Genomic DNA, 144,179 nt, shown 5'->3' with positions numbered 1-144,179 from the left:
GAAAAAGTAATCACTAAATAAATTTATTAATTAATTTTATTGAAAACTCCGCTATCGTTTATCAAGAATCTTTTTAATTTCATTTTTTGTTGGTTGTTTTTCGGAGGGAGATATAGTTTTTACCCCCCCCCCCTCTCAAAATTATATTTTTAAAAATATTGAAATTTAGGGTTTGTATTACTGTACACATAGATTCGAAAAAGTTGTCAAAAAACAAATATATAACAAATAAATGTTATCAAAGGCAAGATAAGTTACTTTTCTACCAAACTGGATATATTTTTCGTGTTTTTATTCAATGTAACATGTTTATTCAGCTCGAAAAACATACAGCGTTTACCGACGTATTCGAAAATTCAAGATGGCGTCTGATTCTCTCTTTAACACGGTAAGTTTGGGATAAGGTGTTATAAATAAAAAACTATACAAAATACTATTAAAAACCTGCCGAATATATGTCGACCTATGTCACGGTAACATATATTGAGCGAGTTTTTAACAGTATTTTATCCGGTTTTTTAACACCTTTTCCCAAACTTACTGTGTTAAAGAGAGAATCAGACGCCATCTTGAATTTTCGAAGACATCGGTAAACAGACAAATCAGTAACAAGCCGCTCCAGAAACCATAGGAAAACACGATCGAAGCCAGCATCACGGGCAAGTCGACTTTACGAGGACAAAAATAAAAATTTATTCTGGACATAATGCGCCGCTGCAACAGCACGGACATGGCGAAAGTCATGCTGTACTGTAAACAGTCAACGAACTCCAAATTACGTGAGACGTGGGAACACATCTTCACGAACACCCAGAATATACAGCCGATCATGCAGGCGGCCGCAAGTGACCTACAAATACAGACGAAAGATATCTTCGAACAGATACGGCAGAAAAAGGACCTCTTCAGCATGAACGGTAACAGATACTGGTCCGTCCAAAAATCATTAGATATTTACGACGCGTGGGCCGAGTTTCACAACTTCGACCCAGTGGAGTTCGGGAGGAACCTTTTCGAAGTTTGTCACATGATACGGGCAAAAAAGAACGGGTTCCATATCACAGGACCGAGCAACTCCGGGAAGTCCTACGTGCTACGTTCCGTTCGGAATGGCGTCATGAACTGCGGGAGGATGAGGTGCTAGACGTCGGACAACTTCACCTTCGGCTCCTGTGTGGACAAAACCTTAATATACACTGACGAAATGTGGTTCACGCCGCAGAATGTGGAGGAGGGGAAGTGTATATTGAAGGGGACGACCACAGCCGTCAACGTGAAACACCAGGCAGAACGATACCTGGAACGCACACCATGCCTGTCTATGTCAAACGACGACCCATGGCGACACATACCACAGGAGTGGACGGCGATGTTCAACAGAATGTTCCTGTACGAGACCAAGCGACCAATGCCGCAGCTCAAAGGATGGGGTGTCTGCGAGTTAAATCCTACCATGTGGTTGACGGTATGGCGGAACCACGTCATGGACTATACAAACCAAAGATACCAGTTCTATAAGGCCAGAAAACAGTTGTTCAAGGACCTAACAGAAGGGGAGGAGGTAGGGAACATTCCCATCCCGGACGACTCCGACGTAGAGGACTGGATGGCGCAACAATGCAAGATCGACATAACACAGCCGACCCAATACTGCAAGACTCACTGGTGTAAGGCACACAAATGTCCGCCTAGAACTCCACAACAAAGTCCGAGTGGTCCCGGGTTCTCACAGGACAGCATCGTCGACGACACACCGTTGTCGGGAGTGATAACACTCAGCGACTCGGAGACGGAGGAACCCGACGATGACGATTTCGTCACACCTATAAAAAAAAAAAAACGTGAACTATTACATTGCACTACTAAACAGACAGATACACGGACGCGGGCCGACATCCCAACTCTTTCTGGAGTGTGAGGAGACGCTCAGCGATTCCGATTAAAAACTTTCTCTTCCATGGCACTAATGCCCTGATATGCATGCTTTGTACATACTGTTCTACACCACTGACACTGATGTAAAATGTAAATAAACTATCTATATAAACTCAATTTGTTATATTATTATTGAATCTTGAAATGATATGGTATTATTTGCATGATTCAACATTTCTTAGCATGTTTGATATTCTATTTCAGATCGACCGTCAGACCTGCGATCGTTAAAGTTTTAGAACTGGTCGTCAGCGAATCAGCGTCAGCAACGAAATAAAACTATAAAAGTAGGTCAACAAACTGGGTCAAGGTCACAGGTAAGTAGGTCACACCAAAATATTCATATAATCAATGGTGATGATATTAGGCCGTGGCACTTACTGCATCAGGGCTCGGACCCATGCACTGCAATTCTATTCTATTTAAAAATTATTATCTAAAAAAAAACAGATGACGTGACCCCCATCATTAACGTTAATGATGGGGGTCACGTCATCTGTTTTTTTTTTTTTTCAAAACGATATCATTGACTCGACTCCCGTCAGCTAGTTCTACAAAATGATTTTGTGGCTTAAAGTTGGGATCAAAATTGATAAAATCAGATTCTTTTGTAATCACATGTGCCGTAACCCCACAATCGACAAGAAAATTATTATTGTTTCTTGAAGCATCAAATGTACACGAAAATAAAAATGTATGTTCGCTAACAGAGCTCTCTACATTTTTAATGTAGTCGCCATTTTGAGTCCTGTATCTACATTGGAAACTCTTGTGATTAGGTCAATTCAGTGTATAAAGAAATAATTTTGGGTTTTCCTTTCGATAAATAATGCTCTCTCAATATGTTTAATGCTTTGCAGCCGTCGTCCAGGGCTTCTCTCATTACCAGTGATAGACTTCGGTCATCTAAACACTGTATTAATTCCGCAAAGACAGTTGCGTTCTTTTCAATGAAGTCGGGGTCGTTTCTGTTTTCAGGTTGTGTTTGTAGTACTTTGTGTAGCTTTTGGATTCGTAGATATCCCAGAAATTTAACTTGCCACAATTCGAATTTTGATTCAGATCCATCAAAATAAAGACGCACTCTGGGTGCATAACCTCTAGAAGTGTAAGCCATTTTGAGTTTCAGAACAGTTTCAGATGGTTCGCTGTTACACACAAGTCCTGGGAGGTGACTTGTTTGTAGTAGACAGTTCCACAGAACAAAATATTCTTACCGTGTCGAAACCCGGGAAAAGAACATGTGAAATAGCTCCAGAAAAGGTTTAATATTTATGAAATGAAGCAATTTTGGTTTCTGATTGGTTTGTAGCAGAACATGAATTAATTTGATTCGTCAGTTCTTAGCAGCATCGTTTATAAATAGAATCGTCAGACTGTGTGGGATAATATCCCATTACAACTCTGTTGTAATGGGATGTCTCCTAGCAGCTTTGGCTGCATGGAGACAGGGTAGTACAAGTCAAGGATTCGTCACTTGACACTCAGCCCAACAGGTGAGGGGCCGGGAACCGGCCCAGCACCTGTTGGACTGAGGTTCACCGCCTGGGTAATACCTAGGAGGTCCACCCTCCCAGGCCATGCCACCGGGCTTTCCGGTGGGGCAAGTTTATTGCTTGCTGCCTGAGGCGCCCCGACCGGGGAATGCCGACGGGGTTACTCAGGCAATTTTTAAAATTGCAGGAGTGCCCCTCCTTTAGGGGAGCCTGCGGGTATCCCACTTTCCAGGCCTTGTGCCAAATATTGCCGATATGGCCGGCAATTAAATATATACCCCATTAAAATGTCTTTTGAGTCTACGCTGCGATTATTCTGTAAGTTATTATCTCCTCCCTGTCATTTTCCTTTCCTTCTTCTTCACCGAGTCGGATTTTCTTTTTTCTTCCACTCGAGGTTTTTTTTATCTACCATTTTACTGTTTTTATAACAGTTTGTTTGAACTTTTTTAACCGTTTTTTAACGGTTCGGCTATGGCCGCTGCTGCGAGCCAGACGCCCATTATTGTTGACACAATGGAGCAGGAAAATGCCACACCTTCCATGCCTAACAGTTGGACTAAACCCCCCCAAATTGACATCAACGTTAAGGACTTCGTAGAAAAGGCAAAACAATGCCTGGAACTCATCAACGACACCGGCTTAATCGCCAACCTGCCAAAATTAGAGGAGATTAGAAAAAAGTGCCTAACACTATTTGTTGTGGCCAGAAATACTAAAAAGGTTATCAGAGCGACAGCTGACATCGTCATCAACCTTTTGGCCACAGCAGGAGTTAGACCCTTATGCATCATTAAATGTAAGGGTTATAATACCTGGAGAATTCTTCTGAACTCTCCTGAAGAATGCATAACAATATTGCAGAAAGAAATAATTACAGCGCAATACATTCTGAGGATCGAATACATGGGGAAACGACAAACCACGGTTTCCGTATTTCACGTTCCGCACCACATCGAAGGAGAACATCTCAGTGCCTTCTTTTTGAAATTTGGCGAAATGGTATCCGTCCAAGTTAACGAGTTCCATGGCATATGGTCCTTTGACATCCTCCTTGATAAGGAAAATTTCATTAACATTCCTTACTTCCTAGAAGTAGGCAAAGAAAAATTACCAATCATAGTAGCTGGCAGAAGACCAACTTGTTGGAACTGTAGTGAAATTGGGCATCTGACATCCGAATGCCCCTTAAAGAAACCCACACCAAACCCCAAAAGACTCACCGGACAACACCTGGGAAGCACAACGACCACAAGCTTTCCTAAACTTACCAGCAACGATACAACCCCGGATGAACCACTCAGAGGAGAACCCTGGCAGATCGCCCCCGGAAAGAAAACCCCTGGACGCCTTAGCCTCGAGCAACAGAGAGAGCAAGCCATGCTACAAAACGACCCTGGCAAAGAAAAATACATAGAGATCGTTAATCTTAAAAAGAAACTGGACTCCCCAAAAAAGCAAACACCCCAATCCCCATGCAAATCACCACCATCAAAAGACATCAGACTCATTACACAGTCCCCCACTACATCCAAAACTCCTTCCCCTTACAAAATGCCTCCTCCAGTCACAACTCCCATCTCTCCCAAAATATCCAAACTAACACCACTAAGCCCCCTTAAGAAACGCAAATCCTCCATTCCTGTTACAGCCACCTCTAAGTCCCCTCACAACACTCCTCCTACTTCTCCTGAGAAAACCCCTACTGACACTACTAACATGGACACTACCCCCCTATTGAACAAAAGAAAAAAACCCTCTACCTCCCTGGAAAGGATATCTGTATCCTTAATACAGCCGCTATTAATAATAGCAAAAACCTAAAAGGCGCAGATCTAGGCAAGTTAGCCGATTTCAGGGAAGTAGGGGGGAAGCTAATAGACACCCCCACCAACTTCCCCAATGCTAGACGAATCCTGTCTGTAGTAAGAAAGAAAGAATAAGCCAAAGACTTATGGCAAATGCTGGAGGAGGCAAACAAAACCTTTAATCTTTCCCCTCCCCTAGCTATTTTTAAAGACTCAGACATCAGAAGTTTAAAAAAATGTTGTGTTGGGAGGGTCCCAGTAAAACTGCACCCCTCCCTGTATAGGATAGTAAAACTAACCTATCCCCTGCATGTCGGCGGTATCTCTCGTGACGGACTCATCGATACTGCGATGGGTACCTATTCCCTCACGAGAGCTGTCGGCACGCTCACGACCGCGATGTTTGTTTCTAGTACTCAACCCTAAGGCACAATCATGGATCTCAAGCTTGCAAGTGTGAATGTCCGAGGGCTAAGGGCCGACTCGCGAAAATGGCGCTTGAGTTTGGACCTGCAGCACCTCGGAGTGGATATTTGCTGTGTGCAGGAAACCCATTTTATTCCTGGTGACCATTTACATGCGCTGTATAAGACCTTTAAGGATTATTCAGTGTACTTTAATTCTCACTCTAGAGGGGTCTCCTGGCTAGTTAAAAGGTCCCTAGATGCGTCGTGTGACCCGTGCTATATGGATCCGGAGGGAAGACTATGTGTTTTGGATGTTACCATAAAGGGTAGGGCATTACGTCTTATTGGGGTTTATGCGTCCAATAGCCACGTTGAGCTCGCTGCCTTTTTTCGGCGAATCGAGCAGTTCATGGATACTTCTCGGTTATCTTAGCGGGAGACTGGAACGTGGTCCTGGATCCCGATTTAGATCGATTTTGGTTACCTTCTAGGGGTACTAACAGAGATCGGGATGCTGTTTTATTTTGTGAATTTGTGGATAAGTTTGATCTTATCGACAAATTCCGAAATGAAAAGCCCCGTGACTTAGTGTGGACTTGGACAGGTAGACGCGGCTCCGGTTCGGTACAGCTCTCGAGCTATATCGACCGGTTCTTAGTTAGGAGAGTCGATGTAGGAGTATTGAATTGTCCAAGTTTCCACAACATAGTTTACTCGGATCACAGACTTGTCCGTGTACGGGTAAACTTAGATAGACCTAAGCCTAGATTAGCCGGTTACTGGAAGCTCAACACGTCGTTATTCGATGTGAAGGGCTTCCGGAAGGGCCATACAGCGGGAACTGACGGGGGCAATTATAGGGATTGTTTTGTCGGCGGCTGGTTTTGGCCCACAATTTCGCTCGTGGGTTCATCTTCTCTATGCTAACCCCGCGGTGATGGTAGAAGTAAATGGGAAGAGGTCGAGACCCTTCAGTTTGTCACGTTCAATTCGTCAAGGGTGCCCGTTATCACCTATGCTGTATGTGCTTGCAATAGAGCCATTTCTGCGCAAGCTAAGGGTGAACTCGGTCCTATGCGGAATCACTTTGCCAGGTGCGGATGCCCAGGTAAAGTACTCCGCCTATGCCGACGACGTAACTGTGCTTGTAACGAGCAGTGCTGAGATTAGTGTCGTCGGTATAGAAATCAGATTGTATGAAACGGTAACAGGGGCCAAAATTAACTGCGACAAGTCTTCGGGTTTGCGCATCGGTGCCTGGAGGGGTATGCCCCTTCAGGGACCCTTTAGTTGGAGCGACGGGCCTTGCAAGATACTCGGCGTCTGGTTTGGTCCTGACCTCCAGCTGGAGAAAAATTGGTCGGAGGTTCTGAAAGCGGTCCGATCCGCAGCTGCGCTGTGGATCAGTAGAAACTTTTCATTAAAGGGGAGAGCGGAGGTGTGTAATACCCACATCTACCCAATCTTCATTTATCGTTTATCAGTGCTTCCAATCCCGTCAGATACACTGCTTTATCTGCAGAGGGCTCTTTTCAACTTTTTATGGCTTGGAAGGGCCCCTATGGTCTGTCGCGATGTCTGCTACCTACATCCTTCTGAAGGCGGTCTAGGTATGCCAAACGTGGAGATTCGGCTCCACACATTACGGCTCTACTACCTAGATCGAATGTGCACACAAGATAGGGAAGACGGTGCCCTCTGGATGGAGGACACCAAGAAAGCCTTTCCAGCTTTGAGAGGGGTGCACCAGTCCCAGGGGGAGGCACACAGGTTGCCCCGAGGTGAATGCCCCTTCTACCGCGAGTGCCGGCGCGCGCTGAAGTTCCTCTTAAGAGTTAAGGAAAGCCTCTCCAACGCTCTGCTGTTGTCCCGAAAGGCATTATATCGGGTACTAGTGAGGGGATCCCTTTGACGAAGGGACAGCTCCTCTCAATCTGGCCTTGGGCGCCTAGGTCGGGATGCCTCACTAATGACGAGGCATCCTTGACCTGGCTGGTAATTCGGGATGCTCTCTGGGTCGGTAAGAGACTTCACTCAGCTGGCTTGGCAACTTCGCCTATTTGCAAGCGATGCGGCGATGAAGTCGAGACTTTATGTCACGCCTTCGTCTACTGTCGCATCGTGGTGCCACTGATTGAGTTTGTTACGGGTCTCATGGTTCGCATACTGAACATATGGTCATTAACTTTGGTTCCTATCAATGTATGTAGTAATTGGGCTCCGACAACGGATAGGATTAGAAAAGAATTGTGTTTGACCTTGCTAGCAGTTATGAGAGGTGTCATTTGGAAAACACGTATGAGAGTGGTCTACGGATCTGAGGACTTCTCTCCCCTCGACCTTATACGAATCTTCCGTTATCATTTGAGGAGTCGTATCAAGGCCGAGAGAGTTAGACTCTCTTCGTCAGACTTTGTTGAAAGGTGGGTGTCAGTTGCGCGTGTGTGTCGGGTGAGAGAAGCAAGTCTTGACTGGTTCTTGGATGTCCCTTAGGAAAAGAATGGTTTAGGCAAGGTTAGGACCATTTTCTAGGCTCTTGTGTTCATAACCTAATTAGTGTGTGATAGAGACCATTAGGCCCTTTTTAAGTTTGTCCCCTTTTTTTTTTAGCCCCGTTCCCTCCCCAATTTAGGTTACAGATCGATTTTAGGTGGCCCTCGATATATCTAAGGCTTTTGACAGGGTATGGCACGATGGTCTTCTAAGGAAAATTAGATCATATGGAATCACTGGAAGAATTCATAATGTAATTAAATCCTTCTTAAGTAATAGAAAAATCAAAGTTGTCCTCGACGGTCGTACATCCAAACAATACGACATAAATGCGGGAGTACCTCAGGGGTCTATCCTTGGACCTCTATTATTCCTGACCTCCCTGATAAAATTGTTTCGGAGATGGGTATATTTGCCGATGACACCACTCTCTATAACAGATATGAGGGGAAAACAAATGAACACATATCCAAGGAAATGGCAGAAACGCTAGAGGATGATCTCCAATCCGTAGTGGAATGGGGACAAAAATGGTTGGTCACATTCAATGCTGCTAAAACTAAGCTTGTTTCCTTCAATAACTACAAGAAACCTTCTCTACCACCAATAGCAATGGCCAAGAACACATTACCTGAAAGTACTTCTTTTCAACTCCTCGGCCTAACGTTTACAGGGAATATGAACTGGAATAGATACATTGAGAGCATTGCCAAGGCTGCTGGAAAGAAGGTTGGCTCCCTCTACCGTGCTAGAAAACTACTTACGCCTGACAGTATCCTATACCTCTATAAGGCAACCATTCACCCATGTATGGAGTACTGTTGTCACATCTGGGCTGGTGCATCTGCTTCTTGTCTCTCGCTCCTGGAATGGGTTCAAAAGAGAGTCGCCAACCTGATAGGTCCTAAACTGTCATCTAGGCTTCAGCCTCTGTCCCATCGACGAGATGTTGCATCCCTCTATGTGTTCTACAAATACTTCAATGGTGAATGCTCTGACGAACTGCAAACACTTGTACCTCCCCGACGTAACTACCCCCGACAAACCCGACAAGCTACTAAGTCTCATCCCTTTACAGTAGAGATCCCTAGGTGCAAGAAAGCCTTTTACTCCAATAGTTTCTTCCCCAGAACTGCGGGTCTTTGGAACTCCCTTCCGGGATTCTGCTTTCCCAACTGCAATGATATGCAGAAGTTCAAGCGTAATGTTAACAAACATCTTTCTACTCATCTCCCTTCATAATGACCCCGCTAATTAAGTCCCTGATAGTAGCCCCCTGCTTCAAAGTGGCACTGTGCCTTGTTTGGGGTGAAAATTGAATAAAAAAAAAAATTAAAAAAAAAAAAAAAAGATTAATAGGTTTCAGAAAAAGACAAACAACAATAAATAAAAAATGTTTCTAATAGGTTTGATAAAAAGACAAACAACTATAAATAAATACAAATTTTGATTAATAGGTTTAATAAAAGCACAAACAAACATTAAATAAATAAAAATTTTCATTAATAGGTTTCATAAAAAGACAAAAAAACAATAAATAAATAAAAATATTAATTTATAGGTTTCATAAAAAGACAAACAACAATTATTAAACATTTTAATAAGTTTCATAAAAAGAGAAAGAACAATAGATAAATAAACATTTTAATTAATAGGTTTAATAAAAAGACAAACAACAAGAAATAAAATTTTAATTAGTTTCATGAAAAGATCAACAACAATGAATAAATAAAAATTTTAATTAACAGGTTTCATAACAAGACAAACAACAATAAATAAATAACATTTTAAATCAATAGGTTTCCTAAAAAGAGAAACAACAATAAATAAATTAAAATTTTAATTAATAGGTTTCATAAAAATACAAACAACAATAAATAAATAAAAAATTTAATTAATGGGTTTCATAAAAAGACAAACAATAATAAATAAATCGAAATTTTAATTAATAGGTCTCATAAAGAGACAAAAAATAATAAATAAATGAAATTTTAATTAATAGGTTTGTACTGACCAAAGATTTAGGCCACAAAAGCAAAATTAATACTACCATTCCCTTTTGCATTATATTAAACCTTCCTTTCCCTACAGTGAAAAAGAGACAATTCTGATTCTTTGGCCTTCCTCTCGCCGGGTGGTCCTGCTTGCTGACTCGTCCCCCACCACCTGCTATCGTCCAGAGAGACGAGGGTAGGTGTGGGTGTCCTTTTTAACTACTACAGTCAGAGAGTTCATGCGACTAAGTCCAGTACGCACGCGTTTATAAAAACTGCTACATAATGTATCTTACCAATGCTTCGCAGTGTTAACTTAAAAATAAAATAATCATTCAAGTTAGTATTTGTGTTGTGTCTTATTCATATGAGATAACAGCAACTATTTACAATGGTGACCCTGCCTAAAGAACACTGCACCTCATCAAAAGAACTTTACACTAAGAAATGAACAACGTAAACTGGACTCGTACCGAAAAGAAATGAAACACACTTTGGAATCTTCAGGAAAATACAAGTGATTACTCATTTTCGTCGCAAACATTTCAAAGAAAACCTTCGACGTAAGTACAACAATACTATATTTCCCCCCCTCCTTCTTAGTCAACACACACACACACACACACACACAAAAAAAAAGAAAAGATACACACATATATATATATATATATAAAAAAAAAAAAAAAAAGAAAGGAAGAAAATGGAAGAATCCAGTGTGCAACAAATAAACATAAAAACTCCTGAATTTATGGAAACGGCAGTAAATGGCTGGTTTTCCATTCTGGAAGCCCAATTCCACCTACGCAACATAACAGCTTCAACAACCAAATTTTACGCTGTCATATCATCACTGCCTGCAGAAGTGGTAGCTAAAATACCGATAAATATTTTAGAAGGCAGGAAATATGAGGAACTAAAATGCTCCTTAATTGAGTCCCACGAAAGGATCAAGCCGGAATTGCTTGACAAACTAATGTCAACTAACACTATAACTGGCCGCCCTTCCGCTTATCTTCAAGAGATGCTGTCTATTGCAAAAAGAATAGGTATTGGCGAAGAGATTGTTCTTCATAAATTTTTACAAGCCTTACCCGCAACAATTTCCCCGGTCATTGCCTCACAGAAAGAATTAAACCCATCTCAACTAGGAAAACTAGCGGACGAACTAATGCCCTTGTTAAATAATATAAATGCAACAGCGTTTACCGCTCAGCAATCTCAACATATTGACAAAAACAAGAGCAACATTCGGATACCGATAGGTGTTAAACCATTTTTCCCCGAACAAAGGACAAGGATATGTAGAGCACATATTTACTTCGCGGAACAAGCCAGAACCTGCAAACCCTGGTGCAAATGGCCAGGGAAGCGAAACATAAAAATGTTACCAAGCTCACGCCCACCCACACCCACAGACTCGGAAAACTAGTTGCACGAGCCATGTCCGTCCCTGTGAGTTCGCAACTACTACAAGTCAAAGCAAGACTAGGGACAAAAACATTAAACTTTATTGTAGATACAGGCGCAAGTATCTCGATAATACCAGCAGCCATGATAAACGGTGTCACATTACACCCAACATCAGTATCGCTAACCACTGCCAACGGTGAGAAAATAGAATGCCACAGCCAAGCTAACCTCGAAATTGGGATACCAAGTTTGAGAAGATCATTTTCCTGGACATTTGTTATCGCAAACGTCACCAATCCCCTCCTCGGACTTGATTTTTTAAATAAATTTAGCCTTACAGTGGACTGCAAAAATAGAACAATTTACGACCCAGTTACTACCACAAAAAAAAAGTTACTGTTAAATTCTGCAGCACCAGTAAATGTGGTCATAAATGAAATAGAACTGCCGGTATTCATAAGAAAAAGCCTGGATAAACACCCAGAAATTATTTCTCCACACACCAACAAAAACAGTGAGTACTGTGGTGTTTATCACAGAATCGACACAGGCAGCCACTCCCCAGTCTTCGCTAAATCCAGACAACTGTCCGCTGAAAAGCTGACGGCGACGAAAGAGGAATTCAAACGTTTGACAAATGAAGGTGTAATAACCCCTTCAGACAGCGAGTGGTCAAGCCCACTACATCTGGTATCCAAACAAAGTGGAGGCTATCGTTGTTGTGGAGACTACCGCGCCTTAAACAGCATCACTAAAAGTGATAGATACTCCATCCCCAATATAAACTCCTTTACGGCTAAACTCGCTGATAAACAGCGATTTTCGAAAATTGATTTGATTTCGGCATATCATCAAATTAAGATGCACCCCGATGATATTCCAAAAACTGCCATAATCTCGCCGATGGGACTCTGTCAATATGAATACATGCCGTTTGGACTAAAAAACATTTCAAAGATTTATGGACAAAATTTTCCGAGATATCGACTGTGTTTTCATTTATATAGACGACATATTGATCTTCAGTGAAAACGAACAATCCCACAAACAAGATATCGACACAGTTTTTCAAATCTTAGAAAACAACAGCCTAAAAATATCTCTTTCCAAATCCATCTTCAATGTGACATCTCTTGACTTCCTAGGATTTAGAATCAATTCAAAAGGAATTACACCAACTGCAAATAAAATTAAAGAAATAGAATCTTTTCCGTGCCCTAAAGATGCAAAAAGCCTACGCAGATTTCTGGGTATGGTAGGATTTTATAGGAAATTAATACCAGGATTTGCGAAATAAGTCTTACCCCTATCTGAGAGAATGAGACTAACACCGAAAGGTTTAATCACCTTAAATACATCGGAAAAAGAAGCCTTCTCTACTATGATAAAAATACTTGGTAACCTAACAGAATTACCCCACCCTCAACCAACTTGTACCCAATATCAACTAGTAACGGACAGCAGCAAAGATGCAGTAGGTGCTGCCTTACATCAAGTCATCGATGGAACCCCAGTACCAATAGGGTTTTTCTCAAAAAAACTCACAGCAACACAGACGAGATATTCCACTTTCGACCGTGAACTTTTAGCAGCATATTTGGCTGTATTACACTTTCGCCACATAATAGAAAGTTGCGAAGTATTGCTTCTGACAGACCATAAACCAATATGCGGTGCATTTCACAGTCTAAAACCTGCAAAATCAGATAGGCAACAAAGACAACTAGCCATCATCACAGAATTAATTTCAGATATTGCCCATGTGAAGGGTGACCAAAATATAGTTGCAGATTGTTTATCTCGCCCAACATTTGCTGTACAAATAGATATGTACGACCTCCCTGCACTCGCAAATGCACAGAAAAGAGACACCGAAATACAGTCCTATCCAGACTTAAAGAAATTCACATTATATGGAAAAGATCAATTTGTGTTATGTGATACATCAACGTCATACCCTAGACCTTTTGTACCATATACACTATGGAAAGCTATCTTCGACAGCTTACATTCAGTATCACATCCTGGAATAAAATCATCTATCAAAATGATTAAGGCTAGATTTTACTGGCCACATATGGATAAAACAATTAAAGAATTATGTGCATCATGCACATCTTGTCAACAAGCAAAAATATACAGACATACTAAATCACCAATTCAAACGTTGGAAATACCATCATCAAGATTCCAGACCGTACACATTGATATAGTTGGACCATTACCCCCAGCAAAACGTGCCAACAATCCTTATACAAGCCCATGTCGATATGTTTTAACATGCATAGATCGAACCAGTGGATGGATAGAAGCACAACCTATAGCAGATATTACAGCACAAACTGTAGCAGAAGCTTTTGTTGACACATGGATTACTCGCTTTGGTGTTCCACTGCATGTCATAACTGACAGAGGCACACAATTTGAAAGCGAACTATTCCTTGAATTGTCAAAAATTATTGGATTCTATAGATTACGAACGACTTCTTATCATCCGCAATGCAACGGACTTATAGAAAGAGCACATAGAACTATTAAAGCAGCTATAATGGCCCGAAAAGAATCTTGGATTTCAGCTCTACCAATAGTCCTCTTAGGAATTCGAAGTATACCCAACGACTCTAATTTTTCCCCATTTTATGCGGTCACAGGTACACAAATGTTATTACCACAACTAATGATTGGTACAGAAAATACAGAAATAATTACACAAAATTTTACAAGAGAACTACACAAAACTATGGAAAAATTTGATCTGACAGACTTTTCAAACAGAGATAAATCAACAAAGAAAACGTACGTACCAAATCAACTTCAAACCTGTGATAAAGTTTGGATTAGGATAGACCGCGTTCGAAAACCATTAGAAGCACCCTATTCAGGTCCTTACATTGTACTCGAACGAACACCGAAATATTTCCTAATAGAAACGAACCCAAACACGCATACACAAGTTTCAATAGACCGTTTGAAACCTTACATTGAAAACAAGCAAAAATGTACGCAAAATACAACTATCAACAAAAATAAAAACGACGACATTTTACTCCCCGAAAAAGTGCAGGAACATGAGATAAAAACAAGAACTTCAAGTAGGAGAGTTACATGGAAAAAAGATACTGAATACATTTATTATTAAAAATTTCTTTTTAAAATAAATAAATAAAAAAAATAAAAATATACATATATACATATATATATATATATACATGAGCACTCCGTCTACTGGCAGGGTACCTCTCTGTACTGACCAAAGATTTAGGCCACAAAAGCAAAATTAATACTACCATTCCCTTTTGCATTATATTAAACCTTCCTTTCCCTATAGTGAAAAAGAGACAATTCTGATTCTTTGGCCTTCCTCTCGCCGGGTGGTCCTGCTTGCTGACTCGTCCCCCACCACCTGCTATCGTCCAGAGAGACGAGGGTAGGTGTGGGTGTCCTTTTTAACTACTACAGACAGAGAGTTCATGCGACTAAGTCCAGTACGCACGCGTTTATAAAAACTGCTACATAATGTATCTTACCAATGCTTCGCAGTGTTAACTTAAAAATTAAATAATCATTCAAGTTAGTATTTGTGTTGTGTCTTATTCATATGAGATAACAGCAACTATTTACAGGTTTCAGAAAAAACAAACAACAATAAATGAATAAAATTCTAATTAATAGGTTTCATAAAGAGAAAAACAACAATAAATAAATAAAATTTTAATTAATAGGTTTCATGAAAAGACAAACGAGAATAAATGAATAAAATTTAAAGTTATAGGTTTCATAAAAGACAAATAATAAAAAATAAAACATTTAACTAATAGGTTTCATAACAGAAACACAACAATAAATGAATAAAATTTTAATTAATAGGTTTCATGAAAAGAGAAACAACAATAAATAAATAAATAAAAAATTTAATTAATAGGTTTCATAAAAGACAAAGTATAATAAATAAATAAAATTTTAATTAACAGGTTTCAGAAAAAGACAAACAGCAATAAATGAATAAAATTGTAATTAATAGGTTTCATAAAAAGACAAACAAAAATAATGAATAAAAAATTTAATTAATAGGTTTCATAAAAAGACAAACAACACTATATAAAGAACATTTTATTTGATGATAAATAAAGAAAAAATTGAATGAATAGGTTGATTAATATACAAACAACAATAAATATACAAAAATTTTATTTATAGGTTCTATAAAAGACAAACACAATAAATATATAAAGTCTTAATTAAGAGGTTTCATAAAAGACAAACAACAACAAATACATAATATTTGGTATTAATAGGTTTCAGAAAAATACAAACAACAATAAATAAATAAAGATTTTAATTAATAGGTTTCATAAAAGACAAACAACGATAAATAAATAAATTTCAATGAATAGGTTTCATAAAAGACTAACAAAAATAAATTACTAAAATTTTAATTAATAGGTTTCATAAAACGATAAATAAAAATGAGGGAATAAAAATTTTAATTAACAGGTTTCCTAAAGAGACAAACAATACTAAATAAACAAAATTTTAATTAATCGGTTTGATAAAAAGACAAACAAATGAATAAATAGAGCAATAAAATAAAAACAACAATAAAGAAAAAAATTGTAAATGATAGGTTTCATAAAATGACAAACAACAATAAATAAATACTAAAGTAAATTAATAGGTTTCGTGAAAGAAAAACAACAATAAATAAATACAATTTTTATTCATAGGTTTAATAAAAAGGAAAACAACTATAAATAGAAAAAAATTAATAGGTTTCATAAAAGACAAACAACAATAAATAAATACAATTTAATTAATAAGTTTCATAAAAAGACAAATTACAACAAATAAATAAGAAATTTAATTAATAGGTTTCATAAAAAGACAAACAAAAAAAGACACAACAATAAATAAATCCAAAATTTACTTAATAGGTTTCGTAAAACGACAAACAACAATAAATAGATAAAGTTTCAATTAATAGGTGTCATAAAAACATTAACAACAATGAATGAATAAACATTTTAATTATTAGGTTTAATAAACAGACAAACAACAAAAAAAACATTTTAATTAATAGGTTTAATAAAGAGAAAAGCAACAATAAATAAATAAATTTTACATTAATAGGTTTCATAAAGAGACAAACAATAATAAATAAATAAAATATTTAATTGATAGGTTTCATAAAAAGACAAACAACAATAAATAAATAAAGATTGTAATTAATAGGTTTCATAAAAAGACAAACAACAATAAATAAATAAAGATTGTAATTAATAGGTTTCATAAAAAGACAAACAACAATAAATAAATAAAGATTGTTATTAATAGGTTTCATAAAAAGACAAACAACAATAAATTAATAATATTTAATTAATAGGTTACATAAACATCAAACAACAATAAATAAATAAAAAAATATTAAATATGTTTCCTAAAAGAAAACAACAATAAATAGATGAAATTTTAATTAACAGGCTACATAAAAAGACAAATAGCAATAAATAAATAAATAAAATTTTAATTAATAGTTTTCATAAAAAGACAAACAACAATAAATAAAGAAAATTTTAATTAATAGTTTTGATAAAAAGAAAAACAACAATAAATAAATAAAATTTCATTAATAGTGTCATAAAACAACAATAAATAAAAAAAATTTTCATTGACTGTTTTAATCAAAAGACAAACAACAATAAATAAAATTTGCATTCATAGGTTTCATGAAAGACACTCAACAATAAATAAAAAAATTTTAATTCATACATTTCTTAAAAAGACAAACAGGAATAAAAAAATAAATTAAAAAAAACATTTATTAATAAATAAGACAAACAACAATAAATAAATGCAGTTTTAATCATTAGGTTTCATAAAAAGACAAACAACAATAAATAAATAGAATTTTAATTAATAGGTTTCATAAAAACATAAACAAAACTGAATAAAGAAAAGTTTAAATTAATAGCTTTCATAATGGAACAAAGAACAGTAAATAATCAAAAATTTTAATTAATAGGTTTCATAAAAAGACAAACTACAAAAATAAACACAAATTTTTATTAATAGGTTTCGTAAAGAGAGAAACAACTACAAATAAATAAAATTTTAATTAATAGGTTTCATGAAAGAGACAAAAAAAATAAATAAAAAAAAAATTTATTAATAGGTTTCATAAAACGGCAAACAACAATAAATAAATAAAATTTACATTCATAGGTTTCATGAACAAGAAACAACAATAAATATATAAATAATTGAATTAATATGTTTCATAAAAGACATGCAACCATAAACAAATAAAATTTTAATTAATAGGTTTCATAAAAAGACAAACAACAAGAAACAAAACAAAAATTTAATTAATACGTTTCACAAAAGGTAAACAACAATAAATAAAAAAAATTTAATTAATAGATTCCATAAAAAGACAACCAAAAATAAATAAATAAATAAAACATTTAATTAATTGGTTTTATAAAAAGACAAACAACAGTAAATAAATTTTTTTTTAAGTAATAGGTTTCATCATGAGACAAACAACAATGAATAAAATTTTAATTAATAGATAAGTAAATAAAATTTACATTAATAGGTTTTATAAAAAACAAACAACAATAAATAAATAAAATTTAATTAATAGGTTTCATAAAAGGCAAACAGTAATAAATTAAAATAAAAAAAATTGTAATTATAGGTTTCATAAAAAGACAAACAACAATAAATAAATAAAACATTTTATTAATAGGTTTCATAAAAAGACAAACAGTAAATAAACAAAAATTTTAAGTAATAGGTTTCATAAAGAGACAAACATCAATAAATAAATTAAATTTTAATTAATAGGTGTCATAAAAGGCAAACAACAATAAATGAATAATATTGTAATTAATAGGTTACATGAAAAGTCAAACAACAATAAATAAATGAAATTATTAAATATGTTTCATAAAAGATAACAACAATAATTAGATAAAATTTTAATTAATACGTTTCATAAACAAACAACAATAAATAAATAAAATATATAATTAATAGGTTTTCATAGGTTTAATAGGGTAAATTCATAAGCTACATAAATAGACGTATAACAATCAATAAATAAAATTTTAATTAATCGTTGTCATAAAAAGACGAACAACAATAAATAAACACAATTTTAATTAATATGTTTCATAAAAGACAAATAAAAATAAATAAATCAAATATTTAATTAATAGGTTTCATAAAAGACACATAACAATAAACAAACAAAATTTAATTAATAGGTTTATTGAAAAGAGAAACAACAATAAATAAATACAAAATTTAATAAATATGTTTCATAAACAGACAAAGAACAATAAATGGACGAAGTAAAGAATAGATACCCCGTAGCAGACGACGCCGCCTGGCGGTGCCAGGCGCACAATTCAACTAACACCGGTGATTCGACCTTGACATTGGCACAAGCACACGGCGTCGGTTGTTTGTAAACACATCAAATAGCAAACATGCTCGAATATTCACCAGCAATTTTTTTAAAAAATATATTTACAAACTTTTGAAGATAAACCTTAGAATAATAATTATGTTTCGCGGATTTTTGTGCTAAAGATTGATTTTTATGTAAAGTGTTTTATAATTCTTTTTTTTTTCTGTGTGTTTTTTTAATACAATTCAGTATTTATTTAATTATTCTTTCTTTAAAACATTAACTTTACCGACAATTAATATATTTTTTTAAATAATATTTTTAAATATTGAATTTTGATTTAATCTCATGATACCATCACGTGATCAATTTATTAAATGACAAAAAAAATCCAAAAGTCGAAGAAGCCAAAATTTTACGAGGTATTAAAAGAAATTAATATTTGGACCATTTTGTTTTAAATACTGTAACAAATGGATAAAGTAAATGTAAATAAATATTGAATTGTATTAAAAACGCGCAAAAAAAGAAATGGCCCAAACCGTATAGAATGAACCCTTTTTTATAAGTTTTATTCAAACAGTTTTTATTTGAACTTAATGGACTGTTGTTTTTTATTTATTTATTTATTTATTATTTATTAACTGTTTTATTCTTTTTTATCACACAAAAATAGAACTTTTATAATGAAATATATATTATGGACTGTTTTTCAAACATCGAAATTTTAAAATTAAAGTTTTATTTAAAATAAAAAAAAAAGACTAGGTGTTTTTTCTTTTCGATTTTTGTCACCATTTATTACTTTGAAATTTTATTCAACAATGAAATGATAAAAAAAAACTTTTCGTTAAATATATTTTTAAAAAATTATAAAATATCTATAAAGTCTATTTTTATGTCTGTAAAAGTTTGTTGAAAGTTCAAATAAAGTTTATAATTTAATTGAAAAAAAAACACCTCGTCTTTTTTTTTTTTTTTTAAATAAAACTAACTTTAATTTTAAAATTTCGAAACAGTCCATAATATATATGTCATTATAAAAGTTCTATTTTTGTTTGATAAAAAGAATAAAATAGTTATTAAAAAGTTCTGTAAATATATTAAACACACACTCAGAAAGACACCCATTTATTGAAATATCTTTTATTTTTAAAAAAATCTTGCTCGCGAATATTCGTAAAAATGTAATATTTAAAAATATTATTTTGAAAATATATTAATTGTCGCTGAAGTTAATGTTTTAAAGAATAAATATTGAATTGTCTTAAAAACGCACACAGAACCCCCCCCCCAAAACACGGTACATAAAAATCAATCTTGGTCGCAAAAATCCAAAATAGAAAGAGACACCCGTTTATTTAAATATCTTTTATTTAAATACGTTCGTTTTTGTTACTTATTTTTAAAAAATGTTTTTGGCAGTGTTGTACTTTGTCCCGAAAATGTTCGATAACTCTTGGCGGTTCACAATTTACTATGACACCGTCTAAGCAGGTGCGCGTTCATATTAATTTGATTTTACGCAGACGAATTTGAATAAATAACCCGACGCTTTTTCATTAAAGTTTCGATAAATTTGCACTTTTTTTTTTAATACGCACGTTAAAGTTATTTCAAGTTATTACAAATACAAAATTATTTAATTTATTTTTAATTTTCACGTTTTAATTTTTTTTAAGTTATTTTAAATAAATTAATTTCGAACAAACAAAATATTGAATAAACTGACAATTGTATTAAGTTTTCGAATAAAAATTATTTAACACGAACTAACAAAATATTGAATAACATGAAAATTATTTAACAGGAACATTTTTATTAAGCAACTTGCTCTCGAAACAAAATATTGAATAAAATGGTACTTGTGCAGTTTTGCATAGACATTAAAAAATGAAAAATATTGAATAAAATTTATTTAACACGAACAAACAAAATATTGAATAAAATGATAATTATTTAAGAACATTTGTTTAAGCATATTGCTCTCGAATGCATTTAATGATGCGAGGAAATGCGTGCTCCTTCTCACGTCGTCTCCACAACTCTTCCATGAGATGAGTGGAACAAATTCTCATTTGTCGCTAACTCTCCTAAGTTTTCTTTTCATGTGGGACCAAAATCCCTCCACAGTTTGTGTGTGGACTGATGAGTCTACTGGATTTATGAAATTTTGTTCGTGGAGCAGTGGTGGAGCACTGGAGCACTTCCGTAGGCCGCCCATCCGTCACTGATGATCCTGGTCCCTGGCAGAATCCAAGATCTTATAATTGGAAGTAGTGTGTCCCGATCCCTTCGTTCTACCACTGTAAGGTTGCATCGGCTACTTCCTCTTTCTACGGCTCCAAAAACCCACACTCCATTTTTTGCTCTCCCTCTATTATATTTCCTTCTGAAGAATAGAGACTCGTCGATCTCAACTTCTTTTGGTACATTTGTCTATTTGCATTCCACCCAGTTGGGTTGTCTATGATATCTTTTTCACAGACTTCTCGGATGAAAGACATCCAATTAACTATTGTGTGTTCCGATACACCGAATTCATCTTTTATTCTGCGCTGGATCATTTCCATGCTCCACCAGAATATTAATGTCAGCAACTTACTTATTGGCAAGCGGCTTCTTTCGAAGAAGGAGCCTTTCCTGACAGTGGCTGTGGATTTGCAAGAATCTGAGGGACAATTCTACACATATCCATCAGAAGTTTTTGATCGTTTATGCAGAAACCTACGATTGTTGCAACTTTGGCATACGCTGGTTTTTGTATCAAGCCTAAAGAAGCTGCAGCGTCTGATCAGTTCCAATGACTTCGGTAAACTTTGCAAATGTCCAACTCGTTTCATGTATTTCGGCAATTGTTAACACACGGTTAACAATTTCTGTTCTCATATTGAACAGATAAATAAAAAATAAATAAATAATATAAAGATAAATTAATTAATTTGTAATAACTAGAAAGAACTTAAAAAATTAAAACGTGCAAATTAAATAAATTAATTGTGTATTTGTAATAACTTGAAATAACTTTAACGTGCGTATTAAAAAAAAAACGTGCAAATTTATCGAAACTTTAATGAAAAAGCGACCGCGTGCTTTTTAGACGGTGTACTTTATTCAATTTCGTTTGCGTAAAATCAAATTAATATGAACGCGTACCTGCTTAGACGGTGTCATAGTAAATTGTGAACCGCCAAGAGTTATCGAACATTTTCGGGACAAAGTACAACACTGCCCTTTTTCTTTTAAATCTTCAAAGGTTTTGTAAATATATTTTTAAAAAATGCTGGTGAATATTCGAGCATGTTTGCTATTTGACGTGTTTAAAAACAACCGACGCCATGTGCTTGTGCCAATGTCAAGGTCGAATCACCGGTGTTAGTTGAATTGTGCGCCTGGCACCGCCAGGCGGCGGCGTCTGCTACGGGGTATCTATTCTTTACTTCGCCAAATAAACAAAAGTTTTAATATATAGGTTTCATAAAGAGACAACCAATTGTTAATAGAGAAAATTTTTATTACTAGGAATCATAAAAAGGAAAACAAAAAGAAAGAAATAAAATTTTTATTATAAGGTTTCATAAAACGACAAACAACAATAAATAATTAAAATTTAACATAATAGTTTTCATAAAAAGACAAACAACAATAAATTAATAACAAAATTAATTAATAGGTTTCAAAAAAGACACTCACCAATAAACAAAAAAGACAAACAACACAAATAAATAATAAATTCTATTAATATGTTTCACAAAGGGCAAACAACAATAAATAAATAAAAGTTTAATTAATAGACAAACAACAATAAATGAATGAAATGTTTATTAATAGGTTTCATAAAAAGACAAACAACGATAACTAAAGAAAATTGTAATTAAAAGGTTTCATAAAGAGACAAACAACAATAAATGAATACAAATCCTGATTAATAGGTTTAATAAAAACACAAAAAACAATAAATAAATAAAACTTTAAATAATAGGTGTCATAAAATAACATAAAGAGACAAACAATAATAAATACATGAAAATATAATTTAATAGGTTCCATAAAAGACAAACAACAATTATTAAACATTTTAATAAGTTTCATAAAAAGAGAAACAAAAATAAATAAATAAACAGTTTCATTAATAGGTTTCATAAAAAAACAACAATAAATAAATAAAAAATTTTATTAATACGTTCCATTAACAGACAAACAACAATAAATAAATAAAAAAAATTTATCAACAGGTTTCATAAAAGACAAAAAAACAATAAATAAAGGAAAATTTTAATTAATAGGTTTCATTAAGTGTCAAACAACAGTAACTAAATAAAATTTTAATTAATAGGTCTTATAAAAAAAGAATAAATAAATAAAAATTTAATTAATGGGTTTCATGAAAAGGTAAGCAACAATAAATAAATTAAAATTTTAATTACACAATAATAAATAAATAAAAAAATTAATGAACAGGTTTAATAAAAAGAAAAAAAAACAATCAATAAAATTTTAATTAATACATTTCCTAAATAGAGAAACAACGATAAAAATGAACATTTTAATAATTAATTTCCATAAAATACTAACAACAGTTAATCAATAAAAACATTCATTAGGTTTCATTAAAAGACAACAATAAATAAAAGTTTAATTAAAGGGTTTCATAAAAAGACAAACAACAAGAAATAAAATTTTAATAAGTTTCATAAAAAGGTAAACAACAATGAATAAATAAAAATTTTAATCAATAGGTTTCATAAAGGGATAAACAATAAATAAATAAAAAATTTAATTAACAGGTTTCATAAAAAGACAAACAAAAATAAATTAATAAAATGTTAATTAATAGGTTTCATAAAAGACTAACAACAACAAATAATTAATATTTGATATTAATAGGCTTCACAAAAAGCCTAACAACAATAAAAAAAATAAAAAATTTAAGTAATAGGTCTCATAAAAGACAAAGAACAACAAATAAATAAAATTTTAATTACTAGGGTTTATAAAAAGACAAACAACAATAAATAAATAAAAATTTTAATAATTCGTTTTAATACAAACACAAACCGCAATAAATAATTACCACGTTTACTTAATAGGTTTCATAAAAAGACAACAAACAATTATTAAACGTTTTAATAAGTTGCATAAAAAGACAAAGAACAATAAATAAAAAACATTTTAATTATTAGGATCATAAAAGACAAACAACGATAAATAAATAACACTTTTTATTAATAGGTTTCATAAAAAGACAAACAACAATAATTAAAATTTTTATTAATAGGTTTCATAAAAAGACAAACAACAATAAATAAAATTTTTATTAATAGGTTTCATAAAAAGACGAAAACAATAAATAATATTTTAATCAGTTTCATGAAAAGATAAACAACAATGAATAAATAAAAAAATTAATTAATACGCTTCATAAAAAGACAAAAAACAATAAATAAAAATTTTAATTAACTGGTTTGACAAAAAGACAAACAACAAAAATAAAGGAAAATTTTAATTAATAAGTTTCATTAAGATATAAACAACAATAACTAAATAAAATTTTAATTAATTGGTGTTATAAAAAGACAAACAACAGTAAATAAATAAAAAATGTAATTAACAGGTTTCATAAAGAGACAAACAACAATAAATAAATAAATTTTAGTTAATAGGTTTCATAAACAGACAAACTATAATAAATAAACACAAATATTAATCCATGTGTATCATAAAAAGACAAACAACAATAAAAAAAATAAAAAATTTAATGAATAGGTTGATTAATATACAAACAACAATAAATATACAAAAAATTTTAGTAATAGTTTTCATAAAAGACAAACACAATAAATAAATAAAGTTTTGATTAATAGGTTTCATAACAAGACAAAGAACTATAAACAAATAAAATTTTAATTGATAGTTTTCATACAAGACAACAATAAATAAACAAAAATTTTAATTAACAGATTGCATAAAAGACTAAAAACAATCAATAAATAACATTTTAATTAATTTCATGACAAGACAAGCAACAATAAGTAAATAAAATTTATATTAATAGGTTTCATAAAAGACACACAAGAATAAATAAATAAAATTTTGATTTATAGGTTTCATAAAAAGATAAACAATAATAATTAAATAAAAAATTATTTAATAGGTCTCATTAAAAGACAAACAGCAAAAAATAAATAAAAAATTAATTAACAGGTTTCATGAAAGACAAACAACAATAAATACATAAAACTTCAATGAACAGGTTTTATACAAAAATAAACAACAATAAATAAATAAATATTTTAACTAATAGGTTTCATAAAGAGACAAGCCACAATATATAAATAAAATTTTTATTGTTAGGTTTACTAAAAAGACCAATAACAATAAATGATTAAAAAAATGTTTAATATGTTTTATAACAAGACAAACAACTATAAATAGACAAAAACTTTAATTAATAGGTTTCATAAAGAGACAAACAACAATAAATAAAAAAAAATTAATTAATAGGGTTCATAAAAGACAAACACCAATGAATAACTAAAAGTTTTATTAATGGGTTTCATAAAAAGACAAAGAACAATAAATAAATATTATTTGCTATTAATAGGTTTCATAAAGTACACACAACAATAAATAAATAAAATTTTCCATTAATAGGTTTAATAAAATACAAACAACAATAAATAAATAAAAATATTTATTAATAGGTTTCGTAAAAAGACAAACAACTATCACTAAAATTTTAATGAATAAGTTTCATAAAAAGGAAAACAACAATGAATAGATAAAAATTTTAATCAATACGTTTTATAAAAGAAAAACAAAAATAAATAAATGAAAATTTTAACCAATAGATTTCATAAAGAGAAAAACAGCAATAACTAAATAAAATTTAAATTGGTAGGTTACATAAAAAGATAAACAACAATAAATAAATAAAAAATGTAATTAACAGGTTTCATAAAAAGACAAACAACAATAAATAAATAAATAAAAACTTTAATTAATAGGTTTAATGATACACAAACAACAATAAATAAATAAAAAAAATAATTAATAGGTTTATATATTGTTACGACCCGGAATGTCTAGGGGTAAAAGTCGTAACACAAAATATTAAAAAAATTTAAAAGAAATTAGTTTTCCCGGGTTTTTAGATATGGGAGGGATATATCCATTTTCTCGAAAGACATTTATAAATACAAGACAGGAAAAACACATCCAAGTAACAATACCGAGGCCAATGGAAAAATTAACACAATTTTATTTACATATATAAAAATATATTGTAACGAAAGTAAAAGAGAATGTGTAACTGGATGAACAAACAAACTTGAAATAGATTCGAGAGAGAATTTCCGCGCAAAAGAAATAAACAGTTCACACCCTGTCATCTGCTTTTAACTCCAAAATGGAAGGATATCCTTTTTGTGTTTTGGTTTTTTGTAGTTGTTTTCATATATGAGAGAGAGATATATAGAGAGAAAAATAAACAATCGACTCACTCAGCACCGGGTTTTAAATATTTCTGTCGCATTCCTTTCTTTTGAAACAATTTCATTCCTTCATCCATTGGATACATCGTCATTCCTCATTCAATAACACGCGAGGCGGATGCCTGCAACTTTCCTTCTCTCTAGTTTCATATCTTCTCTCTCCCCCTCTCTCTTTCTGTACAGTTTATAGGCGTCCCCTTCGCTGTATTTTCGTATATTCTCTCTCTCTCTCTTTTTTTCTTTTTCCGGATGTTTACAAATTCACTGAGCGCAGACGACAATATAAAGCACGATAAAACAGAATTTTCTCTCTCGACTTTTTTTTTTATGATATTAAAAGTAATTATTGTCTCAAATTATATATTTTTTTCACATATTTGTAACACCCCCCCCCCATATTAGAAAAAAAAGAAAATCTTTTCCAAAGATTTTTTTCTTTTTTTTTTTTTATACTTATTTTGTCCAGTTCCACACGTTTTCGTGTGATATTGAAGTCTCTTGGAATTATCTTACGATCTTCTAAAAGAAATATACAAGAAGTGTTCTAGGTTATCCATATTATTCACGAGATAAAGCATCAGCACAAACGTTGTTCACTCCTCTGATATGCTGGCTTTTCAAGTTATATTCTTGTAGAATCAAACTCCAGTTTAATAATCGTCGATTTTGATTCTTCATCTTGTATAAGAAAGTAAGGGGGTTGTGGTCAGTATAAACGAGTATTTGCGTACACGAGGAAGAAACATACACGTCGAAATGCCTTAAGCTGAGGACGAGGGCTAACGTCTCCTTTTCAACAGTCGAATATCCCCTTTGATACGCATTAAACTTCCTGGAAAAGTAGCTAACTGGATGTTCAATACCGGCTGAATCTGTCTGGAGTAATACGGAACCAAGACCAGAATCACTGGCATCGATGGCTAAACGGAATGGCTGTGAGAAGTCAGGGGCTTTCAAAACAGGTTGAGAACATAGTAAAGATTTGATTTGCTCAAATGCATTTTGACAAGTTGGGGTCCAGAAGAATTTCACCTTCTTGGACAGCATCTGGGTGGGTGGTAACGCTATGTCGGAAAAGTTTTGACAGAATTTCCTGTAATATCCGGCCATGCCGAGGAATCGCCTCAGACTCTTCAAATTAGCAGGGGCAGGGTAATCCACGATGCCTTGAATTTTTGCCTCAACCGGGGATACCTTCCCGTAGCCAACTGTATGTCCTAGGTATATAACTTCAGCCTTGCCAAAGTCGCTTTTAGCTAAATGAACCGTGAGGTTTGCCCGCCGAAGTCTATCCAATACGGCTCTCAAGGACGTTATGTGTTCAGCCCAGCTCTCATTATATACGATGATGTCGTCGATATAGATTTCAACACCGGATAGATCTCGCAAACATGAATTCATCATTCTCTGAAAGGTGGCTTGGGAGTTCTTCATCCCGAAGGGCATGACTCTATATTGGTACAAACCATGGGGTGTAACGAAAGCCGATATTTCTTTAGCACGCTCAGTCAAGGGTACACACCAATATCCTTTGAGTAGGTCTAGCTTAGAAATGTATGTGGCCTTGCCAATTTTGTCGATGCAGTCATCCATCCTGGGTATGGGGTGAGAGTCTGACTTTGTGATAGCGTTCACTTTGCGGTGATCTGTGCAAAAGCGAACGGATCCGTCTGGTTTTCCAACTAACACATAAGGAGATGACCAGCTGCTCTGGCTAGGTTCAATGATGCCATGCTCGAGCATGTATCTGACTTCTTGTCTAATTATTTCTGCTTTATGTGGGCTTACACGATATGGGTGTTGCTTAATGGGGGTGACCCTTTCGATTTCTACATCATGTTGCACGATGTTCGTTTGTTTAGGAACGTCGGGAAAGAGATCGCTATAGCTCCGAATGAGGACGGTCATATCGTTTCTTTCACTATTTGTTAAATGAGATAGTACGGGTGTAAGATTGGCTAATATCCTGAGTTTGATAGCCTCGGAGGGTGGTTGTCTTTCCCCAGGATTCTTTCACTGTCCTCCTCGGGTCCTTTTATGGAAGCGGACGGAGTTGTGACTACAATAAGGTTTATTTTATCGCTTTCAAAATACGGTTTGAGCATATTGATATGGCACATCTGTGCCGCCTTTCTACGATCAGGAGTATTTATTATATAGTTTAGTTCACTGACCTTCCGAGCAATGGTGTAGGGGCCGTGGAACCGAGCCTTAAGTGGATGACCAGATAATGGTAACAAAACAAGCACATTGTCTCCGACTTTGAAAGTCCTGGGGGTAGTATTTCAGTCATAATGTTGTTTCATTCTGGCTTGAGCTGTTCGTAATCTTTCACGTGCCAGTCGGCTGGTTTCATGTAGTCGGTTTCTGAACCTTGACAAATACTCCAGTATGGGTTCATAGGTGACTCCTTCCTGCAGCCATTTTTCTTTTAACAATGCTAGGGGTCCACGTACTGAGTGGCCAAATATTAGTTTGAATGGGCTGAATCCTAGAGACTCATGTGTGGCGTCTCGCGCTGCAAACATCAAAAAGGGAATACCCTCATCCCAATCTTTCTGGTGACTAAGGCAATAGGTCCGGATCATGGTTTTCAGTGTAGAGTGAAATCTCTCTAGGGCACCTTGGGACTGGGGATGGTATTCGCTTGACTTTACGGTTTGTACGCCCAGTACACTCATAGACTGTCGAAACATCCTGGACATGAAATTCGATCCTTGATCAGACTGTATTACCCTCGGTAGTCCGAACATGGAGAAGAAGTTGAAAAGAGCCCTTGTGATTTTCTCAGCAGATATGTTCCTGAGCGGGACTGGTTCTGGAAATCTGGTAGATGCGCAGAGGATAGTGAATATATACTGATTTCCTCGTTTGGTCTTAGGAAGTGGACCAACGCAGTCGATTAAAACGCGGCAAAATGGTTCTTCGAAAGCGGGTATAGGATGTAGGGGGGCGATTGGTATCTTCTGATTCGGCTTGCCTGCCATCTGGCAGGTGTGGCAAGTTCGGCAAAAGTTGGATACATCTTTGCAGACTCCAGTAAAAGTGTTTGGTGATCCTATCATAGGTTTTACGGACGCCTAAGTGGCCTCCCAAGGGGGTTTCGTGTGTTATTTCGAACACTTCGGCCCTACGTGCCTTTGGTAACACTAGTTGATATATCACCGCCCAGTCTTCGTGAGCTGGGGATTGCGGGGGGGGCCTCCATTTCCTCATCAGTACACCATTTTTTATAAAATATCCAGAGGGTATTTTTTCCAGTTCTTCGTTGGGCAGTGCTTCTTCGAAGAGGGGGGGAAATCCCATCATCCTTCCACTGTTTTTGTATGATCAGTTGCCGCGAAGCGGGAACTTGTAGGGAGGTTTCGTTGGTATGGGTATTATTTGGATCTGTGCGTGGCGAGTTGAGCTTCCCCTCAAGATTCATGAATGATTTCGATAGGTCGATTTCCTCATCTTCCCTGGACTGATCTTTTGCCTCTAACCTTTCCTCTGCTGTTCTTTTTGCGGACTGGGCACGGGTTACTGCACACGCTGGGAAGATGTCGGGGTGTTGTTCCTCTATCATCTCAGTGTTTTCTGAAGTGTTTGGCTCCACCATCACTCTCGGGTGGGGAACAACTCTTTCGGCGGCTAGATCATTCCCGAGTAACATCGAGATACCCTTCATGGGTAGGCTATCGACTACGCCTACTTCCACCAGACCACGTACTATGTTCGAATCAAGAGAGATTCGGTGGATCGGTACATTAATATACCTTCCCCCAATTCCGCAAATTATGATGGATTCTCCTGTCGCCGTCTGTGACTCGCATGGCATACTCTGTTTTAAAACCAGCGATTGGGTTGCTCCAGTGTCGCGAAGGATTTTTACTTTCCGCCAATTCGTGTGGTCAGTTATCGGATATATCAGACCATCCGACACAAATGGTTGGAACTCCTCCCTGATTTTATCGCCGTCGTTCTCTGCAGGGGGTTGGTAGGTGGTGATAAAGCCTTGCGGTTTACCAAGTGGTCTTTTCATCGAGTTCACATTTTCCCTTGCAGGGCAGTTCATTGCAATATGTCCAACCTTCCTGCAATAATAGCACGCTACAGGCCTATGTGTCTTTGTCATTTGATAGGTGGGTGGTCGGATCGAGTTGTTTGGGGATCTGTTCCTGATGTCAGGGGGTCGATATACCTTACTGTCTGGACTATGCCCTAAGCTGTGGGTAACGCTACTTGTTTTCCGGGAGTTCGAGCGGGTCTCGGATAATTTTAGGGGTTTATTTCCCTCGCATGCATGCATCAGGGCGTACTCGTCGGCAAGGATCGCCATTTTGTATGTTGTGTCGATCCGCCTTTCGTCCAGAAATAATTTTAGTTCACTAGGGAGGCAGCTCTTGAACTCCTCCATCAAGATCATTTGACGGAGTTTTTCGTAATCAAAGGTGGCATCTTTAGCCGAGGTCCACCTATTGAAATGAGTTTCTTTCTGACGGAAGAATTTGATGTACATCTGGTCTTCTTCCTTTTGGCATGACCGAAATCGTTGCCGATATGCCTCAGGCACTAACTCGTAATTATGGAGGATGGCACGTTTCAGGCGGTCATAGTCGGTGCAATCTGCTAAAGATAGGGAGGTATATACTTCCTGTGCTTTTCCTTTCAGCGCCGTCTGTAGCAGCATCGGCCATGCATCCCTGGGCCATTTAGCGCTCAAAGCTATCTTCTCCAAATGTAGGAAATACCCGTCCACATTTTCTTCGTGGAACATCGGCACGAGCCGGATATTTCTGGGGATGTCGAATTCTTCCCTTCTTTCCTGACGGGGTTCAGGTCTGCTCTCTGTCAAAATCTGCAACACGGACTCGTCCACTAGGTCATTATCGACCAAATGTTCCGTCACTATCTCAATTAGTTTGGCTTTCCGCATACCCAGTCTGTAGTCTAACTCATACTCTCTCGCTATCAATAATATGTCATCTTTTTTCATCTTGCACAGTTCTTCAAATGACGGTGACTCTAGGAATGCTTGAACCAGTGCCATCTTTTTTTTTTTTTTTTTTTTAAACACCTCTTGTTACTTTAAATCTGTCTAGTGTCCTTGGAGAAGGATATTCCCAGACGAGAGCCCCATTTATGTTACGACCCAGAATGTCTAGGGGTAAAAGTCGTAACACAAAATATAAAAAAAATTTAAAAGAAATTAGTTTTCCCGGGTTTTTAGATACGGGAGGGATATATCCATTTTCTCGAAAGACATTTATAAATACAAGACAGGAAAAACACATCCAAGTAACAATACCGAGGCCAATGGAAAAATTAACACAATTTTATTTACATATATAAAAATATATTGTAACGAAAGTAAAAGAGAATGTGTAACTGGATGAACAAACAAACTTGAAATAGATTCGAGAGAGAATTTCCGCGCAAAAGAAATAAACAGTTCACACCCTGTCGTTTGCTTTTAACTCCAAAATGGAAGGATATCCTTTTTGTGTTTTGGTTTTTTGTAGTTGTTTTCATATATGAGAGAGAGATATAGAGAGAGAAAATAAACAATCGACTCACTCAGCGCCGGGTTTTAAATATTTCTGTCGCATTCCTTTCTTTTGAAACAATTTCATTCCTTCATCCATTGGATACATCGTCATTACTACTATCGCCTTTTTTCGTTTTCTCTGTCGTCAAAATATATCGTTCATTTCTTCGCCGTCGTCAGCACCACAAACGCCGTCACCATCGGCAACAATGTCGCTTCCCTGACCCTCCTCCTCGGCTACTATATCGTAACTGTCTCGCCACCCTGCGCCGCTCCTTTCCCTCTCTCTAATGGTATACCTTTCTCTCTCTCTTTGGCGCCCCCTCTCTCACTGTATGTACCTGCATCTCTCTCGCGACACTCGCTCAATAACACGCGAGGCGTATGCCTGCAGCTTTCCCTCTCTCCAGTTTCATATTTTCTCTCTCCCCCTCTCTCTTTCTGTACAGTCTATAGGCGTTCCCTCGCTGTATTTTCTTATATTCTTTCTCTCTCTCTCTCTCTCTCTCTCTCTCTCTCTCTCTCTCTCTCTCTCTCTCTCTATTTTTCTTTTTCCGGATGTTTACAAATTCACTGAGAGCAGACGACAATATAAAGCGCGATAAAACAGAATTTTCTCTCTCGGCTCTTTTTTTTATATTAAAAGTAATTATTGTCTCAAATTATATATTTTTTTCACATATTTGTAACAATATATAATATACAAACAACTAAATAAATAAAATCGTAATACCTAGGTTTCATAAAAGACAAACAACAATAAATACACAAAAAATTTGATTGATAGGTTTCATAAAAGACAAACAACAATAATTAAATAAAATTTTAATTAATAGGTTTACTAAAAGACACACAACAATATATAAAGAAAATTTTAATTAATAGGTTTCATAAAAAGACAAACAACAATAAAAAAAATTTAAAAAATTTAATACATAGGTTTCATAAAAAAACAAATAATAAATAAAAAATTTAATTAATAGGTCTCATAAAAGACAAAAAACAACTAATAAATCATATTTGGTGTTAATAGGTTTCATAAAAAGACAGACAACAATAAACAAATAAAATTTTAATTAATAGATTTCATAAAAAGACAAACAACAATAAATAACTACAATCTTAATTAATAGGTTTCATAAAAGACAAACTACAACAAATAAATAATATTTAGTATAAATAGGTTTCATAAACAGACAAACAACAATAAGTAATTAAAAAAATTAATTAATAGGTTTAATAATATACAAACAACTAAATAAATACAATTTTATTTAATAGGTTTCATAAAAAGAAAAACAACGATAAATAAATAAAAAATTTAATTAATAGGGTTCATAAAAGACAAACAAAGATAAATAAATAAAATTTTAATTACAGGTTTCATAAAAAGACAACAATAAATAAAACAAATTTAATAGGTTTCCGAAAAAGATAAACAATAATAAATAACTGAAAATATTCATTAATATTTTATAATGAGACAAACAAGAATAAATAAGTAAAACTTTAATTAATAGGTTTCATAAAAAGACAAACAACAGTAAATAAACAAATATTTAAAGTAATAGGTTTCATAAATAGACTAAAAACAATAAATGAATAAACATTTTATTAATAGGTTTCATAAAAGGCAAACAACAATAAAAAAAAATTTTATTAATAGGTTTCATAAAAAGACAAACAACAATAGATAAATCAAACATTTAATAAATAGGTTTCATGGAGAGACAAACAACAATAAATAAATAAAATTTTAATTAATAGGTGTCATAAAAAGACCAACAGCAATAGATAAATGAGAAAATTATTAAATATGTTTCGTGAAAGACAACCAACAATAAATACATAAAATTTTTATTAATAAGTTTCATAAAGGGACAAACAACAATAAATACATAAAATTTTAATGAATAGGCTACATAAAAAGACAAACGCCAATAATAAATGAAATTTTAATTAATCGGTTTCATAATACGACGAAAACAATAAATAAATAAAAGATTTAATTAATAGGTTGTATAAAAGGCAAACAACAATAAATAAATAAATAAATAAATTTAATTAATAGGTTTTATAACAGACACACAACAATAAACAATTAAAATTTTAATTAATAGGTTTCATAAAACAACAAACAACAATAAATAAACAAATTTTCTTCATAGGTTTCATAAAAGGCAAACAACAGTAAATAAATAAAATTTTAATTAATAGCTTTCATTAAGAGACAAACAAGAATAAATAATTCAACAACTATTAAATATGTTTCGTAAAAGACAACCAATGAATAGATAAAATTGTAATTAATAGGTTTCATAAACAGACAAACATCAATAAATAAATAAAATCTTAATTAATAGGCTACATAAAAAGACAAACACCAATAAATAAATAAAATTTAAATTAATCGGTTTCATAATGCGACAAACAATAAAAAATAAATAAAAGATGTAATTAATAGGTCTCGTAAAAGACAAACAACTATAAATAAATAGAATTTTTATTAATAGGTTTCATAAAAATATAAACAAAAATGAATAGATAAAAATGTTAATTAATAGGTTCATAAAAAGACAAAAAAACAATAAATAAATAAAACGTTTACTTTCATAAAAGGCAAACAACAATAAATAACTGAAAATTTTAATAGGTTTCATAAAAAGACAAACAACAATACAAAAATAAAAAATTTAATTATTATGTTTCATAAAAGACAAACAAAAATAATTACATAACAATTTTAATTAATAGGTTTCATAAAAAGACATGCAACAATAAATTAATAAAATAAACAAACAACACTAAATAATTAAAATTTTAATTAATAGGTGTCATAAAAAGACAAACAACAACAATAATAAATAAAATTTTAATTAACAGGGTTCCTAAAAGACATACAACAATAAATTAATAAAACTTTAATACGTTTCATAAAAAGATAAACACAATGAATAAATAAAAATCTTTATTTATCTTTATTAATAGGTTTCATGATTAGACAAACAACAACAATAAATAAATAAATAAAGAAGAAGAAGAATAAATAAACAAAATTTTTATTAATAGGTTTCATAAGAAGACAAATAACAATCAATAAATAAAATTTTAATTTACAGGTTTCATGAGAGACAATGACTAAATAAAAATTGTCATTAATAAAAATTAATAGGTTTTATAAAATAAATAAAATAAATAAAATAAATAAATATAAAATAAATAAAAACAATAAAATAAAATAAAAATAAATAAAATAAATAAATATAAAATAATATAAACAAAATAAATAAAATAAATAAATATAAAATAAATAAAAAAAAAAAAATAAAATAAAAATTAATAGGTTTTATAAAATACGGGCAATTAAAAGACGGACACTAATAAAAATAAAAAAATCAATTAATAGGTTTTATAAAAGACAACCAGCAATAAATAAATAAATAAAATTTTAATAATTAGATTTCATAAAAAGAAAAACAACACAATAAATAAATAAAATTTTTATTAATAGGTGTCATAAAAGACAAAAGATAATAAATAAATAAAATATTTAATTCATAGGTGTCATAAAAATACAAACAAGAATAAATAAACTAAAATTTAAATTAGTAGGTTTCATAAACTGACAAACACCAATAGATAAATAAAATTTTAATTAAGGGTTTTCATAAAAAGACAAACAACAATAAATACATAACATTTTAATTAATAGGTTTCATAAAAGACAAACAACAATAAATACATAGAATTTTAATTAATAAGTTTCATAAAAAGATAAACAACAATACATAAATAAATAATTTTATTAATAGGTTTAATAAAAGACAAGCAACAATAAATAGATAAAGTTTAAATTAATAGTTTTAATAAAAAGACAAGCAACAATAAATAAATAAAATTTCAATTAATAGATTTCATAAAAGGCACACAACAATAAATACATAAAAAAATTTAATAGATTCCATCAAAGACAAACAAAAATAAATACATAACAATTTTAATTAATATATTTCATAAAGAGACAAACAACACTAAATAAATAAAATTTTAATTAACAGGTTTCACAGAAAGACAAACAACAATAAATAAAACAAATTTAAATTACTAGGTTCATAAAAGACAAACAACAATAAATGAATACAATTTAATTAATAAGTTTCATGAAAAGACAAACATCATAATCATAAACAGACAAAAAAATTTAATTAATAGGTTTCATAAGAGACAAACAACAATAAATAAATAATATTTAAATTAATACGTTTCATAAAAAGATAAGCAACAATGACTTAATAAAAATCAAATTTATAGATTTCATAAATAATTTAAATTTTAATAAATAGGTTTCATGAAAGAAAAACAACATTAAAAAAAAATAAAAAAGTTAATTAATAGGTTTTATAAAAGACAAACAACAATAAATAAATAAAATTTTAATTAATAGGTTTCACAAAAAGACAAACAACACAATAAATAAATAAAAATTTAATTAGTAGGTTTCATAAAAGTCAAACGAAAATAAGTACATAACAATTTTTATGTAAAGGTTTCATAAAAGACAAAATACAATAAATAAATAAAAGTTTAAGTAATAGGTTTCATAACCAGATATCCAACAATGAATAAATAAAAATTTTAATTAATAGGTTTCATAAAAAGACTACGAAACATACATTAGTTAAGTTTTAATAAATAGGTTTCATAAAAAAACAAACAACAATAAATACCTAAAAAAAAGTATTAATCGGTTTCATAAAAGACAAACAACAATAAAGAGATAAAATTTAAATTAATAGGTTTAATAAAAAAGACCTACAACAATGAATAAATAAATAAAACTTTAATTGATATGGTTCATAAAAGACACACAACAACAAATAAATAAAATTGTAATTAATATATTTCATAAAAAGACAACCAAAAATAAATAAATAAGATTTTAATTAATATGTTTCATAAAAAGATGATCAACAATGAATAAATAAAAAGTTTTATTAATAGGGTTCATAAAGAGACAAACAACACTAAATAAATCTAATTTTAATTAATAGGTTTCATAAAAGACAAACAACAATAAATACATACAATTTAAATTAATAGGTTTCGTAAACAGATAAACAACAATGACCAAATAGAAATTTTAATAAATAAAATGACAAACAACATTAAATAATTTGAATTGTAATAGATAGGTTTCATAAACAGACAAAAAAATTTAATTTATATTTTTATCAAAGACAAACAACAATAAATAAATAAAATTTCAATTTATAGGGTTCATAAAAGACAAACAACAATAAATAAATAAAATTTAAATTAATAGGTTTCATAAAAAGATAACCAACAATGACTTAATAAAAATTTTAATTAATAGGTTTCATAAAAAGACAAACAACAAGAAAATTTTTAATTTTAATAAAAAGGTTTCATAAAAATATGCAATTATATATAATTATATATAATTATGAAAGACAAACCGCAATAAATAAAAAAAAAATTGAATTAATACGTTTCACAAAAAGACAAACAACACAATAAATAAAAAAAACTTAATTAATTTAATTAGTAGGTTTCATAAAAGACAAACGAAAATAAGTACATAACAATTTTAATGTATAGGTTTCATAAAAGACAAACAACAATAAATAAATAAAATTTTCATTAATAAGTTTCATAACAAGACAATCAACAATACATAAATAAAAAATTTAATTACTAGTTTTCATAAAAGACAAGCACCAATAAACACATAAAATTTTAATTAATAGGTTGCATAAAAGACAAACAACAATAAATAAATAAAATTTTAATTAATAAGTTTCATAAAAAGATAAACAATAATAAATAAATAAATAATGTTATTAATAGGTTTAATAAAAAGATAAGCAACAATTAATAAATAAAAGTTTTTATTAATAGGTTTCAGTACGAGACAAACAACACTAAATAAATAAAATTTTAATTCACATGTTTCATTAAAAGACAAACAATAATAAATAAAATTTTAATGAACAGGTTTCATAAAAAGACAAAAAAAATTAATTAATAAGTCTTATAACAGACAAACAACAATAAATAAATAATATTTCAATTAATAGGTTTAATAAAAGACAAACAACAATAAGTACATAACAATTCATAATAATAGGTTTCATACAAGACACACAACAATAAATAAATAAAATTTCAATTAGTAGGTTTCATAAAAAGATAAACCACAATGAGTAAATAAACATTTTTATTAATAGGTTTCATAAAAAGTCAAACAACAATGAAAAGAACTTGTATTAATAGGTTTTATAAAAGACAAACAGCAATAAATAAATAAAATATAAATTGATACGTTTCATAAAATGACACAATAAATACATCAAATTTTAATTAATAGGTGTCATGAAAGACAAACCAAAATAAGTACATAACAATTTTTATTAGTAGGTTTCATAAAAGACAAACAAAAATAAATACATAACAATATTAATTAATAGGTGTCATAAACAGACAAACAACAATAAATAAATAAAGTTTTAATTAATAGGTTTCATAAAAAGAAAAATACAATAAATAAATAAAGATTGTAATTAATAGGTTTCATAAACAGACAAACAACAGTAAATAAATGCATAAAAATGTTAATTTATAGGTTTCATAAAAGACAAAAAAAAATAAATAAACAAAAACTTTAATTAATAGGTTTCATAAAAAGACAAAGAACAATAAATAAATAAAGATTTTAATTTATAGGTTTCATAAAAAGACAAACAGTAATAAATAAGTAAAAAATGTAATTAATAGGTTTCATAAAAAGACAAACTACAATAAATATTTAAACATTTTAATTAATAGGTTTCATAAAAAGACAAACAACAAAAAAATATTTATTTATAGGTTTCATATACAGATAAACGACAATAAATAAATAAAAAATTTAGTTAATAGGTTTCATAAAAGGATAAACAACAATAAGTAATAAAAATGTTTATAAGTTTCATAAAAAGACAAAGAAGAATAAATAAACAAAAACTTTAATTAATAGGTTTCATAAAAAGACCAACAACAATAAATAATTTAATAGTTACATTGATACGTTTCATAAAGAGACGACAAACAATAAATAAATAAAGATTTTAATTAATATGTTTCATAAAAAGACCAACAACAATAAATAATTTAATAGTTACATTGATACGTTTCATAAAGAGACGACAAACAATAAATAAATAAAGATTGTAATTAATAGGTTTCATAAAAAGACAAACAACAATAAATGAATCAAAATTTTAATTAATATGTTCCATAAAAGACAAAAACCAATAAATAAATAAAAAATTTTAATTAATAGGTTTCATAAAAGACAAACAACAATAAATAAATAAAAATTATAATTTATATGTTTCATAAAAGCCAAACAACAATAAATAAATTAAAATTTTAAAATTAGGTTTCATAAAAGACAAACAACAATAAATAAATAAAAAATTTTTTAAATAAGGTTCATACAAGACAAACAACAATAAATAAATCAAAAAATTTAATTAATAGGTTTCATAAAAAGACGAACAACAAGAAATAAATAAAAATTTTGATTAATAGATTTCATAAAAGACAAACAACAATAAATAAATAAAGATTTTTATTAATAGGTTTCATAAAAGACAAACAACAGTAAATACATAAATAAAAATTTTAATTAATAGGTTTCATAAAAGACAAACAACAATAAATAAATAAAAACTTTAATTAATAGGTTTCATAAAAGACAAACAACAATTACTAAAAATTTTGATTAATAGGTTCCATACAAAGACAAGCAACAAAAAATAAATAAAGATTTTAATTTATAGGTTTCATAAAAGACAAACAACAGTTAATAAACAAATAAACACTATAATTAATAGGTTTCATAAAAGACAAACAACAATAAATAAACATGTTAATTTATAGGTGTCATAAAAGACAGACAACAATAAATAAATAAAAACATTTATTAATAAGTTTCATAAAAAGAGAAACAATAATAAAAAAATATTTTATTTAATAGGTTTCATAAAAAGACAACAATAAATGAATAAAGATTGTAATTAATAGGTTTCATAAAAAGACAAACAACAATAAATAAATAAAGATTGTAATTAATAGGTTTCATAAAAAGACAAACAACAATAAATAAATAAAGATTGTAATTAATAGGTTTCATAAAAAGACAAACCATAATAAATAAAAAAAGATTGTAATTAATAGGTTTCATAAAACCAAACAACAATAAATAAATAAACTTTTTATTAATAGGTATCATAAACAGACAAACAGACATAAATAAATAAAGATTGTAATTAATAGGTTTCATAAAAGACAAACAACAATAAGCAGATAACATTTTTATTAATCGGTTTCATAAATAGCCAAACAGTAAATAAATAAAATTTTAATTAATAGGTTTCATAAAAAGACAAAAAACAATAAATTAATAAAAATTTGTTTCAGAGGGTTCATAACAAGACAAACAACTATAAAGAAATAACAATTTTGATTAACAGATTTCAGGTTTCATACAAAGACAAACAACAATAAATAATAAAAATTTCAATAAGTTCCATAAAATGACAAACAACAATAAATAAATAAAGATTGTTAGAAATAGGTTTCATGAAAAGACAAAGAACAATAAATGAATGAAGATTTTAATTAATAGGTTTCATAAAAAGAGAAACAGTAATAAATAAATAAAAATGTAATTAATAGCTTTCATAAAAAGACTAACCACAATAAATATAAAAAATATATTTGATTATAGGTTTCATATAAAGACAAACAACAATAAATAAATAAAAATTTAGTTAATAGGTTTCATAACAAGAAACCAACTATATATAGAAACTCAATTTTTATTAATGGGTTTCATAAAAAGACAAACAACAAAAAGTAATAAAAATGTTTATCAGTTTCATAAAAAGCCAAAGAAGAATAAATACAAAGACAAAAAAACAATAAATAATTAAATAGTTTAATTGATACGTTTCATAAAGAGACAAATAACAATAAATAAATAAAGATTTTAATTAATAGGTTTCATAAAAGACAAACAACAATAAATAAATAAAACCTTTTATAATTTAGGTTCATAAAAGACAAACAACAATAAATAAATAAAAATTTTAATCAATAGGTTCCATAAACAGACGAACAAGAATAAATAAATAAAAATTTTGATTAATAGGTTTCATAAAAGACGAACAACAATAAATAAATAAAGATTGTAATTATGAGGTTTCATAAAAGACAAACAACAGTAAATAAATAAATAAGAATTTTAATTAATAGGTTTCATAAAAGACAAAACAAAAATAAATAAATAAAAATTCTGATTAATAGGTTTCATAAAAGACAAACAATAATAAATAAATAAAAACTTTAATTAATAGGTTTTATAAAAGACAAACAGTGAAAAATAAAAAAAAGATTGTAATTAATAGGTTTCATAAAAAGACAAACAACAATAAATGAATAAAGATTGTAATTAATAGGTTTCCTAAAAAGACAAACAATAATAAATAAAAAAAGATTTTATGAACAAGACAAACAACAATAAATAAATAAAGATTGTAATTAATAGGTTTAATATAAAGACAACAAAAATAAATAAAGATTGTAATTAATAGGTTTCATAAAAAGACAAACAACAATCATAAAGATTGTAATTAATAGGTTTCATAAAAAGACAAACAATAATAAATAAATAAAGGTTGTAATTAATAGGTTTCATAAAAAGAAGACAACAATAAATAAATAAAGATTGTAATTAATAGGGTTCATAAAAAGACAAACAACAATAAATTAAGATTGTAAATAATAGTTTTCATAAAAATGCAAACAACAATAATAAATAAATAAAAATCGTAAAAAATAGGTTTCATAACAAGAGAAACAAAAATTAATAAATAAAGATTGTAATTAATAGGTTTCATAAAAAGACAAACAACGATAAATAAAGGTTGTAATTAATATGTTTCATAAAATGACAAACAACAATAAATAAATAAAGATTGTAATTGATAGGGTTCATAAAAAGACAAACAATAAATAAATAAAGATTGTAATTCATAGGTTTCATAACAAGACAAACAAAAATAAATAAATAAAGATTGTAATTAATAGGTTTCATAAAAAGACAAACAACAATAAATAAATAAAGATTGTAATTAATAGGTTTCATAAAAAGACAAAAACAATAAATAAATAAAGATTGTAATTAATAGGTTTCAGAAAAAGACAAACAATAATAAATAAAGATTGTAATTAATAGGTTTCATAAAAAGACAAAACAATAATAAATAAATAAAGATTGTAATTAATAAGTCTCATAAAAAGACAACCAACAATAAATAAATAAAGATTGTAATTAATAGGTTTCGTAAAAAGACAAACAATAATAAATAAATAAAGATTGTAATTAATAGGTTTCATAAAAAGGCAAACAACAATAAATAAATAAAGATTGTAATTAATAGGTTTCATAAAAAGACAAACAACAATCAATAAAGATTGTAATTAATAGGTTTCATAAAAAGACAAGCAACAATAAATAAATAAAGATTGTAATTAATAGGTTTCATAAAAAGACAAACAACAATAAATAAATAAAGATTGTAATTAATAGGTTTCATAAAAAGACAAACAACAATCAATTAAGATTGTCATTAATCGGTTTCATAAAAAGACAAAAAACAACAAATAAAGATGTTAATCATAAGGTTTCATAAAAAGAAACCAATAATAAATAAATACAGATTTGTATTAACAGTTTTCATAAAAAGACAAACAATAATAAATAAATAAAGATTGTAATTAATAGGTTTCATTAAAAGACAAACAACAACAAATAAAGATTTTAATCATAAGGTTTCATAAAAAGGCACACTACAATAAATAAATACAGATTTTTATTAAAGATTTTAATCATAAGGTTTCATAAAAAGACAAACAACAATAAATAAAGATTTTAATAATTAGGTTTCATAAAAAGAAAACAATAATAAAAAAAGATTGTAATTAATATGTTTCATAAAACAACAAACAATAAATAAAGATTATAATTAATAGGTTTCATAAAAAGACAAACAACAATCAATAAATATTGTAATTAATAGGTTTCATAAAAAGACAAACAATAATAAATAAATAAAGATTGTAATCAATAGGTTTCATAAAAAGACAAACAATAATAAATAAATAAAGATTGTAATTAATAGGCTTCATAAAAAGACAAACAACAATAAATACAAAAGATTGTAATTAATAGGTTTCATAAACGGACAAACAACAATAAATAAAGATTGTAATTAAAAGGTTTCATAAAAGGACACAAAACATTCAATAAATAAAGATTGTAATTAATAGGTTTCATAAAAAGACAAACAACAATAAATAAAGATTGTAATTAATAGGTTTCATAAAAGGACACAAAACATTCAATAAATAAAGATTGTAATTAATAGGTATTATAAAAAGACAAACAACAATAAATAAATATTGTAATTAATAGGTTTCATAAAAGGACACAAAACATTCAATAAATAAAGATTGTAATTAATAGGTTTCATAAAAAGACAAACAACAATAAATAAAGATTGTAATTAATAGATTTCAGAAAAAGACAAACAACAGTCAATAAATAAAGATTGTAATTAATAGGTTTTATAAAAAGACAAACAACAATAAATAAAGATAGTAATTAATAGGTTTCATAAAAAGACAAACAACAACAAATAAAGATTTTAATCATGAGGTTTCATAAAAAGGCAAACTACAATAAATAAATACAGATTTTTATTAAAAGTTTGCATAAAAAGACAGACAATAATAAATAAATAAAGATTGTAATTAATAGGTTTCATAAAAAGACAAACAACAATACATAAAGATTTTAATCATTAGGTTTCATAAAAAGAAAACAATAATAAATAAAGATTGTAATTACTAGGTTTCATAAAAAGACAAACAACAATAAATAAATAAAGATTGTAATTAATATGTTTTATAAAAAGAGAAAAAACAATATATAAATAAAGAATGTAATTAATATGTTTCATAAAACGACAAAAAATACATAAAGATTATAATTAATAGGTTTCATAAAAAGACAAACAACAATCAATAAATATTGTAATTAATAGGTTTCATAAAAAGACAATTATAAATAAATAAAGATTGTAATTAATAGGTTTCATAAAAAGACAAACAACAATAAATAAATAAAGATTGTAATTAATAGGCTTCATAAAAAGACAAACAACAATAAATAAAGATTGTAATTAACAGGTTTTCTAAAAAGACAAACAACAATAAATGAATAAAGATTGTAATTAATAGGTTTCATAAAAAGACAAACAACAATAAATACAAAAGATTGTAATTAATATGTTTCATAAAAAGGAGACAACAGTAAATAAATAAAGATTGTAATTAATAGGTATTATAAAAAGACAAACAACAATAAATAAATATTGTAATTAATAGGTTTCATAAAAGGACACAAAACAGTCAATAAACAAAGATTGTAATTAATAGGTTTCATAAAAAGACAAACAACAATAAATAAAGATTGTAATTAATAGATTTCAGAAAAAGACAAACAACAGTCAATAAATAAAGATTGTAATTAATAGGTTTCATAAAAAGACAAACAACAATAAATAAAGATTGTAATTAATAGGTTTCAGAAAAAGACAAACAACAGTCAATAAATAAAGATTGTAATTAATAGGTTTCATAAAAGGACACAAAACAGTCAATAAACAAAGATTGTAATTAATAGGTTTCATAAAAAGACAAACAACAATAAATAAAGATTGTAATTAATAGGTTTCAGAAAAAGACAAACAACAGTCAATAAATAAAGATTGTAATTAATAGGTTTTATAAAAAGACAAACAACAATAAATAAAGATTGTAATTAATAGGTTTCAGAAAAAGACAAACAACAGACAATAAATAAAGATTGTAATTAATAGGTTTCAGAAAAAGACAAACAACAGTCAATAAATAAAGATTGTAATTAATAGGTTTCAGAAAAAGACAAACAACAGTCAATAAATAAAGATTGTAATTAATAGGTTTTATAAAAAGACAAACAATAAATAAATAAAGATTGTAATTAATAGATTTCAGAAAAAGACAAACAACAATAAATGAATAAATATTGTAATGAATATGCTTCATAAAAAGACAAACAACAATAAATAAAGATTGTGATTAATAGATTTCAGAAAAAGACAAACAACAGTCAATAAATAAAGATTGTAATTAATAGGTTTCAGAAAAAGACAAACAACAGTCAATAAATAAAGATTGTAATTAATAGGTTTTATAAAAAGACAAACAATAAATAAATAAAGATTGTAATTAATAGATTTCAGAAAAAGACAAACAACAATAAATGAATAAATATTGTAATCAATATGCTTCATAAAAAGACAAACAACAATAAATAAAGATTGTAATTAATAGATTTCAGAAAAAGACAAACAACAGTCAATAAATAAAGATTGTAATTAATAGGTTTCATAAAAAGACAAACAACAATAAATAAAGATTGTAATTAATAGGTTTCAGAAAAAGACAAACAACAGTCAATAAATAAAGATTGTAATTAATAGGTTTCATAAAAAGACAAACAACAGTCAATAAATAAAGATTGTAATTAATAGGTTTCAGAAAAAGACAAACAATAAATAAATAAAGATTGTAATTAAAAGATTTCAGAAAAAGACAAACAACAATAAATGAATAAATATTGTAATCAATATGCTTCATAAAAAGACAAACAACAATAAATAAAGATTGTGATTAATAGGTTTCATATAAACACAAACAATAAATAAATAAAGATTGTAATTAATAGGTTTCAGAAAAAGACAAACAATAAATAAATAAAGATTGTAATTAATAGGTTTCAGAAAAAGACAAACAACAGTCAATAAATAAAGATTGTAATTAATAGGTTTCATAAAAAGACAAACAACAGTCAATAAATAAAGATTGTAATTAATAGGTTTTATAAAAAGACAAACAATAAATAAATAAAGATTGTAATTAATAGATTTCAGAAAAAGACAAACAACAATAAATGAATAAATATTGTAATCAATATGCTTCATAAAAAGACAAACAACAATAAATAAAGATTGTGATTAATAGGTTTCATATAAACACAAACAATAATAAATATATAAAGATTGTAATTAATAGGTTTCATAAAAATACAACCAACAATAAATAAATAAAGATTGTAATTAATAGGTTTTATAAAAAGACAAACAACAATAAATAAATAAAGATTGTAATTAATTGATTTCATAAAAAGACAAACAACAATAATTAAATAAGATTGTAATTAATAGGTTTCACAAAAAGACAAACAACAATAAATAAATAAAGATTGTAATTAATAGGTTTCATGATAAGACAAACAACAATAAATGAATAAAGATTGTAATTAATAGGTTTCATAAAAAGACAAACAACAATAAATTAATAAAGATTATAATTAATAGGTTTCATAAAAAGACAAACAACAATCAATAAATATTGTAATTAATGGGTTTCATAAAAAGACAAACAATAATAAATAAATAAAGATTGTAATTAATAGGTTTCATAAAAAGACAAACAACAATAAATAAATAAGATAGTAATTAATAGGTTTAATAACAAGATAACAATATAAAAAAAATAAAAATTGTAATTAATAGGTTTCATAAAAAGACAAACAACAATAAATAAATACGATAGTAATTAATAGGTTTCATAAACAGACAAACAACGATAAATAAAGATTGTAATTAATATGTTTCATAAAATGACAAACAACAATAAATAAATAAAGATTGTAATTGATAGGTTTCATAAAAAGACAAAAAAACAATAAATAAATAAAGATTGTAATTAATAGGTTTCTTTAAAGACAAACAATAAATAAATAAAGATTGTAATTAATAGGTTTCATAAAAAGACCAACAATAAGAAATAAATAAAGATTGTAATTAATAGGTTTCATAAAAAGACAAACAACAATAAATAAATAAAGATTGTAATTAATTGGTTTCATAAAAAGACAAACAACAATAAATGAATAAAGATTGTAATTAATAGGTTTCATAAAAAGACAAACAATAATAAATAAAAAAAGATTTTATGAAAAAAAGACAAACAACAATAAATAAATAAAGATTTTAATTAATAGGTTGCATATAAAGACAACAACAATAAATAAAGATTGTAATTAATAGGTTTCATAAAAAGACAAACAACAATAAATTAAGATCGTAATTAATAGGTTTAATAAAAGGAGAAACAACAATCAATAAAGATTGTAATTAATAGGTTTCATAAAGAGACAAATAATAATAAATAAATAAAGATTGTAATTAATAGGTTTTATAAAAAGACAAACAACAATAAATAAATATTGTAATTAATAGGTTTCATAAAAAGACAAACAACAATAAATAAATAAAGGTTAGAATTAATAGGTTTAATAAGAAGACAAAGAACAATAAATAAATAAAGATTGTAATTAATAAGTTTCATAAAAAGATAAACAACAATAAATAAATAAAGATTGTAATTAATAGGTTTCATAAAAAGAAAAACAATAATAAATAAACATTGTAATCAATAGGTTTAATAAATAGACAAACAACAATCAATAAATATTGTAATTAATGGGTTTCATAAAAAGACAAACAATAATAAATAAAGATTGTAATTAATAGGTTTAATAAATAGACAAACAACATTAAATAAATGAAGATTGTAATTAATAGGTTTCATAAAAAGAAAAACAATAAATAAATAAAGATTGTAATTAATAGGTTTCATAAAAAGGCAAACAACAATAAATAAATAAATATTGTGATTAATAGGTTTCATGAAAAGACAAACAACAATAAATAAATAAAGATTGTAATTAATAGGTTTCATAAAAAGACAAACAACAATAAATAAATAAAGATTGTAATTAATAGGTTTCCTAAAAAGACAAACAATAATAAATAAAAAAAAGATTTTATGAAAAAAGACAAACAACAATAAATAAATAAAGATTGTAATTAATAGGTTGCATATAAAGACAACAACAATAAATAAAGATTGTAATTAATAGGTTTCATAAAAAGACAAACAACAATCAATAAAGATTGTAATTAATAGGTTTCATAAAAAGACAAACAATAATAAATAAATAAAGGTTGTAAGTAATAGGTTTCATAAAAAGAAGACAACAATAAATAAATAAAGATTGTAATTAATAGGGTTCATAAAAAGAAAAACAACAATAAATAAAGATTGTAATTAATAGGTTTCATAAAAATACAAACAATAATAAATAAAAAAGGTCGTAAAATATAGGTTTCATAAAAAGAGAAACAAACATTAATACATAAAGATTGTAATTAATAGGTTTCATAAAAACACAAACAATAATAAATAGAAAATGATTGTAATTTATAGGTTTCATAAAAAGACAAACAACAATAAATAAATAAAGATTGTAATTAATATGTTTCATAAAAAGAAAAACAACAATAAATAAAGATTGTAATTAATAGGTTTCAGAAAAAGACAAACAATAATAAAAAAAAAATTAAGATTGTAATTAATAGGTTTCATAAAAAGAAGACAACAATAAATAAATACAGATTGTAATTAATAGTGTTCATAACAAGACAAAACAATAATAAATAAATACAGATTGTAATTAATAGGTTTCATAAAAAGACAAACAATAATAAATAAATAAAGATTGTAATTAATAGGTTGCATGAAAAGACAAAAAACACAAATAAAGATTTTAATTATTAGGTTTCATAAAAAGACAAAGAAGAATAAATAAATATTGTAATTAATAGGTTTCATAAAGAGACAAACAACAATAAATAAATAAAGATTGTAATTAATATAGTTTTATAAAAAGAGAAAAAACAATAAATAAATAAAGATTGTAATTAATAGGTTTCATAACACGACAAACAATAAATAAAGATTGTAATTAATAGGGTTAATAACACGACAAACAATAAATAAAGATTGTAATTAATAGGTTTAATAAAAAGACAAACAAAAATCAATAAATATTGTAATTAATATGTTTCAGAAAAAGACAAACAATAATAAATAAATAAAGATTGTAATTAATAGGTTTCATAAAAAGAAGACAACAATAAATAAATAAAGATTGTAATTAATAGGTTTCATAAAAAGACAAACAACAATAAATTAAGATCGTAATAATAGGTTTAATAAAAGGAGAAACAACAATCAATAAAGATTGTAATTAATAGGTTTCATAAAGAGACAAATAATAATAAATAAATAAAGATTGTAATTAATAGGTTTTATAAAAAGACAAACAACAATAAATAAATATTGTAATTAATAGGTTTCATAAAAAGACAAACAACAATAAATAAATAAAGGTTAGAATTAATAGGTTTAATAAAAAGACAAAGAACAATAAATAAATAAAGATTGTAATTAATAGGTTTCATAAAAAGACAAACAACAATAAATAAATAAAGATTGTAATTAATAGGTTTCATAAAAAGAAAAACAATAATAAATAAACATTGTAATCAATAGGTTTAATAAATAGACAAACAACAATAAATAAATGAAGATTGTAATTAATAGGTTTCATACAAAGACAAACAACAATCAATAAATATTGTAATTAATGGGTTTCATAAAAAGACAAACAATAAATAAATAAAGATTGTAATTAATAGGTTTCATAAAAAGGCAAACAACAATAAATAAATAAATATTGTGATTAATAGGTTTCATAAAAAGACAAACAACAATAAATAAATAAAGATTGTAATTAATAGATTTAAGAAAAAGACAAACAATAATAAACAAATAAAGATTGTAATTAATAGGTTTCATAAAAAGAAGACAACAATAAATAAATAAAGATTGTAATTAATAGGTTTCATTAATAGACAAACAACACTAAATAAATAAAGATTGTAATTAATAGGTTTAATAAATAGACAAACAACAATAAATAAATGAAGATTGTAATTAATAGGTTTCATAAAAAGAAAAACAATAAATAAATAAAGATTGTAATTAATAGGTTTCATAAAAAGGCAAACAACAATAAATAAATAAATATTGTGATTAATAGGTTTCATAAAAAGACAAACAACAATAAATAAATAAAGATTGTAATTAATAGGTTTCATAAAAAGACAAACAACAATAAATAAATAAAGATTGTAATTAATAGGTTTAAGAAAAAGACAAACAATAATAAACAAATAAAGATTGTAATTAATAGGTTTCATAAAAAGAAGACAACAATAAATAAATAAAGATTGTAATTAATAGGTTTCATTAATAGACAAACAACACTAAATAAATAAAGATTGTAATTAATAGGTTTCATAAAAAGACAACAATAAATAAATAAAGATTGTAATTAATAGGGTTCAGAAAAAGACAAAAACAATAAATAAATAAAGATTGTAATTACTAGGTTTCATAAAAAGACAAAACAATAATAAATAAATAAAGATTGTAATTAATAGGTTTCATAAAAAGACAAACAACAGTCAATAAATAAAGATTGTAATTACTAGGTTTCATAAAAAGACAAAACAATAATAAATAAATAAAGATTGTAATTAATAGGTTTCATAAAAAGACAAACAACAGTCAATAAATAAAGATTGTAATTACTAGGTTTCATAAAAAGACAAAACAATAATAAATAAATAAAGATTGTAATTAATAGGTTTCATAAAAAGACAAAAAATAATAAATCAATAAAGATTGTAATTAATAGGTTTCATAAAAAGACAAACAACAACAAATAAAGATTTTAATCATTAGGTTTTATAAAAAGAAAACAATAATAAATAAAGATTGTAATTAATAGGTTTCATAAAAAGACAAACAACAACAAATAAAGATTTTAATCATTAGGTTTTATAAAAAGAAAACAATAATAAATAAAGATTGTAATTAATAGGTTTCATAAAAAGACAAACAACAACAAATAAAGATTTTAATCATTAGGTTTTATAAAAAGAAAACAATAATAAATAAAGATTGTAATTAATAGGTTTCATAAAAAGACAAACAACAACAAATAAAGATTTTAATCATTAGGTTTTATAAAAAGAAAACAATAATAAATAAAGATTGTAATTAATAGGTTTCATAAAAAGACAAACAACAACAAATAAAGATTTTAATCATTAGGTTTTATAAAAAGAAAACAATAATAAATAAAGATTGTAATTAATAGGTTTCATAAAAAGACAAACAACAACAAATAAAGATTTTAATCATTAGGTTTTATAAAAAGAAAACAATAATAAATAAAGATTGTAATTAATAGGTTTCATAAAAAGACAAACAACAACAAATAAAGATTTTAATCATTAGGTTTTATAAAAAGAAAACAATAATAAATAAAGATTGTAATTAATAGGTTTCATAAAAAGACAAACAACAATAAATGAATAAAAATTGTAATTAATAGGTTTCATAGAAAGACAACAACAATAAATAAAGATTGTAATTAATAGGTTTCATAAAAAGACAAACAACAATCATTAAAGATTGTAATTAATAGGTTTCATACAAAGACAAACAATAATAAACAAATAAAGATTGTAATTAATAGGTTTCATAAAAAGAAGGCAACAATAAGTAAATAAAAATTGTAATTAATAGGTTTCATAAAAAGAAAAACAACAATAAATAAAGATTGTAATTAATAGGTTTCATAAAAATACAAACAATAATAAATAAAAAAAGGTCGTAAAATATAGGTTTCATAAAAAGAGAAACGAAAATTAATACATAAAGATTGTAATTAATAGGTTTCATAAAGAGACAAATAATAATAAATAAATAAAGATTGTAATTAATAGGTTTTATAAAAAGACAAACAACAATAAATAAATATTGTAATTAATAGGTTTCATAAAAAGAAGACAACAATAAATAAATAAAGATTGTAATTAATAGGTTTCATTAATAGACAAACAACACTAAATAAATAAAGATTGTAATTAATAGGTTTCATAAAAAGACAACAATAAATAAATAAAGATTGTAATTAATAGGGTTCAGAAAAAGACAAAAACAATAAATAAATAAAGATTGTAATTACTAGGTTTCATAAAAAGACAAAACAATAATAAATAAATAAAGATTGTAATTAATAGGTTTCATAAAAAGACAAACAACAGTCAATAAATAAAGATTGTAATTACTAGGTTTCATAAAAAGACAAAACAATAATAAATAAATAAAGATTGTAATTAATAGGTTTCATAAAAAGACAAACAACAGTCAATAAATAAAGATTGTAATTACTAGGTTTCATAAAAAGACAAAACAATAATAAATAAATAAAGATTGTAATTAATAGGTTTCATAAAAAGACAAACAATAATAATAAATAAAGATTGTAATTAATAGGTTTCATAAAAAGACAAACAACAACAAATAAAGATTTTAATCATTAGGTTTTATAAAAAGAAAACAATAATAAATAAAGATTGTAATTAATAGGTTTCATAAAAAGACAAACAACAACAAATAAAGATTTTAATCATTAGGTTTTATAAAAAGAAAACAATAATAAATAAAGATTGTAATTAATAGGTTTCATAAAAAGACAAACAACAACAAATAAAGATTTTAATCATTAGGTTTTATAAAAAGAAAACAATAATAAATAAAGATTGTAATTAATAGGTTTCATAAAAAGACAAACAACAACAAATAAAGATTTTAATCATTAGGTTTTATAAAAAGAAAACAATAATAAATAAAGATTGTAATTAATAGGTTTCATAAAAAGACAAACAACAATAAATGAATAAAAATTGTAATTAATAGGTTTCATAGAAAGACAACAACAATAAATAAAGATTGTAATTAATAGGTTTCATAAAAAGACAAACAACAATCATTAAAGATTGTAATTAATAGGTTTCATACAAAGACAAACAATATTAAACAAATAAAGATTGTAATTAATAGGTTTCATAAAAAGAAGGCAACAATAAGTAAATAAAAATTGTAATTAATAGGTTTCATAAAAAGAAAAACAACAATAAATAAAGATTGTAATTAATAGGTTTCATAAAAATACAAACAATAATAAATAAAAAAAGGTCGTAAAATATAGGTTTCATAAAAAGAGAAACGAAAATTAATACATAAAGATTGTAATTAATAGGTTTCATAAAGAGACAAATAATAATAAATAAATAAAGATTGTAATTAATAGGTTTTATAAAAAGACAAACAACAATAAATAAATATTGTAATTAATAGGTTTCATAAAACAACAAACAACAATAAATAAATAAAGGTTAGAATTAATAGGTTTAATAAAAAGACAAAGAACAATAAATAAATAAAGATTGTAATTAATAGGTTTTATAAAAAGACAAACAACAATAAATAAATAAAGATTGTAATTAATAGGTTTCATAAAAAGAAAAACAATAATAAATAAACATTGTAATCAATAGGTTTAATAAATAGACAAACAACAATAAATAAATGAAGATTGTAATTAATAGGTTTCATACAAAGACAAACAACAATCAATAAATATTGTAATTAATGGGTTTCATAAAAAGACAAACAATAAATAAATAAAGATTGTAATTAATAGGTTTCATAAAAAGGCAAACAACAATAAATAAATAAATATTGTGATTAATAGGTTTCATAAAAAGACAAACAACAATAAATAAATAAAGATTGTAATTAATAGGTTTCATAAAAAGACAAACAACAATAAATAAATAAAGATTGTAATTAATAGGTTTAAGAAAAAGACAAACAATAATAAACAAATAAAGATTGTAATTAATAAGTTTCATAAAAAGAAGACAACAATAAATAAATAAAGATTGTAATTAATAGGTTTCATTAATAGACAAACAACACTAAATAAATAAAGATTGTAATTAATAGGTTTAATAAATAGACAAACAACAATAAATAAATGAAGATTGTAATTAATAGGTTTCATAAAAAGAAAAACAATAAATAAATAAAGATTGTAATTAATAGGTTTCATAAAAAGGCAAACAACAATAAATAAATAAATATTGTGATTAATAGGTTTCATAAAAAGACAAACAACAATAAATAAATAAAGATTGTAATTAATAGGTTTCATAAAAAGACAAACAACAATAAATAAATAAAGATTGTAATTAATAGGTTTAAGAAAAAGACAAACAATAATAAACAAATAAAGATTGTAATTAATAGGTTTCATAAAAAGAAGACAACAATAAATAAATAAAGATTGTAATTAATAGGTTTCATTAATAGACAAACAACACTAAATAAATAAAGATTGTAATTAATAGGTTTCATAAAAAGACAACAATAAATAAATAAAGATTGTAATTAATAGGGTTCAGAAAAAGACAAAAACAATAAATAAATAAAGATTGTAATTACTAGGTTTCATAAAAAGACAAAACAATAGTAAATAAATAAAGATTGTAATTAATAGGTTTCATAAAAAGACAAACAACAGTCAATAAATAAAGATTGTAATTACTAGGTTTCATAAAAAGACAAAACAATAATAAATAAATAAAGATTGTAATTAATAGGTTTCATAAAAAGACAAACAACAGTCAATAAATAAAGATTGTAATTACTAGGTTTCATAAAAAGACAAAACAATAATAAATAAATAAAGATTGTAATTAATAGGTTTCATAAAAAGACAAACAACAACAAATAAAGATTTTAATCATTAGGTTTTATAAAAAGAAAACAATAATAAATAAAGATTGTAATTAATAGGTTTCATAAAAAGACAAACAACAAAAAATAAAGATTTTAATCATTAGGTTTTATAAAAAGAAAACAATAATAAATAAAGATTGTAATTAATAGGTTTCATAAAAAGACAAACAACAACAAATAAAGATTTTAATCATTAGGTTTTATAAAAAGAAAACAATAATAAATAAAGATTGTAATTAATAGGTTTAAGAAAAAAGACAAACAACAATAAATGAATAAAAATTGTAATTAATAGGTTTCATAGAAAGACAACAACAATAAATAAAGATTGTAATTAATAGGTTTCATAAAAAGACAAACAACAATCATTAAAGATTGTAATTAATAGGTTTCATACAAAGACAAACAATAATAAACAAATAAAGATTGTAATTAATAGGTTTCATAAAAAGAAGGCAACAATAAGTAAATAAAAATTGTAATTAATAGGTTTCATAAAAAGAAAAACAACAATAAATAAAGATTGTAATTAATAGGTTTCATAAAAATACAAACAATAATAAATAAAAAAGGTCGTAAAATATAGGTTTCATAAAAAGAGAAAGAAAAATTAATACATAAAGATTGTAATTAATAGGTTTCATAAAAACACAAACAATAATAAATAGAAAATGATTGTAATTTATAGGTTTCATAAAAAGACAAACAACAATAAATAAATAAAGATTGTAATTAATATGTTTCATAAAAAGAAAAACAACAATAAATAAAGATTGTAATTAATAGGTTTCATAAAAATACAAACAATAGTAAATAAAAAAAGGTCGTAAAATATAGGTTTCATAAAAAGAGAAACAAAAATTAATACATAAAGATTGTAATTAATAGGTTTCATAAAAACACAAACAATAATAAATAGAAAATGATTGTAATTTATAGGTTTCATAAAAAGACAAACAACAATAAATAAATAAAGATTGTAATTAATATGTTTCATAAAAAGAAAAACAACAATAAATAAAGATTGTAATTAATAGGTTTCAGAAAAAGACAAACAATAATAAAAAAAAAATTAAGATTGTAATTAATAGGTTTCATAAACAGAAGACAACAATAAATAAATACAGATTGTAATTAATAGTGTTCATAACAAGACAAAACCATAATAAATAAATACAGATTGTAATTAATAGGTTTCATAAAAAGACAAACAATAAAAAATAAATAAAGATTGTAATTAATAGGTTGCATGAAAAGACAAAAAACACAAATAAAGATTTTAATTATTAGGTTTCATAAAAAGACAAAGAAGAATAAATAAATATTGTAATTAATAGGTTTCATAAAGAGACAAACAACAATAAATAAACAAGGATTGTAATTAATATAGTTTTATAAAAAGAGAAAAAACAATAAATAAATAAAGATTGTAATTAATAGGTTTCATAACACGACAAACAATAAATAAAGATTGTAATTAATAGGGTTAATAACACGACAAACAATAAATAAAGATTGTAATTAATAGGTTTAATAAAAAGACAAACAACAATCAATAAATATTGTAATTAATATGTTTCAGAAAAAGACAAACAATAATAAATAAATAAAGATTGTAATTAATAGGTTTCATAAAAAGAAGACAACAATAAATAAATAAAGATTGTAATTAATAGGTTTCATAAAAAGACAAACAACAATAAATTAAGATCGTAATTAATAGGTTTAATAAAAGGAGAAACAACAATCAATAAAGATTGTAATTAATAGGTTTCATAAAGAGACAAATAATAATAAATAAATAAAGATTGTAATTAATAGGTTTTATAAAAAGACAAACAACAATAAATAAATATTGTAATTAATAGGTTTCATAAAAAGACAAACAACAATAAATAAATAAAGGTTAGAATTAATAGGTTTAATAAAAAGACAAAGAACAATAAATAAATAAAGATTGTAATTAATAGGTTTCATAAAAAGACAAACAACAATAAATAAATAAAGATTGTAATTAATAGGTTTCATAAAATAAAAAACAATAATAAATAAACATTGTAATCAATAGGTTTAATAAATAGACAAACAACAATAAATAAATGAAGATTGTAATTAATAGGTTTCATACAAAGACAAACAACAATCAATAAATATTGTAATTAATGGGTTTCATAAAAAGACAAACAATAATAAATAAAGATTGTAATTAATAGGTTTAATAAATAGACAAACAACAATAAATAAATGAAGATTGTAATTAATAGGTTTCATAAAAAGAAAAACAATAAATAAATAAAGATTGTAATTAATAGGTTTCATAAAAAGGCAAACAACAATAAATAAATAAATATTGTGATTAATAGGTTTCATAAAAAGACAAACAACAATAAATAAATAAAGATTGTAATTAATAGGTTTCATAAAAAGACAAACAACAATAAATAAATAAAGATTGTAATTAATAGGTTTCAGAAAAAGACAAACAATAATAAACAAATAAAGATTGTAATTAATAGGTTTCATAAAAAGAAGACAACAATAAATAAATAAAGATTGTAATTAATAGGTTTCATTAATAGACAAACAACACTAAATAAATAAAGATTGTAATTAATAGGTTTCATAAAAAGACAACAATAAATAAATAAAGATTGTAATTAATAGGTTTCAGAAAAAGACAAAAACAATAAATAAATAAAGATTGTAATTAATAGGTTTCATAAAAAGACAAACAACAGTCAATAAATAAAGATTGTAATTAATAGGTTTCATAAAAAGACAAAACAATAATAAATAAATAAAGATTGTAATTAATAGGTTTCATAAAAAGACAAACAACAACAAATAAAGATTTTAATCATTAGGTTTTATAAAAAGACAAACAACAACAAATAAAGATTTTAATCATTAGGTTTTATAAAAAGAAAACAATAATAAATAAAGATTGTAATTAATAGGTTTCATAAAAAGACAAACAACAAAAAATAAAGATTTTAATCATTAGGTTTCATAAAAAGACAAACAACAATAAATGAATAAAAATTGTAATTAATAGGTTTCATAGAAAGACAACAACAATAAATAAAGATTGTAATTAATAGGTTTCATAAAAAGACAAACAACAATCATTAAAGATTGTAATTAATAGGTTTCATACAAAGACAAACAATAATAAATAAATAAAGGTTGTAATTAATAGGTTTCATAAAAAGAAGACAACAATAAGTAAATAAAAATTGTAATTAATAGGGTTCATAAAAAGACAAACAACAATAAATTAAGATTGTAATTAATAGGTTTCATAAAAATACAAACAATAATAAATAAATAAAGATCGTAAAAAATAGGTTTCATAAAAAGAGAAACAAAAATTAATAAATAAAGGTTGGAATTAATAGGTTTCATAAAAAGACAAACAATAATAAATAAAAAAAGATTGTAATTTATAGGTTTCATAAAAACAAACAACAATAAATAAATAAAGATTGTAATTAATATGTTTCATAAAAGGAAAACAACAATAAATAAAGATTGTAATTTATAGGTTTCATAAAAAGACAAACAACAATCAATAAATATTGTAATTAATGGGTTTCATAAAAAGACAAACAATAATAAATAAAGATTGTAATTAATAGGTTTAATAAATAGACAAACAACAATAAATAAATTAAGATTGTAATTAATAGGTTTCATAAAAAGAAAAACAATAAATAAATAAAGATTGTAATTAATAGGTTTCATAAAAAGGCAAACAAAAATAAATAAATAAATATTGTGATTAATAGGTTTCATAAAAAGACAAACAACAATAAATAAATACAGATTGTAATTAATAGGTTTCATAAAAAGACAAACAACAATAAATAAATAAAGATTGTAATTAATAGGTTTTAGAAAAAGACAAACAATAATAAACAAATAAAGATTGTAATTAATAGGTTTCATAAAAAGAAGACAACAATAAATAAATAAAGATTGTAATTAATAGGTTTCATTAATAGACAAACAACACTAAATAAATAAAGATTGTAATTAATAGGTTTCATAAAAAGACAACAATAAATAAATAAAGATTGTAATTAATAGGTTTCAGAAAAAGACAAAAACAATAAATAAATAAAGATTGTAATTAATAGGTTTCATAAAAAGACAAACAACAGTCAATAAATAAAGATTGTACTTACTAGGTTTCATAAAAAGACAAAACAATAATAAATAAATAAAGATTGTAATTAATAGGTTTCATAAAAAGACAAACAATAATAAATAAATAAAGATTGTAATTAATAGGTTTCATAAAAAGACAAACAACAACAAATAAAGATTTTAATCATTAGGTTTTATAAAAAGAAAACAATAATAAATAAAGATTGTAATTAATAGGTTTCATAAAAAGACAAACAACAACAAATAAAGATTTTAATCATTAGGTTTTATAAAAAGAAAACAATAATAAATAAAGATTGTAATTAATAGGTTTCATAAAAAGACAAACAACAATAAATGAATAAAAATTGTAATTAATAGGTTTCATAGAAAGACAACAACAATAAATAAAGATTGTAATTAATAGGTTTCATAAAAAGACAAACAACAATCATTAAAGATTGTAATTAATAGGTTTCATACAAAGACAAACAATAATAAATAAATAAAGGTTGTAATTAATAGGTTTCATAAAAAGAAGACAACAATAAGTAAATAAAAATTGTAATTAATAGGGTTCATAAAAAGACAAACAACAATAAATTAAGATTGTAATTAATAGGTTTCATAAAAATACAAACAATAATAAATAAATAAAGATCGTAAAAAATAGGTTTCATAAAAAGAGAAACAAAAATTAATAAATAAAGGTTGGAATTAATAGGTTTCATAAAAAGACAAACAATAATAAATAAAAAAAGATTGTAATTTATAGGTTTCATAAAAAGACAAACAACAATAAATAAATAAAGATTGTAATTAATATGTTTCATAAAAAGAAAAACAACAATAAATAAAGATTGTAATTAATAGGTTTCATAAAAAAAAAAAAAATAAAGATTGTAATTGATAGGTTTCATAAAAAGACAAACAATAAATAAATAAAGATTGTAATTAATAGGTTTCATAAAAAGAACAACAACACTAAATAAAGATTGTAATTAATAGGTTTCATAAAAGGACACAAAACAGTCAATAAATAAAGATTGTAATAAATAGGTTTCATAAAAAGAGAAACAACAATAAATAAATAAGATAGTAATTTATAGGTTTAATAAAAAGATAACAATATAAAAATAAAGATTGTAATTAATAGGTTTCATACAATGACAAACAACAATAAATAAATAAAGATTGTAATTGATAGGTTTCATAAAAAGACAAAAAACAATAAATAAACAAAGATTGTAATTAATAGGTTTCTTAAAAGACAAACAATAAATAAATAAAGATTGTAATTAATAGGTTTCATAAAAAGACAAACAATAATAAATAAAGATTGTAATTAATAGGTTTCATTAAAAGACAAACAACAATAAATAAATAAAGATTGTAATTAATAGGTTTTATAAAAAGACAAACAACAATAAATAAATAAAGATTATAATTAATAGGTTTCAGAAAAAGACAAACAATAATAAATAAATTAGGATTGTAATTAATAGGTTTCATAAAAAGAAGACAACAATAAATAAATAAAGATTGTAATTAATAGGTTTATTAAAAAGACAAAAACAATAAATAAATAAAGATTGTAATTAATAGGTTTCAGAAAAAGACAAACAATAATAAATAAATTAAGATTGTAATTAATAGGTTTCATAAAAAGAAGACAACATTAAATAAATAAAGATTGTAATTAATAGGTTTCATTAAAAGACAAACACTGATAAATAAAGATTGTAATTAATAGGTTTCATTAAAAGACAAACAACAATAAATAAATAAAGATTGTAATTAATAGGTTTCATAAAAAGACAAAAACAATAATAAATAAAGATTGTAATTAATAGGTTTCATAAAAAGACAAAAACAATAAATAAATAAAGATTGTAATTAATAGGTTTCAGAAAAAGACAAACATTAATAAATAAATTAAGATTGTAATTAATAGGTTTCATAAAAAGAAGACAACAATAAATAAATAAAGATTGTAATTAATAGGTTTCATAAAAAGAAGACAACAATAAATAAATAAAGATTGTAATTAATAGGTTTCATTAAAAGACAAACAATAATAAATAAATAAAGATTGTAATTAATAGGTTTCATAAAAAGACAAACAACAATAAATAAATAAAGATTGTAATTAATAGGTTTCAGAAAAAGACAAACAATAATAAATAAATTAAGATTGTAATTAATAGGTTTCATAAAAAGGCAAACAAAAATAAATAAATAAAGATTGTAATTAATAGGTTTCATAAAAAGACAAACAACAGTCAATAAATAAAGATTGTAATTAATAGGTTTCATAAAAAGACAAAACAATAATAAATAAATAAAGATTGTAATTAATAGGTTGCATAAAAAGACAAACAACAACAAATAAAGATTTTAATAATTAGGTTTCATAAACAGACCAACAAAAATAAATAAATATTGTAATTAATAGGTGTCATAAAGAGACAACCAACAATAAACAAATAAAGATTGTAATTAATATGTTTTATAAAAAGAGAAAACACAATAAATAAATAAAGATTTTAATTAATAGGTTTCATAAAAAGACAAACAACAATCAATAAATATTGTAATTAATATGTTTCAGAAAAAGACAAACAATAATAAATAAATAAAGATTGTAATTAATAGGTTTCATAAAAAGACAAACAACAATAAATAAATAAAGATTGTAATTAATATGTTTCATAAAAAAAACAACAATAAATAAAGATTGTAATTAATAGGTTTCATAAAAAGACAAACAATAATAAATAAATAAAGATTGTAATTTATAGGTTTCATAAAATGAATAACAACAATAAATAAAGATTGTAATTAATAGGTTTCATAAAAAGACAAACAACAATAAAGTAATAAGATAGTAATTAATAGGTTTCATAAAAAGACTACAATATATAAATAAATAAAGGTTGTAATTAATAGGTTTCATAAAAAGACAACAACGATAAATAAAGATTGTAATTAATATGTTTCATAAAAAGACAAACAACAATAAATAAATAAAGATTGTAATTGATAGGTTTCATAAAAAGACAAACAATAAACACATAAAGATTGTAATTAATAGGTTTCATAACAAGACAAACAAAAATAAATAAATAAAGATTGTAATTAATAGGTTTCATAAAAAGACAACAATAAATAAATAAAGATTGTCATTAATAGGTTTCAGAAAAAGATAAGCAATAATAAATAAATAAATATTGTAATTAATAGGTTTCATAAAAAGAAGACAACAATAAACAAAAAAAGATTGTAATTAATAGGTTTCATAAAAAGACAAACAACAATAAATAAAGATTGTAATTAATAGGTTTCATAAAAAGACAAAACAATAATAAATAAATAAAGATTGTAATTAATAGGTTTCATAAAAAGACAAACAACAATAAATAAAAAAAGATTGTAATTAATAGGTTTCATAAAATGACAAAACAATAATAAATAAATAAAGATTGTAATTAATAGGTTTCATAAAAAGACAAACAATAATAAATAAATAAAGATTCTAATTAATAGGTTTCATAAAAAGACAAAACAATAATAAATAAATAAATATTGTAATTAATAGGTTTCATAAAAAGAAGACAACAATACATAAATAAAGATTGTAATTAATAGGTTTCATAAAAAGACAAACAACAATAAATAAAGATTGTAATTAATAGGTTTCATAAAAAGACAAAACAATAATAAATAAATAAAGATTGTAATTAATAGGTCTCATAAAAAGACAAACAGCAATAAATAAATAAAGATTGTAATTAATAGGTTTCATAAAAAGACAAACAATAATAAATAAATAAAGATTGTAATTAATAGGTTTCATAAAATGAAAAACAACAATAAATAAAGATTGTAATTAATATGTTTCATAAAAAGACAAACAACAACAAATACATAAGATAGTAATTTATAGGTTTCATAAAAAGATAACCATATACAAATAAATAAAGAGTGTAATGAATAGGTTTCATAAAAAGACAAACAACGATAAATAAAGATTGTAACTAATATGTTTCATAAAATGACAAACAACAATAAATAAATAAAGATTGTAATTGATAAGTTTCATAAAAAGACAAACAATAAGTAAATAAAGATTGTAATTAATAGGTTTCATAAAAAGACAAACAAAAATAAATAAATAAAGATTGTAATTAATAGGTTTCATAAAAAGACAAACAACAATAAATAAATAAAGATTGTAATTAATAGGTTTCAGAAAAAGACAAACAATAATAAATAAATAAAGATTGTAATTAATAGGTTTCATAAAAAGAAGACAACAATAAATAAATAAAGATTGTAATTAATAGGTTTCAGAAAAAGACAAACCATAATAAATAAATAAAGATTGTAATTAATAGGTTTCATAAAAAGAAACAACAATACATAAATAAAGATTGTAATTAATAGGTTTCATAAAAAGACAAAAACATGAATAAATAAAGATTGTAATTAATAGGTTTCAGAAAAAGACAAACAATAATAAATAAATACAGATTGTAATTAATAGGTTTCATAAAAAGAAGACAACAATAAATAAATAAAGATTGTAATTAATAGGTTTCAGAAAAAGACAAACAATAATAAATAAATAAAGATTGTAATTAATATGTTTCATAAAAAGACAAACAACAATAATAAATAAATAAAGATTGTAATTAATAGGTCTCATAAAAAGACAAACAACAATAAATAAATAAAGATTGTAATTAATAGGTTTCATAAAAAGACAAACAACAATAAATAAATAAAGATTGAAATTAATAGGTTTCATAAAAAGACAAACAACAATAAATAAAGATTGTAATTAATAGGTTTCATAAAAAAACAAACAACAATAAATAAATAAATATTGTAATTAATACGTTTCATAAAAAGACAAACAACAATAAATAAAGATTGTAATTAATAGGTTTCATATAAAGACAAACAATAATAAATAAATAAAGATTGTAATTAATAGGTTTCATAAAAAGACAAACAACAATAAATAAATAAATAAAGATTGTAATTAATAGGTTTCATACAAAGACAAACAATAATACATAAAGATTGTAATTAATAGGTTTCATAAAAAGAAACAACAATACATAAATAAAGATTGTAATTAATAGGTTTCATAAAAAGACAAAAACATGAATAAATAAAGATTGTAATTAATAGGTTTCAGAAAAAGACAAACAATAATAAATAAATACAGATTGTAATTAATAGGTTTCATAAAAAGAAGACAACAATAAATAAATAAAGATTGTAATTAATAGGTTTCAGAAAAAGACAAACAATAATAAATAAATAAAGATTGTAATTAATATGTTTCATAAAAAGACAAACAACAATAATAAATAAATAAAGATTGTAATTAATAGGTCTCATAAAAAGACAAACAATAATACATAAAGATTGTAATTAATAGGTTTCATAAAAGACAAACAACAATAAATAAATAAAGATTGTAATTAATAGGTTTCATAAAAAGAAGACAACAATAAATAAAATTGCAAATAATAGGTTTCATAAAAAGAAAACAACAATAAATAAATAAAATTTTAATTTATAGGTTTCATAAACAGACAAACAAACATAAATAAATAAAGATTGTAATTAATAGGTATCATAAAAGACAAACAACAATAAACATAACATTTTTATTAATCGGTGTCATAAAAAGACAAACAGCAATAAATAAATAAAATTTTTGTAAATAGGTTTCATTAAAAGACAAAAAACAATAAATAAATAAAAAATTTGTTTAAGAGGGTTCATAACAAGACAAAAAACTTAAATAAATAACAATTTTGATTAACAGATTTCAGGTTTCATACAGAGAGAAGCATCAATAAATGATAAAAAGGTCAATGAGTTTCATAAAAAGACAAACAACAGTAAATAAATAAAAACTGTTATTAATAGGTTCCATAAAATGACGAACAACAATAAATATATAAACATTTTAATTAATAGGTTTCATAAAAAGACAAACAACAAAAAAAAATATTTAATTATAGGTTTCATATAAAGACAAACTACAATAAATAAATAAAAAAATTTGTTAATAGTTTTCATAACAGGAAAACAACTATATATAGATAACAATTTTAATTTATAGGTTTCATAAAAAGACAAACAACAATAAGTAATGACAATGTTTATAAGTTTCATAAAAAGACAAAGAAGAATAAATAAACAAAAATTTTAATGAATAGGTTTCATAAAAGAGCAACAACAAATAATTAAATAGTTTAATTGATACATTTCATAAAAGACAAACAACAATAAATAAATAAAAATTTTGATTAATAGGTTTCATAAAAAGACAAACAACAATAAATAAATAAAGATTGTAATTAATAGGTTTCATAAAAAGACAAACAACAATAAATAAATAAAAATGTTAATTAATAGGTTTTATGAAAGACAAACAACAGTAAATGAATAAAGATTTTGATTAATAGGTTTCATAAAAGACAAAAAACAGTAAATAAACAAATAAAAATTTGAATTAATAGGTTTCATAAAAAGACACAACAATAAATAAATAAATAGTTTAATTGATACGTTTCATAAAGATACAAACAACAATAAATAAATAAAGATTTTAATTAATATGTTTCATAAAAGACAAACAACAATAAATAAATCAAAATTTTAATTAATAGGTGTCATAAAAGACAAACAACAGTTGTTCTGTCTTCAGACCGGGCTCTTTTTTAACAAGGGGCACATGCTTTAAGAGCACCGGTGCCTCGGTCTCGTTCCCATTCATCTCTGTGCGAGTTTTTTCATATATAGTTTTCTTTCTTATTTCTTCCCTCTTGATCTTTCTTTAATGGAAAACTTAGCCGTTTAGGCATTCCGAATGAAAAAAGAAAAGGAAAAAAAATGTCATGTCGCTATCCACGCGATCTCGTTTTAGTCTTGTTCTGCGATTCTGGCCCTCCTTTTCACCGCGGAATTCAAAACTACACGGTCAGACTTTACTCGACTCCATGAACTGGGCTTTCGAAGTTTAAGCCATGAGGTACGTTTAGAACATCCTATTATTCCTTTACCTGGCTATTCCTTCTATGAAGAACTCGAAACCCTATTTCTGTTTATTTAATCTAGTGTGTGACTTCCATATTTAATTTGTAGAAATTCTAATTTATTATTTCCTTCTTCGTTCGCACAGAACTTATATCTTTTCTCAGACTTCTATTATTTTTATTTCATGGGCGCTTGGGTAGTTTATGCGCCGCACTAGAATAACAACCGTTGTAAAAAGAAAAAGACATTTTCTAACTGCTCCATACTTTCGCCTAACGATTTTAAAAAAAAAAGAAAAGACATTTTCTAACTGCTCCAGCTCCATACTTTCACCCAACGATTTAAAAGAAAAAAGAAAAGACATTTTCTAACTGCTCCATACTTTCGCCTACCGATTTAATAATAATAATAAAACAGGAAAGGACATTTTTTTAGCCGCTCCAGACTTTCACCTAACAATTTAATGGAGAAAAGACACTTTTCTAACTGTTACGGACTTTCACCTAACAGTTGATTGAAAAAGATAAGATATCCCAGAATCTGTTAATTTGGAAGCCTGTCCAAAACATAATTACTTTCATGTATTATTTCCTTTTGTTTAATTATGTTTCCTCCTTTTAACTATTTGTTTTGTTTTTGTTTCAGATTTTTTACCTAATTAATAAAGCGTTTTCAACGTACTAGTTGTTTTCGTTGTGTTAATTTGAGTTTATCTGTCTGCCCAACGCACGCTTTCTAAAGTTGACTGCTACACGGTATTGTAGGTACCTGAAAGCACGATTCTGAGGAATAACTGCCGCGAGTTCCAGAACAACAATAAATAAATAATAAAATTTATAAATAAGGTTCATAAAAGACAAACAACAATAAATAAATAAAAATTTAGATTAATAGGTTTCATAAAAGACAAACAACAATAAATAAATAAAGATTTTGATTAATAGGTTTCATAAAAGACAAACAACAGTAAATAAATAAATAAAAATTTTAATTAATAGGTTTCATAAAATACAAACAGCAATAAATAAATAAAAAAATTTATTAATATGTTTCATAAAAGACAAACAACAATAAATAAATAAAGATTTAAATTAATTGGTTTCATAAAAGACAAACAACAGTAAATAAATAAATAAAAATTTTAATTGATAGGTTTCATAAAAGACAAACAACAACAGATAAATAAAAACTTTAATTAATAGGTTTCATAAAAGACTAACAACAATAAATAAATAAAGATTTTAATTATTAGGTTTTATAAAAGACAAACAGCAATAAATAAATAAAGATTTTAATTAATAGGTTTCATAAAAAGACAAACAACAATAAATAAATAAAGATTGTAATTAATAGGTTTCATAAAAAGACAAGCAACAATGAATAAATAAAGATTGTAATTAATAGGTTTCATAAAAAGACAAGCAACAATAAATAAATAAATATTGTAATTAATAGGCTTTATAAAAAGACAAACAACAATAAATAAATAAAGATTGTAATTAATAGGCTTTATAAAAAGACAAACAACAATAAATAAATAAAGATTGTAATTAATAGGATTCATAAAAAGACAAACAATAATAAATAAATAAAGATTTTAATTAATAGGTTTCTTAAAAAGACAAACGACAATAAATAAATAAAAATTTTAATTAATAGGTTTCATAAGAAGACAAACGACAAAAAATAAATAAAAATATTAATTAATAGGTTTCATATAAAGACAAACAACAATAAATAAAGATTGTAATTAATAGGTTTAATAAATAGACAAACAACAATAAATAAATTAAGATTGTAATTAATAGGTTTCATAAAAAGAAGACAACAATAAATAAATAAAGATTGTAATTAATAGGTTTCATTAATAGACAAACAACACTAAATAAATAAAGATTGTAATTAATAGGTTTCATAAAAAGACAACAATAAATAAATAAAGATTGTAATTAATAGGGTTCAGAAAAAGACAAAAACAATAAATAAATAAAGATTGTAATTAATAGGTTTCATAAAAAGACAAACAACAGTCAATAAATAAAGATTGTACTTACTAGGTTTCATAAAAAGACAAAACAATAATAAATAAATAAAGATTGTAATTAATAGGTTTCATAAAAAGACAAACAATAATAAATAAATAAAGATTGTAATTAATAGGTTTCATAAAAAGACAAACAACAACAAATAAAGATTTTAATCATTAGGTTTTATAAAAAGAAAACAATAATAAATAAAATTGTAATTAATAGGTTTCATAAAAAGACAAACAACAACAAATAAAGATTTTAATCATTAGGTTTTATAAAAAGAAAACAATAATAAATAAAGATTGTAATTAATAGGTTTCATAAAAAGACAAACAACAACAAATAAAGATTTTAATCATTAGGTTTTATAAAAAGAAAACAATAATAAATAAAGATTGTAATTAATAGGTTTCATAAAAAGACAAACAACAATAAATAAAGATTTTAATCATTAGGTTTTATAAAAAGAAAACAATAATAAATAAAGATTGTAATTAATAGGTTTCATAAAAAGACAAACAACAACAAATAAAGATTTTAATCATTAGGTTTTATAAACAGAAAACAATAATAAATAAAGATTGTAATTAATAGGTTTCATAAAAAGACAAACAACAACAAATAAAGATTTTAATCATTAGGTTTTATAAAAAGAAAACAATAATAAATAAAGATTGTAATTAATAGGTTTCATAAAAAGACAAACAACAACAAATAAAGATTTTAATCATTAGGTTTTATAAAAAGAAAACAATAATAAATAAAGATTGTAATTAATAGGTTTCATAAAAAGACAAACAACAATAAATAAAGATTTTAATCATTAGGTTTTATAAAAAGAAAACAATAATAAATAAAGATTGTAATTAATAGGTTTCATAAAAAGACAAACAACAATAAATAAAGATTTTAATCATTAGGTTTTATAAAAAGAAAACAATAATAAATAAAGATTGTAATTAATAGGTTTCATAAAAAGACAAACAACAACAAATAAAGATTTTAATCATTAGGTTTTATAAAAAGAAAACAATAATAAATAAAGATTGTAATTAATAGGTTTCATAAAAAGACAAACAACAACAAATAAAGATTTTAATCATTAGGTTTTATAAAAAGAAAACAATAATAAATAAAATTGTAATTAATAGGTTTCATAAAAAGACAAACAACAACAAATAAAGATTTTAATCATTAGGTTTTATAAAAAGAAAACAATAATAAATAAAGATTGTAATTAATAGGTTTCATAAAAAGACAAACAACAATAAATGAATAAAAATTGTAATTAATAGGTTTCATAGAAAGACAACAACAATAAATAAAGATTGTAATTAATAGGTTTCATAAAAAGACAAACAACAATCATTAAAGATTGTAATTAATAGGTTTCATACAAAGACAAACAATAATAAATAAATAAAGGTTGTAATTAATAGGTTTCATAAAAAGAAGACAACAATAAGTAAATAAAAATTGTAATTAATAGGGTTCATAAAAAGACAAACAACAATAAATTAAGATTGTAATTAATAGGTTTCATAAAAATACAAACAATAATAAATAAATAAAGATCGTAAAAAATAGGTTTCATAAAAAGAGAAACAAAAATTAATAAATAAAGGTTGGAATTAATAGGTTTCATAAAAAGACAAACAATAATAAATAAAAAAAGATTGTAATTTATAGGTTTCATAAAAACAAACAACAATAAATAAATAAAGATTGTAATTAATATGTTTCATAAAAAGAAAAACAACAATAAATAAAGATTGTAATTAATAGGTTTCATAAAAAGACAAACAACAATCAATAAATATTGTAATTAATGGGTTTCTTAAAAAGACAAACAATAATAAATAAAGATTGTAATTAATAGGTTTAATAAATAGACAAACAACAATAAATAAATTAAGATTGTAATTAATAGGTTTCATAAAAAGAAAAACAATGAATAAATAAAGATTGTAATTAATAGGTTTCATAAAAAGGCAAACAACAATAAATAAATAAATATTGTGATTAATAGGTTTCATAAAAAGACAAACAACAATAAATAAATAAAGATTGTAATTAATAGGTTTCATAAAAAGACAAACAACAATAAATAAATAAAGATTGTAATTAATAGGTTTTAGAAAAAGACAAACAATAATAAACAAATAAAGATTGTAATTAATAGGTTTCATAAAAAGAAGACAACAATAAATAAATAAAGATTGTAATTAATAGGTTTCATTAATAGACAAACAACACTAAATAAATAAAGATTGTAATTAATAGGTTTCATAAAAAGACAACAATAAATAAATAAAGATTGTAATTAATAGGTTTCATAAAAAGACAAACAACAGTCAATAAATAAAGATTGTACTTACTAGGTTTCATAAAAAGACAAAACAATAATAAATAAATAAAGATTGTAATTAATAGGTTTCATAAAAAGACAAACAATAATAAATCAATAAAGATTGTAATTAATAGGTTTCATAAAAAGACAAACAACAACAAATAAAGATTTTAATCATTAGGTTTTATAAAAAGAAAACAATAATAAATAAAGATTGTAATTAATAGGTTTCATAAAAAGACAAACAACAATAAATAAAGATTTTAATCATTAGGTTTTATAAAAAGAAAACAATAATAAATAAAATTGTAATTAATAGGTTTCATAAAAAGACAAACAACAACAAATAAAGATTTTAATCATTAGGTTTTATAAAAAGAAAACAATAATAAATAAAGATTGTAATTAATAGGTTTCATAAAAAGACAAACAACAATAAATGAATAAAAATTGTAATTAATAGGTTTCATAGAAAGACAACAACAATAAATAAAGATTGTAATTAATAGGTTTCATAAAAAGACAAACAACAATCATTAAAGATTGTAATTAATAGGTTTCATACAAAGACAAACAATAATAAATAAATAAAGGTTGTAATTAATAGGTTTCATAAAAAGAAGACAACAATAAGTAAATAAAAATTGTAATTAATAGGGTTCATAAAAAGACAAACAACAATAAATTAAGATTGTAATTAATAGGTTTCATAAAAATACAAACAATAATAAATAAATAAAGATCGTAAAAAATAGGTTTCATAAAAAGAGAAACAAAAATTAATAAATAAAGGTTGGAATTAATAGGTTTCATAAAAAGACAAACAATAATAAATAAAAAAAGATTGTAATTTATAGGTTTCATAAAAACAAACAACAATAAATAAAGAAAGATTGTAATTAATATGTTTCATAAAAAGAAAAACAACAATAAATAAAGATTGTAATTAATAGGTTTCATAAAAAGACAAACAACAATCAATAAATATTGTAATTAATGGGTTTCTTAAAAAGACAAACAATAATAAATAAAGATTGTAATTAATAGGTTTAATAAATAGACAAACAACAATAAATAAATTAAGATTGTAATTAATAGGTTTCATAAAAAGAAAAACAATGAATAAATAAAGATTGTAATTAATAGGTTTCATAAAAAGGCAAACAACAATAAATAAATAAATATTGTGATTAATAGGTTTCATAAAAAGACAAACAACAATAAATAAATAAAGATTGTAATTAATAGGTTTCATAAAAAGACAAACAACAATAAATAAATAAAGATTGTAATTAATAGGTTTTAGAAAAAGACAAACAATAATAAACAAATAAAGATTGTAATTAATAGGTTTCATAAAAAGAAGACAACAATAAATAAATAAAGATTGTAATTAATAGGTTTCATTAATAGACAAACAACACTAAATAAATAAAGATTGTAATTAATAGGTTTCATAAAAAGACAACAATAAATAAATAAAGATTGTAATTAATAGGTTTCATAAAAAGACAAACAACAGTCAATAAATAAAGATTGTACTTACTAGGTTTCATAAAAAGACAAAACAATAATAAATAAATAAAGATTGTAATTAATAGGTTTCATAAAAAGACAAACAATAATAAATCAATAAAGATTGTAATTAATAGGTTTCATAAAAAGACAAACAACAACAAATAAAGATTTTAATCATTAGGTTTTATAAAAAGAAAACAATAATAAATAAAGATTGTAATTAATAGGTTTCATAAAAAGACAAACAACAACAAATAAAGATTTTAATCATTAGGTTTTATAAAAAGAAAACAATAATAAATAAAGATTGTAATTAATAGGTTTCATAAAAAGACAAACAACAATAAATGAATAAAAATTGTAATTAATAGGTTTCATAGAAAGACAACAACAATAAATAAAGATTGTAATTAATAGGTTTCATAAAAAGACAAACAACAATCATTAAAGATTGTAATTAATAGGTTTCATACAAAGACAAACAATAATAAATAAATAAAGGTTGTAATTAATAGGTTTCATAAAAAGAAGACAACATTAAGTAAATAAAAATTGTAATTAATAGGGTTAATAAAAAGACAAACAACAATAAATTAAGATTGTAATTAATAGGTTTATAAAAATACAAACAATAATAAATAAATAAAGATCGTAAAAAATAGGTTTCATAAAAAGAGAAACAAAAATAAATAAATAAAGGTTGGAATTAATAGGTTTCATAAAAAGACAAACAATAATAAATAAAAAAAGATTGTAATTTATAGGTTTCATAAAAAGACAAACAACAATAAATAAATAAAGATTGTAATTAATATGTTTCATAAAAAGAAAAACAACAATAAATAAAGATTGTAATTAATAGGTTTCATAAAAAAAAAATAAATAAAGATTGTAATTGATAGGTTTCATAAAAAGACAAACAATAAATAAATAAAGATTGTAATTAATAGGTTTCATAAAAAGAAAAACAACACTAAATAAAGATTGTAATTAATAGGTTTCATAAAAGGACACAAAACAGTCAATAAATAAAGATTGTAATAAATAGGTTTCATAAAAAGAGAAACAACAATAAATAAATAAGATAGTAATTTATAGGTTTAATAAAAAGATAACAATATAAAAACAAAGATTGTAATTAATAGGTTTCTTAAAAGACAAACAATAAATAAATAAAGATTGTAATTGATAGGTTTCATAAAAAGACAAACAATAATAAATAAAGATTGTAATTAATAGGTTTCATTAAAAGACAAACAACAATAAATAAATAAAGATTGTAATTAATAGGTTTTATAAAAAGACAAACAACAATAAATAAATAAAGATTATAATTAATAGGTTTCAGAAAAAGACAAACAATAATAAATAAATTAGGATTGTAATTAATAGGTTTCATAAAAAGAAGACAACAATAAATAAATAAAGATTGTAATTAATAGGTTTAATAAAAAGACAAAAACAATAAATAAATAAAGATTGTAATTAATAGGTTTCAGAAAAAGACAAACAATAATAAATAAATTAAGATTGTAATTAATAGGTTTCATAAAAAGAAGACAACAATAAATAAATAAAGATTGTAATTAATAGGTTTCATTAAAAGACAAACACTGATAAATAAAGATTGTAATTAATAGGTTTCATTAAAAGACAAACAACAATAAATAAATAAAGATTGTAATTAATAGGTTTCATAAAAAGACAAAAACAATAAATAAATAAAGATTGTAATTAATAGGTTTCATAAAAAGACAAAAACAATAAATAAATAAAGATTGTAATTAATAGGTTTCAGAAAAAGACAAACATTAATAAATAAATAAAGATTGTAATTAATAGGTTTCATAAAAAGAAGACAACAATAAATAAATAAAGATTGTAATTAATAGGTTTCATAAAAAGAAGACAACAATAAATAAATAAAGATTGTAATTAATAGGTTTCATTAAAAGACAAACAATAATAAATAAATAAAGATTGTAATTAATAGGTTTCATAAAAAGACAAACAACAATAAATAAATAAAGATTGTAATTAATAGGTTTCAGAAAAAGACAAACAATAATAAATAAATTAAGGTTGTAATTAATAGGTTTCATAAAAAGGCAAACAAAAATAAATAAATAAAGATTGTAATTAATAGGTTTCATAAAAAGACAAACAACAGTCAATAAATAAAGATTGTAATTAATAGGTTTCATAAAAAGACAAAACAATAATAAATAAATAAAGATTGTAATTAATAGGTTGCATAAAAAGACAAACAACAACAAATAAAGATTTTAATAATTAGGTTTCATAAACAGACCAACAAAAATAAATAAATATTGTAATTAATAGGTGTCATAAAGAGACAACCAACAATAAACAAATAAAGATTGTAATTAATATGTTTTATAAAAAGAGAAAACACAATAAATAAATAAAGATTTTAATTAATAGGTTTCATAAAAAGACAAACAACAATCAATAAATATTGTAATTAATATGTTTCAGAAAAAGACAAACAATAATAAATAAATAAAGATTGTAATTAATAGGTTTCATAAAAAGACAAACAACAATAAATAAATAAAGATTTTAATTAATATGTTTCATAAAAAAACAACAATAAATAAAGATTGTAATTAATAGGTTTCATAAAAAGACAAACAATAATAAATAAATAAAGATTGTAATTTATAGGTTTCATAAAATGAATAACAACAATAAATAAAGATTGTAATTAATAGGTTTCATAAAAAGACAAACAACAATAAAGTAATAAGATAGTAATTAATAGGTTTCATAAAAAGACTACAATATATAAATAAATAAAGGTTGTAATTAATAGGTTTCATAAAAAGACAACAACGATAAATAAAGATTGTAATTAATATGTTTCATAAAAAGACAAACAACAATTAATAAATAAAGATTGTAATTGATAGGTTTCATAAAAAGACAAACAATAAACACATAAAGATTGCAATTAATAGGTTTCATAAAAAGACAAACAAAAATAAATAAATAAAGATTGTAATTAATAGGTTTCATAAAAAGACAACAATAAATAAATAAAGATTGTAATTAATAGGTTTCATAAAAAGACAAAAACAATAAATAAGTAAAGATTGTCATTAATAGGTTTCAGAAAAAGATAAGCAATAATAAATAAATAAATATTGTAATTAATAGGTTTCATAAAAAGAAGACAACAATAAACAAAAAAAGATTGTAATTAATAGGTTTCATAAAAAGACAAACAACAATAAATAAAGATTGTAATTAATAGGTTTCATAAAAAGACAAAACAATAATAAATAAATAAAGATTGTAATTAATAGGTTTCATAAAAAGACAAACAACAATAAATAAAAAAAGATTGTAATTAATAGGTTTCATAAAAAGACAAAACAATAATAAATAAATAAAGATTGTAATTAATAGGTTTCATAAAAAGACAAACAATAATAAATAAATAAAGATTCTAATTAATAGGTTTCATAAAAAGACAAAACAATAATAAATAAATAAATATGGTAATTAATAGGTTTCATAAAAAGAAGACAACAATACATAAATAAAGATTGTAATTAATAGGTTTCATAAAAAGACAAACAACAATAAATAAAGATTGTAATTAATAGGTTCATAAAATGATAAACAACAAAAAATAAATAAAAAGTTTAATTAATAGGTTTCATAAAAAGACAAACAACAATAAGTCAATAAAATTTTTAAATATAGGTTTCATAAAAAGACAAGCAACGATTAATTAATAAACATTTAAATTAATAGATTTCATAAAAAGACATGTAACACTAAATAAATAAAAATTTCAATTTGAACGTTTCATAAAAACAAACAACAATAAATAAATAAAAAATTTTATTAATAGGCTTCATAAAAAACAAACAACAATAAATAAATAGAAATTTTACTGAATAGGTTTCATTAAAAGACAAACAACAATAAATAAATAACATTTTCAATAGTTTCATAAACAGACACACAGTAATAAATAAATTTAAAAAATTCCGGAATAGGTTTCATAACAAGACAAACAACAATAAATAAATAAAGATTGTAATTAATAGGTTTCATAAAAAGACATACAGCAATAAATAAATAAAAAATTTAATAGGTTTTTTTTTTTTTTTTTTTTACATAGGCATCACCACATTATCAAGGCCAAGAGGCCACTCAAGGATAAGGGTTAAAGAGTGTACAGTAGAAATTGGACAATATAGTAATCATTAGTAATGAAAATTTGGTAAATTTGATAACTTATATGGAACGGCTCATCAAGAACTTCTTTACGTTAGACTTGAACACAACCATATTGTAGTCAGCCGGAAAGCAGGAAAACGGAAGACAATTCCACAGGCGTGCAGTTCTAAGAAAGAAGCTTTGTTCATGGAATCTACGTTTAGGTTTAGGCACAGATAAAGAGTGGGGGGAATTATTGATAGTGTTTACAGCTAGACGAGTGTTTCTTGTGAAAGTTTGGCGAGGGGGGACCATAGATTGAAGCTCAGTCGAACACTTTCCATGAAAATAACGATACATCAGAGACAAACTCGCAACATCTCTTGTGTGAGATAGAGGTTGCAAGGAGGAGAAAAGGACATCTCCTACGAGGCTACGAAGTCTATTTTGAACTCTATCAAGGCAGGACAAGTCCTTTCTAGCAGCTCCTGCCCAGATGTGGCAACAGTACCTGGCTCTTATATAGATAGAGAATAGAATCAGCGGTGAGATATTTACTGTATCGATAGAAAGATCCCACCATTTTTCCAGCGGCCTTGGCAACAGATTTGATGTACGTGTTCCATTTAAGATCAGGAGTAATGGTCAAGCCCAGAAGCTTGTCAAAACTTGAGGCCTCCTGAAGACGAGAGCCATTCATTTCAATTGATGCCAGATGTGGATTAGAATGTTGATGATGTAAAGAGAGAAGCTTGGTTTTAGATGCATTAAAAGTAACCAGCCACTCCTTTCCCCATTGTACTACGCGCTCAAGATCAGAGGAGAGATAATTGGAGAGAACTTGGTCGTTTACTGTCTTAGATGTGCTACCATAAATGGTAGTGTCGTCAGCATAAATGTCTACAAATGATGTAAGGATGTGATTTGGAAGATCATTAATGTAGATCAGGAAAAGAGTTGGGCCGAGGATGGACCCCTGAGGGACACAGGCATTAATACTGTGAGCTTCTGATTTTTGCCCCTCAACTACTACTCTTATGAACCTATCAGAAAGAAATGATTTAATAATTGAGAAGACTTTTCCAGCTATACCATAGCTAGCGATCTTATGAAGTAAACCTTTATGCCATACCCTATCAAAGGCTTTAGATATGTCAAGAGCAATTGCCTTAGAAAGATTGCCACCGTCGAGAGATTTGCTAATCCTATGCGATATAACTGTAAGCACATCTGCTGTAGATCTAGCAGAACGGAAACCATATTGAGTGTCACTAAGAAGGTTATTTTTGTTGAGATGGTTGATTACTTCTGTATTTAACACAGATTCTAGCAACTTACTCATGACGCACAGGAGACTTATTGGCCTGTACTGAGAGGGGGATGAGCGATCACCTGAATTCTTAAATACAGGGCATACTGATGAAATTTTCCAGGGAGATGGGAAACTATTCTCCTTAAGACAACGTTTAAACAGTGTTGTGAGTATGGGCGCTAGTTCAGGTTGAAGTTTTTTGAGTACTATAATTGGAATACCGTCAGGGCCAGTTGCTTTACTGGAATCAAGGTTTTTGATTAGCTTGGCAACATCACGTACAGATATACGTATATCACATAGCGTGTTTTCTGATACAGGAGGAAATATTGGGGGTTGGCGGCCTTGGTCGCAAAGGGTAGAATTAGCTGCAAAGTTCTTGACAAAGAGTTTGGCTTTGTCTGATGCTGACGAGATTACCTCAGGTCCATTGATAATAGTTGGGATGGAGCACACGCTTCTGTTCAGGATTCTGTTTGCTATTTGCCAAAACTGGTGGGAACCAAGCCACTGCTCAGCTACTTTGGACTTAACAGATTGAGCATACAACTCTCTTGCGTTCTTTATTACTTTCTTACAATGGTTGCTGGCAGTCCTGAAAGCGGCTTTAGTTTCCATACATCTATTACGTTTGAAGCAGTGGAAAAAGTGATTTATGTGCGCAATGGCAGCAGCAAATTCTGGAGAGAACCATGGCTGGCTGTTAGGTTTTTACTGAAACTTTTTAGAGGGTATGAAACGGTCAATACCTACAATTAACCATTCAGTCAGGTCTAATACTATAGAGGACACATCCTTTTTAAACATGGAATGCAGAGGTAGATCAGATATAAATGTACGGAAGCTATCCCAGTCAGCCTTAGTGTATCGATATACTGTACGATGGAGAGGTACGTCTGGGGACTTATTACATTTCATTTTTATCTTAATTGATACAACAGAGTGGTCGGAAGATCCAAGAGGCGACAGAACAGAAACTGAACATAGTTCAGGGCAAGTTGTGAGAAGGTCTAGTAGGCTCGCATACTGGCCGTCATTGTCGGGCACACGGGTGGGTTCCTGAACAATCTGAGTGAGGTCATAGGCAATGGAGAAATCATGACAGAACCTCCCCTCATCATCGGTCTTGTTTGAGTGGGTCAACCATTCGACGTTGTGAACATTGAAGTCTCCACATACGTGAATGTTAGCTGAAGGATAAGCAGATAGAACTTGGTCAATTTTCTCAGATATGCTTTGAAAGATAGTAACTCCGCTGTTGTGGGGGCGATAGAGAGTAAATATAAATGCAGTAGTGTGAGTTAAAGCAACCCGGAAGCACATATAGGGTAAGTTAGGATCTTCCCTGGAGATGTCCCTACCACATGGAAAGCTATCTTTAATATAGGCACATATTCCATGCCCATGGCGATCTTGGGGGTCAGATTTAGAAGTTAAGTTAGAGTATCCTATAATTGCAAACTCTTCTAGGGAAATAGCCTGTCCAATGCCAGTTTCACTTAAAAATAAAAGGTCTGGTTTAGTCTCCTGTAATTGGGTTTCAACCTCTGGAAGGTTAGAACGTAGACCCCTGATGTTGGAGAAGGAGACATGGTAGTAGGGGTCTACGTTGGAAGTTGGAGAACCGGGTTTAATCGTGTATTTTTTCTTGAAACTTGTCATGATGAAATTTTGGAATTTGTGGACTAGATCATCAGATTTACTTAGAGCAGGACAGAGAGGGGAAACTAAGAGAGAAAAAGAAACGAAGAATTTTTTTTTTTTTTTTTTGTAGCTAATGATAAGGTAAAGCCGTAACTATTACCCACTAGCATGGCATCGAGAGGCCCCACATTATTCGGCTTGCTAAAAAGAAATTTTTAATTTATTTATCAAAGATTTTAAAATGGCTTTTTTCGTATGAATATTAAAAAAAAATTTTTTTGCTTTGCTTAACTTAAATTAATTATTTTACTTAACATATTCACCGAATTTCACACTTCAAAACTCAAAAGCGGGATAATTAAACACAATCGAAGTTCTGATATTCAGACATCAAAATAAGGTATGCAAACAATATTTTTTTTTTTAATTCATAACCCCGTCCCTTACAACAACACAATATGTTTTGTTCAGATTCAGATGATTATTTTAAGCATATTTGGAACCCCCTCAAAACAAGGGGGGTGTTGTAAGCAAAAAAATATATATAAATATTGTTTATGAAAAATAAGTACACATTCTTTTCTTAATAATCGTTGAAAATTTCGTATTGATTGGATAATTACCTGATTTTTGGTAGATTTTTAAAAAGACTGTCCGTCAAAAAGTACTTACCTGCCCCCCCCCCCGTTTTGGCGGTGCCTAAACTAATGTCTTATAAACAAAAACAAAATGAAACATTAGACGACTTCGTCAATAAATGTCGTCAACTTGCGTTAAAATGCTCACTAATCGACACTGAACAAGAACAGCGAATTATAGAACTAATTATTGCGAGTACCCCAATTGTCGAATTCTAGAAAGAACTACTACGAAAAGATAATACGCTAACACTGGATGAAGCCATCCGAATTGGTAAAACGTACGAAGCAACAAACGCACATATTAAACAGCTTAGAGAGATGTTAAACACCAATAACGAGGAGGACAATAGCGCCAATACTGACATACAAGCAATTACAAAATATAAACAAAATAGAAAGACAAACAACTGCCTTAATTGCGGAAAAAGTCATGAACGTCAACGTGAAGCATGCCCAGCATTTGGTTCCAAATGCAAAACGTGTGGAAAATATAACCACTGGGCAACAGTATGTTTATATAACAGAAGATCAAGGTCAAGGTCGCAAAACAGAGACCGTGGAAAACAAAAACCATTAAACATGAATCAGACCAAGAAAAAACACTTCATCCAAACTGATATATTATCCAGGAACAACAGCCAGGAACTAAATGAACAATTCGAAAATTTAACTTTTTCCACCATTAACACACCCTCTCAAACACAGAGAGATGAAGCCTTCGCTTATATGAATATAAAATTACCTAATCGAAACGGGACTCACAGACTACGAATTAAAGTCGATACTGGAGCCCAAGGTACTACATTACCAATTCCGTAGAATGTTTCCTAAGAAATTAACCACTGATGGCTTCCCGAAACTAAAAAAACAAAGTAAGGACAAAAAATTAATAGCCTACAATGGAACACCGATAAAGTGCTATGGCAATATCAGTATACCATGCAACTACCAAACCTCTGATTGGCACGAAAGCACCTTCTATATAGTAGATGTAAATGGACCAGCAATTCTAGAACTACCATCACTGGAAATACTGAAAATGGTCACTCTTCACTGCACGGTGAAAGAACAAAATATAGTCAAACCAATCAACAAAATCGAAGACTTGGTACAGATCTATCCAGATCAATTCGACAAAATAGGCTCTATGCCTGGACATGTCAAGTTAACAACGAGCAAAAACGTACAACCTCACATTGACCCAACAAGAAAAATCCCAATTGCCCTAAAGGACAACATAAAACAGGAACCAGACAAAATGGTCAGCAACAAGATCATTAGAAAAGTCACAGAGCCAACAGACTGGGTTTCCAGCCTAGCTTACTCACACAAGAAAGATGGAAGCCTGAGAATCTGTCTAGACCCAAGACGTCTTAACATTACACTAAAAAGACCACACCATGCAACCCCTACAGTGGAGGAGCTAACACACCACTTTGCAGGTGCCAAGCTGTTCTCTAAACTTGATGCCAAAGCTGGTTATTGGTCCATACATTTGGATCAAGAATCTCAGCTGCTAACGACATTCCAATCCCCCTTGGGCAGATACTGATTATCATTTGGGTTAAGTGTATCCCAGGACATTTTTCAAATGAAAATGCACCAGATACTCAAACAAGTTGACGGAGCAATTGGAATTACAGACGACATTGTTGTCTATAGTAAAACGGACAAAGAGCATGATAAGATCTTGTACAGGCTCATGCAAGTAGCTGCAAAAAATGGTTTTGTGTTTAATTCAGCAAAATGCAAAATAAAATCAAAAAATATATCTTTCTTTGGAATGATATATAGTGAAAATGGTGTTAGCCCAGACCCAGAAAAACTTAAAGACTTACAAGACATGCCATATCCAACATGCAAAAAAGATCTACAAGAATTCTTAGGCCTTGTCACATATTTATCACCATTCATCCCAAATTTGGCTGACAAGACACATACATTAAGAGGCTTGTTGAAGAAAGACGTACCTTTTCTCTCGGAAGAGCATCACAAGGTATGTTTTGAAACACTTAAAACAATAATCACCAAAGACTCCACATTAACGTACTTCGACACAAATGAAGTACCAATACTGCAAACTGATGCGAGTTTAAAAGGACTTGGAGCAGCATTAATGCAAAACAAAAAACCTATTGCATATGCATCAAAGTCTCTAACAGGCACCGAGCAACGGTATGCATGCATAGAAAGGGAACTTCTAGCAATTGTATTTGGTGTCCACAGATATCATGTCTACCTATATGGACAGAAGTATAAGATACACACCGATCATAAACCCTTGGTCATGATACTACAGAAACCACTGACCAGTGCACCTCCTAGGCTACAATGAATGATGACCAAATTACAGGGATACCAGATACAAATAGAATACATACCAGGCAAAGAAATGACTGTAGCTGATACACTAAGTCGCCTCCCCAGTACTCAAAACACTGACATGATCGACTTAGATATTCGAGTTGACTTGGTGAGATTCAGGAGCGAACGCCTGAATGAAATAAAAAAGGAAACAAAGGCTGATCCAATACTCAACTTACATGAAACCAGAACAACAGGATGGCCAGACTCAATTAAGGAAGTACCACCGACAAATCGGTCATACTGGTCATACAGAGATGAGTTATCTGTCAGTGATGGCATAATCATGAAAGGCTCAAGGATTATTATCCCTGAAAACCAGCAGAAAACTATCCTGGACCAACTACATTACAGCCATCAAGGTATCGAAAAGACACGTCAGCAAGCTAGAGATACTGTATACTGGGAGCAAATTAACACTGATATTGAGAACATGATCAAAAAGTATTCAATATGCCAGGAAAACCTCCCAGCACAACCAAAGGAAACTTTACAACCACATGACATCCCTAGCAGAGCATAGGAAGTTGTTGGCACTGACTGTAACAACCAGGAATACCTCATAATTGCCGATTATTATAGTAAATTCCCAATTATACGGAAAATGAATGGCATGGCCACAAGCAACATGGTCATAGCAACAATGAAGCAGATATTTTCAGAACATGGTATTCCCACCAGAGTTATTAGTGATAACGGACCACAGTACTCCAGTGAAGCATTTAAAGAATTTGCGCAACAATGGCAATTCGATCATATCACATCATCTCCAAGGTTTCCTAAATCAAATGGTTTTATTGAACGGCAGATTCAAACCATTAAAAGAACAATAGTCAAAGCAAAGCAAACAAGAAGAGATATTAACCTTGCAATGCTGTGTTTAAGAACAACGCCTATCAGCCACAAACTTCCAAGCCCAGCTGAACTTCTAAACAGTCGCATCATGAAATCGCACCTGATTGCAAAAATCACAAATCACAGATTTCCCGACCATGACCATATCCACGAAGAACTAAAGCACAGACAGGATATACAAAATACCTATCACGACAAAACAGCCCATGACTTACCAGCACTTGTCCCTGGACAACACGTACGCATGTGGGATAACCAAACTGGAAAATGGAAACTAGCAACAATTCTCAGCAAATGTACAGAACCTAGATCGTACATCCTCAAATTGCCAGATGGATCGTAAAAAGACGTAACAGAGTCCATATCAGAGCAGATGGAAAAGCAACCCATAAACATGTTCACTTCAGTGACCAAACCCAATCTCAATCTGGACTCCCTAACACAAGCATCTCAAACCAAATAAACACTAAGAAACACACACCAAACATAACAAGACATGGCCGTGAAATCCATAGGCCAAACAGATTTAAACAATAAATATCTGAACAATGTGTACTACTTTTCTTCCTTCTGGTAAGGGGGATGTAGTGTTATCATAGAACTACTTTCATACGCGTAACAAGTAAATCATGGCGTATGAATATTGATGTCAACCACCTAATACATATGTATTCGACAACATGGCGTAGACCTCTACACACGTACATTCAATCTCTCTTCTTATGTAAATATGTCAATAAAATTCTATATTAAATAAAACCACAACTTGGTTATCAATTACTTATAACAACAAACTTAAACTAACGACATAGTTCAGATAAGTAACCAAGATGGCGGCCAAGAATTAAATGCGGTCCATGACGTAGTAAATGGCAAACTGATTGAATCCAAAATTCGACAATTTTTAATATAATTTTGGGACGTTTTCATTGGTTGTTTAGCACAGCCGTTTGTTATAAAAATGATTGGCGAATCCATTCGTCTCATACTCCTAGTAGGAGTCAAAACATTTTACACACACCCTTTTTTGATATAATGGAAAAATCCTTTCGGATTCAATTTTGGTTTCACTTGAGAAAAAGGAAAGAAAAAAAAATAAAATAAATAAATGATAAAGAAAAATAAACCAATACAATAATTGTTTTTTTTTTCTTTTTTGTCTTCTTTCCCCTTCTTTTTCTTCTCCTGGTTTTGGGGGAATTTGTCTTTATTCTCATTGGTCACAAAGAATTATTAATATATTGGTATAATGTGTGCAAAAAGAAGCCATTTTTTTTATACATATAAAAATAAACATACAAATAGAATACTTTTCAAATACATATAAACATATGCACAAAAATTCACAAATATACATTTTTTGTTTTGCTTTAACAAATGTTTGCCAAAAAAAAAAAGAGATACAAAAAGAACTATTTGACAAATAGGAAGTTCACAAAAGGGTTTTAACAAGTGGCTTTTTTTTCTGTAACAAAAACTGGAAACATTATGTTAGGTTAATTTGGTTAGTAAGGTAGAAATGGTCGCAGTTTAACGTCGTGCCCGGGACAATTTACAAATTTTTTATTTATTTATTTTTTTTTTTTTTTGGTATGATTTTGACTGTTCATGCTTCTCCTTTTGGGTTTCTGAAAAGAGATTTATTCATAATTAGATTCCAAAAAGTTCGGTTATAAAATGTCTTAATTCTATTCTTTTTATAGGTTTAGTGAAAATGTCGGCTATATTATTCTCAGACGTCACATAAGTAAGAGTAAAAGATTTTTTTTCTTATTTCATCCCTTATAAAATGATATCTGATATCAATATGCTTCGACCTTCATAGATCATAGAATTATTTGCTAATTATCTCTGATTATCACAATGAATTACTATAGTTTTTTTTTTACTTAGATCTGGTTTTAAAATAGATTTTAGAAGGGTGTTAAGAAAAATTGCTAGAGCCACATATTCTGCTTCACAAGTAGAAAGGGCAACAATTTGTTGCTTTTTAGTTTTCCAAGAGATCATATGTCCAGTCTTTGACAGTTTAAAACAATACCCTGCTATACTCTTTCTATCCTCAGAGTTAGCCCAATCTGAATCCGAAAAGTCTTCTAAATTTAGGGGATATGTAGATTTTTTAAATCTTAAAGATTGTTCCTTGGTTCCTTTTAGGTAATGAAGGATTTGTTTTGCACGATTAAGGTCTTTAATTGTCGGTTTTGATAAGTTTTGAGATAGCTTTGTTACAGTGTAACATATGTCAGGCCTTGTTGCGGTCATCAAATAGATGAGGCTCCCTACCATTTCCCTGTATATTTGATTATCTATGAATTTTGTTTCGGTCCTTATATTTTTATTTATATCCATTTCGACGGGAGTTGAACGCGGCTTACAATCTTGCATTCCGAACTTGTGCAGAATTTTTTCAATGTATCATGATTGGTTCATAGTTATAGTTTCATTTTCGCAGGTAAATTTTATACCGAGGAACCATGACAGTCGTCCAAGATCAGCCATTTTAAATTTTTTATTTAATTTATTTTTAACATCTTTTAAAATGTCACAGTTTGAGGCGAGTAATATATAGTCAACCCAAAAAACCAAAATCAACAATTTATTACCTACATTTTTGGTATACATGCACGCGTCTACGGGACATTGTTTGAATTCCTGTTCTATTAAATAATTATGGAGTGTTACATTCCAATTGTGTGCACTTTGTTTTAGTCCATATAACGATTTATTTAATTTCCACACCCAATTTTTATTTTTCATTTTAAATCCCTCTGGAGGGTAAATGTAGATTTCACAGTCAATCGGAGCATTTAAATAAGCATTTTTTACATCCATTTGATGTATTTTTAAATTGTATTGAGTGGCAAGTTGTAATAAAATTCTAATTGTCATTAAATTTGTCGTTGGTGAAAATGTTGCAAAATATTCCACTCCAGAAACTTGTAAGAAACCTTTTGCGACAAATCTTGCTTTAAAAGTTTCACTGCCAGAAGCTGTGATTTTTTTTGGAAAAAACCCAGCGTGAAGAAATTATATTTTTATCTGTTGGTTTTGCCACTATTTCGTATGTGTTATTTTCAGATAATGCTTTCAATTCGGATACCATAGCTTGTTCCCATTCTTGGTGATTTTCTGAATTAATCACCTCATTATAACTTTCCGGTGCGCTGTTCAACGAATAACAGTAATCCACTGTGTAATCTTGTATCTTTTCAATTTGTAAGAAGTCTGGCCTTTTTCACTCCCTTATTGGCTGTCGATGTGTCTGGTTACTATTTTCGACAGAAGTACTGTAATTGTCGTCGTTATTAATATTTTCATTGTGATCGATTAATATGCTAGGTAATATTTCACGTTTTTCATCCACTGGATCGCCATTTTTTAAATTTAATGTATCGTTGAATTTTACACATCTAACCCTTTTTATGGCATTTTGAGCTGCGAAGTAGATTAAGTATGCCGGGCTATTTTTATCGTAACCTACAAAAGTACCTTTTTCGCTTTTAGTATTTAGTTTACTGGTGTTTTCTATAAATGCAAAACAATCAGAACCAAATAGATGCATTCTGTTCATTTTAGGTTTTATACCGCAAAACGCTTCATACAGGGTTTTTCCTAGCCTCTTATTGAACGATCTATTTCTGATATATACTGCTGCCATTAAAGCGTATGTCCATAAACTATGCGCTAATTTCGATCCGATAAGTAGGCATCTTGTCATCTCAAAAAGGGTCCACCATGCCCTTTCAGCGCTGCCATTTTGGAAGGGAGAATAAGGCGCCGATTTCTCGTGTTTAATACGATGGTTAATTAATAGAAGTTCATGTGGAGAAATGCGTGACTTACCTGGATAGACCACGTGCGGGTCGGTCACCAAAAATAAATAAAAAGAAAGAAAAGAAATGGTCAAGACTCTTATTTATAGAGTAGTGATCACGTGAGTTAGAAGAATATGCAAATAGAGGTGAACGATTTTGCGATATAAAAAGCCTGTGTTGTTAAGAGGGGGGGGCAGACTGTTGGCAGAAGTCAGTGCTGTCAGACGTGCTTTAGAGTTTTGTTATTATATGCTGTGTTCGATTGTTGGGAGAGAGAAAAGAGAAGAGGAGGAACCAAGAAGACATTCTGCAGATACTTGACTTTGTGTTGGTTTTAGTTCAAAGTCTTTACTAGTAAATTCAGTCCCATTGTCTGAGCGAATACATTTTTCTGAACCGTACACGGCAACATTAGCTAAATATTTCTTAGTGGCGAGGATAGTGTCGGATTTGTTTTTGATATAATGGACTGATCCAACACCCCTCAAATGAATGGACTGTTACGTCTATAAAAAGACAAGCAAACTCTCCTCACGTGGGAGACAGAATTTAGTACTAAGCTGTCAATGGACGCTTAGAAATGTGTGTACCTTTTTACCTAAATAAACCCTTTCTGTACAACCCCAGTAATGATTTGTTATTCATATAATCTACGATATAACAACTGGCGACGAAGAATTCGAACGAAACTCACTAAAAAACAAAGCGAAGGAATAAGCACACAAGAAGATTAACGAGCAGAAAACAAAAGAAATCCAAAGAAGGAAGAGGAAAAAAAGAATTTCGACAGAGCCAACATTTAAAAAGTAAGTGTTTCAGTCGGTTACAGTCCTAAAAAAAAAAAAGAAGAAATTGACATTTTGAAGCGAACATTTCTTTGAAAAGAATATTTTTTTTAAAAAAGTGTCCATTTCAAGTTTTAATCGGCTGGAAGTATTTTTTTTTTTTCTTCTCTTCGGAAGGACATTGTGCTTTTAATTCATTGAATTTATAGGACATATGTGTTAATCTTTTGTTTAATTGTGTGGTTTTGTAAAAAAAAAAAAAAAAAAAAAAAAATTTTTTTTTAATATGGAGCAATTAGCAGAATTCACTAGAACTATGCAATCGGCATTGTTTGCACAACAAAAACAAATGGAATTACTTCAGCAACATCAGTTGAAGCAAAGCGAAATACTACAGAGTATTTTAACGCAGCAGAAAGACTGTCGTTTCACTCCTGAAGGAATAGCAAATTCTTTATCCGAATTTGTATACGAGCCGACAAATGGGTTAACTTTTCCGGCATATTTTCGGAGATACGAAAATATTTTTGCTAAGAAATGTCAGTCTTGGACAGACGAAGAGAAGATTATCCTTCTTCTTCAAAAACTTGGATCTCAGGAAAATACAAAGTATACGAATTTTATCCTGCCAAAGAAACCTGAAGAGATTTCTTTTAGTGAAACAATAAAAATATTGTCAAACATTTTCAGTGAACGAGATAGTCTATTCTATACACATTATAAATGTTTAAATATCACGAAGCAGGAGGACGAAGATTTTATTACTTATGCAGGGAAAGTGAATGCTCATTGTGAATCCTTTAAATTAAAAGACCTCAAAGAAGATATATATATATATTATTCCTTAATTGGAATTTTTTTTTTTTATTTTGAGATGAGCATTTTTATGTTAATTTTATTTTTATTTCGGACTATTAGTCTCATCTTTATTAGTTGTTGTTTGTTTGTTTTTATTGGTTCACAACGTTTCGGCCAACTTCCTCTGGCCTTCGTCAGGTGGTAACCGCGACGGATAGGAACTTCGAATCTCCTAACTGCATTCTCAGCCATCACTGCCATCCGTAGTTGTCGTCGTCTCACCACATTTTTGACCAATTACCTCTGGCACGCTTTGGGTGGGATTGAAACTGCTATCTTCAGACAATGTTCATCTGGAACCGTAGAGATTCAACGTCTCTATCAACTGCGCCACGGGCCCCGAAGGGCGATCAAGGTTGGATTCTTTGATCTTATAAATCCACATTTATTCATTATCTGATCTTCCATAGTCGGGTCCGTACCGATTGGTATATATATATATTATTCCTTAATTGGAATTTTTTTTTTTTATTTTGAGATGAGCATTTTTATGTTAATTTTATTTTTATTTCAGACTATTAGTCTCATCTTTATTAGTTGTTGTTTGTTTGTTTTTATTGGTTCACAACGTTTCGGCCAACTTCCTCTGGCCTTCGTCAGGTGGTAACCGCGACGGATAGGAACTTCGAATCTCCTAACTGCATTCTCAGCCATCACTGCCATCCGTAGTTGTCGTCGTCTCACCACATTTTTGACCAATTACCTCTGGCACGCTTTGGGTGGGATTGAAACTGCTATCTTCAGACAATGTTCATCTGGAACCGTAGAGATTCAACGTCTCTATCAACTGCGCCACGTGATGTGGTGAGACGACGACAACTACGGATGGCAGTGATGGCTGAGAATGCAGTTAGGAGATTCGAAGTTCCTATCCGTCGCGGTTACCACCTGACGAAGGCCAGAGGAAGTTGGCCGAAACGTTGTGAACCAATAAAAACAAACAAACAACAACTAATAAAGATGAGACTAATAGTCCGAAATAAAAATAAAATTAACTCAAAGAGGATATGTTTAAAAGTCTAATCTTTGTGCAAGGTTTAACAGCCTCTAAAGATAAGGATATTCGTTCAAGGATATTATCCATTATGAACCAAGACACAGAAATAACGTTACAAAAAGTTACGGAAGAGTGTCAGAAACTGCTAAATTTAAAGCAGGACAATACAAGCATCGAAGGAAAAAATTTTGAAGAAAAAAAAATGGAAAGGGTGATGAAATGTGCACACGAAAAATCCTGTAAGACATGTGGGGGAAAAAACCACTTCACTAAAGATTGTTACTTTAAATACAAAATATGTAACAAATGTAATAAAAAAGGCCATAAATCAACGGTATGCAGGAAAGGAAAATACCGAAAAGCAGAAATAAAGACCATTGGTTCTAAAAATGAGTCTAGGTGTGATAAAAGAAAATATATTAAAATTAAAATTAATGGCTGTAATGTGAACTGTCTTCTAGATACAGGAAGCGACATAAGTATAATTGACGAAGTAACTTGGAAGAAAATTGGGTTTCCAAAGTTACAAAATACAAAAAAAATTGCCAGAAGTGTGTCTGGAAATAAACTAAAATTTAAGGGTGAATTTTTTACCAATGTGTCTCTAAAGGAGAATGCTGTGAAAACCAAGTTATATGTCGTACCGGGGAAAAATTCTAATTTGTTCGGTATAGACTTAACGATTCTTTTTAATTTATGGGGAAAACCCATAAGCTCATTTTGCAATAAAGTAAGTCTGGCGGGTTTAGAAAAGTCTAAACTACCAGGAAAGTTTATTGACGAATTAAAAAAAGATTTTAAAGAGGTATTCTCTGAAGGTTTGGGTTGCTGCACGAAAACGGAGGTGAAATTTGAACTAAAGGACGAGGCTAAACCAGTTTTCAAACCCAAAAGAAAGGTTCCATATTCAGCATTAGAAACTATAGAGAAAGAATTAAAGAGACTTCAAGATATTGGAGTAATAGAAAAAGTGGACTACTCTGAATGGGCTTCACCCACGGTTTACGTTAAGAAGAAAAATAATAAAATCAGGGTATGCGCTGACTTTTCGACAGGTCTAAATGATTGTCTCAAGGAGCATAACTACCTGCTTCCTACCCCAGAGGAAATTTTTTCGAAGTTAAGCGGAGGAAAAATTTTTACAAAAATTGATTTGTCTGAAGCGTATTGGCAAGTAAAAGTCCAGGAAGATTGTGCTAAGTACCTGACATTAAATACCCATAAAGGACTATTTTCACTAAAACGTTTGCCTTTTGGTTTAAAAGTAGCCCCAAATTTGTTCCAGCAAATTATGGATACAATGCTAGCAGGTTTGGATTTTGCTATGGCTTATCTAGATGACATCCTTATGAGAAGTAAAAATGTGGAAGAGCATAAAATCCACATTGGCAAAGTATTCGAGAGAATATCAAACTATGGATTGAAAGTGGCTCTCGAAAAATGTAATTTTGGGATGGACAAAATTGAATATTTGGGACAAGTGATTGATCAAAATGGTAGAAAACCTAATCCTAATAGGACTGAAGCAATCAAAAACATGCCTAGACCAGAAAATATAGTGCAGCTACAGTCATTTTTGGGACTAGCAAATTATTATAATTCTTATATCCCAAATATGCATGAACTAAGAGCACCTTTAAACGAATTATTGAAAAAGAATAAAAAATGGCTCTGGACAAAAGAATGTGATGAAGCATTCCCAAAGATTAAAAAATGTCTGTTATCGGATTTAGAACTAGCTCACTACGATCCGAAAAAAGAATTAATTGTAGCAGCAGATGCGAGCGAATACGGTTTAGGTGCTGTGCTACTACACAGACTCAAAGATGGATCGACTAAACCAATTATTCATGCCTCAAGGGTTTTGCTACCCGCAGAAAAAAATTATAGTCAGATAGAAAAAGAAGGTCTGGCAATTGTATACGCCATGAGGAAATTTCATAGGTTCATCCATGGAAGATTTTTTATATTGGAAACGGACCACAAACCTTTGTTATCGATTTTTGGTTCCAAAAAAGGAGTTCCTACTCATACAGCTAATAGGTTACAAAGATGGAGCATGATTCTGTTAAACTACAATTTTAAAATGAAACACCTAACATCCAGCAAAATTGCACATGCAGATGGTTTGTCCAGGTTGATCCCAAATAAAACTGAATTACTTGAAGAAACTGTTATAGCTGCACTAAAAGAAGAAAATGAACTAACAAATATATTAATAAATACTGTTAGGGAACTTCCGGTAACACTTGAAGAAATAAAGAAAGCAGCAAGAACAGATGAATACATTAACAAGATAAAAAAACAAGTGGGAAAAAAAGAAAAGAAGAGGAAAGGATTAACAGTTTTTCCATTTTCAAAGTGCGATGAAACTCTAATGTACGCAGATAGAGTGGTAATACTTCAAGTATTACAGAAGAGAATTTTAAAAGAATTCAACATGGGACATCCTGGAATCTCCAGAATGAAAGCACTAATGAGAGCATATACGTACTGGCCTGGAATGGATCAGGACATAGAAAAAATGATAAAATTATGTAAGGGTTGCCAACTAGCAGCAAAAGCGCCGCCCATTAAGACGCAACCTTGGCCTAAAACAGATATACCATGGATGCGGATCCATATAGATTACGCAGGACCTCTAAAAGGATATTATTACTTGGTAATAGTAGATAGCATGTCGAAATGGCCAGAAATTTTTAAATTCAAACATCCTACAGCGGCAAACACAATAAAGGCGTTGGACGAGGTATTTGGGCGTTTTGGCGTACCAAAAACAATTGTTAGTGATAATGGCACCATGTTCAAAGGTCAAGAATTTAAGATCTACTGTGAGTCACTGGCCATAGAGCATGTTACAACACCAACTTATAGCCCTCGATCTAACGGACAAGCTGAAAGATTTGTCGATACGTTTAAACGAGCGTTAAAAAAGAACGATAACATCGACACGGAAGAAAAAAGTCTTCAGAAATTTTTAGCAGTGTACAGGATAACGCCTAATCCAAATACAAATGCAAATTTATCCCCAGCGGAAATAATGTTTGCCAGAAAAGTGCGCTCTGTGTTCGACCGGTTAATTCCAAGTAAAAAAGTAAAAAAAAGTGTAAAAGATAAAGGACGATACAAGATATACAAGGACGGGGATAAAGTTTTTTTCAACAATTATCGGGCAGGGAAGAGTTTTTGGGAAGAAGGCATAATCTCAAAAAGAATTGGAAGAATGGTCTATATTATAAAAGGTCAGACATTTTCCCACAAAAAACATATAAACCAACTCAGACCCCGATATATTGAAATAGTTAAAAACAATGAAGTACCGATGGAAGTACTGTATGACATTTTTCACATAGAGCCTCCAAAAAAGGAAGCACCAGTAACTGAAAATACAAGTCACTCTCCAAAATCCAAAAATTCACAAACGCAAATTTTAAGGAGAAGTAAAAGAAAAAGAACTGAATTTTTTGGACAAAGTCAAAAAAGAAAAAAATGGTGAAGCGAAATTCTAGGGAAGAATTTAGCTTGGGAGGAAGGTGATATAATGGACTGATCCAACACCCCTCAAATGAATGGACTGTTACGTCTATAAAAAGACAAGCAAACTCTCCTCACGTGGGAGACAGAATTTAGTACTAAGCTGTCAATGGACGCTTAGAAATGTGTGTACCTTTTTACCTAAATAAACCCTTTCTGTACAACCCCAGTAATGACTTGTTATTCATATAATCTACGATATAACAGTTTTTTAGAAAATAACTCATAATTAAACCGGAAAAATCATCAATAAAGTTCAAAACGTACCTTAGATTATTTTTCCCCATCAGGCTGATCGGACCTGCGAAGTCACAATGCACAAGTGAGAGAATTTTTGTAGCTTTTTGTCTGGCGTTCAGCTTATATATTTTGTCATTTTCCCCTGTGCACACACATCACAATTTGGGAGATCGTCTGAAGGTATTAATTTCATACCTTTGACTACATTTGGTAATTTTGTATTATCAGCTGTATTGCAGTGTCCTAGAATTTTATGCCAGGTTTCCAAGTCGTGACAGGCAGTTTTTGAGGGAACCATACTTTTTAAATAATATAGTCGGCCATTTTCTTTAATGTTAAATACAGTTCCATTAGGGTATATCAATTTTGATGTATTTTGGCCAAATTGTATATTCACGCCTTGTTTAATTGCAGCCTACATGAAAATATGTCTTGCTTAAATGTAGGTATGAACAGAGCATTTTTTAGAATACAGTTACAAATTTCGTCTTTATTATTTTTTAGGGATATTTTAGCATCGCCTCGTTTCAAGACTATATCATTTATTTGACTACCGTCGGCAAGTTCGACAAAATGACTTTGAGGATTAAAGTTTGAATCAAAATTAATAAAATCAGATTCCTTGGTGATAACGTGCGCTGTAGCACCACAGTCTACAAGGAGATTTTTACCGTTTGTGGTATTGTCAAAGTTACATGTGAAGAGAAATTTATGTTCTTCCTCAAAGTTCTCAACGTTTTTTACGGAGTCCATTTTAGAGCGTTTATATCGACATTGGAAACTTTGTGATTGGGTCGTCCACAATTATAGCAGATAATTTTATTCTTTTTCTTGGGAAAATTACTTTTGGAGAATACGTTGCGGTGCGTAATTTGGTGGTGTCAGCTTTCGAGAAGCATTTTTGAACTTCATAATATTGCTGGAATTATTATTGTCCACGAGCCTACGATTAGTCTCTTCGTAACTGCGCAATGCCACTTTAAATTCGCTGGAATTTATGGGTTTATCTTTCTGAGTTATAACAGTTGTAAATAGTTTAAAATCGGCAGGAAGTCCCTTGAGGGTCATTGATATCAACAAGCTATCGCTTATTATTTCACCTGAGAGTTTTAAGGCATTGGCGGTTGTTTCTGCCCTTATAACGTAGTCGGTAATCGTTTCATCCTCGTTACGTTTCAGAGATGTTAATTCTGTATATAGGGATATTATTTTCGGTTTACCTTTTGATAAATAATGTTCTCTTAATATGTTCAATGCTTTCCTTCCATCATCCAATGCATCTCTTATAATCAGAGACAGACTTCTATCGTGTAAACATTGAATCAGTTCTGCAAAAAGTCGCGTTCCTTTTGAGAAATTTGGGGTCTAACCGAACGCTCAAAACGGTATTAAAAAAATTTCGGGAGGAACTCTGGAAACAAAGATATCCCGTTTTCTGCTGACATACCGGACAACGCCTCACACAACAACGGGATCTACCCCGGCAGAGTTGTTGATGAAGCAAAGATTGCGCACCAATCTGGATCGTATGAAGCCCGCCACCTCAAGTGTTGTATATAACAACCAAGAATGTCAAAAGTTTCACCATGACAAATCTGCCCAGATGCGTTCATTTGATGAAGACCAAGCAGTATTTGCACATAACTTTGGTTCCATGTGGTTGGCTGGTCACATTCTGGTAAAAGTATCTCCTTTATCCTTTCTAATCAGATTGCAGGATGGCTGGATGGTTCGTCGTTATCAGGATCACATCAGGTCTCGCCGTTGTATCACCGAGCCAGCACCTCAATCCCCAAGTGAAAACAATCCAGAACGCATTTTCACGGAACTAAACATGCCTCCAGATATGGCAACAGAAAATAACACACATCCACAGACTCTATTGACACATGAGAATTCGCCCGATTATGAGCAGCCAGATAGAGAAGTGAGTGAGCATACCCCACTAGCCCTGCCACGACGATCGGGCCTACAATAAAACCACCGAATCGTTTTAGTCCGGATTGACTAAAGATTGAACAATTACCTTTTATTTTTTCTTAACTTTTTAAAAAAAAAAAAAAAGGGGGGGATTTCAATGGTCACATACTGAGGCAGAATAATCCTCGACCACAAAAGGGTCACAAGGGCAGTCTACCCTGACCTTTTTCCATGATAAATGGACCTTTCTTTTTTGGGGGGAGATGTAATGTACGTAGGTACACAGGGGACGATAACAGGGGGAACACCGGCAAACGGGCGGTGCAGAAAGAGACAGCATGTAGATACTTGCGGTGGGCTCTTGGCTGAATAAAGTCTTAAAACAAACTCAGCGTTTGCGTTCTCATTGAGAAACACCACAGTAGTGGTTCACTTGTTTTTCTCTGTTGAAAAGTTCATATTTTTAGTTATCAAATAAAACGCGCGTCTCGTTCAAAACAATTAATTTAAAAAAAAAGGTAGGGTCACCATGCTTGTTCGTTTCGCGTCAGTCGGGCGCCAGTTTGTTGTGGTGAAAATTAGGACTAATGAATTGAATTGAGAAAGAGACGAAGTACGTGTTAAATTGAATTAAACGAACTAGGATTTATTTCGTGAAGAAACAAATGAAAGAAAAAGGTACTACACGTGTTTAGTTTGGCATGCGTCTCTCGCTGTTAACTGGTGAAGAGGAAGGTCTAAAGTTTGGCGTGTGTCTCTCGTTGTTAGCTGGTGAGAGGGAAAGTTTATTGTTGTAGAGAGAGAGAGAGAGAGAGAGAGAGAGAGAGTGAGTCTGTTTGTATATAAGTGTTTCGTTCAAAATCATCAACTTCATTTCATTTTAAAATAACGGGTCACCATTTCATGTTGCACATGGCAAGAAAAGGTAATGGAGTAGAGGAACAAAAAATGAAATGCTGGAATAAAATAAACATGTCGTTTATTTTCTGTTGATAAATGAAAGTCTTGGGTGTACACGTGTTCATTCAGCCGTTGACGACTACGCGTGGAGAAGGAAAGGGGAATGCAATAGAGAAACACGAAGTGGCAAGCCGGCCTGTAGAAAGAGAGGGTTAAGCTCAGTAGAGAGTTGCGCACATGTCTGTGTTGATGGACCAAGACGAAGGGGAGATAGAGTGAGAATGTCAATCCAGTTAATGGAGAGAGAAAGCGTATAAAGTGTATGTACAGTCTGTTAGCTTTTTGTCTCACATCAAGTGGTGTGAGGCACGCTGTCAGTCTGTAGACCGCCCAGCTAGGAAGCTGGTCTGAAAAAAGGTTGGAAACAGCTTGTCTCTTCCTTTTATAGGTGTTTCCGGTGTGTCTTTTGCGCATGTGTGGATTTGCTTTGAAAGGGGAAGTGATGTTGTCCATGTGTGTGTACATGTGCGTACATTAGCGTGTGTGTATACACGTGAATGTGAGTGTATGTACGCGAACGTGAATAATGTATGTGTGTGGACGTGTGCGTGTATGTATATGACAAGTAATATAGCTTGAAATGTGAATGTGTGTTTTTGTGTGAGACTAGAAAAGGCTCGCGCTTTAATCAGTTCCATGAATTTATCTGATGCAATGCAAAGTTATATATTTTTTCTTTTGATAATTACCCAGAGAGATTTATAATGATTACCATATTGTCCAATTTCTACTGTACACTCTTTAACCTTTATCCTCGAGTGGCCTTGATAAGTGGTGATGCCTATGTAAAAAAAAAAAAAGTGCATAGCGCACAAAAGCATATTAATGGTTTACGAGACGAAAGGATTATTTGACTCGACTCAATTGATTGGGTTTCGTGCGCAGTGCCTTTTTGTGTATTTTGATTGGCTCCAGAAGAAAACTGTCAGAAAATTATTTGCAAAAATGCGTTTTTTCCGAGCACCGATTAGAAGAAAAGTAAAGGTATTGTAACACTGGCTGGCACTTGTCTTTATTAGTGGCAGTTGGAATGATAAAAATAATACCAATATTAACCTTGAAAAGAAAGAACTTTATTTGCTTTTTTACATGTTGGCAAGATTACACCTCTTGTTAATAAGGTTAGCCGACAATGGTCGTCTTGTTAGTTCGGTGGCTAAACATATACCGGCTACTTGCCTGTCATGCTGGCTGGGTTAAGGAGAAAGAGAGAGAGAAAGAAACAGTATAAGAGTAGGAGAGAGAGGTGAGCAAAAGTCTTTTAACACGCAAGTTGGCAATTGACTCGGTCACTACCTACTTTTCGACCTGGCCCCTGCTAGTTGATAAGCAATAAAGAAAGAAAAAGAAAGGCTAAGGCACTATTATTTTTGGGGAATGGTATTATTTTTGTCCTACTTCTTGGTTTTTAGGGGTGACTCAGGTCAGTCCTACAATATTCCCCTACCAATTCACAGAGTGTTTTTTTTTTTTGAAAGTTTAATAATAAATATATTCATTATCTTTTTTCCATGTAACTCTCCTACCTGAAGTACTTGTTTTTATTTTATTTTTCTGCACTTTTTCAGGAGGTAAACTATCAGGGTTTTTATTTGTATTTTCAATGCATTTTTGTTTGTTTTCAATGTAAGGTTTTAAATGGTCTATTGAAACTTGTGTATGCATGTTCGGGTTAGTTTCTATTAGGAAATAGTTTGGTATTTGGTCGAGTACCATGTACCGTCGTCCGTAGCCTATAAAATCCAATAATTTTAGATAGTTCAAAGAATAGTTCGCTCTCAAATTGTGTGCCTCTGTCTGTTATGACATGGAGCGGAACACCAAAACGGGTAATCCACGTGTTTACCAAAGCTTCTGCTACAGTTTGTGCTGTAATATCTGCTATGGGTTGTGCTTCTATCCATCAACTGGTTTGATTTATATATGTTAAAATATACCAACATGGATTGATGTAAGGATTGTTGGAGCTTTTTGCTAGGGTTAGTGTTCCAATTATATCTGTGTACAGTATGGAATCTTGATGATGGTATTTCCAACGTTTGAATTGGTTGCCCATGTGTGCGTACGAGTGGCTGTATGTGAGTACATGTGTGTACGTTAGCATGTGTGTGTATACATGTGAATGTGAGTGTATATACGCGAACGTGAATATATGTACGTGTGTGGACGTGCGTGCGTATGTTTGTGTGCGCGTATGTATATGACAAGTAATAAAGCTTGAGATGTGAACGCCTGTTTTTGTGTGAGACTAGAAAAGGGTCGCGCACAGCCTTCAAGGAATACTCAAGAAAACACATGTCACTTAGAGGTAAAATGTTATCAACAATTGCATCCATTATGTGGTTTGGAAAGGATCAAGTGGGTGCAAAGATCGTAATAGATTGCGCATGTTTACAAAATAAAAAAATTTAAAAAAACTATATTTGAAAAAAAAATAAAAACAGAAAAATGTTTGCAAAAAAAAAAAAACGTAAATGTGTTTGGAAAAACAAAAAAGAAACGTAAATGTTTCCAAAACAAACAACAACAAAAAAATAAATATGAAAAACGAAAAAAAAAAAACAAAACCGTAAATGTTGTGGGGGTCGCCTGGCCTTCTTTTGGGAACTGACTTCCTCCACAAATAATAAAAATGAAAATAAGAAATCTTATGTGCAACACAAACGGAGGCTTATTTCCGGAATAGAAATAACAAACAATAACAAGCAAAACATAGTTCTCAATATTTCAGAGTTCTTTTTTTTTGAGTTCATATGAAAGATGGAGAGTCTCTTTTTTTATGTTCTTTGAATGTTCAAATATGTAACAGAGACAATATTAATGTTCGTCTGTTAAAAGAGAGTATTAATGTGCGGAGCAGTGGAAATGAAATAATTGATGTTTGCACGCGTGGCAAGTCCTAATGAGAAAGCGTTGAATGAGTCGGAAGAGTTTAAAGAGACGAAAGAATGCTCGAAAGGCTAAGAGACTAAAAAGGTAGATTTTGTGTTTGTGCATGTTTATATATGATTTGATCGGCTCCAAACGAGCTCTAGAAAATCAGTTTTAAAATATGTCCTAGGAGGAATTCCATTGGACGGAAGACATCAAATGGGGTGCTTTCAACTAGGTCCGCACCTTTGGTATATAAAGGTCATGCCGGAATTTGCGTGGGTGTCATTTTTCATTTTTTTTAACGCGCCGAAACAATCAATTGCACTGCGTGCCTAAATTGTATTTAACGATTTTAAATTTGAATATTAAACTGTGCCAACTGGCACAAATACTCCCCCCAGATTGGAAAAAAAAAAAAGTTTTTTTTCAATATGTAATGTATTCCTTGAAATGTTTCGGCCAGTGGACTTTCCTACCCGTTTTTGTCGTGGGTTTGGTGTCCTCGTCATTTTCTGCTGTACTTCCATGTTCTAAGGGAATTTGTTCTGGTGGGGAAATTGTCTGAGGGTATTCCTCAATGTATGCTGTTTTAATTCGGTCGATCGCGATGTTGTCTTTCCTGTCTTTCCGTTGGACAGTAAAATATTTTTCACTTCTGTCCAAAACTTGGTATGGTCCAGTGTAATTTGGACAAAATGGCTTTTTGACCGTATCATTCCTGATAAACACAAATTTGCATGTGTGAAGGTCGTTCGGTATATATGTTTGTTTGTCAGCCCTCCTGGTGGGGGTAAATTTGAGAGAAGACATTTTGTTCTTTAATTCCATCACAAATGTAGCCGTGGGTGAAATATCTGTGTATGCATTAAAATACTGTCCAGGTAGTGTGACTACGGATCCAAAAACTAGCTCCGCTGGTGTGCTTTGTAAGTCTTTTATTGTGTTTCAGATCATTAATAGGATTAATGGTAAATTATCTGACCAGTCCGCGTTGTTAAGACTCGTAGCCAAAGAAGTTTTTAGCTGTCTGTGAAAGCGTTCAACGAGGCCGTTTGAGCAAGGTTGATAAGCAGTAGTCTTTATGTGGGTTGTTCCCAACAATTGGTTGAACTCTGCGAAGAGTTTCGATTGAAATTGCGAACCCCTGTCCGTTGTGAGTATTGACAGTACTCCAAAAATTGCTATCCAGTCTTTTAGTATTGTTCCAGCTACTGTCGCTGCCGATGTGTCTTTCACAGGTATGGCTGTTGGCCATCTGCTAAACCTATCGACTATGGTGAGAATGTGGATGTGTCCTTTTGAGGGCGGTCAAGTCAACATGGATATTGGTGAACCTGGCATCAGGCGCACTGAAAGTGCCCAGCGGTGACTTCGTGTGCCTGTGTATTTTATTTTTCTGACAGGATACACACGTCTTGGTCCAATTTCGAATATCTGCATTCATATTCGGCCAAACAAAGCGGTCTGTTATTATTTTTACGGTGGCTCGTTTGCCTGGATGCGACATATTGTGAAAATGTAGAAAAACATGTCGTCTGATGCTTGGCGGTATGTATGGACGCGGTTGTTCTTTTGCTGTATCACAATAAAGTGTTGTTACACTAAAAGGTACGGGCATTTCCTTCAGTTGCAAAGACGTTTTCTGTTGTACGTCAGTGAGTGTCTTGTCCGTCTTTTGTTCTTGTGCAATTAATTCCATAGTTAAGGAACTGGAATTTAGTGAAGTTATTGCAGCTCGTGATAATGCGTCCGCCACGATGTTTTCTTGCCCCTTGACGTATCTGATGTCTGTGGAATATTGGGCAATATAATCAAGGTGTCTGATTTCTCTTGGACCATATTTATCTACATGCGTATGCAGTGCATATGTTAACGGTTTATGGTCAGTGTAAATACAGAAGTTTCTTCCTTCTAACAGATGTCTAAAATGTTTAATTGACAAATAAATTGCTAATAGCTCCCTTGAAAAGGTACTGTACTTTGTCTGTGTCTTGCTCAGTTTGGCTGAGAAAAACGATATAGGGGTCATTGTATCCCCTGTCAGTTGATGTATAACTGCTCCTACAGCTATGTCTGATGCGTCTGTTGTAAGTGTAAGCTTCGATTCTTTGCTGTCCTTAATATAATTCAATTTTGTGAAATTGACTAAGGCAGTTTTAGCTTGATGGAAAGCTTTTAAAGCTGATCCTTCCAGTTTTAATTGTTGGTTTTTCGTTTTGTTCTTCAATAATGACGTTAACGGTGCAAGGATTGTGGAACAGTTGGGTAAAAATCGTCTGTAATAATTAATTATACCTATGAAACGACGAACTTGTCTAACAGACGTAGGTTGTGGAAAATCCGTGATGGCACTTACTTTTTCGGGTAATGGTGATATACCATCCTTATCAATTGAATGTCCAAGGAAGTTTACTTCTTGCTGACTGAAAATACATTTGTCCAAGTTTATTTTTAAACCGTAATGGGACAGTTTTTGAAAAACTTGTTCCAAGTGTTGTTTATGCTCGTCGAGGTTTCTACTAGCAATTAGGACATCGTCCACGTAAGCGAATACGAATGGAAGGTCCCTAAAAACCTTTGGAAGGTTTAACAAGCGTTCCTAAGTCCGAATGGCATTCTGACGAATTCGTAAAGTCCAAATGGTGTGGTCAGTGCTGTTTTGTGGATATCTTCATCCGCCACAGGTATTTGGTAATACGCTTTTACTAAATCCAGTTTGGAAAATACCGTGGCATTTTGCAGTCCGATTGCAAAATCGTGAATGTGTGGGATAGGGTATCTATCCGGTACAGTTTGTGCATTTAATCTCCTGAAATCGCCGCATGGACGCCATGTTGTCGCGTCTGCTTTCTGTACCATATGTAGAGGAGATGACCACGCACTTTTGGAAGGTCGGATAATTCCTTGTTGCAACATGCGTTGAAATTTGTCTTTTGCGATCTTGTACTTATCCGGCTTCAGACGTCTGGGTGTGGCGTAGACGGGTTGTCTATTCGTTTTAATATAATGCTTTGCATTATGTTTAATATTATCCGTGACTTTGAATGGCTGAGTAAGTTGTGGGTATTTTTGAAACAGCCGACGAATGTACGTCTCTTCAGGTAAGGCAGAACTAATCCCAGTAGACTGGTATCTTGTGGTGATACCTTTAATTACGATTTTTGTTTGGTTATCAGTCAGTGTGCGACTAGTCATGTCTACCGATAGATTAAACCGTGCTAGAAAATTTGCTCCTAATATTGGTGTCGTCACGTTGGCTATGGTAAAAATCCACGGAAATGTGCGGCGCAGGCCGAGATTGATGTCTAAATATTTTTCACCGTATGTCGGTATTTGTGTGCCATTAGCTGCTTGGAGGTGGTAAGGCTGTGGAATAGCTTTTTGTTTACGTAGAGGTGGTATCACGCTGATTTCAGCTCCAGTGTCTATTAAGAAGTTATATCCGTGATTATTGTCACGAATAAAAAATAGACGACCTTTAGTGGAAAATCCAGTGACAGTCGTCTCTACTGGCCGGAATAATCATTTCCCTGATTCTTGTTTTTAAAAGAACAAGGATAAGTGCAACGCCGAGCTTGTGTGCCGAATTTTTTGTGGTAAAAACAGATTTCGTTCGCTCGTTCCCGTGTGTTGCTTCGACCTCTACTAAGACTTCGTTTTCGGTAGTTCGATCGTTTATTAAATGAGTAACGATGGTTTATTTGCATTAATTCCTGCACTTGTCGAGTGAGATTTTCGGCCGTCATTTTTAGTCCCGATATATCGTCGTCGCACGTCTGTTTCTGCTGTGCTTGTGCTGAGTTTACTTTGCGGTGCCTCAGATTTTCATGGATTTGATCTGCCATATCGGCGAGTTTTTCAATATTTGTCTCTTCCGTTGTGGGTGCTAGAATTTGTACTGTTGTGTCTGGAAGTTTATCCAGCCACAAACTTCTCATTATATTTTTGGACATTTTGTTGTCCCCTAGCAATGTACGCATGTATCGCAAAAGTTGTGACGGAGTGCGATCTCCCAATTCTACTTGGGTGAAAAGATTGCGTAACCTTGTTTCGTTTGAAAAGCCTGTCTGTCGTAAGATGGCCTCCTTAAGTTCGTCATATGGGTTGTCTTCTGGAACATTCTCCAATAAATCCGCCACATCTTCGACGACGTCTGCTGGGAGTTTTTCCACCAAGTAACAGTATTTGGTTCGTTGAGACGTTATCCGCTTTACGTCGAAAAGGGCCTGGATTTGGATAAACCAGGTCTTTATGTTGGTAGGATTAAATGCTGGTATATTTACCGTTAACGTTGCCAGAGGTTTTTCAACACAGGAAGGTTCCATGTTTGTTTTCTTCGCCCGAAAGTGATTTCAAAGCCTTTAAACTGTCAACTGACTTTTTCCGAGGACGTTGAGCTTGAAACTGTGGTCGAAAAAAATTGTCGCTTTTGCCGCTGAGTCATAGTTGTTTAATAGCTTATAAGATTCCATTGTGCATATGATTTCTGCGTCGGGTCACCAACTTGTGGGGGTCGCCTGGCCTTTTTTGGGGAACTGACTTCCTCCACAAATAATAAAAATGAAAATAAGAAATCTTATGTGCAACACAAACGGAGGTTTATTTCCGGAATAGAAATAACAAACAATAACAAGCAAAACATAGTTCTCAATATTTCAGAGTTCTTTTTTTTTTTAGTTCATATGAAAGATGGAGAGTCTCTTTTTTTGTGTTCTTTGAATGTTCAAATATGTAACAGAGACAATATTAATGTTTGTCTGTTAAAAGAGAGTATTAATGCGCAGAGCAGTGGAAATGAAATAATTGATGTTTGCACGCGTGGCAAGTCCTAATGAGAAAGCGTTGAATGAGTCGGAAGAGTTTAAAGAGACGAAAGAATGCTCGAAAGGCTAAGAGACTAAAAAGGTAGATTTTGTGTTTGTGCATGTTTATATATGATTTGATCGGCTCCAAACGAGCTCTAGAAAATCAGTTTTAAAATATGTCCTAGGAGGAATTCCATTGGACGGAAGACATCACATGGGGTGCTTTCAACTAGGTCCGCACCTTTGGTATATAAAGGTCACGCCGGAATTTGCGTGGGTGTCATTTTTCTTTTTTTTTTTAACGCGCCGAAACAATCAATTGCACTGCGCGCCTAAATTGTATTTAACGATTTTAAATTTGAATATTAAACTGTGCCAACTGGCACAATGTTTGAAAATAAACAAGCAGCAAAACGTAAATATGTTTGAAAAAATAAAATTTAAATATGTTGGTAATCGTGAAGAAAGAGAGAGCCTGTTTTCTCCGTTTGACTATAGGTGGCGTTACTGTCTGTCCACCCAGTTACGGAAGCACAAAATGTATATAATGCCACCCTTGAAATAAATGTTTTTGTTATATTTTAATTTTAAACATGGTTTTTTTTTGGGGGGGGTGCAAACATATTTAAGTTTTGTTTTTTGTTTTTTTCAAACATATTTACGTTTTTTTTGTTTGTTTTTGCAAGCATATTTAAGTTTTATTTTTCCAAACATTTACGTGTTGTTGCTTGTTTATTTTAAAACATTTACGGTTTTGGGGGGGGGGTTGCAAGCATAAACTAAATATTTTTGAAATATTTTTCTTTTTGAAAAGTTTGCTTATGCACTTATTGGTACCGCGCTATTTTTTAATAGTAGTTTCAAGTAAGATTCAGGTTTTACAATATCCTTTTTCAAATATATATATATATATATATATATATATATATATATATATATATATATATATATATATATATATATAAATACTTGCGGAAAAGGTAAAATAAGTGCAGAAAAATTAAGAAAAAAGGGGGGGGTCCATAAAAAAGATAAAAGAAAAAACGTTGATTTTTTTTATTATTATTATAAGAGCGTAAAAAATACTCGCGGAAAAACGGTTGTACCCATAAATATGTTTAAAAGAAAAATATAGCAAAAACATTTAGTTTATGCTTGCAAAAAAAAAAAAACGTAAATGTTTAAAAATAAACAAGCATCAAAACGTAAATGTTTGGAAAAATAAAACTTAAATATGTTTGCAAAAAAATAAAACTTAAATATGTTTGCACAAAAAAAAAAGAAACATGTTTAAAATTAAAATATAACAAAAACATTTATTTTTATTTCAAGGGTGGCATTATATACATTTTGTACTTCCGTAACTGGGTGGACAGACAGTAACGCCACCTATAGTCAAACGGAGGAAACAGGCTCTCTCTTTCTTCACGATTACCAATATGTTTGCAAAACCAAAAAAAAAAACAAAAAAAAACGTAAATATGTTTGAAAAAAAAAAAAAACTTAAATATGTTTGCAAAAAAGCGACATCGGGTACTTTTTAAGAACAGAATTAGTAGAGTGGTCAGTGTTCTGGTGTAGCGTAAGGTAACATTTGCTTTTGTTTTGTTCAATAAATGTACTAAAGCAATTTTTTAAAATAAATATATTTCTTCATTTTTCGTGTCTCCATGATTCCGTTCCGTTGTCTTACACAATCAACCGTACCCACTTCCGGTAGCTTGATCCCCCCCCCCCCAGCAGTACTGATTTAGGATATTAGCTATTTTTGTTTATCGCTGTAAAGTGCCAATCTGAATAAACACATTTATTTTTTTACCCGCTTCTGATTTTCGTTTTCTGCGAACCTGCTTTTTTCGTCGCCATTTTGAATTGTGACTTCCACTTAGAAATCAAATCACGTTGTAAGAATCGTTTCTTTCTTTTAATTCCAATGTAGATCGCAACAAAAAGTAAGTATTGCTACTTGAATTGGACGACGTACACGAGTCGACCCCCATTGCCAACTAAACAACATGGATGCCTAGAAACATGAAGAAATAACACAGCATGGCGCGTTCAACATTATAGCTGGTACCTATTTGACAAGGGGGGGGGGTCCGATTCGTGTGCGTTAGTCCTTGAATATTTCTTCCTTTTCTTTCAGGAATGCTTCCAAACACACACACACACACACACACACATATGTATATCATTTGGGTATTTTTAGCAGAGAAACCAACAAACGAAATAAAAAAAAAAAGGGTTAAAAATTCAAATGTATAGCAAATAAATATTACCAAAGACAAGATGTGTGACTGTGTCCAAAATTAGCCAACGTTCCAAGTTTCCAATGTAAACAAAGATATATATATATATGATAATAATAATGATAATGATAAAACTCAAGAGATCATTGAAATTTTCGATCATTAAAACCTGTTTACAATATAAGCTACGTTGCAGAAATGGGGAAAAATTAGATTTATTTTAATTGTTATATGTTATTTATTTATTTGAAATTTTTGCTTTTTTGTGGCACTTTTTTTGTTATTGATAAATCCCTAAGTGTTTGTTAAGATTTTTTTAAACCATGCTTAGCAAAAACAACAGTATTTACTTAATTATCATGTTAAAAATAGTAATATACTAAAAATAGGGATACGCTACAACAGAACACCGACTACTCTAATTTGTATTTTTAGGGGTAATCGAGGTCGCTGACAACGAATCTGATAATCAAACTCTTCGCAAATTTACCGTTGGCATGGTATTAACTCCTGAACCCAGGGACTATTTTCCAGCTTCTATTTACGTTACGCACCAGCGCGCGGTAACATAAACGACAGCTGTTGAATGTGCCTTCACGTAGTAAACTGCCTTTTCACATGGCATGCAAATCTTTTGTGGAACATTTAAAGTTATATGAAAAGAAGAAAAGCACTCCAAGTGAAGGCAGGGTAATGTCGGAAAGTTAAATTTTTTTTTCATTGGCAGACAATTCAAAATTTGAAGTCTAAAACAAAATTTAAAAAAAAAGGGGGGGATTAATGATTGCTCAAGAGAAGGAGAGCGGTGTGCACTTACCTTGCTTACTAAGAAAAAGAGATTGCCTTGTCTTCTCTGTCTTTTTAAAGTTTTTTTTCCAGGTCAGGTGACAGTTAATCACATGACCTTTTGGTTATTTAAAAGGAGATTCTGCCCAGTGGTTAAGTTTTTTTTTAGATGCATTTATGGCTAGTGCCGGAAAGCTACTCTTTGATTACCTCAGCTTTGCTGACTAGAGATTGTTAACAGACTGTCACGTCTCACCTTTGTTTCGTGCTAGAGTCATAGAGCAACCACAAGTATGAGGATCCACTTAGTGATTTTTTTCCCCGACAGTGACGTGCAAAGGGGGTTAGAGAAAATGTTCGGGGTAGAGTCGCTGGGAATAACAGAACAAGGATTAACAGATTATGATGAGCAGAAGGTTGCACTCTTCCAAAATTCCATCTTTTTTAAAGACAAGTATTACGTCCAGTTGCCTTGGGAGGAAGATAAAATATTGCGTGTCCCCTCCAACCATGCTGTTGCCTTGCGCATATTAGAACATGTAGCGCAAAACCTGGAGAGGAAAGAGCTTTACCAGGACTATCTGCAGGTTTTCCAGCAGCAAGAATGGGAAGGTATAATAGAGGAGATTTTTGTGCCTCCTCAGAGATTTAATGAATTTATTTGGATTCCGCATAGACCGGTTGTGAAATCGGACCCGGCTACGGCCATAAAAATTTGGCCAATATTCAATTGTAGCCTCAAGGTTGGGGACTTCCCATCTTTGAATGAAGCTACTTACCAGGGAGTAAACTTAAGTGACCTGTTGGATTTTGCTACTCACTTTCTGCTCCAATAATCATGTTGTGTTGGCAGACATCAAGAAGGCCTCCTTGATGATCTGCCTGAAGCTGAAATCAGAAAACAGGTTCTGTTTTTTTTTTTTTAAGGATGGCAAACGACTACATTGTTTTAGGTACAACACAATCATTTTTGTGTTTGCTTCCAGTCCTTTTATCTTAAATTATGTTCTCTGGTATCATGTGTCGCAGTTTCCCATCGATAACTGCAGATTTATGATGGAAAATCGCTTTTACGTGGATGATCTAATCATGTCTAGTGATAGTCCAGAGGAGCTGTGTGGATTATACACTCTCTCTCGGAAACGGTTACATCAAGGAGGCTTCGACCTACAGTCTTGCAATTCTGACCATGTAGGAATTCGAAGCAAGATGGAGGAGCATGGTACACTGAGTGTTCATGGCAGTGGTTGGGAAAAGGTACTTGGTTATCGGTACTGTCCTCTCTCTGACACCCTTCGATTTGCTGCGGTTAAGTGCAACCCTGATGCTTCTACTAAGAGACAAATTCATGGGGAGACCGCAAGAGTCTATGATCTTTTATCATTGTGCTTGCCCGTTTCTGCTAAGCAAGCTTTGGGAGAAAGGATTAGGGTGGGATGTGCTGGTTCCACCTGAATTTTTTCCTTATGGAAGAAACTTTCTTCAGATCTCTCTGGATTGGGGACCATTTCCTTTCCCCGTAAAGCACTCAGTGAGAGTGAACCTGGCGAACTCTTCCTGTTTTATGATGCCTTCCCAGAAGCCTATGGGTTCGCGGCATATGTGGTTCAGAAGTGTCGATCTTGTTTGGTATTTGCAAAAGCTAGGGTGGCTCCTTTGAAAAGGAAAACACTTCCTACTCTGGAGCTCATGGCTATGTTCCTGGCCATGAAGTGCCTGCCTACGATTCTATGAAATTTTGGAGGATTCACTCCTTCTGAGATTCACATGGCCACAGATTCTCAAGTGGTCCTCTCTTGGCTTATCTCGGGGACTATCGCGAGCAAGAACCTGTTTGCCGGGAATAGGCTAAAGGATATCCAGCAGATGAGCGTTGAATTAGAAGCCACACTCAGCTTGTATCCCTCATTTTAGTACATTCCAACGGTAGTGAAGACGATCCTCACTTCATGCGCACTGGGCTGAAGGTACAATGCCAGACAGGTCTTGCCACCCAATGTAGCTAACCTGCCTGCATCCCGTATTGAACTGGAAGTTCCCTTCAAGCATACTGGAGTGGATTTCACCGGTCAGCTTTGGGTTAGACAAGGTTGTAAGCAGGTGAAAATGTATCTACTGATCTTCACGTGTCTCAGTGTCAGAGCTATACACATCAAAGTGCTACCTGACATGAGTGTGTTGGCCTTTCTGCAGGCATTAGTGTGGTTCACGAACCTGTATGGCATCCCGTCTACCATTTACAGTGATAATGCTAAAACTATAAAAAGGCAGAAAAGGCAAGGCAATCTCTTTTTGTTAGTAAGCAAGGTAAGTGCACACCGCTCTCCCTCTTTTGAGCAATCATTAACCCCCTCCCTAGGAAAGAAAAGAAGAAAATGAAGGAAAACAAAAAATATAAGGCATGCACTTACTCGAGGAAGTTAACCTGTTAGTATAATTTTTTGGTTATTTTTCATTTTCTTTTTTTATTCTTTCCTGGGGAAGGTGTGAAAAAAAAAAGTGGGGGGATTAATGATTTCTCAAGAGAGGGAGACTGGTGTGCACTTACCTTGCTTACTAACAAAAAGAGATTGCCTTGGCTACTCTTTGATTACCTCAGTTTGCTGGCTAGCAATTGTTAACTGACTGTCACTTCTTCCGCAACTTAAGGTAGGTGCACATTGCTTCCTTTCCTCGACTGAGCAGTCATTGGATTTTAAGGGAAAATTAATTTTTTTTCACAATACGCTACAACAGAACACTGACGACTCTAATTTGTTTTTTAGGAGTAATTGAGGTCGCTGACAATGAATCTGATAACGAAACCCTTCACAAATTTACCATTGGCATGGTATTAACCCCTGAACCCAGGGACTATTTTCCAGTTTACATTACGCACCAGCACACGGTAACATAACCGACAGCTGTTAAATGTGCCTTCATGTAGTAAACTGCCTTTTTACATGGCGTGCAAATCTTTTGTGGAACATTTAAAATTATATGAAAAGAAGAAAAGCACTCCAAGTGAAGGCAGGGTAATGTCGGAAAGTTAAACTTTTTTTTCATTGGCGGACAATTCAAAATTCGAAGAAAAGACTGTCTAAAACAAAATTGAAAAAAATAAATTATAACGTGCTGAGATTTACCAATTAGAATACCATTAAACATTTTTAGGAGATTTTACTGTTTTCTGTTGACATTGGGGGAGGAGGCGCCGGCACCACCCCCTGCCTCCTCCCCCAATGTCAACAGAAAACAGTAAAATCTCCTAAAAATATTAAATGGTATTCTAATGGCAAATCTCGGTGCATTATTTACAGAAAAACGGTTAATTAAACTGCAGAAGCATCTGTTAAGCCACACAAATTCTGTAATTGTACCCTCCCCCATAAAAGAACGAAAAACATCAAAATGTTTGGTGCTTATTTTTTTGTAAACCGCTCGTGAAAACTTTGTTTAAAATGCATTAAAAACTACGTAAGACCAAAAAAAAAAAAACATTCCCCGAAAAGTTCTATAATGTATTTTTTTAAATTTTGTTTTAGACAACTTTTTCTTCGAATTTTAAATTGTCTGCCAATGAAAAAAAAAATTTGAAAATTCTATGTTCTGAAAAAAAAAAATGTCTTTCTGACATTATTCCCCCCACCCCACTTGGAGTGCTTGTCTTCTTTTTCATATAATTTTAAATATTCCACAAAAGATTTGTACGCCATGTGAAAAGGCAGTTTGCTATGTGAAGGGACATTCAACAGCCATCGTTTATGTTACTGCACGCGTAGCATAAACAGAAGCTGGAAAATAGTTCTTGGATTCAGGGGTTAATACCATGCAAATGGTAAATTTGTGATGGGTTTGATTATCAGATAATAAATTTATAACTTAAAATATTGCAGCATTAAGAATTTATATATAATGTTAAATTGAATTTTTAAAAACATTCTTAATGCTGCAATATTTTAAGTTAGAAATTTATATTTTTTACTAGAATATCTTGCCTTTTTCTTTTTCTAGTTTTAACAATAAGTCCTTTTACTTTTCTAAGTTTAATCGTAACATATTACTTTTCATGCTCGCATTTTTCTATGTAATCTATGATTTTTCCAGGCTTTGCTTTGAAATATTTTCTTTTTTGAGTTCAATATCATATGCATTATCAACAATCCATAAAAAATTATTACCAACTTCTTAAATTGACTAAATTAAAATCAAATAAAAGTAAATAAATCAAAAAAGAAGGGATGAAAAAAAGAGAGAAACAGAATTAACAAATGACCTCGTAAGCAAAAGATTATCAGATCTGGCATCACTAGTAATTATAACTTTTGTTTTAATGATCGAAAATTGAGAATTTTTATTTCAAAATATATCTGAGAAAGTGACCTATGAACTGTAAAAATTGTTTGAAATTTGGTCACAAAATGAATGAGCTTTAAAGCAGTTCTAAATGAGTAAAACTAACAGTTAACCATATATTCAAATACCAGTGTTTGAATGATATATATATTTGTTGCTGAAGTTAAGCAACAATGAGGCTGGCCAGTACTAGATGGGTGATCATTTTGTGAATGCTATGTGCCATATGTGTTTGAGACAACACCTGCATCTAGTATCATACTTGATCATCTTGACCTGTTTGCCATCAGGACCAAGTGTTTCTGGATGATAGTGTGGTAGATGCAAGTCTCCACACTTTTAACTAAGTCAAGTGCAAGTCACAGCATCATCAGATAGGAACATCACTGGTTTGTCAACTATTTACTTGCCCCCCAAAGAGGGCAGAGTTAGACACAAGATCGGTTTTTAATGTGGGGAAAATCAGGCTCCCCAAAATGGGGCACTCTGGATAGGAACAAATATATAAATTACCCCAGTCTAGAAAGAATTCTATTTTATTGAACGAGGAAAGGATAGGTTAAGTGTAGCATCAGAACAGATAGTACACTCAGATCTTTGCCCCAAAACCAGTGATGTTTGTGGTCTTCATTGACAATGATGGCTTCCCCTCTTTCATCATTTGTGGTCACTTAAAATAATTTTTTTAGAATAATTGAATAAAATTATAATTCCAAACGCCATTTATGGTAAAATACCTTCAATATTATGTTATTTTTCCTTCACATTAATTTCTTTAAATTTTTCCTAGTAAATACCTGTAAGTAAAAGTAAACTAAAACTGCTTTTTTTTTTATATTTTTGTTTTGCATCAACTATAAATTCTTTTATTTTAAAAAATTGAATGTATTTTTAATTTCATAATTAAAATCATTTGTAACCTGTGAACTATATACTTGTTCCATAAACCATATAAAACTGTTTTTTCCATAAACCATATAAAATTATAACAGTTCAGTGAGGAAACAGAAGTCAGCACAGTTTGAGCAACCAAAATTGTGGCATTGCATAGCGGCAGACTTGGACATAATTTAAAAAAAAAAAAAGGGGGGGAGGTAACAACTGTTTGTAAATATAGAACAACTGTTTTTAGGCTTTATGGTCTTCCATAGATGAAAAAATAATATGTAACAACAAATTGATGAAAGAAATTATCGTACTTGTAGCAAAATTTGCAGTTATTTATCAATTTTTTTTGGTATTGATTCTTCAAAGCATTTTCTATATAATAGTATATTGACAATATTTTTATTTAAAAGAAAATTATTAATTTATTTTTCAAATATTTAAAAATAGTATTTTTCATAAAAATGATGAAAATCTATAATTTTATCTTTGCTAACCTGGAAGATAATTATTAATATATTCAAGGAATCTCACACTTCAAAACACAAAAGATGAAAAATTAAACACATCCAAAATTCGGATTTTCAATCATAAAATCTGATATGAGCACAGTTTTTTTTTTTTTTATCTACAATTCTCACCCTTCTCAATACATTTTGTTCAGTTTCGGCTGAATATTTCAAGCATATTTATACTCACAAATAAAGAAGGGAAAATTTTGTAGGCAAAAAAATATATTATTATTTATTATTATTATTTATTATTATTATTTATTATTATTATTTATGAAAAAAGTACATGATTATATAGTTTGTTCTTCACTTAATAATCGGTGAAAATTTCGTATTGATTAGATAATTACTTGATTTTTGGTGGATTTTTAAAGACATTCTGCCAAAAAATGCTTTCTTTTTTTTTTTTTTTTTTTTTACATAGGCATCACCACATTATCAAGGCCCAGAGGCCACTCAAGGATAAGGGTTAAAGAGTGTACAGTAGAAATTGGACAATATAGTAATCATTAGTAATGAAAATTTGGTAAATTTGATAACTTATATGGAACGGCTCATCAAGAACTTATTTACTTTAGACTTGAACACAACCATATTGTAGTCAGCCGGAAAGCAGGAAAACGGAAGACAATTCCACAGGCGTGCAGTTCTAAGAAAGAAGCTTTGTTCATGGAATCTACGTTTAGGTTTAGGCACAGATAAAGAGTGGGGGGAATTATTGATAGTGTTTACAGCTATACGAGTGTTTCTTGTGAAAGTTTGGCGAGGGGGGACCATAGATTGAAGCTCAGTCGAACACTTTCCATGAAAATAATGATACATCAGAGACAAACTCGCAACATCTCTTCTGTGAGATAGAAGTTGCAAGGAGGAGAAAGGGACATCTCCTACGAGGCTACGAAGTCTATTTTGAACTTTATCAAGGCAGGACAAGTCCTTTCTAGCAGCTCCTGCCCAGATGTGGCAACAGTATTCCATCCTTGGACGTACCTGGCTCTTATATAGATAGAGAATAACATCAGCAGTGAGATATTTACCAGATCGATAGAAAGATCCCACCATTTTTCCAGCGGCCTTGGCAACAGATTTGATGTACGTGTTCCATTTAAGATCAGGAGTAATGGTCAAGCCCAGAAGCTTGTCAAAACTTGAGGCCTCCTGAAGACGAGAGCCATTCATTTCAATTGATGCCAAATGTGGATTAGAATGTTGATGATGTAAAGAGAGAAGCTTGGTTTTAGATGCATTAAAAGTAACCAGCCACTCCTTTCCCCATTGTACTATGTGCTCAAGTCAGAGGAGAGAGAATTGGAGAGAACTTGGTCGTTTACTGTCTTAGATGTGCTACCATAAATGGTAGTGTCGTCAGCATAAATGTCTACAAATGATGTAAGGATGTGATTTGGAAGATCATTAATGTAGATCAGGAAAAGAGTTGGGCCCAGGATGGACCCCTGAGGGACACCGGCATTAATACTGTGAGCTTCTGATTTTTGCCCCTCAACTACTACTCTTATGAACCTATCAGAAAGAAATGATTTAATAATTGAGAAGACTTTTCCAGCTATACCATAGCTAGCGATCTTATGAAGTAAACCTTTATGCCATACCCTATCAAAGGCTTTAGATATGTCAAGAGCAATTGCCCTAGAAAGATTGCCACCATCGAGAGATTTGCTAATCCTATGAGATATAACTGTAAGCACATCTGCTGTAGATCTAGCAGAACGGAAACCATATTGAGTGTCACTAAGAAGGTTATTTTTGTTGAGATGGTTGATTACTTCTGTATTTAACATAGATTCTAGCAACTTACTCATGACGCACAGGAGACTTATTGGCCTGTACTGAGAGGGGGATGAGCGATCACCTGAATTCTTAAATACCGGGCATACTGATGAAATTTTCCAGGGAGATGGGAAACTATTCTCCTTAAGACAACGTTTAAACAGTTTTGTAAGTATGGGCGCTAGTTCAGGTTGAAGTTTTTTGAGTACTATAATTGGAATACCGTCAGGGCCAGTTGCTTTACTGGAATCAAGGTTTTTGATTAGCTTGGCAACATCACGTACAGATATACATATATCACATAGCATGTTTTCTGATACAGGAGGAAATATTGGGGGTTGGCGGCCTTGGTCGCAAAGGATAGAATTAGCTGCAAAGTTCTTGACAAAGAGTTTGGCTTTGTCTGATGCTGACAAGATTACCTCAGGTCCATTGATAATAGTTGGGATGGAGCACATGCTTCTGTTCAGGATTCTGTTTGCTATTTGCCAAAACTGGTGGGAACCAAGCCGCTGCTCAGCTACTTTGGACTTAACAGATTGAGCATACAACTCTCTTGCGTTCCTTATTACTTTCTTACAATGGTTGCTGGCAGTCCTGAAAACGGCTTTAGTTTCCATACATCTATTACGTTTGAAGCAGTGGAAAAAGTGATTTCTGTGTGCAATGGCAGCAGCACATTCTGGAGAGAACCATGGCTGGCTGTTAGGTTTTTGCTGAAACTTTTTAGAGGGTATGAAATGGTCAATACCTACAATTAACCATTCAGTCAGGTCTAATACTATAGAGGACACATCCTTTTTAAACATGGAATGCAGAGGTAGATCAGATATAAATGTACGGAAGCTATCCCAGTCAGCCTTAGTGTATCGATATACTGTACGATGGAGAGGTACGTCTGGGGACTTATTACATTTCATTTTTATCTTAATTGATACAACAGAGTGGTCGGAAGATCCAAGAGGCGACAGAACAGAAACTGAACATAGTTCAGGGCAAGTTGTGAGAAAAAGGTCTAGTAGGCTCGCATACTGGCCGTCATTGTCGGGCACACGGGTGGGTTCCTGAACAATCTGAGTGAGGTCATAGGCAATGGAGAAATCATGACAGAACCTCCCCTCATTATCGGTCTTGTTTGAGTGGGTCAACCATTCGACGTTGTGAACATTGAAGTCTCCACATACGTGAATGTTAGCTGAAGGATAAGCAGATAGGACTTGGTCAATTTTCTCAGATATGCTTTGAAAGATAGTAACTCCGCTGTTGTGGGGGCGATAGAGAGTAAATATAAATGCAGTAGTGTGAGTTAAAGCAACCCAGAAGCACATATAGGGTAAGTTAGGATCTTCCCTCGAGATGTCCCTCCCACATGGAAAGCTATCTTAAATATAGGCACATATTCCATGCCCATGGCGATCTTGGGAGTCAGATTTAGAAGTTAAGTTAGAGTATCCTGTAATTGCAAACTCTTCTAGGGAAATAGCCTGTCCAATGCCAGTTTCACTTAAAAATAAAAGGTCTGGTTTAGTCTCCTGTAATTGGGTTTCAACCTCTGGAAGGTTAGAACGTAGACCCCTGATGTTGGAGAAGGAGACATGGTAGTAGGGGTCTACGTTGGAAGTTGAAGAACCGGGTTTAATCGTGTATTTTTTCTTGAAACTTGTCATGATGAAATTTTGGAATTTGTGGACTAGGTTGTCAGATTTACTTAGAGCAGGACAGAGAGGGGAAACTAAGAGAGAAAAAGAAACGAAGAATTTTTTTTTTTTTTGTACCACATGATAAGGTAAAGCCGTAACAATTACCCACTAGTATGGCATCGAGAGGCCCCACCAGAAGCTACTGCATGGTCCAGATTCCATTCACCAAATGGCAATACAGCAGCCCCAGTACTTTGCACCTGCTGATAGGACAGCCTCCTTAGTGGTTAATCCAAGGTTCGGGTCCCTGACTATCAGGCGGATAACGTCAGCCCAGACAAAACGTTTACCTCCAGCACCCTTACTAGTGACATGGCTACAAGGATAGACATAGAAACAGAAAATTTCCACCAACTCTGCCAACTGTTCGTGCAAAATACTGCCAACCTAGAAAACAGCTTTTTCTTCTCCCTTTGTCAGAAAAATCACTCATTAAAAAATGAGGACTGAGGGACAAATAAGAAGAAGCGAGAGTAACAGGAGCTGCCGATAACGCATCCACAATGCGTTTTCTACTCTCCATTAAAAAAAAAAAAATAACTATTAAGTATTGTACTTAATAAAAGTCCAACAGACGTGTTTAAGGGAAAGTATGGTGATAGATTCCCCTCTCACGAACTAAAAATGAGTACAATTAGGTAATCTATTTTTGCAATCAACTCGGTAGATAAATAAACATTTATGGACGAGAAAAAAAGCTAGCATATAATACAACAGAAATACATAAATTAAATACTGAAATAAAATGTAGTTATTAATATTTGAATCTAAAAATAAAAAGTGCGAATTAGTATAGAAATCACTTATCTCAACAACACTTCCGTCTCCAAACTGCAAACTAGTGAAGAATTTAACTTTTAATAGCGTTCAGAAGATTTTTTTTTTTTTTTAAATTAACCATTAAAAGAAAAGCGTGATTTTATTCTTACTTCCTCCTTTAGTTTTGGCCGTGTCTATCGATCACCGATTTTAGAACCACTTCACATTTTTAACCCAAATTTCGCGAGTTTGGCTTTTTTTGAATTTCACTTGAAATTTTCCCTTTTCCGATTATTTTATATACATATTTATTGTTATCTTCACGTTTTGTCACCCGACATTTACGAAAGTTTTGATTGGACAAATTTTTTCTTGTGTTTTCTGATTTTTTTTTTTAAATACACAATCTTCAAATTTCATCACTAAACATTTACAATTTTTAAATTAGCAAGAAAACTCTTTGGTATATGTGTGTGTACAGTTTCTAATACAATAAATCGATCTCCCATATTGGAACCATTCAATGATAACATGCACACCTCTTTTACATAAAGGATTTTTCATTTATCATTCTAAAGGCAATAATTAATGATCAATATATGCTAGAGTACCAACTAAAGCTTATCGTTAAAAAATTGATTTTTAGTGGTATTCAGGTCTGTGATCAGTATTATTTTCACTGGTTGCCAGGTTTGTTTTCACATGTGCAAAAATTGAATGTGTGCACGCATGAAAACAAACATGATGACCAGTGAAAACAATACGGAATACGGACCCAAATCCCCCTGAAAATCAACTTTTTAAAGTTAAGTTTTTAGTTAGTACTCTAGTGCACATTCATTGCAATTAGATTATAAATGTTGGGTGACAAAACTTGAAGAATGTGTACTTAAAAAGAAGAAAAATTAAAAGAAAAAAATCGTCTGAGCAAAACCTTTGTAAATGTCAGGTGATGAAACTGGAAGATAACCATAAATATGTATAAAAAATGATTGAAGAAAGTGAAATTAAAAAAATGCCAAACTGCATAAAAAAGACTGAATTCACAAAATTTGTCCTAAAAACATCGAGTGATTCTAAAACAGGTGATTGATTTACTAGAAAGTTGCATTGGAAACTGAGTACCCCATACAATATTGACTTAAAAAAATCTTTTTGTAATCTGGTAGATTAGTGTCCATTCGATAATAATCTGCTGAAAAGTTAAAAAATAAAAGACAAAACAAAAAAAAAGAAATATACACGTGGACCAATCTCTGTCTCCTCTCTGCTATTAGTACCAAATTATTTATAGGTACACGCAAAATGTCCGATCGAATACACATTTGGGGCAATTCAGAATTTTAAGACTTAGTTCTAAGAGAGGTAACTATTTTATTAAGAATTCTAAGAAAAAAACAATGATTTTTTTCAACTACTTTATTTAATGTAATAAAGTTTTATAATGTTAATAACAAATAAGGTAAAATGTGACAATATTGTAATTTTTCTTAGACAAAGCATTAGAGTAATATAATTACTCTAAGATGAATCTGTAGTAAAATAGAGTTACCACACAACACTGAGTTAAGATTTCAAACTGCCACATTTTAACCCCTCCCTTCACATTCACCAAAATTCAGAAAATCAATCAGTTTTAATAACATTTTCAGTATTAACAATCAAAGAGTATAATAAAGTATAATAAAACCATTATTTTTTAAAAATGTATTATTTTATGTAAACAAAAATATGTTTGCTAAAGTTATAGTCTTAAATAAGGCATAGATAACATGTTAACAATTAAAAAAATGAAAAATATTTCAACAACATTAAGAAAAAGCCTCTAATGTCTGTGTTACTGAAATTAATATAACTAAAAAGGAAAATTAATTTCTTGAACTAACCATATCATGTAATCAAGCATTGGTTATATTTGACTAATGTCTTCCCATGTTTCGCACGTGACTGTTACTAAAACTGGTCACAACTCAAAAAAATCCCTTATTTTTTATTCAGTATTTGTTTTTTGAAGCGATTTATTGAAATAAAATAAAATAGCACATTATTGAAAATCATGCAAATGAAATTAACAAAATTATAAAAATAAAATAACAAAATTATAAAAATAAAATAACAAAATTATAAAGATAAAATAACAAAATTATAAAGATAAAATAACAAGATTATAAAAATAAAATAAAATTATAAAGATAAAATAACAAGATTATAAAAATAAAATAAAATTATAAAGATAAAATAACAAAATTATAAAAATAATATAACAAAATTATATAATATAACAAAATTATAAAATAAAACAAAATTATAAAAATAAAACAACAAAATTATAAAGATAAAATAACAAAATTATAAAAATAAAATAACAAAATTATGAAAATAAAATAACAAAATTATAAAAATAAAATAAAATTATAAAGATAAAATAACAAAATTATAAAGATAAAATAACAAAATTATAAAAATAAAATAAAATTATAAAGATAAAATAACAAAATTATAAAAATAAAATAAAATTATAAAGATAAAATAACAAAATTATAAAAATAAAATAACAAAATTATACAAATAAAATAACAAAATTATACAAATAAAATAACAAAATTATAAAGATAAACTAAAAAATTATAAAGATAAAATAACAAAATTATAAAGATAAAATAACAAAATTATAAAGATAAACTAAAAAATTATAAAGATAAAATAACAAAATTATAAAGATAAAATAACAAAATTATAAAAATAAAATAACAAAATTATAAAAATAAAATAACAAAATTATAAAGATAAAATAACAAAATTATAAAGATAAAATAACAAAATTATAAAAATAAAATAACAAAATTATAAAAATAAAACAAAATTATAAAAATAAAATAACAAAATTAGTCTTTATTTGTACTTTTAGTAATAAAATTATAAAAATAAAAAGTTTTTTTAGAAAACAAAAAACTGTTTATTTGAAATTTTATAATAAATATAAGTTCATGGAATTATAGAAATAACAAGATGTTTTTTTATAAATCAAACATCATAAATTCTTTATTGAATGTCAGTTGGTCAGGACACTGTCACTGCCATGTTATAGCCCTGTTAAGTGTTACAAAGAAAAACAGACTGCCAATAACAACATGTATTGCAAAGCAATACATGTTGTTTCTTTTTACGGTTGTGACAAACCACATAGGTTGGTACACCGGATATCAATTGACACCTTACAACTTAATCTTCTGGTATTTATTGAGATTGGAACATTTTATTTAGTCCAGAAAACTAATATTTAACTTTCAAGGGATTTTTACTATGCATTTATTTAATATCCGAATTTAACTTAACTTTTCCCTTTCCACCACCGTTGTGAAAACATTTTTCATTATAACTTTTTTTCACATGTAAAAATATATATTTTTCTTTTTAGAGGTAAACTTTAGGCTTTAAGCTTTCAAATACAATCAAAAAGAAATCCGAAACCTCTAAAAAAATTATTATAAGTTGGCTTTCAAAATCATGGGTCTTACTAATTTTCACAATTAAAATCTATGTATCTAATTATTAGGCTGATGCAAAAATAATGTTGCTTTTTGGCGTTCAACTTTAAAGGATCATAACCACTTTCATAATAAACTTTATTAACCGAAATAAGAACCATTAGAATCAACACATATTTGCCAATGGGAAACAAGTTTGTTTATCCCATTAGCATAGAAATCCAGAGTTCTGGAAGCGATGAAGTCCTTGAAGGCCAATTTAGTATCATCTCAGCTTTTGAAGCATTTTTCATGCAGGAAGTCATTGAGATGCCTGAAAAAGTAATAATTAGTGGGTGAGAGGTCCAGTGAATATGATGAGTCTATTCATGAACAAAACTAAGTATTATAGTTGTATTTAAATATAAAGTTATTGAGAATAGGCATTTTCCTGCCTCCTTACCAAAGGAGAGCTTAATCTGGGGTGTAGCCATTAAATGCCTAAAGAGCATTCATGGCCGGTATTTACTATTCCCCTCCAAGAAAAAAAAGACTGAGTAGATATGAATTAATCTCAGAAATAAACCAAAGAAAATTTTTCATACAGATTTTGGATTTCTGTAAAAGATGGAAATCCCCATAGTTGACCAGAACTTATGCATTTTGGGAGCAGACCAATTTTCAATTTTGTAAATCCTCTCTATCTGACCCAAAATATACCCCTATTTTCTGAGATGCAACCATAAATCATACTCTACATGAATCCTTGATGTAGCTTTCACAGTACCAGAATACCAGGAATCCTAATAAGCAACAACTATATATTCATCAGTTGATGGTAGTTTTTGTCATTTCTATTTTGTTGTTTTACTGAAAATTCAACTATGTAAACAAAGAAATAAAATGGTAATTTTTTACCTCGTTTCCACCTTAACATTTAAAATGATTACTTTTATAGGTTTTAGGGTATGCTGAAAACAAATTTTGCATTTAAATTTTCTGCAAATAAGTAGTGTTCCGGATACTAAGCAATGTCATTTCTTATGTTATCGCTGATGGTCATCTTGATACGTGTGAGTGCGCAAACGCAATCCCGAGAAACTATGACCACCAGCGATAACATAAGAAATGACATTGCTTAATATCCGGAAAACTACTTATTTGCGGAAAATTTAAATGCGATATTCGTTTTCAGCATACCAAAAAAAACTTAAAAGGTAGTCATTTTAAAGAAAAATATTAAGGTGGAAACAAGGTAAAAATTTATAAAATGCATCACAATGCAGTTCTTTATCGAACTGCCTAATTATTATTATTATTATTTAGATATCCTCAGTTAAATAAAAACGGGTTTGTTTTAAAGATTTGAAAAAATGGTCTTGACAATGAGTAAAAAAAATATCCAAGTTTCACAATATTTTTTTTATTTAATTTTTAGGTGAAAGTACAAAATAGGTAACAAAACACCCTTCCTTCCTTAAGAATGGATTTCTAAATAATGTTATTATTTCAGCATGGTACCATAAGTGCACAAGAACCTTTTATTTGGTATATATATTTTTTTACCACTAACAAACACAGTTCTACCTTAAGTACAAGTAAGAAGTTATAAATACCAATATAAATAACAGAAACCTATGTTCTAAATATATTTTGTTGTTTGTTTAAAAATTGATCCACAAATAAAAAATGACTTGTTGAAGCACGTTAGGTTGCCGATTGCCACGAGAATACAGCATATTGCCGATGTCCACAAAAATACAGAATACACTTGTAATGCTATATGTCAATGAATTAATTCAGAAATCATATTAGCATATGTGAGAAAATGATATTGTTTTTGCACCAACCTAATATTTAGAATAAAATGTTTTGACAGAGAAGATTTTTTAGTATATACATAACGAATAAATGTTACCAAAGGGAAGATAAGTTTATTTTCTACATACTTGGATGAGTTTTTAGTATTTTTACTTATTTCAAAGTGTTTATTAAGTTTCAAGTGCAAGTAGTGCCAAGCACTTAAGTTAAAACAATAGAAAAAATAGATGGCAGGCATGAGGCTGCCACTTTTTAAGTTTTGATGATCATTCTGCACATAAAATATATCTGGCTATCAAAAAGTACACATTTTTTTCTAGAAAAATCTTGTTTCTGATTTTAAATGATCAATTTCTTGGTGATATTTTCTGAATGATCTTAAAAGCTGAGATGGCATTTGCACCTGAATACAAACTCAGCACTAATATGTACACGAGCCCAATACTACATGCACTATTTTGAAATCTTATACTACGAACATTTTGTTATAAATTGACCAATTAATAGAACCACTCACAGAAATGCATCCAAGATTTTCTGCGGGATTCAATCTAAAAAACATGATTCTAAAATTGATGTAAAAGATCAAATTTTTGGCTACCCCATACCCAGCATTACGAAAGAACTGCGCTCATTATAAATGTTACTGTCCCAAATGATTTTGGCCTTAACAGAGCTGAATGAGAAAAGATAACAAAATATCAGGACCTAAAAATGATCTGGTCTCTGAAAGAAATAAACATTATACCGGTTGTTATAGGAGCAACTGGCTTAAAAAAGAATTTTTAGAAATCCTTAGAAGCAATCCCTGAAAGACCAAGCTGTAATGAAATATAGATAGCAGCCACAAAGGGAACATTCTCTATTCTTCAAAGAGCACTCAGATATAAATTTGAATTGTAACAAGTGTTAACTCCAGGAGGGATTAGCCCCTTGATCTCTTAAAACTAATTGAAGTAAAATAAAACAAAAAGTGAGATTGTGATGTGTGAGTATCAGGCGTTCCTGACAAATATGCTATAAGATACATATGCAAATACACAAGTGAGATAAAGAACTTTAATAGAATATTCGAATATCTATGTATCTCATATAGAGTTCAAGTGTTAGCCCCAGGTAGTGGGCCCCTTGATTTATGAGAACTTCAACTGAAATAAAATAAAACAAAAAAGTGAGAACTATCTGGCGTATATACCTGGTGAACCAAGTGCAAGAGAAATAAAAACAATTGCACTTAAAGGGATGGTTAGAATCTTAAAAAGATCTCACGGTTGGGGTAACTAAACTAATAGGAGAATGATTGGCATCCAGTAAAATGCCCCATCCCATGCAAAAACAAAGTGATGAGAAAATTAAAACAAGTTAGAAACCTTATTTTTGTAAAATCTGCCAATTGTCATTTTTGCAGAATAGTAAAAAAATTTCCCGTATGCAATTATTGCATCAGAGATTCATTTTTCTCTTTAATGTCTTAATATTCTATATTCAGACCTATAAAGGTCTGAACTCAATAGTTTTAATATACGCATGCAAATACAATGTTTAGTGACTAAATTGATGGAATGTATCAAATATTTAAAATGTTACTTTCATAGAAAATTTATTTTAATGCACATTTGAGTGTTTTGTAATGTAATATCTGATAATTTTATTTTTTTCACAGGTCACAACTGTACAATAAATTATAAACCATCTAATTAACAATATATTTTATTTCTTGAAGCATTTCCAAGAAGAAGTAACACATATTGGAAATAAGAATTTACAAGGAATTACCATTTAGTAAAAAAAAACATGCAAGCAAACATTGAAGAGACAAAATATACTTGTGAAGTTTGTTGTTCAACATTTTCACAAAATTCTTATTTAAAAAAACACAAGCGCACACACACTCGCGAGATTTCTTGTGATGTGTGTGCCTCAGGCGTTCCTGACAAATATGCTTTAAAGATACATATGCGAAGACACACAGGCGAGAAACCTTATTCTTGTGAAATCTGCCAATTGTCATTTTCACAGAATGGTAATTTAAAAAAACACATGCAAATACACAGCGGAGAGAAACCATATTCTTGTGAAATTTGCCAATCAGCATTTTCAAACAAATCTTACTTAAAAATACACATAAGAACACACAATGGAGAAAAACCTTTTTCGTGTCAAATTTGTGGGTCAACATTTTCACAAAATGGCAATTTAAAATTGCACTTGCAAACACACAGTGGAGAGAAACCATATTCTTGTGAAGTTTGTTGCTCATCATTTTCATGTCGGGAATATTTAAAAATTCATATGAGGTCACATACCGGAGAGAAACCATATTCTTGTGGAATTTGTCATTCCTCATTTTCATATGGTTCATCATTAAAACGACACATGCAAACACACACATTAGAAAAACCATTTTCATGTGAAACATGCGGATCTAAATTTTCTGATAATTCAAATTTAAAAAAACATAAATGGACGCATACTGGAGAGAAACCTTTTTCATGTGACATTTGCAATTCATCATTTACAATGCGATATTATTTAAAAATACATATGCGAAGGCACACAGGTGAAAAACCATTTTCATGTGAAGTTTGCCAATCATCATTTTCATGTAAGAAATATTTAACCAAACATTTTCGAACACACACAGGTGAGAAACGTTTTTCTTGTGAAATTTGTGGTTCATCATTTTGTGATAATGCAGAATTAAAAAAACACATTCTCACGCACACAGGTGAAAAACCTTTCCCATGTGAAATCTGCGGTTCATCATTTTCACAAAAAAGTAATTTAAAAAAACACAACTCTATACACACCGGACACAAACCTTATTGTTGTCAAATCTGTGGCATTTCGTATTCACAAAAAAGCAACTTAAAAACACACATGCGAAAACACACAGGTGACAAACCTCATTGTTGTGAAATTTGTGGTTCACGATTTTCAAGCAATTCTTCATTAAAAATTCACACACGATCCCACACGGGTGAAAAACCTTTCTCATGTGAAATTTGTGGTGCATCTTTTTCAACAAATTCTTCCTTAAAAACACACATGAGAACACACACAGGAGAAAAACCTTTTTCATGTAAAACATGCAATTTATGCTTTTCAAACAAATATTCGTTAAAAGTTCATCTGAAAACGCACACATTTTACTTGTGAAGTGTGTGGGTTAGCATTTTGAAAATTATTTACATTTAAAAAGACAAAGTGAATTAAAAGTGAATAAAAAATGCCTTTAAAATGAACTCAATAAATGCCTTTAAGAAGTACACGTCAATCAGCTTAAAAGATACATCAAAACTGAAACCAAGCAACACAAGAACTGCTATCAACCAATTGGTAATACCTGTCATTTGCCATGTTTTTTTTCCATTTTACTGATTGGCCACAATACTACATACATCGTTTTGATACAAAAAACAAAAACTGATGACCTTACATAAATCATCAGTGTACACATACCACAAAGATGAAGGCGCTTTGAACCTCAATGAAATTAACTATGCATGCCGATCCTCAAGAGTAAGCATGAACAATAAATCACAGGATTCAGTTATAGTAAAAGTAACATCATACTAAATGCTTCAGCAAGCCTCAATCATAAAATTTGCAAAATAACTTGAAAATAAAGCAAAATACTGATAGAAATTCATTCAAATAAACCTCAGAGCAATACAGTTTCTTTTCCACAAAAAAGACATTGCTAATTTTTCTCTATTTTATCATTATTTCCACATAAGGTGCTTAACTGAACTTCAATCTCTGGTTCTTCCTTGCAAGATATTCCTATGAAGAACTTGTCATGTGACAACAACTCAAAGGACTTTCGGCTTTTTTTTTTTTACAAGGAGGCCACTCAAGGATAAGGGTTAATGAGTGCACAGTAAGCAATGGGATATTATTGTAGTAATCAATAGTAGTGGAAATTTGGTAAATTGGATTTTCCATAAACTTTTGTTTCAAAGATCTCTCTTCAGTAGAACATATTAGCCCATGCTAATGTGTTCTATAGAAGAGAGAGGCAGCTTCCCTGTAGACTACATGATGGTCGTCTTCGCAGCCAATCTAAAAAAATATTTGTCATAAACTACCTCTGTAGGTAATAAAATTTTGTTCATTCCATTTACCATTTTCCATCCTTTGTGTCCTGTATCATTTACCTGACAATCCATCCATATCATTCACCCTTGAGTGACTTTTGTATTATATAAGTGCTAATTCATTAGTAAAAAACAACAATGGTTGTAAAATCAATTAAATATTTGTTTTTTTATTAAAAAAAATGCAATACTGCAAGTACAAATTAATTTTTGAAAAAACTGAAACAATAAAAGGCTTATCTGTCCCTTGTACTCTTAACTTTTAAATTCAGAATTCATAAAACAAACTAAATTAAATATTTTTATGGGTTTCAATGCTACAATTGTGTAAAGGAATGACAATTGAAAAATAAAAATAGTGATTTTATATTTGATTAGCTAACACCTGTGCATTTCATAATGTAGGGTCAGTGTTAAGGAACAGACGACATTGAGAGCGTAGGGGTCAGTGCAAAGCGTAGGGGTCAAAGCAAAGTTAAAAAAATATTTTGCAATTGATAAAGTATATTGACTTGCAGCATTAAGTTCCATATAGTTTCAAAATTATATGCATATTCTTTTCTAGAAAAATCTTGTTTCTGATTTTAAGTGATCAACTTCTTTGTGATATTTTCTGAATGATCTGAAAAGCTGAGATGGTATATGCACCTTAATACAAACTCATCACTTACATGCACCATATTAAAATCTTACACTATGAACATTTTGTGATAAATTGACCAATTAATAGAACCACTCACAGAAATGCATCCAAGATTTTCTGGGAGATTCAATCTAAAAAACATGATTCTAAAATTGATGTAAAAGATCAAATTTTACAATTAATAGAAATGACCTCTTTAATATTTGTATTTGCATTTATTTAACATAACTTTCTTCATTTGGAGAATTTAATAAAATGAAAAATATCTGTTTAAAGTTAATTTAAAGCTGCAATGTATTATAAAAATATAAACTTCTTTCATTCAAACAGATGTGAATGAAAGATTGGTGCCTGATAACAATTTTGTAATGTGTGATCTAAGTATTTTCATAAAAAATAATTCTTCTCACTTGAAAAAAAAAGACCATAGAAAACTTAATGTTTTTCTCTTTTGATAATCTGTACCTTAAGTGTTAAAACACTTTTCAGTTTTCTGTAATGCATTAAAAATTTGTAGAATTAAAAAGATAAAAGTATATCTACATTTCCTTATGCAATTATTGCATCAGAGATCACTTAAGCATTGAGATTCATTTTTCTCTTTAATATCTTAATATTCAATATTCAGACCTATACAGGTGCCACTTCTCTACAAACTCAATAGTCTTGTTAATATATGCATGCAAATACAAAGTTTAGTGACTAAATTGATGGAGTGTATCAAATATAGAAAATTTATTTTAATGCACATTTGATTTTTTTTTTGTAATGTAATATCTAATAATTTTCTTTCATTCACAGGTCACAATTGTACAATAAATAATAAACCATCTAATCAACAATATATTTTATCCCTTGAAGTATTTTCCAGGAGAAGTAACACATATTGGAAAAAAATACTAACACATATAAATAAGAATTTACAGGGAATTACCATTTAGTAAAAAAAAAAACATGCAAGCAAACATTGAAGAAACAAAATATACTTGTGAAGTTTGTGGTTCAACATTTTCACAAAATTCTTATTTAAAAAAAAACACAAGCACACACATGCACTCAGGAGATATCAAGCATACCATAGGTGCTATAGGGCTTATGGAGAAGAACCTGAAGTCCTACCAAACTAATATTCGTGGTGAACCAAGTGCAAAAGAAATCTAGACAATTGCACTTAAGGGAACAGCGAAGATACTAAAAGAGTTCTTGGTTAGTTTCAATAAAAACAGAGGAATGTTGGCAGCTGGTTTAGCTGCCCCATACCCAGCGTTACGAAAGAACTGCGCTCATTATTAATGTCACTGTCCCAAATGATTTTGGCCTTAACAGAGCTGAATGAGAAAAGATAACAAAATATCAGGACCTAAAAATGATCTGGTCTCTGAAAGAAATAAACATTATACCGGTTATAGGAGCAACTGGCTTAAAAAAGAATTTTTAGAAATCCTTAGAAGCAATCCCTGAAAGACCAAGCTGTAATGAAATACAGATAGCAGCCACAAAGGGAACATCCTCTATTCTTCAAAGAGCACTCAGATATAAATTTGAATTGTAACAAGTGTTAACTCCAGGAGGGATTAGCCCCTTGATCTCTTAAAACTAATTGAAGTAAAATAAAACAAAAAGTGAGATTGTGATGTGTGAGTATCAGGCGTTCCTGACAAATATGCTATAAGATACATATGCAAATACACAAGTGAGATAAAGAACTTTAATAGAATATTCGAATATCTATGTATCTCATAATAGAGTTCAAGTGTTAGCCCCAGGTAGTGGGTCCCTTGATTTATGAGAACTTCGACTGAAGTAAAATAAAACAAAAAAGTGAGAACTATATGGCGAATATACCTGGTGAACCAAGTGCAAGAGAAGTAAAAACAATTGCACTTAAAGGGATGGTTAGAATCTTAAAAAGATCTCACGGTTGGAGTAACTAAACTAATAGGAGAATGATTGGCATCCAGTAAAATGCCCCATCCCATGCAAAAACAAAGTGATAAGAAAATTAAAACAAGTTAGAAACCTTATTCTTGTGAAATCTGCCAATTGTCATTTTTGCAGAATAGTAATTAAAAAGCACATGCAAACACACAGTGGAGAGAAACCTATTGTGAAATTTGCCAATCAACATTTTCAAACAAATTTTATTTAAAAATGCACATGAAAACACACAGTAGATAAAAGTGACAAATTTCCATTTAATGGAGAATCATTCATTATAGCTGCACAAGACCAAGGCTTATTCACAAATAGATGTTAGAAAATGGCTTGTCTACAAAAAACACAGAGAAATGCATTCTGTCACTCGGCTGTTGAAAGTCGAAGCCACGTAATGTCTGGATTCAAGATCCTTCTAGCCCATGGTCATTACACTGCCTGCCACAACAAAGTGTGTAGATACCTACATTGGAAGACCTGCAAAAAGATGCAACTTGACAGAGTGTCTAACATTTAGGAACATGAACCACCACCACCGATAACATAAAACAGAAAAGTAACCATGTTCTATGACAAAGACATATAGGTAAGCAGATATATAAAAGATAAGGCCATCAAGCCAGACATTGTAATAAGGAACAAGCCTGAAAGAACTGTGCTCATTATCAATGTCACAGTTCCAAATGATTTTGACCTTTTTAGAGATGAACGGGAAAAGATAAAATATCAGGACCTAAAAAAAATGATCTAAAAACAACATGGTCTCTGAAAGAAATAAACATTATACTGGTTGTGATTGGAGCAAATGACCTAATAAAGAATCTTCAGAAATATTTAGAAGCAATCTCTGGAAGATCAAACTGTAAACAAACTACAGATAGCCATAAAGGGAACAGTTTCTATTCTTAAAAGAGCCCTCGGATATAAATTTAAATCAAATGTTAATTCCAAGAGGGAGCCCTTTGATTTCTTAAAACTAACCAAAGTAAAATAAAACAAAGAGAAAAACATTTTTCATGTCAAATTTGTGGATCAGCATTTTCACGAAATGGCAATTTAAAATTGCACATGCAAATACACAGTGGAGAGAAACCATATTCTTATGGAATTTGTTCCTCATTTTTATACAGTTCATCATTAAACCGACACATGCAAACACACACATTAGAAACATAATAGAATCAAGTGTTAGCCCCAAGGAAGGAGCCCCTTAATCTCTTCAAACTAACAAAAGTGAAATAAAAAAATAGAAAAATCATCTTCATGTGAAACATGCAGATGTAAATTTTCTGATAATTCAAATTTAGAAAAAACAAATGGATGCACACTGGAGAGACTTGACACTTGTCAATGGCTTGGATTAAGCATAAAAAGGCCTTTTGTAGTGTGCCTCACTCTTGGATACTGTGATGTTTGGAGATGTATAATGTCCATGAAAGCATAAGAACATTCCTTACAAAACAAATGACCATGTGGCAAACATCAATTGTTCTACACCACATGGAAGTGACAATACAGACTTCAGTGTCCAGCGAGGTATATTTCAAGATGATAGTCTGTCACCATTGCTCTTCGGCCTTAGAATAGACCCACTCAACAAGCTCCTTAATAAATGTGATGCTAGATACAGTCCTAGTAGAGACAGGAAAAGAGAAAAAAGTAAATCATTTACTCTTTATGGATGATCTCAAACTCTATGCAGAGACAGAAAAACAGCTTGATGTGATGTGTAAAGTTAGTGCACATGCGCCGTTTAGACTTAAAAATAATGTTGGAAATTGGCACATTCGTTTGTTGTTCATTTGTTATGCATCCCTACTGGTTGTATTTTATGTTGAATAAAACCTTTTTGCTAAATTAAAAAGGTCTTCATTTTTATTTCAACTGTTTCAACATAAAAAAGTAAATAGTAACTATGGATACGATTTTGAGACCTAGTAAATTTGAAGGATTATCGGAAACAACTGCTGACAAATGGAACCAGTGATATCGTACTCTTGTGAATTGTATCGACTCTCTGACAGATGCTCTTCTTGAAAAACCTTTCAATAAGCTAAGTATACTAATCAACTATATATCATCTATATTCCCTGATATAAAACTGTATAACATTCGAGAAAGCTATTAGTATTCTTCAATCTATTTACATCAAACCAGTTAATTCTGTTTTTGCTCATCACCAACTCGCTACTAGAAAACAGCAACCAGGTGAATCAATTGATCAGTTCCTCTTAACTTTAAAATATCTTTCCAAGGATTGTAAGTTCGAAGACGTCACTCCTTCTCAGCATGCCAAACTCGCTATAATGGATACCTTTATCACAGGACTCATTTCCTCAACAATATGACAAAGACTACTAGAAAGCTGTGAAATTAATTGGGATAATGCGGTAACAACTGCAAGAAATCTCGAAATGGCTCAACACAATGCAGTAGCTTATGACACTTCGACAGTTGTAGCGAAAGTATCAATGTATCCTGACGAACTAAAAATAACCTTATGTCTGAATCAGCTAAAGAATGTACTGCTTTTTCTAGAACTAATCAAGCAGCTCACTATGCCAAATGCCAATTCTGTTGGGCGTCAAAATCATTCACGAAATTCTTACTCTGCTAGGAATGCTGTCTTACATGTGAAAAGAGAGGTAATTTCTTTAAAGTCTGCCGATCTAAAAGAAAGCAGACGCCTCCTTATATAAGAACTTATATTGCTCTCACAGCTTCATCTCAATGCACACCTCATTCACAATATTTTATTGTAAAGGCAACAATAAACAGCACTTGTCTGAAAGCTATGGTAGACAGTGGAGGCACTCATAATTTCATAAAAATGAACGTTGTAAGATCACTCGGCCTTCATATACTACCTTTCAGTGACACAGTAAGTATGGTTTCTTCAAACCTCACAAGCAAACCCAAGGTCAATGTGTTGCATCTATCACAATTAATGGACAAATATATCCTAATATGCGTCTTTTTCACCCAACCTGTGTTTTCCTATTTTACTTGGACAAGAATTCGTGCAGCTACATAACCATGTAGAATTCCTTTTTAATTCCTTACAAATCTGTAACGTCGCAATGTAATGAAAATGGAGCCACTTGCTTTTTTTTTTGTCAATTTATCAAATAACTGTAAACCAACAAAAGGCAGAAATTACTCTGCATCTGATGGTGAATTTATTCGGAATGAAGTACAGAAACTCTTAAAAGAAGGAATCATAACTAAATCTAATTCTCCATGAAGAGCCCAAGTCTTGGTAACCCACAATCAAAGACATAAGCGTTGCATTGTCATTGACTATTCTGCCACTATTAATTGATATACATTTCTGGATGCTTTTCTACTCCTAAAAATCTCAAATATACGGCAACAATCACAATATAAAATTTTTAATAAATTAGATTTGAAGTCTGAATATTATCAATGCACTATTTGTAAAGATGAAAGAATTTATACAGCATTCGAAACTGACGGAGGCCAATACAAATTTTCTTGGTTACCATTTGGATTAACAAACTCGATAGCTGAGCTCCAATGCATTATGCACAATATGATCCAATAACATGAACTGAAAGGTACCTTTGCCTACATAGATAACATTATCATCAGAAGAAAAACTTATAAAGAATTGGACAAAAATATGAAAGCATTTGAAAAATTGTCAATCATCTTAATCTGCAACTGAACCCTGAAAAATGCGAATATGCTATTGTTGAGGGGCCAGTCATCCAAAGACAATCGACCTAACAAGGTAGACACGGGCAAAAAGTATACAGCAAAAAGGCAAAGAAGAATGACAGGTCGTTTGGTTAAAGACAGGGGTTTGCCTTTTATTTGCAAAGAAAACGAAAAATTGTATTATCTGGATGCTGGTTGTCAGGAAGTTGCACATCATCAGAGGCTAAAGTCTGGAGAGCTGGAACAGGTATTCTAGATGTAGCATGGTTTAGGGTTGCTCGCTGGGTCTGGAACGATCGACTGGAGGTCAGGGCAATCTGGAATGGATGGTGGACACTTAGAATGCGGGGGTCAGTGTTACAGAACGGACGACACCGAGAATGTAAGGTCAGTGTTAAGGAACGGACGGTTTCAGGCCGGAGGAGCGAGGTGCAGGCGAGGTTGCAGGCTGGAGAAGCAAGGTCACAGGTTGGAAGAGTGAGGTGAAAGCGATGTTGCAGACCGGAGGAGCGAGGTGCTGGCAAGGTTGCAGGCTGGAGAAGCAAGGTGCATGCTGAGTCATAGGCTGGAGGAGTGAGGTGCATGCGAGGTTGCAGATCAAAGGAGCAAGGTGCATGCAAGGTTGCAGGCCGGAAAAGCAAGGTGCAAGCAACATTGCAGGCCGGAGGAGTGAGGTGCAAACAAGATTGCAGGCCAGAGAAGCGAGGTGCAGGTGAGATCGCAAACCGGAGGAGTGAGGTTGCAAGCTGGAGAAGCGATGTTGCAGGCCGAAGAAGCAAGGTGCAGGCGAGATTGCCGGAAAGCTGCGGGAGGAGCTGGAAGGTACCAAGGGTGAAAAGGCTGCAGGAGTGATGGAGGCACCAAGGGCTGGAAGGCTGCAGGAGTGAGCTGGAGGCACCAAGGGTTTCAAAGGCTGTGGGAATGAGCAGGAAGCCACTGGAGTGAGCTGGAAGCACTGGAGACTGGGAGTGAAGTTCGCTGCTAGTGGGTTTCAGGAGGCAAGCAGTAGTGAATCGCATTAATAGAAAAACTTATTAGCCCTAATAAGGGCTAGTTGTTTAGCCCTGATAAGGTCTGTTTGAACTGCTGCTGGTGTTGTTGGGAATCCTTTGACTGGTGGATTCGGTCGATGTGACTGGTACTGTCAACGTCGCCATCATGGGAGGCTCCTTGCTCCTGTGCCGCCTGATCTGGCCGGCCGCCAGCATGTTGTATTTATGAGAAAGTGTTGTTACAAAATGCACTGGGCTTGGAGAGAAACCAAATGAATAGAATTAATTCTCCGCTGAATCGAATACAACCAAAAGAATTCCATGTGTAAATTGATTGTGTTTAAGTTCGATTCAGCTCAGAATCAAAGTCTCTGTTATCTATTTTCATGGAGAAAAAGTTGAAATTAGGTTTACTTCACCTCAGTTCAACTTGAGAAAACAATAATTTGCGGCCAGATGGTGAATATAAGATTGTTCCCAAATGAAAAAATGACTAGCATAGCAAAACATAAACTACAATGTGAGTGCACCGTGGCAAGGCTCTCTCCCTGGATAATTGATCGTTATTAGGTATTTGTTTTGTATGTGTCTCAGCAGGTTTGGTTAAGAATGATTGGTGAGTGAAAGTGGGTCTACACAATTGTTCGTCAGTCTGCAAGTGCGTCTGCAGAGTCTGTGTTGTAGTTGCAAGTGCTGTATGAGTGCAAGTGAGTTCGCAGAGTCTAAGTGATGTGATCGAGAGTCAAAATTGGTAGTACACTATGATCAGTCAGTTGCGCAAGGTTTTAGCAAGTGAGTCTGCAGTGCCATGTACAAGTGGGTCGATACTGGTGTTGGTGTGCGTCTTTCGAGTCAATTGGGTCCTCAGTGTGTTGAATGCATTATTGAACGGCCAGTTGTTGAGTTTTTTTAATGTGCGTATTGTGGCTTAACTCTTTAGAATTGGTGCGACTTCTTTCATAGCGGTTGTTGGTAATGTCTGCAGACTTTATATGTTTGATGAACGTCCATGAGGGTTTGTTTGACAAATCAGTTATCAAAGAGAGTTGGTAAGTCTTGAAGGGTGTTGCTGATGTTTGCAGAGCTTAACGTTTTACATCTTGTATGAAGTCAAGAGCTCGGTGTTGATTTTGTGCTGAGTCGGTTGAACTGTTTGATCGTGGTCGGTTGGTCAAGTCTGGGTGGAATGTCCTCTTCTTCAAACGGCTGTGGTCTGCGTCCAAGGATAATGTGGGCTTTATGGTCATCTTTCTCACCTACTGCTCCTTTTTGCATGTGTCTTAGGATCACGTCGGGGGCCACTTGTTGCGGGGCCGGTTGTCCAGAGACAATCGACCTAACAACTAACAAGGTAGACACGGGCAAAAAGTATACAGCAAAAAGGCAAAGAAGAATGACAGACACAGGTTGTTTGGTTAAAAATGAAAGCGAAAAATTGTATGATCTGGATGCTGGTTGTCCGGAAGGTTGCATGTCACTGAAAGCTAAGGTCTGGACAGGTACTCTAGATGTAGCGTAGTTTAGGATTGCTCACTGGGTTAATGTTGTTATTAGATTCAGTTGTGCTTTTTCAAATTGTTCCTGTTGCTGCACCAAAATTTGTTTGAGAACTTCTGCGGAATAGACATTTTTTTTTAAAGTGTTTTTGTTTATTTTATTTCCAAATCTTCATCGCCAGTTGTTATATCGTAGGATGCGTTAGATCAATATAACATAAAATATCTTACCACAGTAAGTCCAGTTGTTATATCGTGGGATGTTGCAACTCATGAGGAAAAAATATAACACTTATGAACAAATAAGGAAACGTTTATTATGCTTGAATTGTAGTTAGGTGTGTGTGTCTACACACACCTAACTACAATTCAAGCATAATAGATGAAAGTTAGAAGTGCAAGTATGGTGTATGGTAACATAAACGAACGGGGATGTTCATTTCGCCATTTTTAAAGTCACTCTGTTTTCCCTCCACTATATCCATTTCCGGTCGTTGATCTCGCAAGAAGTCACGAGAATTTAAAGTTTAGGACTACGGAAAAAGGGAGGCAACTATACCCAAAGAAGTAAAGAGTTACTCCCCTTTTTATTATACTTTTGTTTCATCCCAACAGGGTTGTTTGATAAAATAATCGCGGATTGGAATTTCCTTTCCATTTGTTATTTTTAGGATCAGTAGTCTATCTTGTTTATGTAATGAGGCAACTTGAATCAGCATTTCATTAAATCAAATGATGAATCAGTATAAGTATGTAAAAATAGAATTGAGAAATAAAAGAAAAAATAAAAGTTACCAACAATGCTTGTCACATCATTGAGTTTTTATTTCCAGCTCATTCTAAATAGTAGTCTATATTTGGGAATGAGAAACAACATTCACCTGCAGTATGATCGCACAGTTTCTCTTTCAGTTGTCAGTATGACAGAAACATTGTAGTTAAGCAAGCTTTATTTTAATTACAGTACATTGGAACTATTGTCCTTAAAACTTAGTATGACAGGATCATTTCCCTTTCAGTAAACTGAGCTGTCATTCCACAGTAGTATGACATGGCCTTCATTTCAACCAACTGACACTTAACCAAAGCAAATGGAACCATTTCTTTTACAATTGCCAGAACAGCTCTACATTTTTCTTACAGTCTACCAAGTTGGGCTTCAAGTACATTATTGTAGGACCATTCTACTTCAATCCAGCAAGCTATTATTCAATTGCGGAACTATTTCTACTTTCATCCACTAGACTGTCATTTAACCAAAGTATGACACGACTATTTCATGATGTGCCCAGCTATAGAAAAAAAAATCGATTTCGAAGGTCAGCAGATTGATTTCAAGCTATTATTTTTCCCAGAATGTAGACTAACTGATCAATGAAAAAGAAATACAGCCCCAAACTTATTTTTTAAGATTTAATGTCTGTTTAAATTGCAGATTATATCTGAAAATTAAACCTTTAAGGGGCATTTTCCGTGGAAAATACACATCGTATCTGTAATTTTCAAAGACTAATCTTTTTATAGATGTAGACCACAACATATAATATAATCATTTTTTCTATTAACATTTTGTTAGTATAGGGACAGCTTCTTCACCCTCAATTCCTACCGTTTTGTTGCACGGATGCCGCCACTTATATGCAAAGATGGCTCTATGAGGCACAGTTGTCTCATCTTGCCTGGTTTTTGGTGAGATGTTGTACCAAAACACCGCCTCCATGGGTGAAATATTGCTTTTTTCCGCAGCAGCCTTGATGGTGCGATGGTTCCTCTCCATTATCCCATTGCCACTTGGCTGATACGCTGCCCTAAAAAATTGCCTTACTCCCCACCTATCACACACCTCTTTAAAGGCTTCTGATCGGAAAGCGGGGCCATTGTTCATTAACAGTTCCTCAACCGGCCCTCTTTCCAAAAATATTTCTTCGATGACCCCTCCAATCGCCCATGCAGCTTCTGCCCTGATCTCTCTCCATATGGCAAACTTCCCTGGTCCACAGTTGACCATCGACAGATACAGCTTATGGCAATAATGGGGCACATCAATGGCCAATCGCTTCCAGTCCTCTGCAATGTGTAACTCTCCTGCTTCATGTCTGGATGGTCCGGGGTCTATCAATTGGCACTCCTGATAGTGCTCCACTACCTCCCTGACCTCCTTCTCGGTGGTTTCCGGGTAAACCTCTCTTGCCAAGAATAACCGTCTGTTCTCAACCAAAGTGGTGCATTTCATGTAACTTTTTAACTTCCTCTCCTGCACAGCATACTGAGGAAACCTCCTTTCTCTCTTGCAGCCAGGCCTTCTTTACCTATGTCATCGAATCCGCCTTGTTCTTTTCTGACGGGATCAGCACTACAGAAACCTTCAACTGGAATTCCGCTATCAAATCTGCAAGTGCTCCAAGTCTGCGCTTGATCAGCATTTCTGCAGCACCTCTGGTCCTAACTCTCTTATTGCCAGTCACTGCTGACCTGATCCATGAAACTACCGTTGCCGAATCGGATTTGATTTCAATCATTTTCAATCCCCACTTCAGGGCCAGATTGATTCCTTTCATAGCAGCCTCCAGTTCGGCTACGTTGATATGGGAATAGTCTTTTTCTTCGTTAACCATGCTGCATCTTCCACAGGTATGCCTCCCATCTCTAATATGACGCCCAATGCCAGACTGCTGGCATCACACCAAATCACCCCCGCTGACGTACCATTCCCCCTTTACTGGGTCTTCTTTTGTCACTCTCGCGATATGGCCTCTCACTTTCTCTGCTGTCACCTTTGCTTCCTCCACGAGAATGTCGTCAATGTACGAACTAGTGGCCTTGTCCACTGTACAGTCTTTACTCAGCACCGTCTTCAGCACGGCAGTCATAATTTTGGGGGCTGAGCTCAGCCCAAAGTCTAACCTCGTCAGGCAATACAACTTCCCCTTGTACTTGACCAATTGATGTTTCCAGAGTTTTTCATCTACATGGATCTGGATATAAGCCGACTTCAGGTCGACAATCTTAGTGGCCTACTCCATTCTCCTCATCACCTCTTCGCATACATCAATCCCCTTCTATTCTTTCAACATGACCATGCAATTGAAGTTTTGTCTATCGTAGTAGGATTACACCGTTGACGATTCACTGATAACATTCTTTGGCAGCGTTATCACCTCTGTATTCATCTAAGTTGTCTGTGATGACGAATAAAAGGCTCCAATTTAAATGCACTTCTCTTCTACAATTTCTATTAACTTTATACAACAGTTTCCTCAACATAAAACATCGTCCAGAAAAAATTAGTGACACAACAATATAAAACAGGTTGATTTGGCTGGCATGTATTACCATAAGAATAAAATTGAGTTCAAGTCTTTAATTTCATCACATTGACATATTAAATAGAAATTTGCATCTTGCCTCCTGCCAATTCATAGCTAAAAGGTGAAGAAAGCCGTGTCTTTTCACCTTTGCTGCTTAACTGAAACTGTTCATATAAAATACAAAGTAAGGCCTGGCAGAAATTCACATTCATATATAAGATAGGATAGCGATACCTGCAACAATGAATGTCTGTGTGGTGTTGACATAGCTACAAGTCATACAATCGAGCAATTTAGTTAAACGTAGGTATCGGACAGTTGTTTATGAAGAAAAAATCAGTTGTGTAGCTCGAGATACACTGTTGCAATTGTGGAATATAGGTAGGTCTCTACTGTTGCAAGTGTAAAGTTTATATGGTTGTACATGAGGAGTATAGGTCAGTCTATACTCTTGCACACGACTTTAAAACTTCTACCTCGAATAAGTTGCTTAATAGCTTTTAACATGTTTGCATATAAGGAGTTTGTATTTATTTCAGCAGCAAAAGGATAAGTAGGAGACAAGAAATAAAAAAGTTAAGCGTCTAAATTTTTATAAGATGAAATTATGAAAACAATTCCCAATAAGCCAAGCATGAAAAAGTTTTCAGAAATGCATAATGAAAGGCACTAGGATATGGTATGCTTTCTATGGGGGAACCTGTCTGTGGTGGCTGGACATTATATTGCACCACAGACAGGTTCACACATAGAAAGCGTACCATACCCTAGTGCTTATCACAGGGAGAAGATGTTGTACATATATAAACCTGCGTTTGATGAATATAATAATTTCACTGATGGCCTACTTTTCTGATTGACTTACCATATTGCAGACATCATGTGGTACAGTGTGTAATCTAAAACTGAAAGAATTATGCTAACGATCTGTAATACTCTCCAGAGTAGCAAGCGTTCACATATTTGTGGATGTGTGTGCGAGCAGTGGTGTGACGGAGGAGGGATGGACTTGCCGCAGGGGAAGTGTAGGGTGGGAAAAGAGAAAAAAGGATGGTGCCTGGTGTTTTATAAACTGTGGTCTCGCGAGATCGTGAGAAAACAGGGCACACATGCAAATGAGACAGGGTTGAAAAACTGCATAAAAAGCTTGAGTGAGAGGGAAGGGAAAGTGTCGTTTACAGTAACGAGGTTATTGTGTTACTATTGCGAGCGTTGGTGACGATTGAAGTTGAATTCAATACACGATCGTTGAAAGGTGGAGACATAAGAGAAAGGCGCCTGCAGAGGAGTGGGGTGGGTGGGAATTTACAGTACCAGGATACACATTCCCCGGTCCTGGAACAAACCTAGATAAAGTATATCATACGGTGGTAAATAAACTTGATCAGGCGACTAAAGATCACGATCTAAACTACAAAAACCCACATAAATGGATGCAACAAGCTGATGCCTAATTCTTCAGAGATACTGAGGGAACTGGACTACTCGGTGCTATCAGCAGAACAGCTATCAGAGCTAAAAATTACCTTGGACTCGATTCAATTTTACGAAACAGTAACCCCACCAACTGTATTGGCGCTGATACTAGCGATCATGCTAATACAACTATGGAAACGGATCAAAGAGAGAATTCGTCAGATGGCGGACAGAGTAACAAGTGGCAGAGAGTCTCCCACCCGAGATGGGAAACGGAATCAGAGAGGTCATAATCAGGAGACGATTCAAAAACATGGTGAAGATCATGGACATGAACAGCACACAACGCATGTTCCCAAACTACTCGGAAACGGAAATGATGCACAACGTTGGGTGCTTCTGTTGATCTCAGCTGGAATCCACAGATTACGTCATGCTGTACTTTCTTTTGATGTGGATCGCGCAGATAAAACGGGAGGTGGCGATGACAGGCAGAACTTCATACAGGGTAAAGAGCATGGAATGCACAGTAGACAACATCATATGTGTGGAATGGTTAACGAAAAACAATGAGGAGATATTTGTACCGAACCCTGAACCTTACATTGACCTATACGTCAACAATGGGCACTACATAGGATACGGAAACCTCGTTGGCATAACAAAAATACCGAACAGCAACTTCACAGAAATACAATCCATGATAGAAAATGACATGGAATTACTGAAATGCAAATACAGTTATGGTGCGCCCATCCACCTGATCAACGAGCTACCTAACACGAGAGAGATAACAGCAGACAACTTAAGCACAGATCTACAAGTGATAAAACTACACAACTGGAGAGAGATGCTGAACAAGAGGCAGTTACGTCAGGGAGACAGCTTCATGCATGTATGGATGAACCACTTACTTCTATGAGAACCACTCACAAACATGATGACCCAAGGTAACTATGTAGTGCAGGGTTCGATGCTTAGCTCGGTGGACCTGCTGTGGGACAACATACAGGCAGGCCATTCAAGTGCGTGGAACAGCAGAATAGACGTCAGCATGGTGCCCAAGTATGGGACGTTCGTGACCAACTGCCAAAACAACCTGGAAACCAAAAAGCAACGAAAACAAATGCAGGAAGAGATGATGGAAGAACTGGTACTAATGGAGGTGTCAGACATAGCATTCAACCACCAGAGAGTGAAAAAGACAAACACAACTGAAAAAAAACAACACCTGATGAACGGATACAGACAGACTTCCGGGTCGGTGACCGTAAACAACCGCACGGTAATAAACAAAGTCCTATACATGAACAAGAACGCGCATGAGATGATCTTGATACATGTCCACCCATACTATGCCCAAACTCGTACATGGGAACACTTCACTTTCGAGATGACCTACATGATTGAACTAGAAATCTACTGTGAATCTTTACTCCTCAGAAATGGCAACATCATCAAAATTCGCATATGACTTATCTTGCATCGTATTGCCCAACTGTCACTTCCACGGTCAGACAGCTAAAGGAATGCATTTGATTCATATAAAAAGCTAACGGTGCGGTCGGAGGATACAACATGGACAATTCATAAACAAGTAGATCATGTTACATCAGTGCAGCCATATATAAAAGAAACGCGGGACATAAACAACCATCACTTGTGAAAATGGCTTCGACATTGACACGTGGCGCGACACAGATGGAGGAGAAAAACTTGTTCAACAATATGGCCCTAAACGACAGCACAGTAAACAGAAAACAACTGATACCTTACACGTAAATCTACCGCTGGAAAACGCCCACCGAATTCGAACTCACCTTAAAACTGAGCATCTTACTACCAGCAAGAAAGGCTTTCCACTATCACCCAGATGAGCTAAAACACTGCTTGGACATTGCCCACTTTCATGTCTTCACGTGGCACAACAGCCATCCGACCTCCAACCACAGTTTCATCATGCTAAAAAAACTGATGTATATGAGGAACAAAGCCATACACCATCTTGTGCCAGAAAGTGTGCAACCCCTATTGCATGTGCAACTACCTGACGCAGGATCTGGTGAGCTGATATACAGTCTTGGAAGGCAACATTACAACTGCCGGACAGACCCATTTCCTACAGAGAATCACTGACAAATCCTTACATGATGTCCGGACACAGGCAGTTTGAGCATTGAGAACAACCTCGCAAACAAAGACATGACACTGCGAGGAAAAAAGTATGACTTTGTCAAAAAGATCATGCAAAAATGCAAGTCCACCGATGTGGCTGACATCATGGTCTACTATAAAAAGACAAAAAAATGACAGGTCGAGGGAGACTTGGGAAAACGTATCTCAAAACACATCAACCCTGCAGAACATCATACAGCCGACGGCCACAGACTTGCACATCGAGATCAAGGTGATGCCCATTTGTGAACAGATATGGCAAAAGAAAGAGCTCTTCGAGATGGACAGAAACCTATTCTGGGACATAAAGAAGGGTCTCAATATCTACCCAAAATGGTGTTCTCACCACAACATCGACGAGGAGGAATTCGGATAGTGCACATTCAAAAACTGCCATAAGATCTGCCAAAGAAAAATGGGCTGCTCATAACGGGCTTCAGCAACAGTGGAAAATCATACATCCTGCGCTTCATATGCAACAGGCTCATGAACTGCAGCAGAATAAGATGCCAGGCAATGGTCAACCTCATGTTTGGTAGCTGTGTCAAACGAGATGTAGTTCACGCCAAACAACATGGAGGAGACCAAGTGTATACTTGAGGGAATGGAGATGTAGATGGAGCACTAGAATAAGCAGCTGCTAAGAAGAACCCCAAGCCTGAGCAATGAGGAACCTTGGCAACACACACTGGGAGAGAACGAAACCTTGTACAACCGCAACTCAAAGAATGTGGTGATATTGAACTTAACCCATTGATGTGGCTAACCATATAGAACAAATGCATTGACAAATTCATAGACAATGCATGCACGCAGGAGTACAGCGCACACGCTGAGGAACCGAGACAAAGCAGTTCTTGTCTTTCTTGTCATATTTTTGTATATATATATGTATATATATATATATATATATATATATATATATATATATTATTAGGTCTCTTCTCTTTTTCTTTCTTGTCATATTTTTGTTATATATATATATATAATTATTATTATATATACTAAATCTAAATTCCAATAGTAAATAACTATATAAAAACATATATATATATATATATATATATATATATATATATATATGTACATATATATACGTATTTGTTTTTAATATGCACGTCGCCTGTCTGTTAGTGTTTATACTTTTTTTTTAAAACCTGCCTGTGGAAAAATAATTTTTTTTTTCAGGACCTATCTGTCATTGATGTAGTTTTTTTTTTAAAGGTTGCACGTGAGCGTACTAGGGAAATATTCATCTCTATCAAAAGGCAAATCTTTAAACCTCTTCCACCAGCTATTAGTAGAAGTCGTCTGTATCTTATTTTATTATCAAGGAGAAAAGTTAAGACTGACTCTTTCTCATAAGAAACTTTTCTTATGAGAAAGAATCAGTCTTAACTTTCCTCAGTGCACTAAAGTTGAACCATCATACTGTGAGAAGGGAGGAGATAGGCAGAAAGAGAATAATCTCAACATGTTTACCACATTTAAAATTTTGGCACAATCTTTTGGACGTCAAAAGTTCAAAGTCATAATCTTGTTTTTTGATATATCCTGCGGTGGGTGGTCGTAATAAAAGGATATTCAAGAAAGGTATTCCACCAGGGAAATAAATGGATAAAGAGGTTCTGAAGTAATAAAGAAATAGAGAAGTTTATTAAGAATATTTACAGAGACAGCATGTTACGTTTTTAAGTGTTCCCGCCCAGGGAGGGTTTCACGACCCGTGACCGGTGATAACGTTCTTTCGATAAAAAGTTCCGGCGGTGAATTGCTCATCTCGCCATAACATCTCCTCTTAAGACAATTTCTCCCAAGAGAATTTGGCTTAATATCGTTTGCTTTTTGGCTTGGGGCTCAGCCGGTTAACTTTTCTTTTCACCCTTGTACTTTTTCCCCTCAATATCGTTTGAATGGGTGGAATTGGTGGAGAAGCTGGAACTCTCAAATCTGGAGTAAGTTTTGTTAAGGGTTGGGGAATATTAAAAGAATCATACAAAACCTCTAGGGGTAGGTCATTTTCTTCTGCCTGTTTGTAGTCATCAGTGTGTCGAGGTCTTAGCTGATTTATATGCCTGCGACAGTCGAATTTATTACTTCTTACAGAATATAGCATGTGTCCGATTCTTTTCATGATAATCCCCTCCTCCCAAAAATTTTTTCCACTCCTGTAATTCAGGAAGAATATTCTGTCACCAGGTTTGTAAAACCTTGTTGGAAAATTTTCTTTTGTTGTTGTTACTCTGGTTGCACTTGGTAAAATTCTGTGAAATACAGATCTGATTTTCCGTGCAAACATCAGTTCGGCTGGTGACGAACTGGTATCAGTGTTTGGGTTTGGAGTTATCCTGTACACCGAAAAAATTGTTCAAGACTCTTCTCGTCAGTGTCCATGCCTTGGTTTTTCTTCAAGGCTCTTTTGAATGTATCAACGA

The sequence above is a fragment of the Euprymna scolopes genome, chromosome 38 (genome assembly GCF_053919585.1).
Source record: "Euprymna scolopes isolate OS-2025 chromosome 38, ASM5391958v1, whole genome shotgun sequence".
NCBI classification, from domain to species: domain Eukaryota; kingdom Metazoa; phylum Mollusca; class Cephalopoda; order Sepiida; family Sepiolidae; genus Euprymna; species Euprymna scolopes.
The sequence above is the reverse complement of the archived record's forward strand: the minus strand, read 5'-3'. Positions refer to the sequence as shown.